This window comes from Vanessa tameamea, chromosome 2, assembly GCF_037043105.1.
Source record: "Vanessa tameamea isolate UH-Manoa-2023 chromosome 2, ilVanTame1 primary haplotype, whole genome shotgun sequence".
Lineage (NCBI taxonomy): Eukaryota > Metazoa > Arthropoda > Insecta > Lepidoptera > Nymphalidae > Vanessa > Vanessa tameamea.
The window spans coordinates 7431719-7575897 of record NC_087310.1 but is presented as its reverse complement, the minus strand read 5'-3'; the positions used below and the strand labels follow the sequence as shown (position 1 = coordinate 7575897).

The following is a 144179-nucleotide window of genomic DNA, read 5'->3' as shown; positions in this document are numbered from 1 at the left end:
ACCTTATTAGATAGGGATGTACCGAATCACAGAGAAAGACTGTACAGAGAAAGACTACATAATAACTTCTCTCGAAATTGGTCCTTACCACGCTATGTTAGTATGTTTTAACTTGCGTGTGGTCTTGATGTTAAATAAAACTATGTAGTAACATTTACATATGACGTGACTCCTTTAGTTGTATACACGTTTCTTTACATACTGAATAAAATAATACTGTCTTTAAAGTATTTCCTACATTTGAAATTGTAATTTACTTGTTGGTTTCTCTTATTTGGTGCCATTCCCATAGGAGGCGACAAAAAATATTTTGATATGTTAATTCAGATTTTTTAAGAGTTAATTCGAATTAAGTGTCGGCATTAAAACAGCATAGGAAACATAACACTTCGCTGTTTAAGATCTCTGTTTCAGTTAACTATGCGAAATTACGTAATATATGTAATTTCATTACAATTTTTGTTGTTTTAACTTTAAGTAGGGCTATGTGCTATACTTGGGGTTAGGAATACATACTCACTATACTGGTTATAGTATTTTCTGATCTGAAGACGGAGTATCGAGTGTAGTTTTACTGGCTCAAAGAACGGGTATTACCATGATTGGCGGCGCATTGATGCTGCAATTATATCTGTATGATAAGGATGCCATTGCCACCTATATAGGGACTTAGTATTTCGTAAATGGGAAACATAGTTGTATAAAAATAGGTATTTGACGGTAGACTGTAGGTAGTATTTATGAAAAAAGTATCGATTGACTCTTGAAAACAGAAAGATGGGTTAATTTATGGATTGTAAGGAATCTTTATAATTTCACTCAATAAGAGTGAAAGGAAATTATCGCACAGTCGCACACCTATCTCATGCCAGCAAAATAATTCACTACGTAATTAAGGGCTTTTCTAGCCGTGGCAAATACCAAACGAGAAAGCAGGATTCGTTAAAGGCCGGGGCACTAGAGACCACATTGTTAAAGCAAATAATTGAGAAAAGCCGAGACATTAATATACCGGTCTTCGTGTATTTAATTGACTACTCTAAGGCATTTAATTGTGTAAAATGGTATTGTCTATGGAACATTCAAAGAGATATGGCCGTACCTCAACATCTAGAAACGGTGTTGGCAAATTTATACCAACACGGCTATTCTATGAACGACACTATCTCAGGATCTTTCAAGCTAAGAAAAAGGGGTAAAACAAGGATGTATCTTCTCTCCTATTCTATTTAACATATATGGTGAATATATAATGAGGAGCCTTAGATAAATGGGAGGAAAGTGTCTCGGTCGGGGGACACTTTTTGCGTCATCATAGACCTAATTATCAGTGCTATTCTGACGAATAGGAAACGAAAAAAAAGTGTGCTAGTTGCTCTCAGAATAAAAATAAATCAGCTTGAAAAAGCTTAAAAGCTGCAGAAGTTAAGCTTGTTGATAGAATTGATCAAATCGAGTCGAGGGAGTGTAACCCCATCACGAAAGGTAAGGTGGTCTAAGATACCCCAGACCACCACCAATATCGGACGGCGCCAGGCCGAGGAGGAAACTACAAAGTGAACATGAGCGTTTACTTCAGCTTCCTTCAGACGAATCTCAACCATTGCGCTGGGGCTCAGTACCTACTGCTGCAGTCGAGTGGAAATGCGTAATGCGTTTTACCAGCGAGAAAAAAAAGGTGGTAACTAAGAAAGAAATCAACAAACCTGCTATGGGCAAATAAACAATAATTTGCCAAAATTGAAAGATTTCTAATCACAGTAAGAAAATAGTTGTCCAGACGTTGGGTTCTCCATATGACTTTATGGATCGGAGTCTTGGGCGGTTCGGGCAATAGAACATAAAAAGATATACGCTTTAGATATGTGATGTTGGACAATAATATTTCTCATAACATTGATGGCTAAAGGACACTATGGACTAGTAAAAAAAAATAGGCTCTCAACGATAAGCTACCGAAAAATTTTACAATATTTTGGACATTACAAAACATTGCTCGTCGTCAATCCAATAACCTGGAAAAGTACGTTGTGTTGAGTAAAGTGGAAGATAAAAGACCCCGCTGTTGAACACCTAACTGCTGATTTAACCAGGTCACGATTCTCAATGCCCTCGCAATAACAACTGCCATAAGGGAAACTGGAATCTGAACGAGATAGAAAAATATCACAACCAATGCAACGCAGGATTTTCAAAGACACGACCTTTAGTAATGAAGAGAACTACCATGAAAAAGGCTCTTGAAATTTGGAAAAACATCAAATAAATGAAAAGATCATGTGTAAATAATTAAAATTACAATCTATTTGCTATATTAATATTTCGAGATGTAACAAAACTCTTTGTTTGAGGTGCACAAAGTTACATATATATTTTTAGGATTCTGTTTACCGCAACTTCGAATTCCGAACTGACTTTTAATTGCATATCCATACGTATACAGGATATTTGTTTCTGAACTTGTTTCAGAGAGAAGTTTGGGCTTAATGGCTTGAGAATTTATTTAGGAAAATAGCGAATGAAGTCTATTTTGATTGACTTTTGATTAATAGTAATCTTTCTAAAATTTTTTTATTCGTTTAAACTTCAGTGAGTTAATAACTTTTTTAATAGGCTATTGAGTTCAATTATATATATTTTGTAGAATATAATAATGTTCTACAGAAACTGCCCGGTTTCAGTTAAGTAAAATGAAGCAACAGATTTTGAAAAAGCCCTCCATATATTATGATGTATTTATAATCAATACATATGCTATCTGCAAACATAATATAGTTGTGTCTAGTGCATAGAGCAACTCGGCTAGTGTACTCACTGCACAGGTGACAACGGTTCTCAATAATATACTCTAACGTCTATTTTTTATAAAAGGAAAAAAGAAAGTTCGGTTTCGTTCTAATTATTATAATTGTTCGCACGATCAGCTTAATAAAGAAGCTTAAGCTAAGCTTATAATACCGGGAAGAATTCATATTTAGACCACAATCTATTAAATTCACACTTGCACACCTGAACAACAACTAAACTCGCAAGTTTTAATTGAATCTAAGTTCCATTGAGCTCAACTTAAACTAAGCCTGGAACGTGTACAAGAAACTGAGGGAAGATGCTATGATTATATACTCGTATAAGTTATGAGTAAATTATTATTAATGAATCTATGTGATAAATGCAAAAGTAATCCTGTTTGTTTGTCTATCTGTTACTCTTATACTGCCAAACCACTGAACCGAATTTGATACAATTTTGTATGAAGCATACAAAAGCACTTGGACTCTAAGGATAGACGTGCCTAACACCTGACGACAAATCGCTTAACCAAAAACGACAACTAGTTGTGTATAAATCATAAAGTCTTCAACTTTTCTTATCTTGATATTGACTTGTTATTTCTATGTCTGGCCATTACGCTTTCCATCACCTTTTAAACAAGTAATTTGATTCTGATGAATATTGGTACGGAGACTTGGATTACTTGACCCTCTACGACGGTTACTTTTTTTTCATTTACACTTTAAGGAGGTAAAGTAATGATATACTTCAATTTTGAAGCTGATGTACACAAATAGGTATAAGGAATAAGGAAATAGGTATAAGGTTATAAGGAAAAATAGTTGCGTGTTCAGATTATACTATGTTTCAGGGTTTAAGTCAAAGGTTTACATAATTATTAGATCATGATACTACCAAAGCGTTTCATTGGTTAATTTAAACGGAAAGTATTTCATTCATTTAATTTGGGAATTATTTGAAATCCGGATTTGGATGTCCATTTCATTATTTACTTGTTACTTTTTGGCTTGTTGGCAGATACCGGTTCAAATTCTGAATTTGGCCAATAAAAATCATTGGGTTTTGGCTCAAGTAATTCTTAGGAACAGCGGTGCTATTGAATTATTTCGAGTTGACGTCGTTGTTCCTTTGCCTGATCTTCGGTCATGTCAAAATGGAACCTCATCAGAGTGCATAGATAGCGCTTCTTTGTTTGTGCAGTCACCTGTGCACATTTTATAACTAGGTTATTAAAACGGATCGTAATTTGTGCATTGGAATAAAACTATTTATACATAATAGGTATATCATTTTAAATCTAAGTAAATACGTTTTCAGCGCCTGTATTTTAATTACCAGGTCAGTTTTTGTTAAAGTTATTTATTTTAATAATAATTACAATTTATATGATAAGTAAAATGTTTGACTATCCATCTATCAAGAACAGATATAATACTAATATTTATAAAGGATTTATAGTACTTAGGAGTGCGAAACTTTGAGAGCAATAACAAAAGTTGTATGACGCTTTTATCAGCATTCAATTTTGTTTTTATTTTTTATTTTTTATTTATTTATTTTGGTTTATTTATTATTTAATTGGTTTTACACTAAACTGCTCTACTGCTCTAATACTTTTAATTAAATCACAGGATTATAAGTGTTTTATTACTTTTTTTATAATATAGAATTGTACATATGATATATTTTTTAATGTCATTAGAATATATATAGCTGCATAAGCTATCCATTGTGATCTACTTTTGTGGTAGACTTATTTGCTTATTCCATTATTACAAATACTCAAAACGTTATCATCCATTTATTTAATTCTTTCTTATATCTGTCATGTAACACCTGTGTGCTAAATGTTGAACCAGTTCTATGTCAAGGTGAATTGCAGCACTGCAAGTTATATGTAACATTTAAGCTTTATTTATGTAATATTCTACCTACCAATACCCGACGTGAAATAGTATAATAAATATTTATATCGATATATTTGTTAATTTATAAGGAAATATCGTACTTATATATGTTTGTATATTTTGAAGTTTTGAAAAGATAAGAGTATGCATTAAAATGCGTGAATTTGTTCAAATAACGTCATCTTATGGTAGCCAAAATAAAAGTGCTGCGTGTACTTTTTTGAAATAGTCATTTTTAATTAAAAACCATGGGTTTATAGTTTTCCAGGTTGGAAATAATTCCTTATTTTGGTAAAGTTGTTGAGTTATTGCGTTAGCAAGCTCCTATGATTGTAAGATTTAGACAGATTTTAGAGAGAAGGAGATTATGTGTAACAAGCGTGTTGTAAAATCAGTCAAGTTATGACATTAACTCTGCAAAACAAATGCTGGAATTTCGTCAGGGCCCCATTACTTTCAAGGTGCAAAGTATTTTAAGAACCTTTTTTCAAGTAAAACATACACCAGACAATGCTATTGCGCCGATGGGACAACTAGAGGCCAACTAGAGGCCAACTAGAGGCTTGAACCCACATAGATTTTTTTATTAGATTGTCTTTCCATTCGCCAATCGGCATAATGGAAGCCATCGTAGGATTTTCATATGGTGGCGAAGCAGCCGTTGTAGGTGCCTGGCCCTCTAGTAGGGTTTCCTTCAGTCTGTGGATCAGGTCAGTGGATCATCGTGCTTCAAATTTCGCAGATCTCCATATAAAGACTTGCCTGGTCCGGCAGTCAAATTCTATTTTTGGTATAATTTAGCACGGTAAAAAAAACCAACAAAATTTATTACTGTAACAATTTAGCATTGTAAAAAAGTAAAAAAAAAAAATAACTAAGCAATAAATTTTTATATTTTGTATTTAGATGTTACTTAAAACTTTAATTAATTCATAAATAAACAAAATATAAAAAAGTGTATCAGTTGTATCGCCTTTTTTTGGCTTACAGTCTAAAGTTTTGTTTTGTACTTATGTATCTAATATTGAAAATGATAATGAGCGTCATTTCGTTTTATAGAGGAGCCTAATTGGCTACTGCTGTAAATATTGATGACTTAAGAGCTCTCCATAATATAACATTTAAGTATCATAATGACAGTATAATAAATAACTACATTCATACATACATACTCGTAAGTTTTGCGTCTATTTTATTATCTTCCCACACCTCTCAGCGCAGTGTATTTTACAAGACGTTTATTTTAACTATACGTGTTTGTATTTTTTAATGATTTATCGATATTTATTAAATTTAGCTGTACCTATCGTAATCATTTTACTAACTTCCCATATCTAATATTATTGTCTAGCTGTGTGTGTATACTTTATTTACTGTATTCGTAATATATCAAACACAAGTTTTATGCATCACACTCGTATTTTCTGTAAATATGATCCAATTGACATTCGAGGTTTTATTACTAATTCGATAGACTATTTATTTATGTTTTTGTTATATTTATGTAGGTATAGTTTTTATGTTTTATTTTTTGTAAATTGTACTTGTGGAATTTTAGTATAAAATTGATAACCCTACATGGGAAGACTTGATGACTTAGCTAAAAGTTTATCTTTACTTATTGTGTTTATGAAACTTGTACGATTTGTCATCCTGTCTGTCAAAATAATTATAATCTGACTTTAAAACACCACTGATGTTCTAGGGTGACCAATGTCTAGCTTGTAATGTAGAAGCTTTTAATATAACCCAAACATCTTCTTTAGCAGAATTTAAAATATAAACTTTGAATAAATATGAGTAATAATTTTAATACATTATACAGTGGCTTAAGTTATTAAGTTTTTCGTGTATCCTATACATAAATACGTACGTACGTAAGGATTTCGCGTGATTGTACGATTGGTCTCGTTTTTGCCGAATTTTGTATATACTTGTTAAATATCTACACTATTAATTAAGGGAGACTAGCAAAGTAACTTAAAGTAACACAATATGTACAAATATAAGTACAAAAGGAAAACAACGGAAAGCCGGCGCAGGCGCAGGCGGGCGCCGATCGGAGATATTGAAATGAACAAGACATAGAAATGCTTAAAGGTCAGCGACGTCTCATGCCCAGATGCGAATAACATAAATCTTTTTGTGATTCTAGAGTTCAGGCTGCAGTGCCAGCATCCAATTCAAAACTATTTTCAATTGAAATCGTCTCCCTACATAAATGACATTATAGATGAAAAGCTTCACATTATAATAATGGACGATATTAGATGAAAAACTTGTGAGCAGAAAAATATCTAATGATATCTGAAAAGTGTTTATCTATTTTATGATTTGATTGCCACGTTGGTGCAGAAACCAAAGTTAAAGTTGAATAAAAACGTTGTTTGGGGTTTTCCAATGAGATTTTTTTAGTAGCAGCAAGAGATTTTGAAAATCACGCGAAGCTCCAAGTTGTTCCTCCGCCTGAACTCTTCCTGGTCGTATCAGATTTCCCCTCCCATAGTTTATGAGAAAAGGGGCAGATAGATAGCACTTATACTTGCTCACATACGAGTACACATTATATGTGCTGCACATATAAACTCTTCATAAAGAATAGCCGCCATTGCCGAAATTGGTCAAGAGGACATCATTATTATAGAACTTTTAAGATTGTAATTTAAAAAAAAAAAGTTTAAATATATGCGGAAAAGATACTGTGAATTGGAAGAAAAAAATTACGTGAAACGTATATTGTGAAAGAAATTGTTTATTTTCGTTAGACGGGTCGAAGTAATTCGGGAGCTTGAGATCTTAAAATATTTATTGACGCTTGGTAATATCGTTTATAATCGTCTGATGTAAGCATCTCAATTAACTGACATGACGTGACATATCTTTTAGTCTAAAAAAGCTTCATCCGTGACGTCCATTCTTTTATAAAGCAGAAAACTAGAAACATGTTTAATATCTATGATATTAAATAAAGTTTTATTTTATTACATGAAATTGGTATAATCACGTAAGCCGCAACTGGAGTAGCATTATGCAATAAGCTATAACCGGGAGATTAGGTTTTTGTTCGGCTCTGGGATATAGTCGGAAAGTTATATTTTTTTAATGATTTTGTTTCCTTACGTACAAAAGGTATATAGTATTCATTTCATTTTAATAAATGTGGTCTCATACTTATCAAAAAAAGTTATTTCTTATGTAGAATAAAATATAAATACACTTATTTTGAAATCAAAAGTATATTGCTTACTCCAATGTATCCGATGCTTATTGCAAAGCGATTCAGTTTTCTTTGTATTGATCTAGCGACTTTTTTTTTATAAAACTGATAAATAAATTGTATTGGAGATTAAACTAAAAATTTATTACCAAAATAATATACTTTCTTATGATCACGTCGTTGTTATAAAATTATATAAAATACATTACTTAATCCGTACCCTCCAATTCGATGGCACAGCGAACGATACACATAAGCATTTCTTAGTATCGGAGTATATAGTACAAATCACTAACTTATTCATCGTGAGATAAACATTTAATGAACTTGCTGTCCTTATATATAAATGCTACGAATTAGATAATGTCTAGAATTAAAGATTTATTATTATTTACGTGTTTTTGTTTTAATGGTTATTGCGCCCTATTAAATTTGTTTGCAAATAACAATCTAATAAGACTATCGTGAAAATTACGTGAAATCTCGTGTGGGTACTTCAAACTTTCTAGAGCAGATACGGCGGGCAGCCACCATATCAGCAAAGTTCTAAACCTGTTGTAGGCGTTTGTAAATTTTTTCTTTATATTTGACATTTACATTCCGTACTCCTGTTTTTTGTTAGTATTTAATTTAAAACTTATTTTTTGCATAATCTATATTCCATTTCATTTGCAGTTGTATGTACATCTTATAAACAAAATGATGTCGAAATAGCCTCATTTTTCAAAGTTCTAAACTCTATGCATATAATTTATTGTACAAATACTTATTTTAAACTAGGCATATAAAAAAAAATTAAATTAGATCAGATAGCCTAACTAAATAGGAACTTTATGGTAAGTGGTCACGTCGCCTTATAAACACTGACACTATATAAATATAAAACGTTACATTATATAATAAAATTTGACAAAACCATTTTAAATGTCAGAATGACTGATGAGTGTATGATGTACCTTGGTTTTTTCTTTTTACATGACTATTGTGATGAGGTATTGGTTCAAACAATAAGAATAGTACTTATGTACAAAAATTGTGTAAAGTTCAGTGGCATATTTGCGTTACATTTGGTTGATACAAAAATAATAACCAATCTATATATATTAATAGGCATAACAGGCTCTGTTTGTCTGGAAGCTATTGACGAGCTTTTGTGTTAACATTAAAAAAAAAGAAAATAAAAATTTAGTTTTTTTTCGAAATACAACTTATACATAACATAATACAAATTATTTTAGGTTTTCCTTAAATTTTTAATAATTATCACTCTGAATTGTTATTAAAATAGAACGAAAAAAATTTGGAGTTAAATAATAAATATATTTTTTGAAGGCAAAACAATTTTACTAAGTATTTTTTACTATAAAATTTAAATGTGGCCACACCTATTTCGAATAGAACTGTTATCATCTGAGTTATCTACGTATTTTTATTGTTTGGAAGTTATTACTATGAGATCTGTAATCATAGCGAGCAACGAAACTGGTTGACGCACAGATTAATGAGACAGGTGAGGTAGTTTCTGTTTAAAGAAAGAAATATGAAATACAACTTCAAAATGATGAATTAATTAAACTATTCTAACAAGCGATATCTAATATCATATATGTAGGATTTAAGAATGAATATTCGATAACGTAATTAAAATGTCAAAATTGAACTATTTATTTACTTAAATACATACCTTTTATTAAAAAAATAATATTTAATACAATTGTTACTTCACATGATTCCGTTATAGCCTTAATTGAAATAGAGAAAATAATTTTTAATAAATATTTAGCAGTTCATTACTCCTCTTTCTCTGACTAAGTTGCACGTCCATATTTAATAATTACTGAACTAAAAAACTCTATGTGAGCAAATATATTTTATTTATATTTATATTTATTTTATATTTCTGTAGTAACAGTCTCTGTGATTTATTAATCTGTACCTACTGTCTGGCTTGCACGTGTTTCTGAAGCGGTTCAAATTGTTAATGATAGCTTAGACAAAGTTGGTATCGGTAAAGCACAGGTCACGTGGTAATTTTTTTAAATAAGACCATTTTTCATTGCTTTCATTATAATTATTACTGACAAACTCACTTTGAAAATATATAACAAGGAACCAGTGTAAGTGGTAAGCTAGTATTTTGTATTCGTAGACCTAATTTCCAAGAACCTGATTTTCTCTAACTACTTTACTTCTTAAATAAAATAATTGTATAATGTTTATGTTAAAACAACAATACATTTTAATAAATTTATTTCCTGATTTATGAAATGCCTGGAAAGAGTTTGCGCGAAAAACCCAATAACTTAATACCGCCATGACCCTCGGTTGAACCAGGGAATTGTCGTAAATGTAAATGTGTGTTTAAGATAAACTATGAAGTTGCTAATGTGAGCAAGGAACCAATCCAAGCAATCAACTAACATAATATAGATCTATATAAGATTTTAACATAAATTTCTTGAAATTTCAAAAAAAATCAAAGAAATCGTACAAAAACTACATTTATTTCATTAACCATCAACAAAAAGGTATAACTTTTCTTTCTTAAATAATATAAAAAAAAATAAAAATAGTCGACGTATCTCTTGTGTACAAAGAAAATCATCGTGATTTAAATTTCAGTCCAATTCGAAATCCCATTAACGTATTACTGCAGGCTAGAGGATGTTTCTATCGGGAATAAAAATAAACCAGCTAGCTCGCTAGAGGCACTGTTCTTGTATCTTCGATACGTGTTGTTCGAAATAATTTACATACTCTACGCCGTTTTATTACCCAAATAATAACATAAATACGAATTTTATAGATTAGAACTTGAAACTATTTCTACGTCAAAGTTTTATATTACATTTATTTCTAGGCAAGCGATTTCCAGGAATTAATTTGGATCTGATCATTTGTTTATGTTCGTTAAGTTTTTATGGAAATAACTGCTTGATTTTTTTTTATTTAGGTATTAATCGGATTTTATATTTATATATTTTCGTACTTGTGTAGTAAAAGTTATTTAAAAATATAAATTGATATATAAAAGTGCTATGTGCATTCAATATTTTTATCGCATAGCATCGCGTACGAGCAAACCGTGAAATAATATAACAATTTTTCACTTAGTTTTTAGGAAGAACTAATAAATACTTGAAAAGAAAAGTAGAATAATTGAAATATAAAAATCTTTAATTATAATTCAATTAAAACACTCTTATTATACAATAATGTACAAGACTGCTCAATAATTATACAATAGTCATATTATACGCAGGGGATATAGTATTGCACAACAGACAGAATTCTGCATTTACAAGTGTGTAAGTGTAGAATTCTGCATTTACAAGTGTGTAAATGTAGAATTCTGTCTGTTGTTCCTTCACTTTCATGATTCGATGACACGGAAATCCAAGATGACCGGAGAGAGATCGTTTACTATCTAATCATGGACTAACAGCTGTACGTGTTTCCCGGGAACAGGAGTGTAAGATTATCAAATCCAGGCTAAAATTGAGAATTCATTAATTGCAACATTCTTTGACTTAATATCTCTAGCTAAGACTTAATAGCTTATTAATTTAATTCAATTGCAAAATATTTTATATGTTTTAAAATGCCTAAAATTTAGTTACTATTAAATTCAAATCGGACAGTTTTATTATCGTACCAAGTTATGATCTGTTCTTAAAAGTAAAAGTTTTCAAGTCAATGATAAAAAAGTTATTGTCTAAACAGAACAATGTTTCGCGATTTTTATCACAGATATTGTTTAGAATAGTTAAATATGGCGATTTAGAAACAGCGTCACGCTTAAATATTTTAACTCAGGCTTTTTAAAAATAAACTCTTTTACCATAGAAATACAGTGCATTATAACAGTAGATATTGCACCAACATGGCTTGGCACTTTATAATATCTAAAGTGAATCAAGATTAAATTTTTCTTCCTGTAATTCCAGTTAGATACCATTTTGTATTGTAGTTTCAATACAAACCAGGAACGGCTTTTGTGGCAAGATAAGCTCTTAACGGAGACTCGCTGTCCTGTAAAGCGATCGTGATAAAGGAGAGAGTATTTTGAAATCATTCGATATAACAATGTTTTTATTTTTTAAGTAACCTTTATATACCAAATATGGACTCGTACGTCGTACTGTGAACAGGTCGGAAGTCAGATTATAAAGGATTCAGGGAGGAATTCCTTTCTGGAAAGGAAGTAATTTAATTGAGTATGGATTAGACGTTCAAGCACTTTAGAGAGAAAGGGATGGAACGATAATAAGTAAAGAAGAAGGATTTCTTTTTGAAGTGGTATAAATTGAGCTTCCTCCCAGGAATCTTCACTAGTATTCATGGAAAATTATATATAAAATTATGTTGATATATTTAAAGAATTGCAGTAATCAGTGCTATCGAAAGTTCCAGAGAAAGAGATACGTTCATTGAGTTTATTAAAATTAAAATTGGAGGAATTGACACTTATGTACGTTACTTAACGTCTTTACATATATCGAAATTAGTTACATTAAATAAAACTTCAGGTCGCGACGGACCATTTAGCTGAAATCTTTCTTTGAATTACTTTATTTTGAAAACGAGACTATTTATTTATTTTATAAGAGTAGAATTTTGATGTAAATAAAATGTATTACATTTACTTTAAAATAAAGTGATCATGAGCTCAAATTTGTCATTAAGTGTATCCATTAGAATGTGCAATGCATCATATATTCCATTTCTTAATGGATACCTATTTAATTTATGGGCACTTGTACCATTTATATCTTTTGTTTGATTACCTTGTCTTGAGTTACCAGCATCGTATCGCTCTTTCGTGTGAACGGCGCGTCTTTCGGATGGTGATAGTGATAGTAGCCTACTATTTAAAATAAATAAAATTAAGGTTATTTGTAGTATGAGCCGAGATGGCCCAGTGGTTAGAACGCGTGCATCTTAACCGATGATTTCGGGTTCAAACCCAGGCAGGCACCACTGAATTTACATGTGCTTAATTTGTTTATAATTCATCTCGTGCTCGGCGGTGAAGGAAAACATCGTGAGGAAACCTGCATGTGTCTAATTTCAACGAAATTCTGCCACATGTGTATTCCACCAACCCGCATTGGAGCAGCGTGGTGGAATATGCTTCATACCTTCTCCTCAACGGGAGAGGAGGCCTTAGCCCAGCAGTGGGAAAATTTACAGGCTGATTATGTTTATGATTATGTAGTACAAAAAGTGAAAAAAACTTATTCCATATTTTATATTGATTATTAATAATTTGCTTAAAACTAATAAATGTTGCATTCGCTTTATACGATCGTAATATTTATGCAGATCTTAGAACGAGTATCTTGTGTGTGATTGCTCTTTATTGCTATCAATTTGTTTAAAAATATGAACTAAAAAAAGTGGTGAATACTCAAACAACATTGGAATTCATAATATCATTTTCATTTTGAGTAATAATAAATTAAATAATCGAAATTTTGTTAAAAACGTAGGGTGTTATTGTTAGTGATACGAGGCAACGCGCTCGCGGCGATCCACACGCTGCACGATATGATATACAACAATTCTGTTTTTATTTTAATTTGTTATATGATTAAAAAAACAAGAAAATATCATGATGTTGTTGCAGCAAAGAAGCATAGTTGAGTATAATACTTTAATATTTTCGATAAAAATTGTATTGTGATTTCACTTGAAGTGAACAAGATCCTTCGGTTAATTTCTACAACACGGGAAGATTGAACATCGACGCAAACCACAATCGATTGTATTTTTAATATACTGGCACTCTTAACCAAAAATATGTGTGCTCTACCCAAAAATCAACAGCCTACTAGAATATTTCTCCTGAATGTTTTTATAATTATATACTTCTTAAATACAGCAATGATCCAAATTACAAAGACCTATTTAAATATAACTCGACCTTTGAAACCTTTTAAAATATTTCATAATTAAAAAATAAGTATATTATGATAGCTAAATTCAAGCTCCTGGGAAGATTTGTAAAATACAATATTTAGCTTTATTAGTTAAATGATTATTGCCGAACTCTTACATTACTTATTCACAAAAGTTTTAGTTATTTAAGTTGTGTGACAATTGCCTTATGTCCTATGAGACTGGGTGTTCATTAGCGGTCACTCTAGTTAAGCGAGAATATCTAAAAATTAGGTAGTGATGTCCGTTTGACCAATATCAACCAGGGCGACCATTAACAACGGAGAGTAGCCATCTGCGAGGGAGATATTATAATGTATGAGGATGAGCTTAGCCCATGCATCATTTGATTCGAATCTGATGATTCGATTATATGGCAATTTGACATGATTTGACCAGACTGCTGGTAAGAATTTATTGACTGAGAAACTTTGAAAAAAATTGATCTTTAGCTGTAAAACCGACTAACTTTTATAAGTCAGAGCCATGATTTGAACCAAGGTTCTTATTTTCTACATACATACAAGTTAATCATTAGACCAACGACCACTAACATACCAAGCCTAGTGTTTAACTTAAACAGGATGTTACATTTAGAGCTTATAAAATAATAGTAAAACTGAATCAATGTGTTAAATGTATGACGATGTTCATAATAACCCCTTTCTATAGTAAGAGGACTATAGATTTTATTACGTTCGTAAGTCGAAGAACTTTAAGGATAGGCTCGTTTCTCGATACTGACAAAGAACTATAGTATAAGCTACAACTAGCACAGGATAGATAATAATCTTGACACGTATTGTCCGAGCCTGAATTACTACGCGTATTTCCTTAGAACAGGAAGTACGATAGAAACAGCTCATCAGTACTTTACGCGTCTTTTGAATACTCCTGTCGCTTTTATTAAACAAGATGGTTTGAATAGTATTTAACGGACACATACATTAATGATGACGAATGTCAAAACTTGGAAATATTGAAAAATATGATTTATATAAAATAAAATAATAATATGGTTATGCAAATACAAATAAAAAAAAGATAATTTAAAATGGACATCATTCATTTTTTTTTCTAAACTAATGAAACGTTCTCATAATAATTCGATAAATAACAATTTAATTATATTAATAAACAATATAATTAAAATATACTTAAAAAAGTAAAAGAAAAAAACTTCCATAAATTATTTTGTATGATACCATTTCCAGTTTACTCTTTGGCGTCCTAGACGTCATAAATTCATGCTTACAGCTCGTCTATGAATAATCTTTTATCGATTCCTCGATAATCAATAAGACTGTAATTTAATACGTATTAAGCGTAGTGGTACATATCTGATATTTTAGTTGATTAATAACTAATAATTATAATTGTAATCGCTAAAACGGAGTATCTTCGCAGTCATAACCATCACCCGTAGCTTGCCCAGGATTTTTGATGGTCATACGTCAACTTCATAAGAGATAAAAAAAACACGTCTCTCAAATTGCCTCATGAGTTTTCTGCACTAGACGTAGTCCCCTGGTATATATTTAATACCACAATACATTCTATCGCCAAGCAGCAATACTCAGTGTAGTGGGCCATTGGTAATGTAAGGAAGGGTGTGACCACTTACCATCAGGTGATTCACTTGCCCGACCGCCTATCTAAGTTATAATAAGAAAAAAGTTTCAAATCGTCTTATCTCAAGATCTATAAGTAGAGCTAGATGACTCGCCTTCCTAACTGAAAATCCTTAATCTGCCGGTTTTTCAACCTCGGCCGACTTTACTCTTAGCCGTCTTCTCTCACCCTTGCTAGATCGCATATCCACTCCTCAATCCTCTACTGCCTATAAATATTTATAAGTGTAATAAGTTAGAAAGTTTGAAAATCTTTATGTACATACATATTTAAGTTATTTTATTACATGTTGTGTTAATTGTTGCCCGTTTATTTATTTTGTATGCGACGTTTTTTAGTTGTAAAACTACGTATAAATTCTTTATTTATATCAAGGAAACGGAAATATAGAGAGAGAGGTAAAAATAACCATTGCAAATGACCTAAATTTATACTAGGTTTTTTGATTTTACAATTTAAAAAATACAGAAAAAGCTAAAGGAATACCATTTTTATGAATTCTAACTAAAGCCGGATGTATCTTTAACTTGTAATATAAGAGATCATTGAACTTGAAATCTTTTCATATGTCCGATTAAATTTTTGATATTTTTATACTATCATATAGTTTCGGATTATGTTATATATATTATTATTAAACAATGTTTATTGAATTTGGGATATAGACTAACTTGGTAAAATTCTAACTAGGCAATATTTTGAGAGATTTATTTTTCATATTGCATTAAAAAAATATATTTATGAGGATATATAAATATCCGGAAGCAACAAATCAAAGTCAAGTGTTCAAGCTTCTTATGACATGGTTAGAAAAAAAAAATCTAATTATTTTTACTACCTTTTTGTATGGCAATCAAATTATAGATTATGAACACGACAGTCCATAAACTCTCATGTTAAAATTAATAAACACCAAGTATACAAATTGTTTTTTCGTTTAATTTTTCAGTAGTTCTTTTACCATTAGATATATTTTTATATAAGTACTGATTTCAATGATTATTTAATTCGCACAATCTCTAATTTACTTAAAAGCGATTGTTATAAGCATTAGCGAGAGTTTAATATCTTTTATATAGCTAAGAAATCCATTACATTAAGAGATTTAACTCTGAATGTTATTTTAATTTCAAATTCAATATTCTTTAAGTGCCTATTATGTTTTTAATCACGCTATTATATTTATGTCAACAAGGTGTTACGGCTTAGGCAATTAAGTTGGCAGTATTGGCAGGAAGTTAGAGAAAAGTTTAACGAAACGCTGAGGTTTATTACAGGGTTATATTATAAGATCGAAGGTTTTGTAATTCAAAACCTAGTTTCATGTGAAAAGTCTATACATTAATTGTACGCTAATATCTGGTTACGCTAACGATTGTGTGAATTGAAAGCAGCCAAGGCAAAGACTGTCATATGTTTTTTTCTTATTTGATTGTGGACGAATAATTAAACATAAGTACATTATCCTAGTCACAGCAAACAGGTGTCAGTGCACATTCTGCTTAAAAGAATGTCATGAAACATTAAAAAGAGATGAATATAATCACTTTTTTTTATTTTGTGTTCTCAGAAATTAACTTTTAATATTAGTCAAAATTTTATTGAATATTCTGTTCAGAAAAGATTATCTTAGCTATGGCAAACAAATATATTTTGCGTAACGTCCAATTGTGTAGGTTAGGTTAACTACGTTATTAAGCAAGGAAAAGAAAAGAACTAAAGGTTTCATCGAACTTAAAACGCTAACTGCATAGTATACTGGTCTCTATGCTGGTTGCTACAAATTGACACTCACTTCAGATGTACTTCTCACAAGACGGCTATTCCAGCTGCAAGGCGAGGCAACAAATCTGAATACTCAAATAATATGATTCTCATGACCGGTTTCGGTAACGGCGTTTAACGATGGTAAGCGAAGATGATGTTGTACTCCAGTGCGCAAATACAAATGGATTTTCCAGGCTCTGACTCTTATAATCCGATCGGACGTTACCTAATTCAAAACGACTGGAGTTAAATTCATCGTCTTAACGTGTTTATCGAGGAAAAAATTATCAACACTGTCAAATTTCAAACTTTGGGCTTTACTTTTAAAATACACTTAGTATTTTAATAGCAAAACTCAATAACTCTACGTGGCTTCTGGGACTTAAACCCAGGAACACCAGCCTCTAAAACTAGCCACTAGACCAACGAGACATTCTCAAATAATATAGTACGATGTAAAACATCATCTTCTATGAGTGTATATTTTAAACTGAAATCTTATTATCTTAAACATGTTCCATTAAATTGAACATGACTGTTAAGCCATTAAATTGTAACTCATTATTATAATGAATGCCATACAGTATAATGATTTAATATGGATTTTTTGTTGGAAAAAATATAATTAAAATGTGATGTTTTATACGTTACGACATTTTTGATAATAAATTAAGAATGTATTTTTTGCTACGAAAACTAGTTTAAGTTTTTATATTTAAAAAGGTTAATCAAAGTTTAGAATTTTTGTATTTTGGTTTGGTTTTTTTAATTACATATTTTTATTGCTATAATTTCATTCGTAACTATACTCTTCAAAAAGAAATTTAATGTTAAACAAAATCTCGTTTGAATGTTAATTTTTTTTGTGTCTAGAGTCAAGGTTAGTACGTTATAATAGTTACCTTACATTACTTTTATAAACCTCCAAATGAATTGATAAAAATCACTAAGAACATTTGAGTCGCAAGCTACGTTGTTACTTATATGTAATCCAATTCAACGGGTCAATGACACCAACCTGTTTGGCATCTTACCAAATACCATCGTATGCTGATTGTATCTATTGAACGCTTCACCGACTATGATATTAAAGAGGGTGCGCTATTTGAGTTGTTATAAGTCATTACTTCAAAATGATCTTTGTTGTCAGTGCAAGATAAATATTTTTATTTAATGAGAATTTTGGTCTATATAATAAATATGCGTAGGTTTTTTACCATTACTTCTGCTTTTTACAATAGTACAACAAAGATCATGAGATAGAAAATATATTAAGATGTCTATTTTCCAATGATATCCTATAAAAGAAGACAATTTAAAAAAAAAAACTGAATGATTAAAATGACGTCCATAATTTATTGAGATTATATGTAATTTACAAATATTGTCTTATAATGATAAAGAATTGGTTGAAGAACTTGCAAAAACTATTTAAAGTTCAATCACGTTAAATTTACTTTCGATTCAAAATAAAATATTCTTACAATGTTAGGTTATGATTAAATCTGGTATAATTCTTGTTTTAAAATATACTATAATACTTGTCCAGATATGAAATCGTGTTTTTCCACCTACCTGGTATATTATGTAAAGTCTTCGAGACAAGACGCAAACTGAATGAGATAAAAAATAAATACAATATACGACATAACGAAATTTTGATACGTAAACGACAACTATAACTTTTAATAATTTATTTAATGTTGTTAATGTACAGTACATATATATACATAATTCACATTATGTATGTACTTACTTCAAACATCATTCTGTTATAGTATGTAGTTTTAAAATAAAACTGTTTTAATTTATTTTCTATTCGTAAGTTTTATTTTATCATAACATATTTTCTTGTAAGTGTACCTATGTGTCTTTATTCACCGGTCTCAGTACGCACGCCAACGCATCAAAATCCTATTAAAATCGTACAAACCTTAAACGACTCTACGACACATCATATAAGAATTATATTAGCTAGTATTAATTTAGGTATCAATAACCTTTTTGTCAATCAACCGGATCTCAAAAACTAGTCCGACACAGTTAAAAATGTTAACAAATATAGCGGTTAATATAATACAGAATGATATTATTGCTCATTTGATTTTATATGTTGGTTGAAAATTAAGGCTGTTTTTAAATTAGATTATATTAAAAGCGATTTTTATTATGATTAAGTTTTATTGAATACAAAGACAATTTATTTCTTTTTAATTTATATATATAGGTCCAGAAAAGTGTATCTTTACTTCCGTTATATGAGGTAACAAGTGTTTAGAATTGGCATTGAGCTATATGCATTATGCATATTACTCTGTGAAAAAAGAGATTTTGAATTGATGTTTTACGCGTAGTCGGGTGTAATTACATTGACTCACTCTGACTCACTCTACACCGACTCATTTTAAAGCAGAATGTAATAATAGAGAGTATTAGACAATACTATAGACGTATAATTGCGCATTTTGGAGATGATGAGGCATTTCTATTTGGAATTGGAATAAATAACACTCAAATAGATCGTAACCTATTACTGACATAAACCTAAGCTGAGTTTAATTGTATAAGATTAATGTATTATTCTCTATCAGTTTCCTAGTTCCATATGATAGAATCCAATTAATAAAGTCCTGTAAGAAAATTACTGTTTTGTGGTAGAATTAATCGGTGTAATCGTTATTCAACGCAAATAAACGAAAACACTGATAATTTAAAAATATTATATATATATATAATGTAAACTATGTAATGTAGTCGTGGCGGTATTATTTGTTAGTGCATTATTTAATTTGTGTTTACACACAGTGAGGTCGTTAATTGATGAATTTTGTATGTAATGAAATATTACAATTGACATAAACGTAGGATATTATTGTAGAATGTTTTAGTTATGAATGTAGTAATCAGAGATCGGTCGTTCACAGCGGGACGTCTTATTACAAAGTAAAATGGAATATGTAGAGACGTTATTGTAAAGGTTTTATTAATAATGCAAGTGCCTTTGAGTCTAATGAAGTGAGATCAAAGATTAAGATCAGTTGATATTTTCACATGAGTCTGGGAAGATGAGTTTTCACCGATAATTACGTTTTGCTATTATATTTTTAAATTAATTATGTACAATACGTTTTCTTTATAATTATATTGCTTACTCTTAAATTTTCTGAATTTCTTATGTTGTTTAGATAGAAAGAAGGTAAAACAATTTTGAACATCGAATAAGTATTCTAAACAGAATTCAACGCAAAAATATTTCTTCGATTGTTATTGGGCAAACAGCTACAGGTTGAGAATGGAGTGAGTCTTCCCTATCATGCTGTGAAGTAATTATAAGCGAAAAAGCGTGACGAAGATACCTCACGATAGAGTTTGTTCATGCCGAAAGTTTTACTTAAGAACATTACTATACTGTTTTGCTACATACGTAGAAAGTTCTAATAATAATTTAAGTAATATTAAGATGGCGACAGAAGACAGCAACTTTCAGCTATTAATTATCGCCCACACAGATCTAGTCCAGGCTAGGTTGCTGGTATGACTCATGTCCTACCCACGCACTAGGATGCCTCCGCCATTGTATGCAGACGCAATTGTAGTTTATTTTGAGAAAGTGCACGCCGCATGAATATAAATTCTTGTGGCAATTCAGTCTACGATTTATACTTTTTGTTATCCGCCGTTGGGTCCGAGGCATTATGAGGTAAAATAATGAGGCACAATGTACTCTGCGGCGAACTTTATAGGTAACTTGTTAATACAATTATAAAATGTTCTGCATCTTATACTGTATTGGTCGTTTCAATTTTATTGAAATCCTTCCTGTGTTATTCGGTTGATTGACAGTTTCAATAATAAATTGTCAATTAAATAACATAATTAATTAAATAAAACTCTTATAGCGGCATTCTTAACAATAATTAATTTAATGAAATAGAAATGGATTAGTTAATTGATTAATTGCTAAAAAGTTATAATAAAAACAATGATTTATCAGCTTGTCATAATTTGATTATACTTTACCATTTTCATTGATGATATATCTCTAGATTGTATAAAAATGAATGATACTGGAGGTAGATTTATATACATATATGTATTTTATTATTTCGATAGGCGGACAAGCAAATGAGTTACCTGATGGTAATTTGGCGCTATCGTATGTATTTGCTTCATTGCCCATACGTCACTAACCTCGGGAACTAAAGTGTTATGTCCCTTGTGTCTGTGTTATATTGGCTCACTCACCCTTTAAACCGGAATACAACAAAATGGAGTACTGCTGTTTGGCGTAAGACTAACTGATCAGTGGGTACCTACCCGGATGAGCTTGCACAAAGTGTAATATATGTAAATTATAGTAGCATAGCGAAAAGTCGAGTATTTCAACTTTTCTGGGCTGAAAAAAAACAAGAATTATTCTTTTATAGACGCTTAGTGTGCCCGTGTTAAGCCGGAATGGGTAGCTAGTTAAAAGATGAATATTGCATGTAATACAATACATTTATTTTACACAGCTTATTTTCTGCGGCTTTGTCTTTGTCATCGTACCATCGGGCATTACGCTGCGAAATCAACCGGATATTTTTACTTATGCTTATTATAAATTAAATTTGCAAGCACCCTAAACTGCCTCAAACTTAACGACAAACTTAAATTTGAGCCCTGTATAAATAAATATATACTATTTCCCACGAACTCGAAAAAGGCAAGTTATTATAGGCTTATATTTATGCAAATTAATACATTTTAAAGTAGGCAGAAAAAAAACTTGTATTTCTTTTTTAGCGTAAAGAGACGGGTTTTGTTTTTTATCACACTGACTTTACGGTAGTACTAATTTTAATACCAAAACGTGTCGGTTAAGATTTTACCACATCTGTATCCAACAGCTCGCACTATACCAGTGTGGTGAAACAAGCTCTAATTATTTTCCTACGAGAAGAAAAGACCGCTACTCAGTATACGACGTTTACCTTGACGTCATTTTAAGGATAATTTTTTTATGTTCTCTTATCTTTTTTTAATCTTGGTAAAATAAATGTCAGTATATTTAAACAGTTGTTATATTTTAAAATAGTTTTAAGATTTTGTAAATTCTACTCCGAAGCGTTGAAGCGGCTGGAGCACTAGAGGGTTCTAGCAATGCGGTGTAATCTATTCTGCGAGGAACGGTACGCGCTACACATCATCGGTATTATTCTGTTACCACTGTGTCAGAAGATGTCGTGTCGGCCTTTATAATGTCAAGAAGTCCGGGGCTTCAAAATATAGGGCGTAAAACCAGAAGTCAGATATTAGGGCATGGAGGCCTTGCGTACCCTGTTTTAGGCATCACCGAAGAAAGTTGCAGTTGTGCATTTACTACTAAGAAATGTAGGTGGTAAATTTACCTTTCACTTCCTGAGGAGAGTTTCATCGAGCCACGACTGTAGGAAGGCTTATGTAAAAACTATGCAGGTTCGCCAATACGTATCAAGGATGGCCATCGCAGGGTTTTAGCGGGTAAGAATCCCGCATTACTGGCTCTTCCCCCCAATAGAACAAATAAGTACATAATTATTTTGATAATGTAATAATATACGTTAATAGTTAACTTTTGACGTACCCGTACATATAAATATGTTATAAGTTGTTCAAACTCAAAATTTATAATACGTCCAATAACCACCATTGGACGTACATACTTGTAATTTAATGTATATGCATAGAACCTTTACATTATAATCACGTGTCGGTGGGAAGTGTTGCATGTCATATTACAAGATACGCACTTCGCGTGACGACTAGCTTTATGCTTTGGGAATGCACAGTACTATGTGTATGATAGATTGTAAATAGTATTTTTTTTTCCAAAGAATCGTAATTGAGAACCATTGGTGAACTATGCTAGAATTTTTTCTGTCATTACCTACATTGTGATGTTAAATTGTTTTATTAATGATAAGTAAAGTTCGATCCCGCGTTGTCTTCGATCCCTATCGAGTACAACGAGGGTTTTATTGGGTTTTATTAAACCTCATATAACCCAGGTCTTCGTCTTCGCTAATCTTCTAAATACAATGTACTGAGTCATAAAAAAAAAAAACTAGGTAACCTAAAGTTTAAGCGTTAGAGTTATGTTTCTTTGTTAATATATTCATTTTTGTTTTGTTTGTACGTATAATTTTTATAACGGATCGATTGTTTAGTTCCATAGTGTCTACCCCATTTATTTATTTATAGTTTGACTAGGAGGAAATGCATTTACGCATGTCGCCCGGTCGGGGGACCGGGACGGGTATGTGGGACTCAACCGGGACCACGAGGGTCCGTGCCAGGGCCAAATGCCCTGTCCTACTCACTAAAACCTACTCGAATTTCTACCATGCCGCCGAGTGGTGAAGCTACGGTAAGTGAGTATAATTAGGTATTTATGAAGCATCCAGCATTTACAAGTGTTTCTTCCCACTAATGCAATAGTAATGTAATATCACTTTGCACCATTTATACCAAATTTGTTTTTTTACTTAAATATTTTCAAAATTTTCTTTCCATTTAGTTGCGCTGTACCTGTATGTTTAAAATCGGACTTATAAGAAACGAGCTGTTACCCATCAACACTGCTGGGTATTAAATAAAAAAGGGGGAAGATCAACAGAACTCAAAAAAATCAATAGCCTATAACCATCTACAGACGATTCTGCGTCGATTGTAATACGGATACGTTTAGTAGTTTTCACGTGATTGATATATAAAGATCTTATGCAATGGAATATGACCACATATGATCAAATTATATATTTTATATATGATCGTGGGCCATTGTCTGTAGAACCTTATAAATATGTCCCAGGTAAGTGTAGCAAATGAATATTATAAATTAAATTGAAAATTTATAAAAGTAAAATAAATTAATAATATCTTCTCTGTAAAGATGAAAGGCAAACAGAAGTGGATGTGAAAGGCAAAATTGCTTTACCGCAGATAACAAAGTTGTAATTAAAATTATTTATTCAAAGACCTTTGTATTAAGAGACATATTGAACAAGAACCTGTATAATTTTTTTTCCTCAATTATGTTATAAGAATTGGGACAAAGACAAACGAAGCTTATTATGGCCCAATATAGTTACAATATATAAACATCACACCTGGCTTCGTTCGAAATAATTTTGGTGGCATTTGATTTTTATAATACGTCTAACGATGTATTGAGATTACCTTACTGTAGGTGTGTCCACGAGTTTAAATGTTAGTTATATCATGATGAAATGAAATGGTTTCATTTATATACGTAATTTATTTTGTTAAGTATACATGCTGCTATCTTCGAGCCTATTCATCGATATTAGTGTTATTTTTATAACAATATATTTCAAACTATTTTTACAGAAAATTTACATTTCAAATAGTATATTTTATTCGTGTAAGTGCATATTACTAATCTTTCATCGTAATTTAAAGTAGATTCACCGGAGAAAAACCGGCAAGAAAAAATCAGTATTTTTTTTTACCAAGTCAAATTAAATATGTATCAACGAAACTGCATATTCATTTATATTTTTTTACACGAAATCATCAAATATAATCGTCACGGTTTTTTATTAAACCTGTATATTAATTAATATATATAATATATTACACGTATAACTCTGTACATATAAATCTGTCTTTACTTTTGGTATTTATTTAACTATTGTCGCTATATATATAAAATAAGTTACTCTCACTCAAAAACTTCTTTATTAAATTTTGTTTACAATATTTAAGTAAACCTTAAAATTAAATATAAGATTCAGCAATTAAACTGTTTAGATCTAATATAAAATAGTTTTCTTTAAAATATGATTTTAAAATAAATGAAGGTCTTTAAGTCTAACAAGACAGCTATTTATCCGCGAGCGATTGTCCTAAGGTCTGTTTTTTATAGTTCATTTTTGGAACATCGGCGTCTTTGTGTAACGGCCGCCGTGGCCTTGTACGGCCGTCACCCGATATAGAATTTTACACGGATGACGTCGTCACGACCGCAGACGAAGAATAAAAAAAATGACAAGTTTTTTTATCTACAAGTTTGCTTAATAAATGAATTGTTAATAGAAACGCAGAGATAAAAGTTTTTTTTAATAATTTATTTAAATGAAATGGAAAAAAACTTACTAAGTAGATAACGTATTTTTTTAAAGTTTTGGTTACTTTTCAAAATATGCCACATTGAGTATGACCATACTTTGCATATAATTTGTATTGATTTTTAAGGAAATTCGGATTGGTAGTATTTCCTCAACGTATAGCGTACTCTTGTATCCTTATCCAAGGCCGCTCTGATATCTGGTGGGTGTCATTGAAGCTTGATTTCGGGATATTTATTTAAGAGAAATTTGTAAACATTTTAATACAATCACTCTATCGCCGTCACGATCTTGTTAACGCGTTCTAGAAAAGGTCACGCCTAAGCAATATCTTACGAACCCATTTTTTACATTCTTTGAAAGATCATTTCATATTTCCAAAGCTATTCAACCGGTCTAACTTACAATAGTTTAATTTCAATATTTCCTCTAATCAATGCTAGAGCTGTCTATATAATTTATTTTGGTAATGAGAAATACCGCTTAATAATATTCAACAAAGCTCTACAATTATATATACATAAACAGTTGACGAAAACGGTGATATGCTCGACTTTTTCTACGAAATAGAAGTGTTACACTTGCTTAACATTATGATATTAAAATATGGCATATCTGTATATTTAATTTGCTTTTGCTTTCCCTACGCAATAAAACACCCGAGTGAGAGTACTCAAGATTAAAATTTTCTATTATGAGTTATCTTATTTCTGAAAATTAAAAATGTAGTATGATATGTTACCATTGCTTGCTAGTGATTTTACGTAATTTCAAAGATTCACAAAACCTTCTTGTAACTGTTACAGTTTATATATATTTAAAAAAAATATAGAAGGAAATGTAATTATTATTAATTTCTTGTCTCAGAATTAAGTTTTTTCATAATTGGAGGATATTTTAGTGTCACCAAAATGTAAGTGTTATGCATTAATTTCAAATTAAGAAAAATAAGGATCCAGTGTTAAGAAAATAAATTTAATGGAATGATATAAATGGAAAGAAATCTTGATTCCAGTACATTTTTATGTAAATAAATATAAAAATTAATTATGTAAATTCGTATGATTTCATTACGTTTTATAAAATACCGCCTTTAAGGATTCGCCGCTCGAATTAAGGATATAAAAGGTAAGAACATAAGATAGTTTTCATGAACATATTGAAAATGGTACGGGCGATTTTGTCATTAGGATTCTGAATGTTTTTAATTCAGGCCGTACTCTAAAAATAGACGTTTTTAATTTTGAATCGAGGTAAAATCATTCACTAATAAAGATCGCAGACAATAAATCAACATATAAAAATAACAGATATAAATAATAACAACATTGAGGAAGTAAATTTAAAATAATGTAATGCTTAATTTGTCAACAGTTTCGTGTAAATCACGACGCCATCCGGCGAAGCTTTCATTTGATAAAAAATCTACTTATAAGCGTTGCATTTGCGAATATACTATCAATTCACATCGTACAATTTGCTCATAGCAGACATAAATTGCTCACGACGATTGCCCTGTGAACTTCACGTCTTGCGCAGTTACCGTTACCGACGACCTTACAGACACGAGTGAAATGTGAACGAATATGTTATAAGGTATACCGTACACTGAGAACGCTTTTCTTCCATGAACTATTATTTTATATACGTATATATTTATAAAGATAAAAATAAATCCGCTGTAGTTTTCGATTAAATTAAAAAGAATGCTAATTTTATCTTGATTATTATTCCTATCGATGCCCAAATCCATCGAAAATATAAGGAAATATACTTACATTTTATTTATTTTTTTATTTGTTGATAATTAACTTTATAACGTTTGAAAGTTTTATGATAACTTTTTGTTAATTCGACTTAATTTTACTGTAACTAAATCACTGCAGTTAAATTTGTCAATGTTATATTCGATTAAAATTCCTCATGTAATATTATTCTTTTTAAGTATTGAGCACAGACCATTTCTCCAAGTCACGTAGATTGAGAAGAGGGGAGGAGATTGATCAGCGATCGAGATTACGTCGGAAATTTATTATGCAGTTATTCGCGATCATCACGAGCGAGATAACACAATGATATGTATTGCTATCGAATTCAGTTATATCAGCTCTAAAATCCTCCTGTCTTTGTTTCCATACTATTCATTTACTAGTTACCTACTAGTGTTTGCCTAATCGCCTAATTGCTTTTCAAACATGTCATAATTATAGTTGAAAATTTAAGGACTACGTATATAATTTCTTATTGATAATACTAAGACACTAGATAGCACACAACTACTAAACAAAAAAACCAAGATAATGGGTGTTCGGTTGACAAACATGGGTAATAAAAGATAAACTTTAGAATTTTTCCTCTCTAATTCCGTGAGCAACACAAGGATGTCGACGTCCTCTCATACGATAGTCACAGAATCGCAGAAATGCAATCGCATTCGAATCACACAAGTGCAGTAAAGACGATGACTGTATCTGCATCTGATTGAGCTTGGTCAAATGCCCACCTCAGTCAGAGCAGTTTCAATAGATCTATAAAATTAGATTTGCTTTTTTCATTACTAAGAAATTTTTCTTGGGATATTGTTGGTACAGTGCTTTTGTCAAATTGAATTTCAGTAGATTGATGCTTCTTGGTGCGACGCAAGCGTTCCTACGTCTTTGTTCCTGCAATGTCAGTATTTTCGGAGTAGCCAACAAATATAATACTTGAAAATGTACACTCCTCTTAGAAATTATTGTGAGAAACAATATTTTTTTAAGTTCTGTAGTAAGGAAAAGGAGTCAGTAATAAATAACTGAAATTGTAGGGAATTTTTTTTTCGAAAAAAAGGGTTAACAGTAATAAATTAACATAAAAGTAAGGTAAACACGTTGTTCAACCTTGGAACGCAGTAACAGCGTAAATTAGTGAAATTTAAAAAAAAAGTAGAGGAAAATCTTCGTGAATAGATACTCTACAAAATTGTATTGACATAATAAATAAAATCAATGGTAAAAAAGTTATTACGCAAAAAGGTAATTTTTGATAATTTTTTTTCACTTTTTTGCTCATAACTTTTTAAATTTTGGATTTATGACAAGAAATTACATAAACATAATTGTAGGCAAAGCAGTCTGTTTTAAAATATTATTTTAAATTTTTTTTAAGACTGATAGTTTTCGAGATTTCGCTAAAAACGTGTTTTCACCCCCTTATCCAAGATGGCGGCCGGGTGACAAGGGCGGCAACCCCACAAACTCGGGGTTAACCTTGTATTGACTACATGTCCCATAAATAAAAATGCGTCCTCTAAAGAATGTTCAGCCCATGTTACATTTCAATGGACCATATGAAATGTATCGAATACGACATAATATATTGAAAATTCTATGTACGATGTCGTTTACATTTAAATCTCGATTTGATATAACTTTATGAATCATAAAAAGTTGTCACCGATTTTCCTACGTCAGCATATAACATGCAATATGTGCACTGACATTATCCAACTATTATGTGACTTTAGTTATCCTGATTCGTTTCGCACTCAATAGTAAATATCATTGCGTCAAATAATGTATCTAAATAATATATTAAAAGTGTATATATACATATATATTATTTTGTTTCACTTGATATAATTTATTTAATATTTGCAAAATGGATTCAGTTTAACAAGCTGATGGTAATATAGGGTTACATCAAAATAAACTAACAAATACGTAACGTAATATAACTGTACATTATCATATAATCTTAATAAACTTAATTTTGAGTTGATTCTATACCACTAATATACACAGAACTAATCATTTTCCAACATATATTAGCTTGCTTTTGTAGTTAACCCTAGTTTTAGGTTGTAGTTAAAGTAGCTATTACGACTTATTCTTTTTCCAACTTTTTTATTAAATACAGTCAAATCAATACCCATATTAATATACAATTTACCTTCCTTTTAATCTATGTGATTATACATAAATTAAAATTTGAAACGGTTCAGGTGTAGAACAGGTGGACTTTAATCCCACTATTATTTTAAAAGTTTGATTGTATACATACTTAAAAAAATAGCAAAAAAATATTATTATTATAAACATGTGCCATATTTTTTTATTCAAGTTCTTGTTAACTAGTTGTTCTTCTCAGGTCCGAGGTGCTAAATTCCGAACCGGTGGTAGATTTTTGACAATCAATAAGCAAGTGTAAACACTTCTATATTGAATAAAGATTTTTGATTTGATTTGATTTGATTTGATTCGTAATGTGTTATCCACATTCGTATATATAATAGTTAAATAACAGTACAAAAAATAAAATTAATTATAAAAAATATCAATAGACTAAAAACATAATAATAATAATAAGAAAAAAATAATAAGAATAATTAATTAAATATATTGAAATTGTACGAAGTATTGAATTTTTCGTCAATAGCGCAATGGGTTTACCGGTCGCCTAACGATGTGAAAAGTCGCAGGTTCGATACTGATTCCTTGGGCTATTGTGATCCCCACTCCCCTCCAATTAAGCTTAAAGCTTAATTGAAAGGGTATAAAGGAATATTGTAATTCCTCAAAATGTGTCATTGCTTCATTATTTAAAAATAATTAAAAACAATAAAAATACTGGAGACTGGAGTTATAGTATTAGGCTTAACTCATCTATCATAACTCATCATTTATTCTATTGCAAATTATTTCAGTCCGAAGAATAAATGACCAAGCGTAGTTTCAGACAAAAGTAACAGTATTTAGCGACGCATTGACGGTGCAAGCAATAGTTTATATTTCCTACTGTACCAAGTTTTTTGTTTGTGTGCAAAAGTGACAACTTACTGACTGACTGACTAACAAAGATTCATATTTTAAATTCAAATGTAACTATTATCCTAACGATAAGATTGGCAAAAATATCTTAAAATTTATTTGGTTTAATATTTTTAATTATTATATTTTACATAATCTATAAAAATAGAGCTACATCTACACAATATTACATGCATTCAGTTCACGTCGTCTGAGAACAAGAGCGTTGCACTTTTTATATAATGATTAATGTTCGTTAATGTGCCGTTAGCTTGTTCCGCGCATTCGTGAAAACTAATGGACGTTCAAACAAGACTGACCCTTTGTTCTTTTAATGTGAGTGCTAAAACATAATGATTTATTTTTAAAATGTTTTGATAGCCTCTCATTCTTCAGTTCTCAGTTTATTATTAATGTTACGATTAGTTTTTTTTCAAGCTTTAGCTTGCTTAGAATTGCAAAAAAATATATTAATTTAAATGTTTATATAAGATAATAAAACCTTAGTTGGAACCTATTTTATAAAATCTAAATTTGATTTCGAGGTCGAAGATTATGAACAGAGGTCACGGGTTAAATTAACCAGATTTCAGCACCACTCAGTTTTTCATGCATTAAATATTTGGTCATTATTCATCCAAAACTATCTTTATACATACCTATCCTTAACAAATAAAAAAAAGATATTACCTCTGTTAGTGAGCTACGAGCCGTTACTTAGAAAGTCTTAGTATTTAACCATAACGATCTGGTTTTATCTGCATTTTGGTTAAAACGATTCAGTCTCATTTATTTCCTAGAGATAATTGCCAAGAAAATGTAAACAAAGGTGGAGAAAAGATATGGCGCTTATAAAGAGGGACTATTAAAATATCAATATTTATGTTTTTGACCTTAAAGTATGGTGCTTGTAAAAATAAATTAGAAATATTTAGAGCTCCGTTACAGTTTTAATTTATTGTAAAAATAAAATAAATAACCGTATACTAAATTCGCGATGTTGGGATAGTTCGATAATATATATATATAGGTATATTCTTATATGGCTTTATGGCTATTCTTATATGGCTTATTTTTCTACAGTGCAAAGGACCCCAATGGGGCAAGAAGTTAGGGTCCTTTGAACTGTAGGAAAATGTAGGAAAAGTACTATAAGATAATACCAAGAATTTAAACTGTGTCTAACAGTGTTGTAAAAGCAATACTACTGATAATACCGATTTAGAGAGTTTTACTAGAGAAGAGTGCTAAAATTCGGTAGAGATTGTCCTACCCAGCGTCCTCTCTATTCTACTGGCTACTGGAGCCAGATTTGTTTTCAACAGACCTTAATAAAAGGAGTTTCTTAAGTTTTTTTGTTCCATTATTGTTTCGTTTGGTGAGTTTCGAAGGAATACACAACTCTTCATTAAATGCCACTAAAACAACCGCGACTGTTAGTAAATTATTGCTATATGGTATTGAAGTCGTTTTTTGTTTATTGAAAAACTTTTATTATAATTTTAAACAATCTTAGCTTTTTTAAAGTTATTTCAATATTACGAAATAGTAATTAGTTATCAGAAGTGCGTAGCCTTTTTAAGATTGCAATATTAGGTGCTGGTCTCATACAATTTGGTCATTGGAATTTCTGTATGGAAGTAAATATAGCCAATATTTTCTAAGGATACATTTTGAAATCTACTAACAAAATATTAATTTACGTATAAATATTTACTTTATCAAAAGTAGTAGAGTGCTGTGAACTAGTAGTACTACTAGAATAAGTAAGTTGACGTACTTGCTGTACCTACATAATCATACATTTATTGGTATACAATTGCGTTTATTTAAAATCTTAATAATACAATTTTTTATTATTATTTTGATTTAGGTTAAGTTTATATTTCTGTGTTAACATTTGTATAGTGACTGAGCCAGTATCGTTACAGACACAAGGGATGTACCAAATAGATACCAAATACGAAACCGCGGTGTGTGCACCGTGTTGTCTTATTGATACCGAAATTTGGGAAGGTCTGTTCATATCATACATACAATACAGAGCACTTTTTTATATGTCTATATATATATAGATTAATAACGTAAAAAAATATTATGGTTTAAAATTTTGCTTGTAAGTGTGCACACGTGCATAATGATATTTTTAAGTCAATTTTGATGTGTAATCAATATTATACATAGAACAACTATATAAAAATTTGTAACGGTAATGAAATAACTATCTTACTTTCTTATTTTATAATATACATTATCTTAGTCGCTAGTTGTTGTGACGTGAGCATGTTTGGGCTGGTTTGAATGCTTGACCAATGCAAATTGTTTTTCGTGTGAAATATTTTAACAAAGGCGATATTCTCGTGCCGGTATGGAACAAGCGAAACGGCTTTTTGTTTAAGGAATTCATCTTAGTTTTAAAGTTTCTAACGTTCCTTGTTTAGCGATGTCCGAGCATGCGTCTTTATTTATGACTTAACTGATTCTCATGAGTTTAAATATTGTATGTAAATGCCTAAGTATGTATTTCTATTTATTCAATATAATTTGGTTAAAGGTAACAAAAAAATATTTCTTATTTTGAAGTTTCATTAGATCCGATTTCTCGTTTTTTTTTCAATACATGCAATAATTTATTAGAGTTATTGTATGTAAATAAACTATGGAATTCAATAAAACAATTTAAAAATACTAGTATTTTCTGTTCCATATCCAACTTTTACATATATTTTCAATCAAGTTATGAGAACATACGAAGTTGGCAGAAAATTTAATAAAACTAATTTAATATATGTATAGAACAAAAGGTATTCCGAGCGCACGAGAAGTACTCTCAAACGAAACCAATCCTAGTTTAATATGATTTTCAGTCCTCGTCTGTTGCATTTGATATTGTATGAAAACATCATTTCTGTTCCATTGCAAGTCGAATTACTATTTAAGAAATATATTTATGTTTTCCATAACGCAATACACTGCTTTTATTGTATTGTTAGGAAACGAAGATAATTAACGATTTTTTTAAAGAAAGTTTGATTAATAGTTTAATGAATTAAATAAATATAAATACAGGATAATAATTCAAACGTATTCAATTATCTAGATTATTTATTTGTAGGAAATGAGAAATTGCTAAATTTCTATTCAGTTCTTCTCGGTAGAATCTACATTTTGAACCAGCGCTCTGGTAGCTTTAATTTAACCTTGTAAAATGACCATCCAAAATTGCTCGAAATATGTCTATTTATTTTTTTACATTACGATCTTAGTTGCTTGTCATATTTAAGTTTGCTATTATTTATTGTTTGTAATAAAAATATATAGGCATAACGCTTTACATAATAAATAATCTCTATACTCAGAGTCATTAGTCAATTTCATGTAATAACAATTGACATTTATCCAATATGTATTTAAAATAGTATCTTGCTAATTATGATTTGACTTCTTATGCTACTAATGTATCTATTTATAGAAATATATTGAAACTTATTTCATATAAAAAGTACTTTCACCGACTCAACGATTACATCGAATAGTTGTATTTCAAGTAGTTTCTCAGAAGGATTTAAGATAAAGCGATCGGAAACCGGGACCGTTCATGAAAGGTCAACAACTTGTTATGCCGTCTACGTCTGTCCCTTTAGTGTCGTAAAAAAAACTCGCCAGACAGTGGCTTAGCCAAAAGAGTTTGTCTAAATTGCAATATATCGCCTTATATTTATCAGTATTGCCTTTTAGCATTTTCGTACTTTTTTCGGGTAAAAGTGTTAGAATCGATAAATTAATTGGATTTTGAATAGGGTTAAGATGTTTTGTGATGTTTCTTAATTCGTGGCTTATTTGATTATTACTCAGACATATAGGTAGGTTAAATACATCGCATTTTTCTACTAGCTTGCTTATGAGGCTGAAGATTTCGAGAACCGTATTTCAAAACCTAGAAGTGTTGTGTACCATTACCAAATTAAAAAAAAAGGTACAGGAACGGTCATGTATTAAAAATGTTTGTTATACAATTGTTGGTTGATAGCACACCTAGGGAATTAAAAGAGATATATTTGTTAATTTATAGTTGTTAATTATTAATTGAGTTGAGAATGTTTTTTTTGGATTATTGAATATATGTAAACAATCGCAAACCTATAAAATTGGGTAATAAAAAACCAAAAATTATATTTTTCCGCTGAGTCTCTTTCGCCAGTTCTTCTCGGGTCGCGGTGATTCCTATTCCGAACCGGTGATAGTATTTAATTTGATAATAAATAAGTCAGTGTAATGCTGCTACATCAAAAAAAGACTGATTTGGTTTCATTTGTATACACTATAAAATCTTGTGCTCAGTTTTTTAGTCTCTGTTGATGATGGGTATCGTGGTCAAAATCGGTTAGTAGGACACCATTTGTATATTTACGTAAAAGTAAACGTAATAGAACTAACTGTAGGTTGAGTCACCAGTTAACTAGAACTAGAGTGTAATACAGATCGATTTTCCTCATGATACTTTCCTCGACCGTAGAGCACGAAAAGGATTAACAGGATAAGTTTTTATAAAACTCAGTGTTGCCTACTCGGATTTGAATCTATAAACTTCGGTCAAAATCCTCGTGTTCTATATATTTATTGGTGATTACATAAACTAGAAATACCTATCCATAAAAAAATAATATGAAGCTATCAAAATATTCTAAGCGCTAGAGAAAATTACAGTTAACATAAAAAATAAGATTTCAATTAACTTTCCTTCGTATTCCTCTCTTTCAAGTTTAAATAAGACATGCAATTTAATAGTAGCGGATACGGCTCTCGCTTTAATTGGAACACCTAACATCTGACCTCGTCTAGAATGGGAATAGTATTACCGTTATAACGATCACATTTCTATTAAACCGTATAATTTTATTATGTATATAGATTTCCTTTCAATGTTAAGAATAACTTGACCTTAACTAAATGTCATATAGTAATTCATATTTTATTCTTTCGTTAGTTAATTTACGGTAGATAGCTATTAATTATTTAATTCTAAGTTTCACCCGCACCACCTAGATGTCCAAAAATCCACAAGAGCGCGATTTTTAAGACATTTTCTGCTTCGCACAACCACTCTGTGGTACCAGCTTTCGCCGGCGGTTTTTCAGAACTGATACGACTTGGGAACCTTCAAGAAAAGAGCGTACTCCTTCTTTTAAGGGCCGGCAACGCACCTGCAAGCGCCCCTGTGTTGCAAATGTCCATGGGCGGTGGTAATCACTTTCCATCAGGTGAGCCTCCTGCCCGTTTACCACCTACATACATAAAAAATACTACTTTACATGCACTAGCAATAAGCAATGAATTGGATAGGGTCATATCCATACAGGGCCCAATTCATTGGTTAGTTGGAAGTACTATTGTAAGGAATGGTAAAAGGTTCTTCTACTTACGCTGTCTAATAGTTTGTTGATTCACTTTTTACATTTATTTTAAACTGAATTTTACTACAGAAGACTAGCTGGACATTAACTCTGAAAAAAATACAAATTGGGATATCTGTGTATAAATATTTTTTTTCAAATTTAATTCTTTGTATGTTTGTCTTGCTAGAGGTTAACACATGCATTTTCTATCTATCCGTGTATCACACGGAAAGCAAGGATGCATTTAGATAAAATTTGTCACGATGGTAGATTGTATAATGGGCAGCTTGTAGGGCAATCTCAGAAAATAAAAGGGCTATACGTACAGTTTAAATGAAGTTTCGCTTGTACGTAATATGTTTCTGTAAGTGGTAAGTCTTTCGAAATATTTTTTATAGCAATTAAAATTAAGCTGAATCTTTTGAAATATTAAACACCACACAACATAACGATGTCAAGGAGTGCCATTGAAATGTTATTGCAAAAAGACTTAACATTACATAAATCGTTTATCTCACACAATCAACTTTCGTAAATCGTAATAATAAATTTCCATGTGTCATACTTAAAATATAACTCGACATTAACGTCTGTAATGTAATGTATAAAAGTTTTTTAAGACTATTGTCCCATACCTTACCTTTTATGGTGGACCCTTCCAATCACGAGGTTGAATGTACACGCGCCTTAAGAAATGTCGAGTCTGTGCCTCCCGAGATAAGGCCTGCAATGTTGAATTTGCATGAAAGATACAGGTATAGAATAAACGGACTGGTTCGTTTTAATTCATACCTAATAAGAGTTGTCTCGAAAAGGTTAGTTCTTATATAATTATTAAATTAAAAGAGAGATTTGCGTCTGTGGTTATATGTTTCTATTAATTTTGTAGGAAGTAATAAACTGAAATAGATTTATATATTTTGTAAATATTTTTCATCATTGTTGTTTGGACACCGTGCAGTTAATCACAACAAAAATAAGGTTATTACAACATCTTCTTAATTAAGTAAAAGTTGTTATTCAATATGTGTTAGAAAAAGTCGCCACCTTAACTTTTAGTTTTATTTTTACTATATTGTAATATGCTGTCATATCATCATATGATTCCATCAAATAAGATTTTTTTTTAAATACTATCTGTAACCTCATAATTAAGTTAATTTTGTTAAAAAAATTTATGAAGAAATGCTTATTGGCATTTATATTTCAGTTATTCTTTGCTATCATGTCTAGTCCAGCATAATAAGTGTGCATCAACACCAAGCCGTCACGTGTGCTAGCTATTAAAGCAAGCATTACACTATTCAACTGTCTTGTTTTATTTTAAATTTAAAACTATAAATGGAAACCGCCTACCTCGAGTTTGAACGCATTATTTTTATTTTTTTTTCAACTAAGTTTGGATAAATTCTTCGCGTACTTTTCTATAATAATATAAAGAGTAGGAAGATTGATTTTCATATGAAGTAAATTTATTTTGAATATATCAAGAGTTTATATAATTGTAAAATACGTTTTTAAGAAAATATTTTTAATTCAATTTAAATATTCTATCGACTCATGTCTGCAAAAATTATATTTTGTATTATATTATATAGCTAAGCAGCCAAATATCCTTCGCATTTTCAATGCGCTTGGAATAATTAATTTCATGTCCCATTAACTAATTATATGGCTCTTAGTCTTTGATAAGAAATACATATTTAAATTTTATGAACGGTCAATAATGATTTGCAAAAATACAGATTCTCCGGTAAAAAAGTATTTACACTAAGTTATTTTTATTTCATTTTATAATTCTGTGTATTTAAGTTCCAATTTTAAAGTTCGTGTAAGCCACGCTTTAACGGCTTAAGCAACTTTCGTTTGTTAATTAAACACTAACTAACTATGTTCACGAACGTGTACGCACTAATCAAGATCTTGTAAATTACCTGGTTGGTCTCCGATTTGTTTCAGTATGAACTTCGCTAGAAGTTTGGTCGCAGATTTGTTGGAGGATACCTAATTTTCCTTTTTAATTACACGAATGTTATATCTTATCAATGCTTTTTATATACTATATTTGTCGACATTATTTATTATAAAATTTACTGCAGTTTTCGTTATAGTATTAAGGACATTTCGTATGGTATTATAAATTATATTCTTTATCGAAATCAACAGCTAGTAATAGACGCTTTACACAAATTAAAATTAACAATAACCTGGTCCATTTTTATGTTTAAATGAATAAAAAACTCATTAAATCTATGTAAATAGTCTGAACAGATCTATTTCCAGCACAAATCATTTTATTATAATTATAATTGGTATTTAGTAGTTCTATTTTATGTATAAAATAATTACTTTACGAATAGAGTGATCAAATTTATTTTGTCAATATTTTTTATTGAATACTATGCAGCTTGATTTTTCACTATTTTTCTCTTCATAATCTAGAAATCAAATTGCTAAAGGAATTGCGAGCCTTGGATGGAGTGATTGATTATTATTAATTGATAAATGTCGATACTCCCTCAAACAAAACACATATCATACTATTATTAATTGTTAATAATATAATTTAAGTTGGTTGTGATCAACTTCGCGATTGAGGTCTGCAATTAACGTTACTAAAATAATACGCTTTCACAAGCATTTTTAAATTTTTAATTATTAATACAATCTCTAAAGGCGTGAAGGGACAACCATATTTATCTATATTTATTAGGTACATATATGATGTTGAAATATTGAGTTATTTAAATTAGAAATATTGGAAATATATATGAAATATAAAAAACTTAATCAAAATTTACATTAAGGGATAAAATAAATGAAAGAAACGAAGAACATTCACTATTAGCGATTCTCGGCGGATTTCGTTCATATTAAAAATTCGTAAATTAACGCGGCATTTGAGTCGAAACATGAAGGTATTTTGGCTGCGAAACTTACGTCACGGACTTCTCACAGTTGTTATAATCCAGGGTTCAACGGCCTGATGCAGATGCGTTGGACGGTTCGTATGTAGCGTAACAACCTCCCACGTGGAGCGGTCCATGTTATAAGAGTAGCGGAAAATGAATCAACGTCAACTGTAAAATATACTTCCGTATGTAACCGTTTAAAAAATTGTAGTATAGGTGAAAAAATAGTACTTAGTATATAATTAATACGCTTTAAAATGTAAAAGTTTAAGCAGAATACTGCAGTGACGACTGAAAATTAAGTTACGAGTATAAAATCAGTACATAAAACTTGAAGAGGGTTATAATTCTATATGAATTCTGCACTGCAGCAGCGAAAAAATGCACACATCAGACATCATAGCAATAAAAGTTTTTTTTTTTATTTACATAATATTTACTTACATATGTATATAAATAGAGATCCAAAAATAGTTAAAATACTAGCGCACCTGTATTAATTTCCCCGTTCGATTAGTGGAAGGAACGCACGATTGTTTTTCGCTTTGAGAAATGGAACTACGATTTAATGAAAAAGAAGCTTTCATTTGGTATTTTACTATCATTCCAAATAATTACTTTATTTAATTAAAATATTACAACATAATAAGAAGTCAAAATAGCCCAATGGACGAAATAACTACATAATATCTTAACTAAAGATTGCTGATTTAAAATCCGTGTAAAGTGCGTCATTTATTATAATGCATCTCATGCTCAGTATTACGAGCTGCCATTTACTATATTTAATTCAATCTTACGTCATATGTAAATATATTGGCTCACATAAATACAGTACTTATTAATATGGATATAGCAATCAATGTTCGTTATAATGCGAACTGTCGATATAATTATCAACAAATTAGAAAATATTAATACATAGCTTATTTTTTAAATTAATTATAGTAATTGCAAAATAAACAGATTGAAATCCATCATATGTAAAAACTGTTTGACGAGTTTAGATTCCTGCTGGTCATATCAACATCTGACTGTACACTATACGGTCATTTCGCAGGCTACCGTAGCTTACGACATCATGTGTCAACGTTATATTTATACGTGATATTCACTAACAAGATGTACAAACACTCAATCCGAGAGGAAAATACGTGGCTGACGTATACGTGACAACACACTAATAGAATTTCTTTATACGTTTGTTTACCACGAATCATTGGAGATATGAGCAATTGCTTATATCGCTATGAAGAGTAAATTAAGTACGACTATTTAGCCTTGTCGCTATTATTAGCAATTATATGCGCCTTGATCTGTATTGTACATAATTCTTGTTTAATAGTTGAGTAATTTAACAGTTGTGCGAATTTATTAGGTTTCTGATCCGTAGATTGATTCTATATTGTCATTCTAATAGATTTTCTTGTAGACTTGTATGTCGTTACCCCAAATCTCATACCACCTCTCATGATTACACCTCCTCGAAATTAAAAGTATGAATTTAAATATAATAACTTTCAAATTTATAGTTTACTTTGAATTTTTCTCAAATATTTATTAAATAAGGTCACGTGTCGTACATGCATAATTTATGTTAAAGAGATTTTAATAAAGAAGTTAGAAGTCGAAACATAATCTATACATATATTATTATAAAACTGTGCTATTTTTTAAGTTCAGAGTCTATTTATTATTATGTAGGTACCCACAATGTCAAGCACGAAATCTAATAAAAATTGACAACTTTATTTGAAATTCTTCGAATTTATCCGTTCATGTACTTAGTATAAGAGCATTTCGTATCGTTTGCCAATACCAAAAGTAGACAAGCTCCTATTATTTGAGAAGAATTTGATTTACATATCTACATCAATTTATTCTCCGAAGTTGAATTTTCCTTGATTTTGTTCGTCAAAATAATCAACTCAGATAATATATTCAAAATATTAGTTTAACTATTTTCTTTATGCCTAAATAAATTCAATTATCGTTATATAAAATAATTATTTTAATCTTATGAACGGTAATCTTATACTGAATTTTCTGAGCTACTTTCAGGAATATCATTATGAGGTAGCCGCCACTATAGCTATAAATTTGCTAGTTCAGTGCGCTAAATTATTTTAAGCTAGGCCATAATTCTCCTTTACTGATTTTTTATTAATGCAATATATGAAACTGTGTGGTTAATGATTGTTATTACTAAAATAATAAAAAAAAATGATGTATAAAATTTGTAAACTTTCGCCGTGACCGTTGAATATAACCTACATATGTAATCTTACTTTCCCGCTATCCTTTTATCGCTAATACCAAACCGCAATAAACAGTCCACCTACACAATGAGCTCAACTAAGACCGCGGTGATTTGGAAACTTTTTGTGGGCATTCAAATTGGGTGCTCGTTACAAGGTTGCGAAGAATCAAATACTACAGCGTTTGTTTAAAATATTTCACGTTTAAAAAGGTATTGGCATTAATTATGTTTTAAAATGTGATATGGTTTAGTTTGAAACAACTCTTTTTTATTTGTTCTGATTAACACAAAGGCTGAAAGTAAAATGTATTAACACATTTAGCATCAATCAAAAGTTACAAACTGACATCCGAGTGAATCCTATTTTTTCAGGTTTAGTTTTTGTTTAATATCGCGTCCGTGGTACTTAAAAGTAACGAGAGGAAGCCTCCATATTAGATTAGGCATTCTGAGACCGTATTTATCAGTGTGAATGAAGCTTTTTTTGCTCAGCTGTAGGATACCTCGGTACCTTATATTATTTGATACAGGATGTAGTTAAAACTTATGATTTGAATTTGCATGTGTAGTTATCGTTTTAATGTCATGAAATATATCGAAAGATAAATGGCAAACAAACTTGTTCTTATTTTATTAAGATGAATTCATTGAGATCTGAATTGTCTCCTATAAAATTTGTAACAATATTTTAATTGTTATTATACATACAATTAAAGTTTTTATAGAATACAAAACCATCAATATTTTTACAGCATTAATCATCGGCTCCAGTATCTGAGTAATCCGGACCTAACAAAAATCAGACAACCTAAGCTTAGTCATAATTCATCATGACGTTAAGATAACAACTATTTGTTGAGAAATGCTTTGTAACCATATGGTCAAAAGTACCTCTAATATTGCATTTATTGCTTTATATTCATTAAAATATTCTATCAAGATTTTTGTTAAAACTGACTATTTTTATTTTAATAACCCATATTGTGATCGTATTTATTTGTCATGTGTTTCTTGGAACTTCATCGTCGGGACTGTTGGTTACGGAAAATAGTCGCTTGACTTGCTTGTGCTCTTCAGATACAATAAATATAAAAGCACGCTTGGTTTTCATATATTTTAGTGTACTAGCAATAGGTGCTTTATTATAAGCACGTGGTTTATCAGGCTTATCAGTTTCACTCTTTATTTTGGCGAGGAAATAAGAGCCTCTCATTATCACTCGATCTTTCTCTCTTGTTATCAGTCATTAAAATAATAAATTGTACTCTTTAGCTTTTTTCTTTATTTTATGTATCAAAATTGATACTATTCAAGTGCGCGGACATAATTAATGAAAGACAGGAAAAAGCACAAAGGTTTTCATATTAAAAGTCAATTTAATTGAAGAGACGGAACTGAAGTTGATGGGGCTTACGATGGATTACTTTTTAAAAGAAGTCTTCAATATTAGGATTATTTTTAAGAATAAAGAATGTTTCTATGAAGCATGAGTAAGCCTCTTATGTTTAAAAAAAGGGATTTCAACTCAGTTATTGTGGTATTATAATTGTCAAATCATTCATTAAAATTAATGAAAAAAATTGAAAATATTTAACCTCTTTTAAGGCATGGATCTAAAACTACTAATAATTTTATTAAATCTTTAATTATATTTAGTAGCCATCATGTCAGGAAGACATGAATATCTAATAAAAAATGTGTGTACGGTACAAGTGAAGGGAAACTTCCTACGTATTTTCTCTCTTACTCTCTACGTAATATATTAGTAGTTTCATGCAACGAAATGTCACTAAATGTGATGCGTCCTTAAAATTTTACTTTCAAATCTCGTCCACCTATTGATTATCGAGTATTCGTCTAAAAAGTTTCACCTTAAAACTTTAACAAAAATACCTTTTATGACATGTAATAAATTATTGAATTAGTTTTATCTAAGAATCTCTAAACAACATAATTATTCACATTTAATATAGTATATAGTACGAAATTACTCTACATAATATTAGTAATTTTACTCTACATATTATCAGCGTTCTTCTTATATACATTTAATGTTATATTTATTAGACCTGTGAAATATCGGCTAAAATCATTTAAGGATAGGTAAAATATCGGATAACGGCATTCGGATTAATTAAAATGTACCGTTGCAAAGTCTAGGATTAGTCATAAATATACCACATCCGTGGTGTAGTAGAAAGAGGAATGAGTCAGTCATGGGAGGGCGAGTCACGAGTCACGATCACTCCGCCCTCCATTGTGAACTAGAAAGTTTGATATCAAATATACGCTTGGTTGATATACAGCGTAGAAAAAGTTTTTTTTTTTCAATTATATATTAAATTTATGTATTTTCTTTATATTAATAAAACGAGACTTTCTTTTGATTTAAACGGTAAAATATAAATATATTTTAAAAAAAATTAAGAAAGTGAATGTTAGTTTGTACGTAATACAAGAGGTCCTTTAAATTATTAAAAATGTTAAAGTCTATTCGTATACTACACTGCTAACTAATTGATTAATTTTTCAAAGTAATTCGGACTAAATTGCAGAAAAATAGTACTATTTCTTAAATACCGATTCAGTTATAGGTACAGATACTTGTGAAATAGTACCGTTTAACTTACGTTTAAAGATAAGTGAATAATTGAGTAATGAATCATGACTTATTTGAGAAATAAGTATAAATTATAGATCACAAAATCTAATATACTTTTTGCTGAACAAACAAAAAGTAAATGTTTAAGTATTTTATGATTTATTTTAGGTGAACCTATTGAAATGTTATAATGTCAATCTTTGATGACTGTGTCCGTCTGTGAATATATTTTCAGCCTAAACAGAGTGGATACTATCTAAATTACTAATGTATGGATTGAGTTTTAGAAACATTTTTGTCAAGTGAATAATGTGGTCTATTACGTGAAAGTTAACTGGCTAATCTATAGTCATCGAAATCTAATAAACCTTATACCTTCGGAGGAATACCTAAGAGAAAATTATGCGTTCTTAAATGCGTTATTATATTATTAGAGAAGCGTTTCGTTTATATTTCAAATATGCAAATAAATTTTATTTACGTAAGAATGAATCTTTTTTCTTGAATGATTTTATGATATCAAGATCTCAAGAATCAAATTAAAATCAAATAGTTCAGATTGCGACAATTGGGTGACGCCGATTTAGGGATACCGAATGTCTATAGGCAGGTGAGATCACTTACAATAAGGAGAACCATTTATTCGACATGTTTAAAAATTGACATATTATTTTGTTCCGAAACGTTTCATTACGATATTTTACTATATTATTTTACCGTCGAGTTTAAGATGAAATGAAAATTCAAAACTTGCCCGGTTTTGAACGCGCAACCTTTTAGTAAAAGTTCACTTATCTAACCACTGAGCTATCTCGGTAAATTCTAAACTTAAGAAGAACTAGTTGATGATTAACCTGAACTCACAATAATGTGGGTTATTTTTTTTATGTATGTAGATAAACGGCTTATAGTTGTGACAAATCCGCATCCTTCTAGTTTGCGGTTAAAATTCTCGATAGACGTGACTATTTTGTTATAACTCAATAATAAATAGATTGCCGATTTTATTAAATGCATAATTTCAATAAGATTAATGATCAATAGTAGAGATAATATTATTTATTACGGTATCAATTTTGTTATTGTCCCGAAGAGACTGTAATTTTAACTTAAATTTATTTAAAATTTATGATCTAAAATTGTTGTAGAAGTTGTAAAATAACTATAAATTGATAGCAAAGGCTGTTCGTATTGCATTCGATTAATTTAACTGGAAATACCTATGTCTAGCAAAAAGTGCAAGGAAATTATTTTTATTCTATGACTTGTCTTGGTATTTCTGTTGACATATTCTGGAATTTACAAGATGATATTATTATCGCCGATTTGAAATTTTTAAGAAATTTAAATTAAAAATTTGTTATTTCATCAACTTAGTGCCCTTTTTTACTATATATAGAATAGATAGTTGGACGGAAATGAGCCACCTGATGGTGAGTTGTAACTGCTGCCCATTTACATGTACATTGTAAAAAATATTATACTTTGACCAACTTTGGGACAAAGATGTTATGTCCTTGTGCACTATTTCACACTGTGTTTAAAGGTTCACTCATCCTTCAAACCGGAACCCAACAATACTAAGTACTTTTGTTTTGCGACAGAATATTTGATGAGAGGGTGGTACTCACCCAGACGAGCTTGCACAAATACCTACTATCAAGTAACGTATTTAGGTTGGGACTCATGTTTACTATATACTTGGACCAAATGACCCTTCAATAGCTTATCCTACATTTAATGATGGTATGTCTAGAAAAAACACTATTACCAAAAAATCATAAATTAAAACCTCCGATTTCTCACGATTTGAAAACACGTTTGACGACCCAAAAGGGTCACGATATTTTTTGGAATAGTAGTCATGTGTAAATCAATCATCCGATATCTTTGTAACGTTTCTAGCTTGTCTCATCATTTAGAATGATGACCGCAAAAAAATCGTTGACCGCTTATTACTGATGTCGAGAATGCGATCTCTTGTACCGCACATGAAGAAAATACAGTTACATTCATCTTTTGATGGGTACATGCGAATCTAGTCCAAACCGTCTCAAGCATAAAGCCGATAATGTTGTGAATTGTAGAGATAATATCTACAAAATACGATATACCAAAAAGGCTATTGGCACTTTTGAAAGTTACGTCGAATCGGTTTTTGCGGCTGTGAGAATTTATTGTGATATTTAATTCCCTAAAATTAAGGTTTTTCTTTACTTTCAATTAATTTTTAAAATTGGGAAAGCTTAATGGCGGTGAAATACCTATTAATAATGTCATACTGTGATCGATTTAAAATAATTGTGTGGTTCGGTCGGTGCGTAATTCGTACAATTTCTTTCATTTGTTGGACACATAATGAGTCGCAGTGACTTGTACTATATTTATTTTGACACTGATTATGAAAACTGGTTTTATTTAAGCTTGAAAATATCTCTTTTTTGAGACTCAATGTAAGTTTAATGTTTCGTAACAGAAATGGGAATTTAATACCATAAGATTATTAAAATTTTATTTTTTAGAAAATGCCGAAATGTAAATATAAACAATAGAAATATTACTACCGTAATTGATTAAATTCTAATAACGCTTCTTTACCTGTGATGTTTTATTTTGACAATTATTCGTGTCAATTTTTACGATTAAACTACAAACTCTAAACCAATGATTTATATAATACTGTAGATATAAATAAAAATACCTTAGAAATATCCTACGATAAAAAAGTATTAATTTACAACGAACGGTACCTACTTATGCAATGCAGTTATACCCACATTGCAACCGCAAATACCTACCTACGAGTACATAATATATGTATATTTTCTGAGAGTTGATACACGACAATTATTTCTATACAAAGGACGTCATAATTTACTGATTGTCATTAGTTTGTAATTATTGAGTTAACGTAGATAACTATTATCTAGACAAATATTAATAATAATATAGATACATTAATATGTTACCAAAATAGGTATCCAACATTTAATATAATAAATATTTATTAAATAAGTAGTTTTTGTATTTACCCGGCAGTCAGAACATATTAAATAGAAGATTTACATGCGCTGTCTGCAGCATCTAATGTGCTTTTTTAATTACTATAAGTATTTGAAATATCTTGGTCACGTGATTCGTAGATAATGTCGAAATATCGAGCTCCACCAAATAAAAATAAAAAACATGGTAAATATCCCGTTTCAAATACTTAAAATAATAAAAATAACCATGTTAATTTAAAATGATTAGAATTGAGAAGTAGAAGAATATTTGGATTAATTTAATCTACTTGGTGTGGATTAATGCTTTATAATATTTAGGTATTCATTCAATAAAATAACCCAAGAAATATTCTCATGTTTACATAATTTTCAATGAGTTTAAATGAATGAATTGTTCGTGCTGAACAGAATACAATAAGGATTTTTTAAATAAATAAAAAATATGTATTACCCGTGAGGTCAGGGACCCTAAAAAAATATTTTTTTAATGGAATTCTTAAATGAAGTACTAAAATTATATATTTTTAAAGATAAAATTAATAATTCTATTTTGTAATTAAAATCAAATAAGTTTTGTATAATGTAATATAATTAGAGAACGATATGGCTAGAACGTAATATTTTCTTGAATAGTATTTAATGGATTATTTTAAAAATAATTGTTATTTTGTTTTTACGAATGGTTTTATTTAAGTTAACATAAACGAGTCTTTGTCTCTAAAGCATGCTATTCCGCTGCTAATCTGCATCTTTATTATTGAAATCGTGATAAAAGGCAAATACTAGAACTACGTAGTATAATTGTAGAATTGACTGCTACCGATACCGGCACCTTCGATCTATGATTTCTAGCTTGATCCATAATATATGTTTACTATTTAACATTTAACAAATCACTTGTGGTGTAGGTATATGTTGTGGTATGTTTTATTCATACCTTTAATGATCATTTGATAATTAGCAACTATTAAATAATCAAAAATTGTTTCATAGTCCCTTTACGCTTAATTTTTAACTAGATATCAACAAGAAGCTATTAATTTGATGATTTCCTTATATATTTTTTTTTTGGTGTAATATAATGTTTGAGTTGTTATATAATATATAATTAATACTAAAGTCATGTTTAAGCAATTATTGCGTTTATATAAATTAATTTAGTCCAAAAAATTAGCTTTATGATTTCTTCTTTAAAAATTTGCTAATACGATTAAATAAAAGTTACTGACTCTCAACCACCATTAAAAACCTCATAAAAAGAGATCATGATAAATATTTTATTGAACCTGCCGAGTTCATCCAAAACCAGTGGTGCCACTCTATATTCATGAGTAATTAAACCAAAACGAACAAACGCTTTCAACAGTCAAAAGGCTGCAGTGGATTCGAATCTTCATATTATTACTTATTAGTTGTTTGAGAACCGGTTATTTCAGTATTACGAGGCTGCCTGAACTGAGAGGACGTATAGAAATTTTATTAATATAATACCTAATGACCGTTTTCGGAACGTTCGCGAAATAAAGTCGATCCCTAAACCGGTCTGCGCGCCGTCGCCATTACGGATTTCGGCCATGTTTGTATCGCGAAAAGGCGGTAAAAGGAAAATTAACCTAGACCCAACCGTCACTCGCGATGTATCCAATTGAAATTCAAATATCGAATCGGTCTGCTTAGTTTGTCTGTGGTCATCGAGGATTTTAAGGTGGTCATCTAGTGATGTAGCGCGAGACATCGTGGGGGTGGGGGTAGGTGGAGGGGAGTGGCGGGGTACGGGGCGTGAGGCGGACAGTCGCCGGCCGCCGCCGCCCGCGCACTGCCGCGCTCGCTCTCCACGCACCGCACGGCTCTGACTCGCCGGCGCCTGCGCACCACTGCCGTAACCAAGCCGCTACATACAACCTCAATAATCCTGTGCATTTCTCGTTTAATTTTCGGCGAACTTGACGGGATTTTGGTTACGGCAGGAGGGGTCCATTTAACGACGTGCAGTTCGAGTGTCCGGTACTTCGCGAGGTACCCGCCATGTTAATAAAATCGTGCGGCATCTTAAGTTTGTACGAGATCAAATCGCCGGATGCGTCCATTTCTGCGCAGGTGAGTTTATGTTTTTACCTTAAACGCAATAGTTACTAATACGCCTCAGCGTTTGATTTGATTCATGTAAATTCGTACAAGTATTTTGAGAATTATATAAAAGTCAGTTGAGACATATTGAAGTCATGTGATTTTCCTATATTAAGCAAGTAGTTTTGATACTTTATATTCAGTACATCAGGTTTTAAACGCATCCGGGTCGTGTCTTGCCCACGCAGACCTTGACCGCCACGAACTCGTCTCACGATACGCCAAAATTTTATGACGCATGCTTGGAAAAATCTTTTGAATATGCCGTTTTGTTTCATAACAGCTCTTTGTTCTCAAATTCAACGCATTATAGAGACTCTTTAAGTTTTAGTTAGACTGAACAATTATAAGCGGTTAAAGTACCAATTACTTTAATTATATAATATACAAACATATAATCTTCAGATATATTAAGTAACAGTGTGTACAACAGAATAAAAGAGATCAAAATATTGAATAATAATAATTTTGGACATTAGACATACCATGCAAATTAACACGATCGCGCTGTCTTATTTTATATTGCGTATGTAGTAATGCATAATATATTGGACAAGCAATAGACTTGTGTAGGTAGTTTATTTAAGATATCAAATACCATCGCCCTTTTTTGTTTCTTAGTTATTTTTTTAACTCCATATTGATTTTATATTGTCAAGTTAATAACTTAAGATACTTTTTTTGATATGAGGGTAGTTCAAAATAATTTCTTTGAATTTATTTTATTTTGTACTATTTTTATATACACTTGTACATCGTGTTGAAAATTTGGATGGTTATATACTATGAATGATTTTTTAAAAGTATATACATCCAACGGATATATGTATGTCTATAACATGATATTTCAACTTGCAAGACATCGAGTAGCGTTAGATATTAGAAAGTTAGAAGTTGCCCGGACAGCTTAATGAATAAGTTGTGAAATTCCAGTCGTTAAGTGTCATTAGCCGATTTTCTTGACATTTTGTAATCTCGTATGAAATGAGAAAACTCTTATGATTAATGTGCTTTGTATTGTAAATTTGTGCATTGAGAGATTTGAAGTTTTCTATTTTATATTATTTTAAGTATAACAAAACTTTTTAAAAAGTTTCTGTAGTCGATTTTTTTTCCTAGAAAGTTTTATCACTCAATTATATGTTTCATTACAAATACTATTATAATGTGGCATTTGAGATGATTATCATAATTTATTTTATAATTCCGTTTAATTATGTGTCTAGTCGTGTAGATAAATTTGTATCCGCCTAATTATTCAGGAATTTAAGTGAGTGCGCGTTGATGTCTTTTATAAAGAGGGGGGTTGGACATAATTATTTGAATACTAGTTCCTTTCGTAAGTATGTATCTGATAATAATTATTCTTAATTTTTTATTATTATTTTTCATATTTGGATTGTTTAAATGGTTGTCTAAGCGTAGGTAAAGGTAAATGATAATATATAGCCATATTTTAATCGAAGATATAAATTAAAATATTTTGTAATACATTGTGCTCAGGAGTGGTTATTGTTGCCATAAAAATAAAGTATGCTATCTAAATAGAACATAATTTAACTATAACTTTTTTGATTATTATTATCAGCAGTGGCATTGACTACAAACAAGCACATAAAGTATGTTAACCTATCAATACAACTATAAATGTGAGTTGTTATTATAATAAACTTACATTGACATTATATAATATTATCATTAAATGAAAATATTGTTCGCGTGAAAAAGTTACTATTTGAGTCTTCTATTGTATTTTTATTTATAATGTAATCATTGAGATTATTGCATTAGAGCTGAAATAAGTGAGATAGTTACGTAAAGATAATGTACACAACCAAGTATCCACTTACTTTTGGAATTGGGGACACGGATTTGTATGTAGAAATTGTTAGGCTTATTTGTTACTTGATAAAAATATTTAAAGCGTTATATTTAAAAAAAATTGTATTCCATCGTGTTTTCTTTCTTAACATAAATATAGAAATGGAAAAGATGTGTTTATAAAATATGAAATATTTAAACAAATTGAGTAATTTTAATATTATTAACCAAGTATTTTCTTTTGTCGTAAATTAAGTCACCATGACACATAGTTCGTGTCAAAGATGTTCGCCAAGTTTTATAGGGAACTTGGCTAGGACCTTGCATTCCTTTCCCAGGACTAGTAGTACGAGTCTATCTAAAAATAACTATGCAAAAACCTACGGTATGCCTTTAAAAATAGAACAAATAATAATTTTGTTATTTTATTCTGTCTAACTATTATTGGAATTCTTATTTTTATCTTCTTACGTGGATTCTAAGCGTGGAATTTGGCGTTAATATATATTTACCTGACTTTTCAATAATTACTCCGAATATATATTGAATTAATTGAAATGGTGCCACTTTCATTTCCAATTAAAGCTTCAAATTAAACAGTTTTAGTGAGTGGTTTTAAAAACGTTTTTGAAATTTAAAACACTAACATATGGTATGCTGAAATATTATTTGGTTTATTTTTATAATTGGTATTATATAAGTTAAATTATTTACTATTTTGTTCAATAAAACAGTAATCATGTCTTGTGAGGATAAAATCTGACTATAAAGATTTTCAATTCTTTAAAATGAGTCCATCTTATAATTTTTTCAAAAGGTAGATAATCATTTCGTTAGGCGTCCCGTTACGCATTGTTCCTATAATTCCGAGTTCGAGTGTTAACATTCGTATATTTACATACTCACTGACCGTAAATGTGTGGGTGTTCGTGTGAATCCACAGCCCGAAGAATGTAGCTAGAAAAATCTAACGATTCATATGGTGGCTATGATTTTTAGAAGGACAGTTTTATCAGTAAACATGAATTTTATTTTAACTAAGGAAGTTTCTTGAAGAATGTTAAATTAGCGTAAGTAAGAACGTATAAGAAGTCATTTGAAAGTTTAGAGTAGATTTTTATCAATCTTATAAATATAGTTTATTGTATCTAATGATGTTTGATTATATTTTGGAATATGGAGACTAACATAAGGAGAAAAAACAAAATTAACTAAAGTGTAAAATTTGATTAAATATAAAATGATACTTTAGTATTTATATGTTCATGTTATTACAAAATTTTGTAATATTTTATGCTTGTATATTTTAAGTAAAATTTCATCGTTTGTATATAATACATTTTATCGATATTTTATAAAATGTTCCTTGTTAACATGAACGTTAAGTTTGCCTTCTTGTTGACTGCACCTTATTTATCGTCTTCGATGCTAAAGGCGTCTCAGTCTAAATTTCGAGGATTTATTAGCGCTATTTTTGTTTCTTTTCCAAGACTTGTTACCCCATTTACATAGCCAGTGACCGTGAATTTCTCGTGTGAAAGAGAACGGGCGGAACGAAGCGTTGCAATGTTTGGCTGTGTGTGTCAAAAATAAAAGAAATGCTTCGGTAATCGTGATATACGTTAGATAATTATTTTAATTTATGGCAATTAATTTTTGTTAGAGAAATATTATTTTTTAAGACTACATTTCTGTATGAATTGAAATATTCTAATTATATTGTATGCGATATAAAAATGATACAAATTATTAAAAAGATTTACTTGAGGGCTTTGTGCAAGTCTCACCTGGGTAGTTACACTCATCATATATTTTCTCCTATCATTACTTCCAAGATTGGTGGTGCATTGGCTATGTAATGGAATGGTCAAAATTAGTGACCATTGACTGATGTGACAAATTTTCCAGTCCGCCTACCTATGTTAAAAATAAATTTTATACTATTTTTATATGAGACTGGAATATTAATATTTCCAAATTAAAAAGCAATTTTATATGAACTGTTTCAAAATAGTCAATTGTATAATTGTACCTATGCTTAATATAATGCTTTTCGGGAACCTGGTACGATTACTAATAACGTTAAATGTAAGTGCATTAATATTACAAAGAATTATGGCCACCCTATCGCGAACTTCATAATGGAGTGCATTAGAAGTATCATCACGATCGCGGGACGACGCCCGTCTGAATACAGTCATATCTACGTCGGAATCAAGACTGGTTCGCACGGTCATTTTACCATTATAATAACTCTTATTATTATCAGTATAAGGTCTATTTGCAACTTAATTTGTGTTATAAATCTAAAAATGTGTTTCTTATTTTCATGTAAATAAGAACTAGAATAATTTAATTGAACGAGTTAATCGCTGGTAGTATTTTCTATTAAATTATTAAATTTCGACACTGATAAAGAGATTTTTTGAACGTTGTATTTCTTTGAAAGTTTTATAAATTAGAAAGAAATTAAAATACATAATTATGAGTTGTCTGTTTATATATGTATAGACATATGTCAAATTGAATATTGTAATATTTTTACGCATGAACCTGTAAAAAATATAATAATTGATTTAAAAAAATCGGCTTGGTTATATTTTACGGACTAGGTGAACACAGTAGAATAAGAATTTTAAGAAAATGTACCTTTAAGTGTCTATTGATATTATATGATTAAAATCTCAATCATCTTAATACAAATGTAGTATCTGACCTAAACTATCTCACTGCTGGATCAAAATCCATTTTGTTAAGCTTTTTTTACCACGTTTAAATGTTATGAAATCGTTGATATAATTGTCAAAGTATTTTTCCAACGCATGGAAATTTGCAATATTTTTATAAACTAGATCCGCTGAAGTAAAAATAATATGAATATTTTAACTAAAAGGTACTGACGAACCAACTTTGGTTCTGGGACAATGCATTGAATATTAAAATTACGAACATTTTTCAAAAGCTGGCACTAAGCTAATAAAAAATAAAGATGAATCCCCTCAAACTACCTGCACATAAAATTATATGATTCTTTGGTGTACCTTTATTTAAAAAAAATAAAGTTTGAAGTGAAATGACTTAGTGGTTTAATTGTCTGTCTAACAAAAGGGATATATAATGGTCAATGTATTTGAAGATTGACTGTAGCCATAAAAATCTTAAGCTAACAAAGCCAACAATGGCAGGTATGAAACTTGAAGTTGAATAATAATATTATGGCCTTTTTCAGGTTTATGTTAGTGCGAAATTGTTTAGTTGAAAACAAGTATATAATATTTCTAAAATAAAAATATTAAGAAAAGTTTTCATTCAAAATTATACCTTACTGCTATTAAAATGATCCGACCAACAAAATATTATATACCTATGATAAAATTTAATAATTATTTAAACAAACCATCCTATCTGGAGTAAGTGGTCATTTCTATAATAACATCTGTATATTCAAATAAAATTATTAGGCAAATAATTCTTAACTTAAAATTTTACTTAGTCTTTTGATACTCTTTCAAATTCAAGTTTCAGCACAATCGTATTCCATGGTGTCGATAGAAAAATTTAAAATAGAGTTTAAATGTGAATCATTTATTCGAATAAAGTATATTTTGATTTAGTTAACTTCATAGTAAGCTACTAGGTTGCTTTAACTTAGACAAGGGTGTATTCTATAATAGTATTATAGGATATACTTTGACAAATTGAATGAGTTAATCGAGATGTACGATAGCGTAATGTTTTTTTATGCATGTAGAAATAAAAGAATGTCTATATATCTAAAATCTCCAAAAATATTTCTTATAACATAACTTTTGTTTCTGCGCAACTTTGGTCTTGATGAGGCACGATGTGCTTAATGATTCGTGAAACTCCCAGTTAGGGGATTACATTATGTAGAAATGTACAAAATGGAAGAACCTGCTACATCAAACACGTTTAATGAATAATAATTTTTAAATACGTGCTCAAAGACATGGAATTTATTTTTATATTCTTCTATATTTTTTAATTTACTCAATTTGAAATTTATAAATAAAGATTTTAGAAAGGTATGATTTGTACTTTGGTACTAGTATTATATACTATATATATGTTAATAATATATATGTACACGATATTATTTATTCATTTCAACAAACCGTATTGTATTGTTTTGGTGACGTTAACTTAGCTATTATAATTAATTAGAAATATATTATTCCATAACGTCAAAGTCTTAATAAATAAGAAGTCAATCTGTAATTGAAATACTACACTAAAATTATTTGATTTGTATACTATATTGTAACAATGTACGCGAAATCGTAAAAAATAGGTATGCTATTTTGATCAAAACATTTCCTTTGAAAATATTACGCTTAAATCTTAAGCGGTCATCTTAAATTAGTTCTATAACTTTCATTTTAAAGTAACCGGACCGCAGGTAGCTTCTTTGGCCAGGTAAACACCTGTTAACCGCCTGTTCCAACGTAGGTGTCCAGTGTAAGCATCTTCATGACCCCTCACGGCACTCGTTTACATCGTCAGACGGTAATCCTGATACGGACAGGGTAGGCCTTATTATCTGGTATGTTTTGTCGTTTACCTGTCTTTTTTCTTTTTGTTTGCAATCGATAAAAGCGCTTTGTGCACATCTGTCGGACTGAAAGTAAACCTCTTTCATCTTTTATGTTATGGCAGATTTGTTTGCTAGTATGAATAGGAAGAATGTATTTTGTTATTAGTTTATTTTTGAATTTGGATATCTTGGAATGATAGACGCGGTTTGTTGAAGGCAAATAAGTGTTGCTTTAGTTTAAAACCCGCATTTTTATAAATATATACTGAAAGAAGGAAACCTATTACGATGTTATTTTTCATTAACATTATAGGTTATATCTTAGTAATCTAAATAATTTACACCTTAACATATTATATATATCATAATTTTTGACACAAAATTCTTTTGGAATAATTTATTTAAATTGATATGTTAAATTTAAAAGAATGATGTAATAATTATACTTCGATATTGAAAACAAAAAGTATATTATTAATACTTTTCAAGGCCATTCTACCATCAATAACTATAAATGAATATTGTGTAAAAAAATGGTAGTGTATCCATTTAAAAATAAGACAAAACATGAGTAGATTGATACTTGTCCCTATTCACCTGCCATTTCCGTTTAGACCGGGTACACCTTGGCTTATTTGAATCGCACATACATAAACAAGAGATTGAAATAATAAATTAATGTTTATTTATAGTCATCTGCTTAGACTTGTTGTTTCTCTACTTTGGAAAATGATTTAAATAATCTTATTGTTATATATGACTTAATTACTAGAAAGATACTGGCAAGTAGTATTAAGTGTAGAAAAATATAATAAAAAACAATTGAATAAGTATAGCAGATAATTATATGATAAAATTATTCGTGTAAACATCAGCACACTTACCAAATAGCTTAGATTTAATGCAATACTTATTATTTATTTTATAAAAACATATTATATAAAAAAGTAATAATAATGATATATAAAGAACATTATTTATGTGTTATGACATATACAATAATCGGTACCTGCTAAGGGCAATGGCGTCTGTCATTATAAACACTGCGCATATGAATGAGAAGACGAGTAATTACAATACTTGCAATGTAAGACTTGGTTGGCTTTGTCGGTGTTTATTTATAAATAGTTTATTTGTAAGAAATTTAATATTTCGTGAATTACAGATAAAAAAAAATAATTCAACGAAACCTGATATCTGGAAATCAAACGCGTTTACGAAATTTGAATAACTGACGTGACATGATTTTAAACCGTCGAATGCAAGTGCTATCTTTGTTTTTAGAATTTTAAGTAACGTTTTATTATTAATAACATTTACGATTTAATAATAATAAAAGTAAAGGAACAAAGAACTGATGAACTATATGTAATGCGATCGTATCCGTCGTCGAAAGTTTTAAAGATAAATCGGTTATTGTCGGGACGGCGACGAAGGGATTTTCTTTTGTGATAAAAGATAAAAGCAATACAAGTTTTATTCAGTTAAAGTTAGTTGTTTTATATCTTTTTCTTTTAGAAATGTCTATATGTGTATAAGTTATTAGTTAAAACAAAGAGAACATTTTAAGTAACTATAATTATTTCTTAAGATTTTAAATGATTGAAAAAGTTTAAAACTTTGGTATTGATAGGATTAAAATTGTTTTTTTTAAATTAACTGCTATCTCCAATCATAATCTGTATTTTTTTTTAAACTAAACTTTTTACATATAATTATTTGATTTTGATTTTTAACATGTAAAATATTTAATAATAATATTTTTAGTTAAAAAAGTATTAAAACTGTGAAATGATTATAAAAGTGTTAGTAGGTATAATGTTGTTAGTTTTGTACTAAAGTTAGATAGTTCACAAAAATATTATTCTAAACATGTGCTTTTATTTATTTTTATTATTTCTTAACATACATCAAACGGCAGAACCCTGATGATGCGGCGTCGCCCTGTGATCCTCAAAAGGCTACACCAGCAAACTGGTTCTGCAGATTGAATAAGCTATTACCGGAGTTTCTACATCAATTACATTGCCTATAAATGGTCATGTCTGCTTCCCTCGTATTAAGTTTATGTGACTAGAATTGGCCAATTATTGAAGCGAACACCATGGACGATAAAATTACTAGGTGTTTTAGCTATATTTCACTGAACCAGACATTCAAAACGTTCTATGAAACCGCTTTTAGGAAACATAGATCTCGTTTCATTCAGTTGCAATTTATAACAAGAGAAACCCTCAACAGCTTTTTGTAGAATAATTGACGAATCAAAATTGTATGAATAAGTTTTATTAAAAATTGAATGTTGTTTAAAAATTTAGTAATTCACTTAATTTATTTTAACTAATTATATTTAAATACATCTAGAATTTGATTCTAAAAACTGTAAGGATCGTATCCAATATGTGATGTCTAGCAAGACAATTAATCTCAACGATAGACATCTGAACATAATTATCCTTAAACAATATTCCTTATAATATAATATTAATTAAGATTTTTATTAATCCACAATAATATTTTTACTATATTTATTAGATATTTATATATTTATTTGTAGCATAAATTCAATCAATTTTAATATAAAAATTTAAATTTACTTTTAGCCCTTTTTCATATCGTATTTACAAATGACAAATTATTTATTTGTTCCAAAGACAAATAGAACATTTCAGCTTATGTGACATAAAAAGGTCTTCAAATTTAACTTAATAGCTCTATCCTTAGGGAGGTCCATATTTTAAAACTATTGAGTAAACAAAGATTTAATTAAAATACATATATCTAAAGTTGTTGAAATTATTTAAGTTTGACGGGTAGTTGTCGCTTAATGGGTTGCAGGTTTCACTCTTGACATGATATTATTTTCAGAAAAGTAATAAAACAATCTTTGTACTAACCCATCATTTATTCTACCGCTAAACGTCGATATATTTCTGTATTCCGGTTTGAAAGGTGAGTGAGCCCGAGTAGGCAGTGTAGAGCGGTACATTTCGTCACAAGTCCCATGATTTACGTTCTATAATAAGGTCCACCATCAGATAGCCCATTTGCTCGTCTAGTCAATATAGCACACCACGTGAAGGTGCAACAGACAAATGTTATCACCGACTCGCTTCCCGCAACCTCGCATGACTTATAATCTCAAGAAAATTTAGTATTAGTATGTAATCGTTCTGGATATTCGACGTTAACAGGATGTCACGAAGTCTGATTGGACTTAGTAACGCATGTCCTTCGATACGCGTCAAGTGAATGACGAGCGCAGACTTCAGACAAGAGTCTTATAATCATCCGTCATTTAAGTAGTTATTATACGTAAATGTCATTAGTAAATGTTGGTAATTTTTTAATGTTTATCGTATATTAATTTGAAAACAATGATCTGCTTATTACTATAAATCTAACATTAGATTCTTAGAAATAATATTCCTTTAAAAATCCCAAAGATTTTTAATTTAATAACACTTATAACATTATAATAATATAAACATAACATTCGGTACATACCTTGACAACGATTATTTAAACAAAATAAAACGACGAAAATACGTTAGAAAGGTCATACATTTTGTCTCAAGGCTATTTTAGCCATGCGCTTGACAAATACGATTTAAATTCGATTCTGGCCGCTTTGTCCATTGATATTCATAGGTGCGTACGGAGCTTGAATAAGGTGTTTTGTCGTTCCTCGTCGGAATTGCCTTGTGGGTACGTGACGTGAAGGTAGCGTGCTTAGACATCGATATTCGTACAAAGTTAGTCTTATTTTGTATTGCCTTGAATTCGACCAAGGACTATACGTTAAACAAATACAAGATGTTATCACTTTAAAGTATTGACGTATAATAAATCGAATTATGAAAATGGGTTAATGGATAAATTCAACTTTGTATATAACATAAACTTCTCACGCCACTTAATCTTAAATAAATGTCAACAGTAATACTTAACTTGGAAGACGAATTTCGTGACTTCGTTCCTTTTATGATGACCTGGTTTATTGTTTATTTACAGTTATTTATATATACGAAAATATTATTTAAAATAAATTCATGTGGATGAAACTTTTAATTAAATAGAGTTTAAATATTAACGCATAATACATTAGGCGGGAATATAGTTGCATAGTAACTATGTTCGGCAACTTAACTTTACCAGACTCTCGAAATCAGCATATAAATCCAGGTTGAATAAATAAATAAGGGATGTAGACTTATAATATTACACTTTAAAATTTCTTGTATGAAGCTTGGTAAACTATTTTTTTTATATTTAATTAATTTAAAAATGTTCGTTTTACATTTTCACTAAATTAAAACTATCATTTATATAAAGATGAAAAATTGCCCGTTTTATGCCCTACTTAGGTTTAATTGACAAGTCATGTTTGATTTCGAATTTTAGTTTAAACCTAATCTAGACGAGAGTCACGGCGTAATATCTGTGAGGTTATATCGTGAGGTGACTGTCTTAAAAGACATGAACTCGCTCGTAAGTAAATTTAAATTTAGGGCATTTGTTGACAAAGGCATGCATTTGATTTGTATGAAGGCATGCATGATTGGATTATATTTATTGTTCTTGTGCTAAAAATTGAAATTTTCTACTAACGAAACCGAATTGTGAAACATATCTGGTAAACAATGAAATAGGAAATACATTGAAAATTTACCTGTAGAAATAGAGTATATAAACCTATGTAGATTTTAAAGGTTTATTAAACTTGTTCATTTTTTAAACATTCATATTTATACAAAAAAAACCGATATTAAACTGCAGTACTATATAGTAATTACTAGGAAAACTAACTTGTAATAGCTTCGAATAGATAGTTTTATCGATGATATAATTAAACGTCTCCATTTTGTTATTTTAATTAACTTAAACATATTAATCTTCTTGAATTTTTAAATATATTATTGTTTATTTTTTTAGGTATTGTAAATAAACATTTCATTAATTCAATTGTTACTGAAATATTATTATTATTTTTTTAGATTTTTGTTTCAATAATTATGTACATCTCTATCTGTTTAATGCTAATGATTTGACATCGTTTGTTGTAGTGCAAATTATCTTTAATTCAAGGTTTTCCAACTAAGAGTGTTCAACTAAGATTTTATACCAAATAATTATTTCATTCTTTTCTTAGGATGAATTTGTAGCTTTCAACCCGATGTATTTAAGGTGTACGAATTTAAATATAAAGCTAAGCCTATAAAACGAAATAAAACTTACAATAAATAAATTTATCTATATACTATCATATACATAACTTAAATAAATACAAACTAAAATAAAAAAAAATACTGTTTTCATAAGTATAACAGTTAAATATAAAATTTAAGCGAAAACAACCCTATTCATTTTTTGATGTTATAGAAAAGCAGCTGCAAAATAAAAACATCCTTAAAATTAACATTTCGACTCGAATATTCATATAACACTTATATTTTTGTATCTGGGTTGCCACATTAATCTTGTAAATGACTAATAATATCTCCTTACAAGGCTGTCATGGTCACATTCACCTAGCCTTGTCTTTGAATAGCTTTTTTCCAAATTTTACATTTTCATTCCCAACACGGAGTTCTTATGGCACGTCTACATTTAACCTCGATTCTGGTAAACTAAAGTAAATGTAATTACAGTTATAATGGAACCGTTAGCAAGGAAAATTCACTGAGTGTACGTCATTTTCTTACGTCTGTCATGGTCATGCGAAAACCACTTTATCTTGAGCCGCTGTTACAAATATATTAGGACTAACACCCATAAAATTATAAATGTAATTGAATTGAAGTATTAAATTTCGTATAGATTTGTATGAGCTATTACAATGGCAGTTAATAATTATTATATGTATTATCATAGTATAATGGTGTTTATAAGAAGTTAATAAGCTTAAATTTAATACCGAGCTGACGTCAATTCTGACACGAGGTTATTATACAATTTGTTCTTAACAAAACTTAAATTTAATAGGTTAGTAAGCAGTCCCTTAAATATTTACGGTCTGAAACCAGTAGGTTAATATTAGAGACTCTATATTCCACACATAATGTATTAACTTAACAAAATGATTCTGCGAAACTCAATAGCGAGTCTTTACACAACACATTTACACTCTACTTTGGTGGGCTCAATGACTTGTTTGAAGAACATTTTTTATTTAAATATGACTTTTAGTTTTTTTTTGTTGGTTCCTTTATTAACAGAACAATTTTTTTGTTAATAATACTGTAATTGTAAACCACCGCATGTAAGCTATTAAAGTCATTGCCCATAATTGGAATGAGTTTATTATAAAAGTTACTTTTACCAATTGAAGTTAGTCGTTGTTTTAAAAGAACAAAATACAATTAATGAATAGTCGTTAATTTCCTTTCTTTAAATATCGATGTAAAAGTAGATTAAAATGCGTTAATTACTAGTCTCGACCGACGACGGTAATGCTGTCCATTACTGCCTGTTTTAATTTCCTGATTAAAATCCCTCAGGCTTAGATACTTTATTCTCTTTAAATCGATGTTATTATTTAAAATTTTAGCTTTTATCTTGACTTTTTACTTGACGTCTCTGTAAATAGTTTCTTTATTGACTGCTTTAATTAAATTAAAAACAAAACATAACAATTTTAAAGAGAGAACAAAACAATAGTTCTAAAAAATAATAACAATTTTTTTGTTTCAATTTCAGGCCGGCAGCAGGTGAAGGTTGAATTATGAAGATTGACTTTCATCAAGAGGAATTTCAGTTTATTATAAGTATCAATTTAATTTTACTATGCTCTTTATTATTTTAAGAAAAATTCGTACTTTTACAAAACATTGTTTTTTTTTTAGATAAGACTTATATCTTTATAATAAAAACTAGTGGTTATAATTGCAGATTAGTATTAATAGGTTTAGTTTTATACATCATCAGTAACCTCAAGAGATATACACAAACGATGAAAAACGTAATCGGGAGGACTATGTTCGAACGACGAAACCATTTGAAGAAAACAACTATGAAGATTCCAATAAATTTGAAGATTTTGAAGAGTCATGTTTTGAAGTTTGAAGAAAGATAGGTTAATTATCTTTGGTTTTCTAGCTGTATGAGTATTGAGACATCATAAAGCTAGGTTACCGGAGTTAACAACCGTCTATTTTCGACGATATACGTACCTGCCGGAATTCAAGATGCATTTAGAACAACATTTTCCTTTTGATTTGAATGATTGATTCGGTGTGATGAAAATGATTATAAATGTATATTTTAAAATATTGATGTAATGTTTTATCACACAGTTTTTTACCAATCTTATACCGTAGATTCAATCGATTAAGCAGATATATTGGTCCTGATGACTGTACAACAGATTACTTAATATTGTCATTTATAAAAACATGCCGCTAAATAAAAGATTAGTTTAAGAATGTTTTGTTAACTGAAATTATTAATAATTTTACATTTGTATTCCTATTTTGCAAGTAATATCGCTCGTGGCCGTGTTCGTGTAAAGATTTGTTTAGCTTCATCAATCATTTTCCAAATATTATGTCCGTATTGTTAGTTTGTTGAACTATTGCCATATTCTAACATTTACATTTAGTATTAGCGTAGCATTTCGACGAATTTATCAATTATATTTGTTTATTATGGTATTCTTGACCACGTTGGTTTCAACTTTTGTTACCAAACTTTTGTATATATATTTTTTGATTTATTCTGTATACATTAGTTTTTGTAAATTTTGTGTGATCATTTTAATATTTATTTTATTCTTAATTAAAAATGTTTTGTGATATATTGATTTTTTATTATAAAAAGACTCCATATAATACTGGGTATTTTATTAATATTAAATTACAGAGAATGACTGAATAATTTTTCGGTGCTTTTGATGTTAATGGTAATGTTTTTAAATGTTTCTTTGAAAGATTTAAGGTTCTCGCTAATTATATTGAAATTATCATCACATTTTTGGGCGTTCTTTCATAAACTACTAATATATACAAAATGCGTTATTTAGAATTAGAATTAATACAGTGCGCAAATTTATAGTTTACAGGTTTTGATTACCAAAACTTCCTGAACCTTAATTCTATCGTAATGTGAATGTTCTGTGGAGAAATAAATAAAACTAAGTATAATATTCATATCTTGTTCTTAGAGTATTGAAATTTATTTATTGTGTTCATTTCTGATTATAGAAAATATGTTGAAATACTTAAATGTGTGATAATATTAAAACATTATTTATATTTTTTGTAAAGAATTTGATTACCCAACACTGTTTAATAAAATATATTCGGTCGAATATGTTTTAAAGTAAGGTTCAATTACAAATGATGCCGTAAAATATTTCCATAGTTGTTTTTCACTTGAGATTCGACGATATCATTTACATTTAATTATCCATTTAAAATATCTTTTATAATAAACGTTAATATTGTTTATGTTAAAATATAATTGAAATACATACCGTCTCATCTCCGATTAAAAATTTTCGTATACCGTACAAAATATTCCATATTACATCTATTTATTTATTTAGGATAGCAAAACGTACATACATTAAATTTAAAATCAAAATAGAAGAGTTATTCGTTAAATGTTCTACTAATAACAGTGTTTATGCATCGTGCTTTATAAACATCAGAAGTGAGTGAGTGAGTTTAAAAAACATAAGGGTCAGTAACGTTATCATTAATAAAAAAAACAGCCTTTTGCCGTTCACTTCTAGATGAAAGTCCTATAGACACCATACCGGTCTTAGGCAGCCCGCATCCATTCTGTGCCTGTCATCTTTTTTAATATAATTATAATTTAAGAAATTAAAAAATGACAATATTTGTAAAGAGAATATAACGTAACGTACTTCAAAATATTTAAAACATTACAAGTCAGTGAGGTCACCAATAAATATGGAATTAAATGAAATAATGTACAAATTATGCAAAGACGTAGTAAAATAATCTAAAAGGCTATTTATTTCGAGGAAATCTAAGTTTATCACAGAAAACATTTCGCAAATAATACAATAAGAGAAAAAGAAATTTAATGAAAATAAACCACTGAGAAAATTCACGTAGTTACTATACATAAAGTTATATAATATGCCAAAAGTGTATCGACGTATTTGATATAACTGGATACATAACAAACTGAATGGACGCCACTCGTGTAGAAAACTAAAATACGAGAAGAAATAGTGTACATAAAGACGCTTAGGTAGTTTGTAGCGAGAGAAAGTCGTTTGAAAACTTGTATTTTAATTAGTTTTAGTGATAGCTTTTCTTGAGTCAATTAGGAGTAAATTTTATCCTAATAAGGACTTAGACTTTAAATAAGTTACACAGAGTAGAACACAAAGAAACAACCACACACAAAGCCGCAGCAGATTTAATTGGAAGTTACGAATGAGCTTGGAACATAAATTAGCATTTGAAGTATTCATACGATTTTGAAGCATATTATCATAAAATACGAATTAATAATAATACGAATATCGACATATTCCATACAACGATTTAATAGCGTAACAAGTGATAAGAAACGAGATTGAAAGAAAATATATTTACTCAAACATTTTGTTAGAGAAAGTAATATAAATAAACGGATAAATGTAATATGATTTATGATAGATGCTTAGAAGAAGTTTGTAGTAAAAGTATAGTTGTAATCTTAAGAGTATAGAAAATAACAGAGTCCCTCAGTCAATAAAAGTTATCAAGTATCATCTGTAGACTAGAAAACTATTCTATTATGGTTTTAACGATGTTATGCCGCTGTCATCATCTGATTACACGAATTTTAATAAGCAGCATATCCCATTGCAGATAAATTAAAGCATTGATTAAAACCGATTAAAATAATGGACATGTGTATGTATAACTGAATTATATAAGTTTAGACGTATGGAAAGCGTAACTACTGATTTTTATTTCTAGGGAAGTTGAGGTAAGCTTTAAATTTAATTTATCTTGCAAAATGAAGATTCAGAAATGATTCTAAGAGTCCGTTTTTAATACATTAAAGTTTTGTAATTATCGGAAGGGGCAATTTTTAACACTTCTGTTTTTCGTAAATATTAAAAATAATGGTGGTCATATAGGAAATAAATTGTTGTTATTTTAGTATTGGAATCAAATACAGATATAATTATATTATTGTAATTTTGGAGAGACTACTATTAATTCATGCTAAAAAAAGTACAAATGTGGTATACATTATAAGGTCGATTCCCGTCGTGTTGTGTAAAGACAAAATATATACAGTAATGATAATACATTTAGTATCGCGTCAAGCGATCTTTACCCCGACCCAGACAATGCTTCACCTTACCTCACGCACTTTGCTTTTACGTGCTCACGTTACTTATACCTCTCCAAATTACAAAATTTAAACAACAATTTTCGTCACCAGGAGTAATTTTATTGTATAAATAAATCATGCTAATGTTACTGTTTACATCCAAATTCCATGTACCTGCTATATTTACTCTGTTGAAGATATAGAGTATATAGTAAAAAAGTAACGATAGGGTTTCTTTGCGGTTTTTCTTAGTAAGAAACCAAGTTTTGTGTATTGGTCGGTTTAAACCCGTCGGGTAAAAAAAAAGGCAAAATCGCGATAAAAAAATCTAACTAACGATGGTTTTAATTTATGGGTTCGCAATATATTTATTTTTAATTAATTTCCTAAAATTAATCGGGTTTGTAAAAAAATATGGTCTCTTTCTATTTTAATGAAAACAGCTCGGTAAATTCCCAGTGGTGACTTAGGCCTTTAAGTTACGAAGTAAGAGATAAACTGCTTCTACTTTAAAATAGGTGTGAGAATATAAGTAAGTACATTTTTCAGAGCTACAAAGGTTTTTGATGTTTCCTTTTATCTCAGAAATTAGGATGAATTGTGATCATAAGTTTATTGTTCTTGTTTGTAATTCAATCCGCACAGTTTTGTTCAAGCGTTCTTGCTATTAATATTTACTATTCAGTTAATAAATTAAACTAATATAATTGCAAAGTAATTAATCGATTAAAAAAAACAACGAATATGAAAATAATTCAATGATCAGATGAGGTTGTAGTTACAAAAAAATAAATAAATGTTTAGAAAAGGAAAGGTTTCATTTTCTATTACTCGTTAAAAAAAATCTTAAATATTCCAAAACATACGTTTTATTACAGATACAACTTGTCATTCAACATAGCTTATTTTTCGTTTACAATTGTATACTACTAAAAATAAGTCAATAAAATTCCTTAATATCATAGCCATATTTCTTTATTATTCATTTTTATAACCATTGAACGTGACAAAGTAATTTGTTATTAATTCTGTGATGAAAATTCATGACGCTAATAGGTTATCGTATTCGCTACGTATTAAGCTGTTCACACGTCAGCGCTCCCGGTTTTATTTAATATACAAACAAAAATGTACTTTTTCTCTTATAATAATTAGGTTGGATTTTGATCGACACTATACTGTAATTTTTGAACTACTCGTAACGACTGGGCCGTGTACAAGTTTTTTAAGAATAAATTTGTGTTAGCTGTTCCTCCTAATAAGGATTTACAAGTAGACCAATTTCTATTTTTGATAATGTAACTATTTCAAGAGTAAATTACTACTAATTTCATTATCTTTTACCAACTGTATAAAATACTACGTGTTATATGTATAATAATACTACGCAGTTTATCTAGAAAATCGACCTGATTTATTACGAGATTTTACTAAGAAATCATATCGTCTTTGAGTCATGTAAAACACTAATAGAACAGTAAGTGTTACGTTGAATTATTTAGCACTTGTTTTTAGGCTACCAGTGACTATTCACTGACAGGCAGTAATAAGGTTAGGTAAGGGCTTTATAAAAGGGACTAGCTACAACACAATCATACGACTAAATATTTTTTATTGCTGTCTTCTTGTTTTTATATATTGAGAACACATTGATATACGAAATAATTTGTGATTAATATGTGAATGTGACAAGGTATCAAGTTTACAAGATGTTTTACGGTGAAAATATTTTATCTCAATAAGCAAGGTTTATTTTATTACTCTGATAAGTAAAATACTACATAATTAATAACAAATTGGTGTAGTTGAGAAACTATACGAGCAAACTTCCATTTCACGTTCCGACGGAGGATTAACAAATACATTACAATATCTGTATATTCTTATTAACTCGTTGAACTTAATTAGTTCTCAGCTAGTTTCTATTTTCACTTTCCACTTCATTTTATTCATAGTTTTATCTATAAATCTTCGAGTCAAAGCTATTCGTGTACAACAAAGAGATTGTTGATTTAATTAGTGCCTCTTTCATAGTTATTGACCATTCATATCCCATTAGCCGATAGGTCTAATTATATTAGTTTCCTTACTATTGATAGTTCATAATTATTTAATAATAGTTGATAGTTAATTAACTGACAGTAAAACTATGTCAGTTATGTAATTAATAGTTTTGTCAAATGAACCTTAGATTTGTATACAAGTGAAGTTAAAAGGTGAGGTAGAATTTACAAAGCATGATGAAAGTAATTTTTTGTAGAACTTTTTTAAAAAAAATTTGATCGCGCCTTATAAATTGTCATATCTAATGAGGTCAACTTGGATTAAAATGGCAGGATATCCACAAGGACAGGGTAGATGAGCAATTTAATTTAAAAAATTAACATTTTTGTACCAAAATTTCGATACCTCTGTTTCTTCGCTGTACATAGCCTCTTTTAAACATAGTATTTAATATTTAAAGGTATTACTTTATTTAAATGAGGCTGCTAGTATTCGGATTTCAAGAGCTTCTCCTGGGATATGCAGATTACGAACATACACCTCCGTCAATATAGTTCTACCCAGAATAACATCTCGTTGAAGTGAGGTTGATTAAAGATCAATATCAGCAAATCCCAATTTGTAAAGGACCAAAAAACAATGCTATTCTCTAGAGGAAGACGAGTAATTGAAAGGAACCGCACACCAATATCCCCTTGAGACACATATACGTATGTAATTGCTTCCTTTTCTCTGCGCTTGTGAGCCAACCTTTGATTGGATCGAGACATCAATGGAAACTGTCGGGACTCCACTGACTTGGAATAATGTGATCTTGTAGATCAAAGAAGTAAGACACCCTTTCGGTCAAGACACTTAATAAAAACTGATTGTAATATATTAATTCTATTGGAAAAGGATCGATGTCCAAGTTTGCTCTTTGACTTATAGCGAACTAGAACTCAACAGAGGTCACTAGATGGGAAGTCATTGCTTTATTATAAAAGTTTGTAGGTAGAAGTGAAAGTAAGTAAAAACCCGCACATGTCACTACTGAGCGAAGCCCGCCTCTACTCTCAAATAACTAGAAGGAGTTTGTTAGTAAGTTTGCATAATATATGTAAATTATTATATCCCTCGCATTATGTTATTAGACTTAGGTACTGAGGTACTTACTTATATTTGAAGCTGAAATATAACAATATTAAGTGTTGCAATTTCACGGTAAAATATTTACACTTAAAATACTATCTTCATTAGCTATTTGATTCATATGATGTGAAAAATCCCTCTTTATGCTCAGCGAGATGTTTTATAAGTTGATAACAAAAATACCGATTGAATTTCTTAATTGCTTTTAGTATCTGGAGATATTTTATATAGTAGTAATAGTTTTGTAATAGTGCAAGTAGTCACTTCACCTGGATAAAGATAAAATTTTAAATGTTTATTTTTTTTTCATAATAAATTCGAAATAAGTTTTGTGTACATTGGTGCCCTTATGAAATACAAACATAAAAATAATAATAAAAAGTCGAGAGGTTGTTGCTGAAGTGTTGTTTTGTTGGGTATTATTTTTCTTTATTATATTAAGTGAAAGAAAGCGAAAATAAAACGACTACAATGTCGACACACAACTAAAGTTTAGTAATATTAACGGCAAGAATGTTTCGACTTTTATAATTTATATTTCGTGATATAATTTATAAAGTGTAAATTCATGTATTTGAATCTGTACTTAGGTATTTAACTTAATTATTGCCGTTTATATTTTTTGTTAAAAATCGCCCGCCTGACATTTTTTGCGATGCAGCTGTTGTTTGGAATTTTAATAAAGTCAGCATGCGTCACCTTAACTTTTGTAAAAAGGCTCCAAGAGGATTAAAATCAAAATCAAAACTGCCTTGAAAACTGTTTTTTTTTGTATAATACATGCGATTAAAATCAATTGCTGCTAGTCGAAAGATTATTAAATATAACATATTACAACGTCATTAATAAGATACCGAATATACGTCAAACTTCACAAAGACTGATCTGGATATACTCATTAATATTAAGAGTTATGTTATTTATATAGATATACAGAAAGACGAAATAACGCTGTCGGCGTAATTGTCAGTAATTTTCTAAATTTAGGGGAACGAAGGCAAGATACGTTTGGAATAAATGACTTTCTTATTCAGGGGTATATAATGCTTATTTTAGATTTGTTTTGAATGAACGGTTTATTTTCGAAGATAATTTGCCAGAAGTTTTATAATTAAAATAATCGATGGGTTACGTTGAGTTAGAATCGTTAAAAATTAGCAGTAATAATATTTGGAATTTAATTAAACTATAATTATTATATATATTTTCTTCACTGGTATATTAACCTATTCTTACATATTATGCAACATGAAGTTGTTCTTTAATATAAAAATATTCTTATTGTGATATTATCCTCTGATTTCCTATCTAATCTGAAATCACTGTTGATGAACTGAGGTGACGTTGCAATAATATAATATACAAATATCATTTTTACCGTTAATAATAATGTAAACTTCAATTGTTAAACAAATAAATAATAAAAAAATTACATTCGACATTTTTTTATAATCCTGTAATTTTCATCATGATATAAAATTATTTTTTTATACACAAAGTGTATTTTAATGCTTTTTGAGTCCATCACTTACTATAGAGTTTCTTGCGTTCTTAAAAAAACTCACAGAAATATTTACAGTAATATAGTGTTCAATTAAATCTATCTTTTACACCGTCTATTCTATTTATTTATTCGAGCAATATATCCATTATTCTGTTAAATATTCTGATGCTAAATATTTACTTGAATGCTTTCTTTCTTTTCTTGTCTTGGCGACGCTTAATCTTTTTCCATTTTAACGTGTGTTGGCTCATCTTTTTACCTTAAAAAACGTTGCGAGTATTTATAGGATACTCGGAATCGTTCATTGTATTCGTAAAAAAATTCCACATTCTTTAACCAATTCCAAAATCTGACTGAAATTAACTGATTGCTTCTTGTTGCCAAATATTGTCAGGTAAAGATCGGATTTTCAACGAAAAGTGTTTTAGATCTTCTGTTGCTTATGCTAATTTAATTCGTACTGATATATTTTATAATAAAATATATCATTTCATCATCATCATCATTATTGTTACATTTGGAATTCTAGGCAACGTAAATATTAGTCTAAATTGAAAATGATAAAACGCCTGTCAAGATAACAGAGCAATATTATCTACTAAAACTTGCTATTTTTTTAGTTTTCTATATCTTATCAAAATTTCGTACTATTTGATTATCCTATTAGCTGACTGACTAAGTACCAATTTGGATAATAAACTTACACAATATACCATTATATATGAAATTTTAAATTTGATGGGTCATTTTATTTTTCAATTCAACTTTTCTAATCATTACATTAAATAGTATAAACAAAGTCGCTAACCGCTGTCTATACCGTATGTAGATCTTTAAAATTAGACAACGGATTTTGATGTATTTTTTTAATAGATAGGTTGATTTAAGAGGAAGGTTTATATGTGTAATACATGCACAATATAGTAGAGAAAATCTGATAATTTTAGAGGTTTCTGAAGTGATGTCGTAAATAAACACATTTTTTTCGCTTACATTGCAAACGTTGGCTGAAACCTACGAGATACATGCTATTTTAATTACATTTTAATTATATAAGGAATAAAAAAAAAAATTAATATATCAAGTTGTTCTTTACCTCAAATATAATTTTAAATGAGATATAGTAGTTTTAACTTGCTATATTATAACATATAGTACTTAACTTATGTATATAACTCTATATAATTATGGACATATTATTGTAATATTGTGTAACACTTTTCTATTTAGGCTATAAATTAATCAATTTAATCTATACGGATAAACATTAACGAGATAAAATAAAAAATAAATTTGAATACTTATATTTTTTGACTGCTAATTAACAAATAATAAATTAACAAATAGTGCTCCATCTCCATCAGTCTGTATTGTGATTAATCGTATATTCACATTTATATAATCGAATTTTATAAAATAATTCTATATATCAAAATTTAAAAAATAATATTGCAAATAAAGAAAATAGACGCGCGCTCCTACTTTAGAGGTATGTCAATAAGAACTTAATACTTAATTCGCTTTTATTTTTATTTGCGCTAAACTAATAAAAATAAACCAACCAATAGAGCTACGAATTTTTCGAATTTCCAGCGAAAAGGCTACCTTATTTCCCAAGGAGTGGTTGAGGAAATTGCATTACTCGTGTCGTTGTTTGCACATGTATGAGTCTGCTCGTTTCAATTTTGAGCTAAGATGGACTAAATCTTTGCACCTCAGTGCATACGAATTTCAACATATTTGTAGAATTTAGGACATACATAAATTACTTACATTCGGTACTTTCTTCTTAGGTATTTAAAGAACGTAATTTTCTGCATATGTGTTGTCATCTTGAGTTAATTTATCATTGAAATCCCTAGTAATATAAAAAACTTTGTAGAAGATTCTGAATTTCGTATACAAATTTCTAAATTTATATTTCTTAAAATGCCATTGTCTATTGGGGGAGGCGATTACTCACTTTCACTTAGCCAATTTCTATGCTGCCAAAAAAAGAGTATTTATTTTAATAGTATTCCATTTTGTTTTAATAAAATATTTAAAAAATAAATAATCGAATCTACTCAATACTATCGTATATAAAGTTCAATTTAAAAAAATATACAAATATTATTATTAGTTAATACCTGCCATGTGATGCGTTGGCTATTTAAATTTTATTGTAATTGTTTATATCCGATACGAGATTTTGTACGTTACCGGTTAAATCAGATACCAATTCTACAAAGCTATAACTCAAGTCGGATGAATGTTATGGAAATGCATACGAGACAAACAATAAAACCCTTATTTATCTATCCTTTGTACTCTTGCCTTTCATTTCATATTGCTTTGTTAGTCTAGTAGCTAGCTTTGCCAGGCTAAAGATCTTGGGATACTAGGTTCATATCCTGGGATTGAGTTAATGCATATATGTGTACACCTATATATACTAGACTTCCTTATAAGTGGTCGCTATAACCGAAACCCTTCAGACAACACCATCAATATGTACATATATTAGCATTACCCGTCGCCGTTCGCACGCAGATAAAAAAACTGTTTTAGTCTTATATATGTGCATCAACCCGTGCATTAATAATCATAATAGGAGTAGGAGTTATATATATTAAAATTTGCTAGCTTAACGATCAAAGCGATATAATCATTTTTTCCTTATTAGGTATATAGAACCATCAATTAAAAAAAATGTTGCATGATGTCAACGAGGTAATGTTGGTAATGGTAAACACTAATAGTTATGCATCAGTGTTAGCTTTCATATTTTAGGACATGTATTCATAAAATTGTATTTTCATCAACAGTAGTTGAAAATGAATTAAACAAACTAAGTTTATATATAAAGCATTTGCGTATTAAGTAAATGTTTTCAAAATTTGTTTAATTTATTAGTTTGTAACTATTATATGTGTGGAGGTCCTCTAAACTTTACCATATTATGTATGTATTTCAATTAGCGACGTTAATATCAAGTCTGTAGTGCTCTCTCGGGTTCTTGATTCTCTCTATAAGATAAGTACCTAATTTATTTTTATTAAATTCTGATTATGCGTCTATTATTATTAGAAATGTTATATTGAGAAATAAAATGACCCACCAAATTTCATGTATAAAGATAGTGTAAAAGTTTCTCATTCAAATAGTTACTTAGTCAATCAGTCAGAACGAAATTTTGAGTGATCCATTATTACAAAAAAAAATAGCAAGTTTTAGTAGATGATTATTGCTCTGGTATTTTAACAGGCGTTTTAATAGGCGTTTTAATGTATACATTACCACATGAATAATACGTCGATAAAATATAAAAAACATATAATAAACTGTCCAACAACCGTATCATGTTATTTAATTTTAACCTCAACGTGAAAGGTGATAAAACTTCTTCCATTTAGAATTTTAAGAGTACTCGTATTGCCATATAAAACGTTAATGCATCTTGTGCTTCTAAGGGGGTACTATTTTCAAGGTCATTAAAAACAGACTTCTGTGAAAACTTAAAACCAACGATCTCAAATATAAATTTTAAGCATTAGCTGTTCGCCGACGCAATTCCGTTTGTGATGGCATTTTAAGAAGTCATGCTAACATAATAGATTACTGATTTTTTCATTAGTTTACATTATTTGTACGTCTATTGTTGTATTGAATGAGAAATGAAAAATGAAATCGTAATTTTTATACCTACATAATTGTAGATATTTTTTTCATCACTATTCATTTTCAATTAAAAAATGTGTTTATTGGTACATTAACAATAAAAAAATAAAACTGTATTAGAGCTATGTATGAAATGGCTGTCTTTTAGTGACATATTCTCAATGTTTATATAATATAATACATTTTAGGGTTAAAAACGGGGTCTATATAGATTTGAAGATTGACTAGCTGTGTTTTGCGTTGCTCTCGTTTTGAATTCGAATTGTTCATACTTTGTGGCAGAGTAGCCTAGATCTACCCTATCAACTTGTAAATGTTGCTACAGTGTAAAGTTAATTATATATACCTTTATAAATATCACTTTATAAATATATAAATGATAACTTTATTTCAATTTATCTGCTTTAAAGACCATGTTATATTACAAGATCTTCCGGTTCACTTGAGATCACTTCGTACGCAATGGAATAACATAAATAAAAAAAACGAGGAAAAAATCCTTATTCTACCTTGTCGAGCGTAGTTCAATAATATAATACTCAGTTATTCAAGGAATTATTCAATGTTAAACATATATGATTTGCACACATATTGTGTACATATGTACGTAGGTACTTCCGCAATTTCAACTACGGGACCCTAACGCTTCACTTATCGTGTATAATACACACGTACGAATCTTTTGTGAGTTTCTCATGTAAGCCCATTATTGTGCTCCTCCACATCTATCCTATTTAGTTCTTGGTAATATATGTCTTATGGTTGTAACAAAAATGATTTACAATTATGTTTTTACTAGCTACCCGTCGGATAAAATTCATAAAATGGTAATGTGTTTAATTAAGAAATAGCAACATACATTGTAATCTATTTCGTAAATTATATTTAATTTTTAACCACCATTATATATTTATTATTTTACTTTAAGTTTCGGTACAGTTGCACCAGTCGTGCTCACGACTGACTACGACGTGAAAACTTTTCTTTATCGACGGTTATGAAGTGGATATGTGTCGTTGACCTTGCTGGATTGGGTATTACCGACAAATAATGCCAAGCGTAAACCTGAAACCTACCGTGTCCTGTAATTGCGGAGAAAATTATCACAGTTTTATTCAGCACGTCTCGTTCCGCATTGATTTTTGACGATAGAGGGATTGCATCGCAATACGCACGTATCGATTACATAAATAAATCGTTAAAACATTACAAATGATATTCTCCAAATATAAGCCAAAGGATCACTTAGTATTGTGTAACTGTAGATTCCAATGTAAATAAAAAAATATTGTCTGATAAGAAAATAATAAGAAAATCAGAGAGTAGTTTTCAAAAATTTTTTCGGAGTACAACTTGAAATTGTAACACATAGAAAAAGGACCTTAAAACCCGAAACGTTACGAAAGCTGAAAGTTTATTTATATTTTACTAATTACTATCAGTCTCGATCTAAACGATCCATCGCGTAAATCTATATATTATTTTGCTTTATAAAATTAGAATGTGAATTTAAGTTTGAGTTGAGTTTGATGAATGATTAGGCAATGAAATGGACATGTCTCGAGAAATGCTAAAATTACCTACTGATAACTTTAAACTATTTTTTTTTAAATTACATATAGTATACTTAAATAATTTCATTGTTATGTATATATATACAATCATTGTTGGTTATAAAGATAAGAAATATCATTGAAGCATCAATTTTAATATATAAATTTTAATATGGCTTTTTATGAGCAATGAAAATAAATGTCTCTCTTAATACCACATTGATTGAATAAGTGAAAATTTAATTATTCCAGAGTTTAATTAATTTTAATAAGCGTTTTTGATTAACATTATACCGAATCAATTATAGATATAGTATTTTGGTTTGATTCAAATTCTATGAAATTTTAATTCGAACGCGTTTTAAAAATTAAAATAATAATTTTATTTAATTTACTTTAATCAACCTTTTTGATTAACATTATGATTAAATCAATACATAATAATTGTAAGGGTGGTTTTTTCAAAAATGTATTATATATATATTTATACTTCTTTATCTACAATATGATAATGTTAGTAGGCTTGGTCATCTTTACACATTTATTATTATCATTGGTATTTTATTTTGGTATTACATTTTTTAAATGTTAGTAGTTCTTGGTCTTGTATAATCCGAGAGAAGACACTTTTATAATTAAAAAGAAATTATGGAGCGTTACCTTTGAAAGACTAATTTAACCTTTTTCTAACTCGGTAGCTTAAGTCTTCACATTCTTTTTATAGCGAAATCTTATTTTAAATTCTCGACCGACAAGAGCACTGACTTTAAACTTTTTTTTCTTAGCAGTTTTCTTCATTAAAAATTTATCATTTAAAATATAAACTTTAGAAAATCAAGCTGCAACATTGGATTTAAATATTTTCACGTGCGTTATCTTAATATAATATAGTCTATAACGCTATTTAAATTTACACGCAAAACTATTTAAAATAAAAAAGTGTTGCATATTTATTGTTACACTCAGTGTTGACTAGACAGACGAAAAAAATTGGTTTTTAAGTTCATAAAAGCGAGATAAATATATCAACAGTGCAATTGATAAAAACAAAACCATTTATTATCCATTGACCATTTAGTATAGTTACCGCCGGCGCTCGGGCAGCGGCAAAGTCAAAATATTTTTAGACATTTTTGCTATTATATTTTATGAGGCAACTAATATTGTATTTTTTATCATAATAAGTAGTATTGCATAGTATTATTGCATATAATATTTGAAATTTTGTACCTGATCGGTACCAGTATTGGTAATGACGACTAATCGCCGCCATTCTTTCTCTTGTTTCTTCACGATCATAATTTAATTTGTCCGATCAATTTGTATCAAAATAGCGCATGCGTAGATGTATCCCACATCAAAAGAAAAATCAATTTGAATTATTTACAGAATAATAAATATTTTGTTACATTTTCTCAATAGACAATGGTTCTAACAAAAGATAGCACAGTACTGTTAAAATCTACACTTAATGATTTTTCTGTATGGACTAGGCAAAGGCATAGCAAGCCCTTTTGGCTAGGTACCACACACTTGTACCTAACATAAATTTTGCGGCCTAACATGAATACTTAGTATTGTTTTGATACAGTTTGAAGGGTAAGTGAGCCAGCCAAACTACAGGCAAAAGGAACATAAAATCTTAGTCTACAAGGTTGATGGCGCATTGGCGGTATACGGAACAATTAATATTTCTTACAGTATACCAATAATTATGGCCGGTGGTGACTACACAATTAGCTGTAACGCCATTTAACAGTCTTCCCATCTATTCTATATAAAATATTTTTTATTTACAATAAAAAAATACTTTGACTTGACTTTGATTCATAAAAATCATACTGTACGAATAAAAAACGCAGCTTCACCGCGACAGCTATTCGCTGCCGTGACCAGGATTCGAACCTGGGTTACTACGGCCACAACGTAGGGTCCTAACCACTAGACGATCACGGCTATCGAAGCAAGTAAGAGGTAAGCTTAAATCATTTATAACATTCATCTCAAGCTAAAGTAATTTCACTTTTTACTTGCGGCAACGACGCGATGACAATAACGTTTCGTAAGATGCTCTACTTTCGGTACATTTTAGTTTATTTTTAAATTACCGTAATATGATACTACATAATTGAAATGAAATGTTCTTTCATTATAATTTTGTTATTGAAATACATTTTAAATTTGGTCGTATATTTTAAAATTTTAAAATGATCGCGTTTTTAAGAAATGAAAATATCAGCTCCGATGGCCGTGATCGTCTAGTGGTTAGGACCCTACGTTGTGGCCGTAGTAACCCAGGTTCGAATCCTGGTCACGGCAGCTTAAAGCTGTCATGGCGGAGTCTATTTTTTTAAGTAATCTAAGTTAAACTATATTTATGCTATAAATGCGAATGTAACTATGTCTGTTTTGTTATTGTATTTCTTCTTCTATCTCAAGACTAAGCCACTGACTATTTGAAACTGGATAAAAATATAATATATTGAATTAATAAATGAAAATATAAACATGTTATATTTTGTTATATGATAAAAAGTAACCCCTTAAGATAAGTCACAAGAAAACATTTAGTAAAGTAGTAAGTAAGAGGCATTCAAAGATTATTTGCCTTCATTATTATTGGATTAAGTTAAGTCAAAAATTTAATAAAGCCGGTATTGTCTCCCTTTTATCAAAACGAAATAACAAGTCTTAAGAGTTCCTTAAGACAACATTAAAAGCATTTGTAAAATATTACTTTTCGATTACTGTAGAAGTCTTTAAATCTGTCCAATGAGATAGCTCAGACACTCCGTAGTTAAATAGAGAATAGATTGGAGTAGATGTAATTAAATTTGCGAATAATTGCTTTTTTAAATGGTAATTTTAAGTCAAAGAGTTTTATGTATTTTCTTTATGGTATATATATAACAAGACTAAAAGTGTGAAGTAGCTATACTCTATTCCAACCAGAACAGGAAAAAAGGCAAATAAACAACATTTGACAGCAAATTGACACAATATCATCGGTCGAGAGCTTGATTAATCTATTATATTCACTATGGATTTTCGAAAAAATGGCGTTTTGAACTTCGACGAAACTATTATCGGAATTTTGGAAGTAAAATTAAAATGGAAATAAGTGGTTAAGTTCAATAGTGTTGTATTATAAATAAAGATATATTAAACATAAACTCTTCATAGTGCACAACATAGCATAGTTATTAGCAAATCGCATGAAATACGTAAATCTAGGGTTTGTTTATGTTTTTTCCTACTTCCCTTGGAATCAGCTATACTTATATCTATATTAATAAATTCGAAGGTCTACGATAGACCCGATCGAAACATATCCACAATTATAGATTATTAAAAAATAATGATTTTTTAGTCGATAAAACATATCCGCAAAATTCTTATAATCGAGATATTTCGATATTAAATCCATAAAATTAAATGACGTGACACTTCATCGGGCGGCCATGTTTGCCGTTTACGGGTGCGTTCAGAAAATGAGTTAAATAATAATTTCGTGAGGTAAGGTAGTTAGCATATTTATATTTTTATTTGTTTAATTTTATTTATTTTACCTGAGCAAAGCCGGGTTTTCATCCAGTAATGAATATACTAAAACATGCTGCATCTTCTGAAGTTTTCTGTCATTGGTTTAGTAGTTTTGTAGAAACGCTATCATAAAAAAATATCTCGTCATTAATTTTTATAGATTCTTCGATGAGCAAGAGTACTATTTTAATTTTTGCATTAGTATTACGTGACAATTCACCATAATATTATTTGATGTTAAGGATATCAGAAATTCCATACATTGCTATTGCATTACTCTCTGAAATAAACCAAAGATTTTAATGTTTTTAACCATACATTATAGCCATTCGTTTTAGTAATAAGAATTAAATATTAGTTGAAGCTTTTATTTTAACCAATATATTAAAAATAATTAAATATTAAATCGTAAAATCTTATATTCGAAATTTTGTACTACCGACTATGGATCAATACAGTGCAATTTTTAAAAACAATTTTAGTTACGTGAAAAAATTGTCGACCATTTTGAAATAAAAATAATACATTTAGTATCTAGATTGGCTTCTCTCCAGCACCGAAATTTCAGCTCAAACGTTTGGTCAAACTTTTTTTAGATACAGTTGCGATTTGTTTCAAACATACAAATAGTACTGAGCTTGTGAAGGTTTGTATGTTTTTATGAAACCAATAATATAATATCTGATGTCTAAATACACAGTATGAAACAGTTTTATATCTTGTCTTTATTTTTACAATAAATATCGTCTGTATATACTTTTTAAATGAAATACAATTATATAAACATTCGAATCATCCATATTGTATATTAACGTAATCATTTAAAATTGTACGCAGCGCAGGCATCTTCACCAACATGTTTTCAAAAATAATAATGTGATTTTACGTTCTCTATTAAGAAAATGTGTATGATTTTATCGGCGAATATAATAAAATTGAAATCTGCAAACTTAAAAAAATTATAATATTATCATTCTCCTATCCGAATAAGGGCTACGATGGTCAATCTTGAAGGCTATATGAGATTAGTGTGTAAGCAAAGATGCAAACTTTATGTTCTCATTTTGTCATTTTACGGACTAGGGAAAAATGACTAGCACCAACGGCTTATATGATTTCCCAGACATGAGAGTGAAAACACGTCAAACTTTTTAACTCCGGGCTGCTTTTGAGAATCCTTAACAGGATATATGTACAATATTATTCCGCCATAGATTTGAACTTAATGCCTTCTGATCTTTAGTCTAGGTAGTCAGCCGTATTACAAACTAAGCACTAATTGAAATATTTAGTTTTGTAAGAGTCTAACGGCCTAGCTTAAATTTGCATATCATGAAACTTCTGTAAACAGTTTCGTAATAATTCTTGAGTTGAGTTTTGTTAAATAGTTATTTATGCTCACAGCGGTTTCTTTACGCGTTCACTTCCATGGAAGGTGGCAATAAAAACAAATATATTTCCGAAGACAAAGTTGTTGTACGTAGATGCAATATTTACGCTCACTAAATCTGCTTCCTACAATTATAATTTGAAAAGCGTATCAAAAGTTGAGGCGCTGTAGGAAATTTACCTACAACAAGGTTTTCTATTAATTTGGGCATCAAACATTACGTGTATAAATTCAGTTAATTTTAAGAAATGTAAACAAGTAAGTCCCTTAATTCATGAATATTGCAGTATTAGGAATACTTGAAAAACATAAATAAAAAATGTCTTTAGCTACTATGGTTCTTAGGTTCATTAATGAAATTCTCGTATAAGAATTTAATATCTTCTCAATTTCAAAAGCCGCAATGAAGTGGCATTATTTAATAAAGATTAGTATTATATATTACAGTATCCTATTACTTTCACCAAGCAAAAAAATTAGTCTTTTTATTTATCTCGTCCTTAAAACTTATACGACTAAGTGTTAAGTATTCGTGTAGTGCTAAAACGAATAATACTTCGAAATGATCGATCAGAAGAAGCCTAAGATTAATGGGTTTTAGTAAACCACTTAAAATAAAAATGTCTTAAAATCTTTTCTGAGTGCTTCTTCACATTAAAATTCAAATACCTTCATTAAATATAAAGCCTCTACCTACTGAACACAAAAGGAACACAATAATCATTATAGTTTAGGCTTCGCATTGATAATAGTTAGTCAGTTATAACTATATTATATACTGCATATATATTTAATATTCAAATTAATTGCGAGAAGTTCCCTCCGGAGGATTTCAACGTCTTGTCTTTTCCTTCCTAATTCAACCCAATTCTGTCACAAGTGACGTGTGATGTAAAACCCGTGAGTAAGTATTAACTCATTTGTGAAATAAGTTTATTGGTGAGAAAATAACCTACGTATATATATAATGTAAGAATAATATTTTATATACAAAAGTAATAGCATCCCACTGTTGGGCAAAAACCATTATAAAAGAAATATTATAATAATTTTCTTCAGTTATATTTTATTAGATATAGCTTTGCCATACGTGCTATAAACTAAGCCTGGGTAGGCCACTTTACTGCCTGCTCGACCGCCAAATATCTAATACTTTCCATTGTTATATTTTTGTTTAAATAATGAACGAGTCATAAACATAACATCTTAGAATTTATGATTAGCGTACCGTGGCCAGTGCTAAGTTTAATCATACCCTTATGGTATATATCTACATACCTATCCTCCCTTTTTGTTCATATTTTTAATATGCCAAAAAATACCAACTTTAAAAAAGAAAAAAACCCTATCTTAGAAACGACTCGACGTGGTAAAAATGACTTGATTGAAATAAAAAAAAATAGTGTTTTTATACAATTCTGATTCTTCTTCTAGGGCCTGTAATTATTGGCAAAGTCTCTACTTACTGAGTAAAACCTCTTTGCTCAACCGCCTTCTTACTAACTATTAACAATTAATAAAAATAATCAATTTAATCTCATCACCATAAGAAACTTTAAATATAATTGTCACTTCAACTTCAACGCTATTCGTAATTCGAATTTTTACTCACGCGTTTTGAGTGGTTATTAAAATTCAAGATACATAAAAATGTTTGCGTTTTTAGAAGCGAAGCAAAATCCGATAAAAATCGGCATTGAAAATATTTATCTGCTATAAATCCTTTTCAATTCCACATTCGTCTATAAATTGCCACTAGACTAAGCTGCTGAGTTCTCCCCGAATAATCCTTAAACGTCCTATATTTTGTTTGCATAAATGTTACTTAACTTTTACATTCTTTTTTATTTAGACTGAACGATTTTTTTCGGTTCCTTTTAAACACAAAAAATGCCAATCAATCTGTCATTGGCTGCGAACTTGTATAAGATAAGCATTATCCATCAAGAATCCCATTTAATCGACCTTCTTCGTAGTGTTTTTCCACCACGAAATGCGAATAAATATATGTTTTCATTTATTAGAGAAAGTGATCAATTATTGTTTGTTTTCTGTGAAAAAATGTCTTAAAGCTGACGTATTTTAAAACATGATCCTGAATATAATTAGAAAACACAAAAATATTTCATTTTAATTAATACAACAAATATATAAGTCATCTATTATCATCCGCAACTTAGACGCAAGCTGAAATGTGCAAATAAAATTTTATTATTAAATAACTTATATTTAAATTCATCGAACACTTCGTAATAAAAATATTAAAACGTTTGTTAAGAATATTTATCAATATTCTTTAATAATTCAGATTATTCAAACAAAACCATCACAAATTTGTGTCTATACATATAATAAAAGGTAGATTCTTTCCGCATCATTACCCAGGCCTTGTAAGCTCGCCCACTCGTCTAACACGTCAAAATTGCATAATCATAATCTGTGTCGAATCAACTCATACGAGTAAACCTGTCATGCGTGACCGTTCCATGTAATACGGTCTTAATGGCAAAGAAAAATTAGGCGCCGCTCACTGAAAAAGTACGATAATCTTCATTTCAGAGGGTTTGTTTACAAAAGTCTGAAAGTATGAAAAAAGCCTTATCCTAGCTTTCCCGTTAGTGCAATCGCGACCGGCATCGAGAGAGGACGCGTATCCAGAATTTTCGTTGTTTACGTAAAATCGTATCAGACGCGCGAAAATAAATTATTTACAATTATATAAACAAATTCAGATCTCACTTACGGGCTGTTCAATTTCTGTCTACGTGTTGATGTGTTTTGATTTCTGAAATTTAAACTTTTGTGGCGTCGTTGAACTATTTGAAGATAAGCTATTCCTAATCCTTAGTGTAGCTGTTTCATGTTTCCACAGCAACTAATTGCGATGCAAGCGTGCTGGATCATCAGAAGTTTCTATCAAAAATCCGCTCGTGTTGCTTTTGTTGGTCGGTGAGTGTTTGTTTGTTTTATATGCAAATGAATACAATTGATTATTATGCAAATTGAACTTGGATACTTTGCATCATAAAAGGCTAATTATCGTACTACTAGTATTAAAAATAATTGAGAAATACAAAAGTATTCATTGAAAATATTTTTTAATAGTCATATGATTGTATGTTTTCATTCTAACATATTTAGATCGTTGGAAGATGAATTTATAATTTTCTCATCTATAACTGTAATAACACAAAAAATATTTAAACCAAGCACTGTGATAACCAACAATATAACACTCACGAATGTTTTATATTAAGCCCTTCAAACGTCAAAACGATACGGCGTAAAGTTTATATCTTCTGTATTATACTTTATACATTATATATCTATTAGTATACAAGAAATGTGATACTCAAAAAAGATAAAAATTCACGAGATTTTAAGCTAAGAGTTTACTTCCTTAATGGCATTATTATCTTATGATAGTAAAACCTATTCGTTGATTATTATCAGTCGGTTATTCTTTTATATACAAGTACATACATAGTAAACCCGCAGACTTGTAGTTCTATCGAAGATGTTGTTATGTATGTGACTATATAAATATAATATTAACACGCAGTAACTTATTTTTATTTAAGAAGTATGAAAAATGTCGCTAATGTATTCACTTGAAAGCATTTTTGGCTTGATTGAACATCTCCAATCGTAATCCACATAAAAATAAACTTAGAAAACAGAAGGCTGTGTCACAACTGTTTATATTTATTGGAATTTAAATACTTAGAAAATGAACAGATATACAGTGTCAGTACACTTTTATCACCAGCGTATAAGAAAACTTATCGTATTACCACAAAGTCCAACTGCGCACTTAAAGTGGTGGATATAAGCTTTTTTACTTATAATACCATAATCGCCCCTGGAGATTGTGTCCTTTCATTAATAGAGTAATTCTTTATCCCTAAAGAAAAATGTGCTGTCATATCCATCAGAGCCTTTCGTATGTAATATAAATAGTGGTTAAGTGGATATTACGAGGGTTGTTATTCTTATTCTTCTTACAGATAGTTATCTGTTGTATTCTTTAATACAGATTATAATTGTTTGACACTTCTTGATGACTTATAAACTTATGAATGAAAGGCTAGAAATTATCTTTAATGAATACTAGTTGGTCGCACGCGGAACTTCTCGTTCATTGAACATTTTTTTACAAATTTCGAAACCTATGACAGGTTCTTTTTTATTTAATTTCATTGTAAATTGACCACGTCTTTTCGCACAATTTACATTAAAATTAATTATTTGTTAAATCGTAACAATTTAACAAATTACAATCAAGGATCCTCTTTATTTTTCTGCACATCTACGACTGGAACTCTTCAAAATGAGACTATAACCGATTTATTATCTGCAGCTATCGTCCCATAATCACTGGGACAAAAATCGGCTTACTCTATGAATATATAAGATGTTGTTTAATTTTAGCAATGGAAGATTACTTGCAAAAATCCTATTACGAAAAAGCACGAAACGTATACATACATTATTTATTTATTTAAAGACTTTATTGACCACCACAAAGTAAATGGAATAAAAGGCGGACTTAATGCCTGAAGGCATTTTCTGCCAGTCAACTTTAGGTCAAACAGAAAACCATGAAAGCGGAAATTAATAATAATTAACAATAAACATAAACAAAACATTTAAAATTATTTACATTACATTAATTACAAGAAGGTAAAAATCCTTAGAATGTAGCTGACGATTGTGATTATCACGCATAAATTTGAATTTCCCTTTCAATTAATCAGGAGAGAGTGGATAAATTAATAAGAAGACCATTATTTGAAATAAAGCATACCGCATACGTATATGTAATTATTATTATTTGGCGTATAATACAAGTTACATTCGATGAAAAAAATATATACTAAGATCAATGAAAAAAGAAGAATGAAATAAAAGAAATAAGCATTTAAAATAAGTGTATTATCTATTTACTGTAACTGTGACTATGGTAAATTTTAATGTAAAACTAACTTTATTTAGGTTAGCGGTGTCGACGAGCTTTGTATAATTAATTAAGATTGAAATTCGTTTTAGGTTCGTTTAATATTCAATCGGAGTACTCAATTTGTTCTCGAGATTTAATGTATGACGCTTACGGATTAAATTATACAAAATATGGACGAACGAGTTATCTTTGCTTTTTCATTTGTTCCGACTTTCGATATGAAAATAACGTTTCTTGGCTATTTCTTAAGAAATTTATTATTCACCAGTATAAATTATGCAAACGTAATATATATGTTAGTTTATACGACTCTTTTATATGCTCATAAAGAATAGAAGTAATCGCCTGAGAGAAATACACATAGATGAAGTCAATATTTCAAACGGATATTCTTATTAATTTTAAATAAACCTTTTGCAAGAAGAATATTGATAAGTGCGGTCGATATTAAAATTTTATAAAGTAGAGAAATAGCCATATCAAAGTTTAATAAAATTAAAAGAAACGTAATTGATAATTAATAATCTATGTTATATTAATGTACGTCAATTAGAACATCAAAAGATACCGTCTTCCTCGCTGACCTCTATTTTAGTAACAACAGGATGCTACGAAGTTCTATATTATGCATTACGAGTACGAGTTACGAATACATTTCCGTAAACAAGTTGCTTAATCATTTATCCGCCTTAACTAGTTACGCGTCTGTAGTATATAGCCAGATTTATATGTAGTTTACATACAGCTTAACGTGTACGACTGAACATATTATCATCTATGGAAGAAGGTCTTATGTGCACTTGCAATCGAGTAACGTGCAAAATACAATACTTATACATTGTACATAGAACCTTGAAACATAGATGAACTGTAGCCAATTATTTATTTGTGTATAAATTAATTAACTAGTTTGTATTTGAATATGAATATTTAAATAAAACGATACATGATTAAGCACCTTGACATCACAATACACCGCAAAATCATTGCTAACTGATTGTGTCCTAGTTTTCATCGGGCTTTAGTACGCAATTCAGACCAAACGAACCGATATGAACAGTTCGTCTTTGAGGTTTTATCTTTAATGCTTGGTCTATACCCTTGACATTGATTGCAATTACGGTTCTACAAATTTAAGGCTAAATAATTCTTTATTAAAATATGCTCCTATTGAATGTGATGTAGGTTTAACATATTTAAAATTTATAATAATTGAAACCAATTAGTTAGGTAATCAATACACGTACTATTGATAGAAAACTAAATTGTATAGTTCAAATTTTACTTGCAAATCCAATAAATTGAGAATAAGGAAAAATTAATAATTCAAAACGTAATTTTATTTTATAATAATTTTAAGGTAAAAGAATTGAAACATTAAATAAACGTATGTGTTATACTATCAAATATATAAATGTGAAACCACCACAAACAATTTGTTTGTAGCAGAACAGCATTTGACCGAATAAATTGAATGAGTGAACAATAGCGCGAATGCTTCAGAACTATGAAGCGAGTATTGTTCCTAACTAACCAGTCCAGTTAGATCACTCCATAATAAATTTCAAATATGTTGATTAATTAAAATCTGAAATAAAATAAGTAAAGCTCTTATAAATACTTCAGAGAATACTTTTATTACGATAAAGCTTTCAAAGCTCCGCCATGCACGGTCACATTAGGTACGTGTTCTTGTATTAAAATAAATTACATTTTCATTTCATAATAAATGTATGTTAAAAATATAAAGTAAGTAAAAATTAGCTACTAAGTTATTTTCGTTTTTTTTTTTTTATTAGTAGATTCTAAATTTAATATCGGTAGTAATTTTAAATCAGTTAAGAAAGGTTTGTAAAATTTTTCAAATATATTATAAGAACTCAATTCAAAGCACGTTTTGATCCTTGGAAAAGCGATATGATATTTTAAAATCGAATTGAGTTCTAAGGTTAAATTATGAAAATAAAACTTTTGTGACTCCAAGAGGTCGGAGAAAAATAAATAACTAATTTTCATCACGTGTGTTCTATCTGCTAAGTCGCAGTTGCTCTTATTGAATCATTTAAATGTATAAATCATTACCTAATGCTACTCATTAAGTCCATGGCTTATGTTTACCAACTGACTTGTACATAATATCTACAGCGTGTGTTCCTATGAGTTGGCAATTTTATTAAACTGCATCCATTAATATATCGCGCTGAATAAACTTTATATTAATTAATTTGAGGTTCAGTATGTTTGCTTAAAAAAAGGAGGAGTAAAGTAAAAGGGAGGAGTAAATATAGTACCAAAGCTACGTGATAAATAATATTGCTCGCACGGAAGCTTCGTCGGTTTAGTTATTTCACGTTCGATCTAATATTTATTCGTGTTTTTCTAATTTTTAATCAATTGTTTCTCTGGTAACAGAGAAACATATAACGTTCATAAAACAATATTTACTAGAAATTAAATTTAGATATTTTTTTTGTTTGTAATGTGATTATATATTAGTATTTAGGCCTAGCTCATGTTTTGTTTAAATAATAATTGTTTTAATCGTACAAAAAATGCCATCGTGGAAGACGTACTTGTATTTATATATGTACGTACTTGTGTGTGCATTTTTATCCAAACAATAGCCTCAAAGCCATTAATAAATGAATCTACTTTATGGTTTTACCCTGTATTGCTGCATTCTCATCACACTATACGGCATCAGCAACGGGTGCTTTATTTCTTAAGCAATGTTGTTTAGATTTATTTTTGTGACTTTCCCTATTCTTTGTATTTTAAGTCTGTGACGTTAATGTGTTACTTACACCTGGTACTTCAGGTTCATTGCATAGCTAAAGTGGCTTTTGCATCTTTATTTTCTGAAAATTGAGCCACGCCGTCATGGCGCATGTTTACGTTGTTCGACGGATATGAAGTTATTGACGCAGCGTTTGTATGGCGTAGGGAAAATTTTTCGTAATTCGGTTTAATAATACGAAGACTTTAGATTTTTAATAATGACTGCAATATGGGTAATCACCGACGTAATATATTAAAGCAATTTAACCCGATTTGGCCTCAGAGCGTAGAATCTACATCCATTCCAATTAATAAACACGGCGACATGATTTCGTTATCATCTATTTATATTTGACAGGTTAATATTTAATTTTGCTTTCTAACAATAGCACAATGTATTAAAAACATGAAATCTTAACTTTCTTATTAAGGTTATGTTTCAGAAAACCGTTCACAGTTGCGTAGAAACTAGCGTTACGACGCGACGGCTAGCTACGGCTGTCGTAGCTACTCGTATTAAAAATCTACGTTACACCGAGACATATAGGTCATGTAGGATGGTTGCAATTTATTTACTTAAATTATTTGATTTCACTTGTTTTGTATGTATTCATTATTTTATATAAATAGATAGAATAAAAATAAAAATTAAAAATATACGTATTTTGTTTTTTTATTATTATTATTATTTATCATAAAGGATAAAGGCATAGTAAAATACACGTAAGAGCAAAATTTAAATGAATTCGTCCCTCTGTCATTAGTTTTTGATTTTTTAAAATAAATGTTAATAACTTAATAAATTATAATAATTAAATATTTTTCCAGTTTTCATTTTGACGTACTAAATTAACGATAAACTTGCGTCACGAAAAAATTGTCTGGAGATGAGAACGATATTATTATTTTTCTAATAGGGTTCATCTTCATTATTTAAAGGAGTGTACAGTCTTGCTTCTATCTTAAGCTTTTTGATTGTTTTTCTTTCAGAAGATTAAATAATTATCTTGATAATTCTACTAAATAACGTTACAAAATTCACCGTGTGGTGTTTAAGCGAAAAAAAATAATTATTTATTTCTTTTGTAATTACAAATATCTCAGCAGAGTTGTCCCAATGGTTAGAACAAGTAAATCTCAATTGTAGATTGCGAGTTCAATCCCAAGGACCTCTGATTTTGCATGTGCTTAATTTGTATTTATAATTTCATGTTTACAATAACATGATCTATCGTTGAAGGAGAACATTCTGAGGAAAATGGCAGGGGTCGTCCATCGTGAAAATCTGTCCCATGTGTAACTTTCAAACCTGTGAGAGATTGCAGTGGGATTTATATAGGCTAATTTTACTTTAAATTTTTTATAGTGTGCAAGTATTTATATATATGTTATATGTTTTCATTATTACAGTAGGTAGATCACAATACGAATAAACATCGTATTGTGAGCTTAATAGCAAATGTGTGTTGCTTCCCGGACATTAAAAAGAGATCTCTGCTATCCGAAAAATACATTAATGTTTCAGTAAATAAAGAATAAATTCTGTAATTTTGTAATGTTATTCATTTTATAAATATCTTGTAATTCCATTTACACGTGAACCAATTATCGCAGTCGTGATTGTTTTTTATTTCAACTTGTTTTATTAATTGTACATAACATTCGTATCGTGGGAAATTGATCATCAACTCTGCCGCGGTTGTTGGAAAATGAAAAATGGTTTCGTTAAATATAATTAAAATAAATGTAAACTGTCTTTGTTAATTATTATAGTTGTGTATCCGCACTGAGGCAATTATATTAATAGTGGCATTAGATCTTATCCTTGTCTTTAATAGGAAAGGAGGGCTTAGCTTAGCAGTAAAAGATATAGCTCTGCTACACCCATTCTTTTGGTATGGAGATGATTAGATACAGTATATTTAATTAAATTTTGTATAATTTTTTTATCTAATTATCAGTGAGTATTATCTTTCCTTTGGTGTGTAGGCGTCCTCTGAGTTAATAAATGACGCATCGGAGCGCGAAATTAGAGACTGTTTGTCTTTGTTTTGTAAATAAAATTATACGATTCAGAATGGGGGTCTTTCCGAAGAAAATGCAAACGTTTTGCGAGAATTTTGCTATACAGATAAATGACTTTTGATTACTATGTTTACACGATTAATGGTAATGATGATGATAAAAATGATGATATCTCGCTGATTAGTTTCCCTCACGGTAGCTATTTTTGACAAAATAGCTACACACTACAGATTTTTTTTTTATCTCCTATAAACTTTATAAGCATAGTTATTTGAATGAACCGATCAAATATCTCTGTCGTGGAGAACAGAAAGATATATGAATAATTGATTTATTTAAATGTTTTATCCGAGATGTTTGAAATATGGATGAGATTGAATGAATTTCGGTAACAAGCACATTTGCAACGTAAAAAGGATTAGGTTGTAGTCGTTTTACTCGACTCTATCTTATGACTCTCACCAGAGTTATATTATTTAGAAAGTATATTTTGTATATTGTATATACCTATTTTATATATACAATATACATTTTGTATATTGTATATATAAACTAGGATTTGAAAGTTTGTTTAGTTTTTTTACTCATGTAAGGTCTAAATTTTATTGAGATAAAATTTTTCAAATTACTAAGGTACCAGATGACCCAGGGTTCGAATGCATCTTAACTGATGATCGTGAGATCCAGACTAGGATCACTTAATTTTAATGTGCTTAATTTGGGTTTATAATTTATCTCGTACTCTGAAACTTCTTCTCAAAGGAAGAGGAACCCTTAGCCCAGCTATGGGACATTTACAGTTATTTTACTTTTGCTTAGAACATAGCTTTCAAAAGTGTAATTATATGTTTTGGTATATAAACCGCCTCACCGCCTTGCAATCTTCTTCACATCAATATGTTCTGATTTCATTTTTTTATATTTCTTCACGATTAAAGATCAAATTTAAAACGAAATCTATTTAAAACTCTACCCTTTTTCTAAGGAAAGCGTATCAAGTTGAAATTTATATCTGCGGTCCCTTGGAGCAGTGGAAAAAAAATAAAACTTCTAAGTCAACGCAATCAAAAGATACGGCCGTTTACGCCACATATTTTGACACTCGCAAGGGAATCAAAACGTAAAGGATACTTTTCGTTACACAGAATCATGAAATTTGACAAATTTGTTTAGTACGTGTAAAAGGAAAATACGAAAACCGTTTGTAGTTACGCTATAAAAAAGATATAATACGCGATTTCCGTGATGGACTAATGAGACCTGTATATTAAAGAATAACTTACATACCTACAAGTATGTAGGGATACCTTGGTGCACTCATTAGATCTGAACTGGCCCGGTTTTTTTTAAATACTATCATGGGCATTATTTTTATATCCAATGCGAAATGGAACTAGTACCTAAAATTACTTATAATTTATTTTATAGTAAGAGTGGGCTAGTAACCAACGAGATCAGAATTAAGTATACATATAACTCACATCCTTAGAAGCCAAATATTTGTAAAGACTACACAATTTAAATGCTTTAATGTATTCACATTGTTATAGAAGGTCACCATAAAGGTTTTGGGATACAACAGAGTACCGTATCAAAGTTATTTGCATATATTCTGGTAAACAAACAACCAAGGGATATCCATTTTTGCATATTAATAGTGAATATTGCTTCTGCTGATAGTCGTAGATTGAGTCTCATAAAACGAAAATGGACCAGAAAAAAATATTAATCATAATCCTTATTCAATATAGAAAGTATTACAGTAGAAAAATACGTTATTAAATCATGTATGTCAAGTCATGATATCCTTTAATAATAAATTATATAATGATCTTTGATAAAATATCATTATAGTGATTTGTAATAAAAAGTATATAATGATGGATTTTCAGACACAACATCCTTTAAAATCTAAAGGCTAGCTAGTGCTGGCTGTTCATTGTAGTACACTAGTGTGTGAAAACTCAAAAATGTTCTCCATTTCATTCCTCTCATATTCCAACAGAATAAAATTCTGACAGGATCAAACAACATTTTGGCATATATTTGAAGGCTGTACGTGCTGGTGTAGATGCTGAAATGTAACTAAATATGCCAACTCCCCAACTCCGGACAGATAGTAACGGCTTTCGTTGGCCCAATCTAGTATTTCAAATAGTGTTCTCTGGAACTGCAGCTATATCATCTAGCTACTAGTCCATAGAGATTTTAAAATATATATAAATAATAATTCCTCTTTCATCTTTACAGTTTCCAAGGAACATGAGATGTGGGTCAAGCTGTAAACTTTTACTGTTAAAAGCAATATGTTTTACTTTGTATGTTCTTGTTGGTTTAATTTTTTTTAAAGGACAAATACTTGTTTCAATAATGTATGAATGGATCTTAAGTATTCAAACGTACAGTAAATAGGGAATGATAATTTGTATGGAAATTTGTCATTTCTGATTTTAGAAATATGGAAATCGGTATTTTCGATTCTATTTATTACTACATATTCATCAACAATAGGGCATAATTGGGATGGCTGTTGTATGGAAGATCGTTATTTTGTTGAAGTTGGAAATCGGTTCTATTAATATGTGAATAAATAACGATACAATGTTTTCCAATGGGATATTCGCTCGAGTACACGGCTAGTTTCTATGTCAAAGTCATGGTGGCGGCGGTTCATTATATTATTCGTTATTATTGTTTTATAGATATTTTGTAAGGAGGACGTAAATATTTGTATATGGTCTCCTCTGCTCGTAAATGTCAGTATTCTTTGTATTCTTTTAAATGTAAACATTACCAAATTGATTCAATAATTTCGTTCAATTTGTTGATTGATATATTTATATTATGTACTTATTACTAGCAATGGGAAATGCACGGTGTGTGATGAGCCATCGGTAACGATTTTAAAATTAAAAAGTTTTAAAGTATCTACTACTTAGTAAATTACATTATATAACTAGAAATATATTTTATATGTTATAATTTTATGATATTTAAGTGCTTTTGAAATTTAGAATATGAGGAAATGAGATGTCAATATTGCACGGATATTGAATGCTTTGGATCCCAATATTAATTTTACGGAATAGATAAAATTATATAAATAATTTTTACGTCATAATAATATTATTTTATATGCGAGAAATACCAAATAGAATGTACTTTATACTTAAACTTAACAAAATTCCCAAAATTTTCAATTCAAAATTAAATAATTATATATAATTGTCAAAACGTCTTTGTTATATGTTATGTTATTATGTTATATTCAATATACTCTTATATAATAGATGGTACAATAATTTGGAACTCAAGCACTTGCCAAATAACCAAACAAGAAAGTTGAATGATCTTTAATTTCCTGTAGAAATATTACATAACTTGCTTTTGCGAATGGGGTCAAGAATTTCGGTATGCTTTGTAACTTACTTTCAGCTCGGTGTCGTTGCTTTTATCCTTATATATATAAAGGTTTAAACGATTTGCCTCTGGAACGGTTATTCTAGGTTCTTTAACGCACCGTTCAGAACCTTTTCTTAATAAATAAAAAATAATTAAGTATCTGAATAATTAAGGAACGAATATAATAGATTACTTTTGCTAAAATTTATAAAATAACAAACTCATCGTAATGTTTATAATAATTAAAAAGACACGACATCGATTTATTTACAGTGAAGATTGTTATCGATTCCGATATATAGTCAAAACTTCATTTGTCTGTTAATTTATAATTAAGTTGTTAATCTTACTGATTTACATTGCAGATATCACCGAGACAAATATATTTATAAGTTGATTTGAGATTTACAAACAAAACACACTTGCGAATTTATATGTCTCATCTACGTTAAATTTGATACTAAGGTTTCCCACAAATACTATAAAAAAGTTCCAATGTAGCTCTGATTCAATCGATTAATTAAAACAAATAAATATAATAAATAATATATATTTTTGTATATAAACAAAACGCATACGATTTTAAAAGTTATCATTACATTCTTTTACATTATATGAGCGACTCATTATTATTATTATTGCGTAGAAGTTTAGTTATTCCAGTTGTTTCAGTATGTTAAGCTAAGTGACTTAAACGAGATAAGAAACCCAAAACTCAACGCTGTTCTTTTAAATAAGAAGGATTTGTTAATGTAGTAACAAAATCAGATGTGCATAATTTTATGCATATGTGCATAGTATGTTGGGCCAAATTCTCGTATAATTTTTGAGTAGCGTCATTTTCTTGGGTTATTTAATTTTATTTTAATTCAATTGCTGACTTTTGAGCATCAGATACATTCGTTTTCGGCTCAGTTATGCGAAAAATGTTCATACTCATCACACACTACACATGTTAGTTAAACACTTAATTTATCACTTAAAAATATCCTGCTGACTATGTTTAAACGTGTCATTCAATGTAACGAACTATTTCTCTTTTATTGCATAACCAAGGAATTGAGAAACTACTCTTAAGAACTTACATTTTTCCTTCAGAGTATTAAAGGAGAAGATCAACTTCAGATGATTTTTAATCTCACTCTTCACTAAATAGAAAAGTTCATAATAAAACCCAGATATAGAAATGAAAATTGGTTATTCTGGAAATATTAGAAGATTCGCAAATGTCAAATAATATTAACCATTACATATAGCGTTTGATATTTTCAACCCTTATTTGAAAAGTGTGAAAAGGTTAACAAGCCGTGTAGCGTCTGAAAAGTCACCATTTACGACCGCGAACCCTCAATTATAGTGCTCTCCAGTTATTGTCGAGTGGAGAACTGGCAGTTGGAGCAAGTTCAATGTTTATTTGAAAGGGAAAATTATTGTTTCTTTTTCTCTGAGAGATCCAATTGTCACGTGTTTACTCAGTTTTGCTTCCTTAATAACTGACTGATTAATAAAAGTCAGTCACGTTTGGTCGGTAATTGTAATTTTTTTCTTCACGAACTCAGTCATAATTTGTGTATACTTATTCGTAACTGATTGTTGAACTTCTTTTGTATTTTGTATCTGCCGTATTTGGACTAACAGCAACAGCGTGTAGTATTCAGGTAGAATAGTATCAATAACTAATGTGAACTAGTTTCGGTCCACGGCTCCAACCTGTAGGGGAATGGAGTGGTCGGTGTTGGGTATACTAACGATGCCAAAGACAATCTAGGAAGAAGAAAAACGCTATCCAAGACAATTCAATTTAATAATGATTTGTGTAAACACCTTTTCAAATCATTTAATTTAAAATTTAGTGAATTAATATCCTCATTTTTCCAACGTGAAATGCAAAATATTATCCATCCTCTCAACAGAACCTTAGTATAGGAACAAGCTATTTCGGTCGATAAAAGCCTAATGTCTCCTATTAGTAAGACTTCACTCATATCTCATATCGAATTGGCCATAATGGCACCAAATTGGTTCATAAGTGCCTCTACAACGATTATTCTGATAGATTCACAGCTGGCAGTATGCGTAAATGGCTTATTTACCTTGCCACCAAACGACCACGATCATCTGACTATCGAATGGTACCTACCATGGGTTATTTGGTGGTTAATACAATCACGTAGACCATTTGCTCGTTAGCCGTTCAATAAAAGAACTGCATAACTGTATACATCCCGTAATAATAGATGTCAAAGCATAAACTAACGATATTGAATGTAATAAAGTCCACTCAGTCATTTCCGTGTTATGCGTGAAAATATTTATAAAAAGGCAGACCTATTTATTTATTCAATAAACTTCCGTATCGTAAATAAACGTTTTCTACAGTTGGTTGTTGGTAGTCAGTTGTGCTAAATTATATCGCCCCACGTGATAAATATTGTAAAAAAATCCTTCCTATTTTTGAGAAGTAGGGTTGAAGCTAATTGAACCACGCTGCTCCAATGCGGGTTGGTACATACTCGTACATGGCAGATTCTTATTCGCCATGTCCAGAATCCTCACGATGTTTTCCTTCACCGCTGAGCTTATTAATGTATGTTTTGACTTATGTTTTTTGGTGTATTGGTAGATTGCGAAAGATTTTAATAACAGATCATTTTTTATTTTTTTTTATTATTACTAGACTTGTCTTCTGAAATTAATACTAACAAAGTGTTTAAAAAATGAAATTTGTGATTGAAATTCTAGACAGATGCTTTTGATATTTAAAATAATAATTAAAAAACGTCAAAAGCGACGAGCACAAAAGGTGTATAAGCTGTCTTTGTGTGCTGCTGTTATCGTTGCTGTGTTATCGACATTTTAGTTAAAACAGTCCTATTGGAACGTGGAAAATGATATTTCATCTACCAGTTCTTGTAATTTCGTTTATGTTATTTAACTAGAAAAAGCTGATGCAGGCCCTTCAACTTCCTGCTATTTTAGAACTCAAAGCGCGCTAAAACATTTATCTCATTTTTTCATAGAAACTTCTGGAGCTATTTGAAATAAATATAATAATTTTTATTAAAACGTATTTTTTTATTTCAATGCAGTTTTTAAATTAAAAAAGTGATTAGTTAAAAGAAAGTAGATTCGTGAGTTATTGTAATAACAATAAAAAAAATCAAAACGAAAGCAATTTTTTTAATTTTTCGTGTATAGTGGAGTGATTAGAGCGTCAAAATCCAGAAAACGTCCGTTAAGTTCTTCTCTCTCTTCTTTCCGTTCACGTTCTACTAGCTGTCCTAGGTCTTTACGACCCTTTATAAGCACAGGTATCTCCAAAAGATGATTTTACATACCTATTCGAGTCAAATTCAACGTATACATAAAAAAAATGCTATTCGAAGTTAAATTATATGCTGGAATACTAATTTTTTATCTTTTTTCAAACAAATAATTAAAAAATTAAAAAGCTCAAAAAAATTTTGGTTAACTTTGCAAGCTAACTAAAAATGAAACCTCAACCAAAGAAATTCATTTACTGTAACCATTTTCTGAAGTCAAAACTTCTGGGCGCTCCACTAATATCTTCAGAAGAATTTGATAGAATTAATTCATAATCTAATCAGATCTTTCTGAACGCTACCGAATTTCTCGTCGTGGATCTCAATCAGTTGATTTGTTTTTGATATGTTTTGTAAATTGTTAGAATAATTTCGTACGATAAAAAATAAAAGAATAATTTTCTTATTTAAACAAAGCGGGAAGATAGATCTTTATCTCAATACGACCAACCAAATGTAAAAGTATAAAATAATAGATGTCTTACCAATAACAGAGACGTTGTCGGAACTTCTGCAAAATGAAAATGCAAAAAATAAATTTGTGTTACTGTTTGAAATCAAACTTTGAAATAATCAATATCGGTTTAACTATAGTTCTAGCCTTAATACGGCAACAACTTTTTAGTGGATAAGAGATTTGATTGGAGTAAAGATTAATATCAAAAGAACTAATAGGATTTTCTTTGAAAAGTTGACTTTCACGTTAGTCGTGTATGTCATTTTACATTAAAAATATTTCGTATGTATAATACTAAGTTTATAATTGAATTATATTTTACTGTCATAATATTCTCGAAAAATATTAAAAAATCGTACATTACGATAAACATACCACTCAGACAAATAAAAATACAAACTATATGAGCCAGTATAAAAATGACTTTTATTTGAAAAATAATTTACGTAAATATACATATTATAAAAAGTTAACAACGTATATTGTAATAGGTTGTAAAAAGTAAGAAGCCGTGAATGTCTCACTGATAGCAAAAACCCCGTTAAAGAGTAGGATTTACAGTTCATTTTATCACGCTACTCCATTTCGGGATAATATTTATTTTAATATGTATACTGTATTTTATTGATAATCCAAAAGTACACCAAGTTATTTTATATATGTTGCCATTATCGAAAGATACTTTTGTATTTTATTACACTGTTAAAACACAACCAACCGGTTTAAATTTTTCTGTAACTACCTATACTGGCATATTCGTATTGCAATACTAAAATTAACGTCCATTTACGTGTTTTGATATCTGAAAAGTTGGTATTTCATATAAACTCACCAAATTCTACTGCATACAGAAGTGAGATTTAAAACATATAAAGGAATGTTCCTTGTTCCCTACATCAATCGAAATTGTTACGTGACTTATAAATTGAGCACTTCAGCCTATACAAAAATGTTGTCCTTTCGTGAGTGGCACATTAGCATCCGAATACATTCGAACTGAACGAATCTCTTGCGATCTGATAAAGATTGCCCCTTTTATGTGAGTAATCAGTAGGAAAACGAGTAAAATGTGGTTTTTTTTAGCTTTAGTAGTCCAGTCGAATTCAGTGATATATACATATATATCCATTTCCTTATAGTTAGGCTGATATCACATAACTTTTGAATAATTGAAGTATATGTATATATAATCAATAATTATCAAAGTAAACTGCCGAGGACTTCTACAGCGAACAATTTTTAGAGGATTAAAAGTATTATTAACACTGGTCTGACATCGGACAATGACGGATGTCGTTGGAAATACTGTGAAAGGTACTTTCGAATGATGGATCCGAAAGAATGTAAGTGCTTGAACATGTTTAGTTGATTTATAATTTCCTATCTGTAATCGGATGCTAAACCTGAAAGGTGTTAACGTTCTACAGACTAATTACAATAAGTTCTACTTCAATAGATTGTACTATAGCCTGTTCCAATGGGAGTAGGAAAAAAGAAAAACAAATCTTAGATTTACAAATTTGATGCGATTTGCTTATAACTCAGCTATATTGTGCACTGCAGAGGGTTTATGATTAATATATTTTTACTCATAACCCGACACTATTTCACTTAACTACTTATATCCACTTTAATTTTACTTTCAAAATTTCGATAACAGTTTTGTCGACGTTCAAAACGCCATTTTGCGCAAATCCATAGTGAACATCATAGATTAATCAAGCTCTCGAACAATGATATCGCGTCAATTTGCTGTCAAATATTGTTCATTTGGCTTTTTTCCTCTTATGGTTGGAATAGAGTATAGATTGTTTAGGTCTTCAGAGGTCTTGTAGATCAACAATATACTTATATTTGGTAGGATTAGCAAAATATTGATATTGTATTGCCAGAAAATTGTAAATTTAAGACCTCTTTGTGTGTATTTCACCCTTTACGATAGAATATTTAGAAAAGCATAAATTCGTATCTACTATTTTTTATCAGTACCCCAAAAATAAAGTATCATGTGTCTAACTTAGAAAATGACCGACTTTCATGAAAATTTTCAATCCTTAGGAGTAGAATAATTTCCAAAATTCCTTCCTTAGTGAGTGTGTACTCAATAAAACGATCCTACTCACCAATATTCATGGCCCTAAATATAATAGTTTACGCTGATAGTACGACGATGATGCATAAGTCAGTCAGGACTATCAGGATCTTTTAAGTATAGATTAAGTAAGTAAGATTTTTAAATCAAACAAAAGCCGTTTGCTGAACACTACCGTACCGTAGGTCTTTGTTAAAAAATTGTTAATAATTTAAAGAGCGCAAAAACATAAAGAAATCAGTTCGGCGAACACAAACGTTCCGTAGGGAGCCAACCACGCGTCTTAGCCGCGCGGCATGCTACATGGAATTGATAGGACTGTTGATGAAATATAGATATATCGAAATTATTATTTCGAAATGTCGTTATTTATTACTAATATTTTTTTTACGATATCGATTGTTTGATGTTGAAATGGAGATATCGGTAGTCGATATATTTTTATAATTTATTTTTATTTTAATCTTTTTTTCTCGTTATTTATTTAATCTACAAAATCATCTATAAACTAAAGTAATCTACCTTTTTTTCACTATATTATGTTATTTTCTCTATTCCTAGTTTACAATCAATCTTTTAGTGCCTAATAATCTTAGACAAACAGCTGAACATATAAAACAAAGAGTGTCTATAAAAACTCTTTCTGAAAAATATTGGTATACATGACATATTGGTCTTATTTAAATGAGACCAATAGGTCATCATAAAAAAATAATTACCAAGAATTATAACCTAACAATTATATACATTTATAATTTAATTTGTTTAATAAATACACTGGATTATAAACAGTGTAATAATTTCTGAACTGATTTACGATTTTTATTTAAATAAAGCCGATATATTGAAATATCGATTTTTTTTCGATATATCGCACTCCGACATCATGATATATTTAATAAATATCGAATTATATAATATAAATAAATTCAATATTTTAAAATATATTAACAGTCCTAGTTAGTGACTTATTCGCCCTCCCTACCCCGCACACATGAAGGCCCGCCACGCACTTAATCAATATTTTGCTGCGGAATTATTTTAAAACTGTAATAACTCCGAAGATAGTCAATGAAATCTGATGATGTACGGGAAATTTATTTTTTAAATTAAATACTTTAATAAGAAGATGAATTACATATTTACATAATTACAAATTTATACCATATTTATGAATACAACTTCGCAAATAATACATTACTTTCGAATAAATTTAGAACATAAGAAAAATGCTACCGCGGACTATTTTTTAGAACTTTTTAAGAGGGAAAATTCTGTCATACATGGTTAATGCGTAACTTTAACCGTTTACGCGGCGTTCGCAACTAAAGCTCTCAAAAGGTATCAATTTTCCAGTCCATATTATATAGCCTGGGACCTTCCTCAATGAATGGTTTGAGCCTGTAGTTATTTTATAAGGCTAACCTAATTATTGCTAGCGAAGATTTTAAACAAACAAAATATTTATTAATTAAGTCTACTTATATATCCAAATAATCGACAGTAATACTTATATATACAATATATTTATATCACACAACATATATAAATAGAAATCTAAACTCCAATTTTCAAATTGACAAAAAATTACAAACTTTTCTGCTAAGTTTCACTCTTTTTTGACATTTATATTGTGCTTATTAATAAGTATGAACATATAAGCATCAAAAATGACGAACTTATATACAAACTTTCATCTCCCATTTAACTCCTCCAGAAAATGAATTTTGAGAAATTTATTTAATATTATTAATTTATGTAGCTCTGCAACTCATAACCTATGTTAGAATAGTTTAGTCATATATACACGATGTTACCGAAAGCTATATAACAACATCCTAAAATTGTGGGTTACGATTGTGAAATGTTTAGTTTAAATTTGCGTGGCGATGTAATTAGTTATCAGGTCTGTGAGTATAACGATTTGAATAATCTATATAACAATGAAAGCAAAATACTTACATTTTAATGTATTAAGTTCACAGAATTTTTATTCCTTAGATGCAGGCCACTTAGAAAAACAGATCTCGTTCTATTTTGTTTGTGTCTAAGCGTGAAAATAAACGAAATTATTCACTCTATACGAGGGTACTTTCTCGTTTCGACGCGTTGGATCGCTAAGCTGCTTAGTTGAAATAATAAATAATATAAAAGGTTCCAATTTTCTCACAAAAAATAAAATCAATTTAAAGCAGTCTTAAGCCATTAAATGTTATCAATTTATACATAAAAGTAAAGTGAAAGCGTTTTCTGTTTAAAAATACAGAAGATGAGACTTTTTTAAAAGGTCGATTCAACTAGCGAGATTGCTCACTAAAAAAATAAAATCTAAGCGAAGTTTAGCGGAGCATAGTACTTTGTATAATTATATTAATTATAAATATATATAATTGGGTGGATATCGATTTGGTAAATTCCTGCTATGGTTTTATAATTACTTATTTAGATTTTATTGTTATCAAATGCATATGTAGATTATTTTTTGTCATTTAAATTGAAATTGTTATACCAGTTTCAATCCTACTCCCATATAATATGAAATAATATTGCATATCATGTTTGTGAATAGTAATAACAGGAACATATTTGAATTTTGCACATTTGTTCGCGGAACCAAAACTCTAGTGCAATGAATTCTAGCGTTGAACTTAAAATGCAAACTTTTCTTCGTAATAAACAATTCTTTTTATGTTAAAGCAAAGTTCATAGATATAGCACAGAGAGAGTAACCAAATTTCGTCAGCTCTTTGTGTGAGTTTATGCTAAGTGTGATTTTTTTGCATGTTCTATGTGCAACTTTAATTATAAAATTCAGACAAAGCTATTTCTCACTTGTTCTATTTTTTGTTGAGTGAAAAATAATTATATACTTACGAATGCAGAAAATATGTTATTTACTTTAAAATATACCTGCAGTTCCATATTTGATTATTTTTTTTCATGAAATTTCAAAATGAAAATACAAGTATATAAACGTCTTTCAGTTTGACTAACATTTTTTTTTCATACAATTGCTAAAACATTCCAGCACAATTTTAATGGCGTTTACATTTTATTATTTTAAATAATATATTGTCAAATTCAAGTAATTTAAGCAAAAAAATTAATGACGAGCATCTCATTTGCTTCAGAAACTTAAATCTTACATTACGAGGCGTTACGACGTGTAACCTAGATCATTGCTCAGGCACGTGTAAAATTGAACTTGAAGCGTAAACATTGACTCAATTTATCTTTCTCGAAGAATTTTAGATCAAATACTTGCCTTAAGTTGCGTAGATAAAAGAGTTTATTCGATCATTCGTGCTATGGATAAGAAATTATACCTAAATTTATGTGTATCAAAAGTATAATACTGTAATACCGATTCTTAGAGATATTACTAACATTATGTAAATACGTAATTCTCTACCATTTCGTAAACACACATCTTTAAACAAACCCGATAACATTTGAAATTTCACAATTTCTAACGTCATTTTTCATTCATAAATCGCCCGCTCAGCACATGTAATCCCCACCGACGGTTTTACAACGAGGGTGCGTTATAAGCTTAAGTGATTGTTGTTTCATTTTTAATATATTATGGATTAGATGTGCGGAATTCTTCCAATATGGAGTAAATTAAAACTATCCAGTTTTTTAACCTTTTCAGAATTTCGTTCCTTTAAAAGAAAAAAGGAATTGTTATAAGATCATTTCGTTGTACGTCAGACTGTCTGTCCGAAAAACCTTTTTCTCATGAACGCGTAAAAGTATAATGATAGTATTATAACCAAATACTAAGGTTTCTGGTTCTTTGGAGCTATGAAAAAATCAAATATCCATGTCTACGCAATCAGAAGATATGGCCAATTTTGGCGCAAAGGGCCCCACCGACTACGTACTGAGCCGAGGTGCGATCTCATAGCAGACACCCTCAAGATGAACGTCACTCTCGAGCTCGAAATGGCTCAATTTTAAGGCTGAGTCTAGTACTCGCCCCAACGTCCGGTGAAGCTGTAAAGGCAAGTAGGGCCTACAGCACTACTACATACAAGACACAAAAAAGTTTCAAAGGGAATCAAAACCTACAAGTCCCGAATATATTGTGTACAAAATATAATCATGAAATTTGCAAGAAACAATACCAAGTATATGAAACATTCGAAAATCGTAAATTTATTGTGACATCAATGTCTGTTTGTCTATCTGTCTGGTGGTACGCAATTCATAGTCTGATTTACACTTGCTCGGTTTTTTTATGAGAGTCTGATGAGTCCGCTTATAGTTCAAACTATCCAATAACATTTTAATGTTCGGCGGCAATTGCTAATTGTGTTATATAATATTATATTTTTATATATATGTACATATATGAGATAAATCGATTTCGACACCGCTTGACGGATAACCATGAAAGTTAGCACATACTATCTACATACATTGTTTATAACTCGGTACTAGATATAGCACATCACAACTTCAATCGTTCAATTGATCTATATGATAATTGGCATACAAGGGTTATTTTTAGAAGCGAGGAACTTGAAATTGAAATAAAACACAGATAATATACATATCTTTAATCTCAATGAAATATACGCGTCAGTCCGTTCACCCCATGCCCGAAATAACATTCAAACATTTATGCCATAAATTAATCTGTCCAATTTCATGGAGATTAGAATATTTTTCTGTGTTTTATTTCAATATAAAGATCTCCCCCAGTAAAATACACGTTATATAAAAGGCAGGACAACGTCAGCCCGTTTTTCTATCCTAGTACTATTTGCAATAGTTAATGCATTTACAGGTCAACAAAAGTAAACACATAATTGGTAAATTATTAGTTCAAAATATAGATAACTAGTTAGACTTATTATTTGCTTTTGAAACAATATAATGTAGAATGACTAACTATGTCTAATTAGTACTGCGAATAGTGAAGTTGAAATCAAATACATACAATATTTACATTATCGTTATTATTATTATTAATCGAAGTAAAAAAAATTCAAACGTTGCGTCAAAAGAGGAGGTTGACGTTACGTTATAAGCGCCAAATCCTTTCGTGTAAATACTTGTAGAATTTATTAATATAAGATAAATTAACAGTAATTTAACTATTGAATATATAACGTTAATATTCTTAACGACCACCAAAAGAAAACGATCAGCGATCTCATAAGATACTTCTTCAACTCTCGGGCGATTCTGATTCCGAGACAACTTTATTTAAAGGGACAAATTCAATTACATAATTGTTTATAAAAAAAAAAGTTGAATCAAAAGAACAACGCAAAACATCTTTATAGGGTTTTTCTTTATTATAATGAAAATTAAAAAGCAAATAGAAATTTTGACAAACAATAAGCCCGACGTATTCTTTTTATCAGATATTTTCAGATGAGAATAATTTATTTTCGAGACTAGTTGTAGTTCATCTTGACTATAACAAATATTTCTTTATTTGATTAAATTTTACTACTTATACAATGTTAACGCTATTTGAACCCTATTTCAACAGAAAAGCAGAAAAAAGTGACCACTAAACTAACTTATCATTGAACATATACATAAAAATAGGAATAATGCTTTGAAGCATGCGAATGTCGACTAACTTACCCTACAAACTGTAGTCTCTATTTCTCTACTCTATATTCAGAGCACGTTGATTCTATTTGCCTACTAAGCTCTCGTTATTCCACAATTCGTTTCGGACACACGTATTTCAATCTACACACATTGCAGTTTTAATTATTTTGCACAACTGCATCTAAAATTGAATAGATAGTGTAATGTTAAAAATAACTTAAAAAACTTTTTTTTTACACGTTATTCGTTGATCACACAAAATAATTACATTAAAATGGAGGAAATGTTCTTTGTTTGCCAATTCAATATATATTGAATTAAAATTATAAAATTTATAATAACGAAATAACGAAATGAAAATAAAAAACGCTTTCGAGACGGAAAACTGGAAACTAAACGGGACTCTAACGTTCATTCAAAAGTAGAGCGATTAAGGTGCGAAAGCGGCGGTAATATTATTATTCAAACAAAAATATAACAATACATAGTTTCCGGTGCTTGGTTTTAACTTTAATAAAATTATTTAACTACTTTTAACCATTACTCTTTTGGTAAATTTTGCATGAATATTGCACTATATGCATACTTATTACTAATTTCATTGTTTGTAAATTTATTATCTATTATGACCACGAACGTTTGAAACTTGTTCAGTATTAGTTATACTAGAAGTAAAGCCAAGTCTCAGCTGATTCACTAATGCGCCTATCGACAAAATATCGTGTACAGATGAGGGTACTTAGGACCATGAGAAAATTTTCATTATGTATCAATGTAATCTTATATATTAACCTAAAAATTACTGGTTTATACCTGTGTTATTGAAAATTGATTGCATCACTACACTTCACATCATGGGTGTCATGCCAACGCATATTTAAGTACAGCTCTACCAGTTATAGTTATGATAAAATAATGTAAGATTTTTATTTTCTAAGCATTCATAACAATAATATTGCTTTTAATATTTATATCGTACTTTCTGAAGAGTCACCTAGTATTTAGATATTATACACTAATAGTTTCACATAAAGGATATTTCACATTAATGATCTTAAGTAAGTTGAGTAGTATTCGACTAAAAGTCCAGTGCCCGGTGATCGTGTTGGTAACCTCCTAAATTTATAACTTTTTATTTCCTTACGAGTGATTCGCATTAAAATCATTTCATACAAGTAAACTCAAATAGCTTATTAAGCAAACCTTCAGTAAGATTCAAAGTTACAGAAATTATTTTAAAACATCGCAAATCAAACGTTGATGAATATCTCTTCTACTTTGTAAGATATTCATTACAATAAATGTTTTAGAACCAAGATTAATTATCCACGCAGCTGCTTTGTAAGGCTTCTCTTGTATTGTAAACATTGCTATTTGGTGCGAAATATACATTCAGCTTCTAAAACGTAAAATAGATTAATCATGAAATAAAATAACCTACAATATAAGTTATTTATTGTGTTCGTTAGAAGTAATCCTTATAAACTAACAGTACACCTAATTGTATTAGCGCCAAAACATCAGCGCATAAACAATGACTATATAGCGTAGATCAGCGCTATAAATCCAATAGATGGCAAGTATTATTAAAATTAAAGAGAACGTTGGCTTACTCCGTATCGAGACTTCAAAGTTATTTCCCTTAATCTTCAAAGGAAAAGTTTGCAACTATGTGATATACTTCTTCCAATCATCCGTAACAAATTTGAACAAAAAATTCTTCGGATTCATGTATTGTTTATAATTCAATGGTAACTTTGATATACCAGGGGAGAAACGTCTATTACATTTATACAGTTTCTTAAAGATGGATTCCTGACATTTGTATCAAAATTGATTAAGATAATCATGTATACCTTATGTGGTAGGGCTTATCATATATTATACGACAAATCCGCAATACTTATTGTTGTGTTCCGGTTTAAAGTGTGAATGAGCCAGTGAACATAATATCTCAATTCAAAGTGTTTAAAATTTCTTACAGTGTCAATGTGATGTGGATGATGGTGACCACGCAACAATCCAGCTCAAATTTTTTTATAAAAAACTCCCCATTTATAGTGGAGCTTCGAATCGATTTGTAAATTTTTTTGATAAATTGGTAAGAGAAAAGTAATTATCGCTTTCAATACGTTCTCACTTGTTTCATTTCCTGACTAATTGTTGTTTCTTGTGAAGTTATTGTTGGCGTTCGATTGAAGGGATAGTCTGAGATAGTACTTACCGTTTAATTGTAACATACTATTGTCGTATTCGATAATTAATTGTTTGCAGTGAAAATGTACAGACATTGAAGCGCATCACACGATTATGCCTGAGATTGTATACATATATTTAAACTATATCTTTAAAAGTTTAAATTTAAATAAATTAAAAAAATGGGTTCCGCCATGACAGCTTTTATTTAGCTGCCGTGACCAGGATTCGAACCTGGGTTACTACGGCCACAACGTAGGGTCCTAACCACTAGACGATCACGGCTATCGGAACCGGTGAATGTAGTTACTAAAAGTGCCAACTCTTTCGGACCGTTTCATTTCAAGATTCGATGCGGTCACGTTGTCGACTGTAAAAAAATAATTGAAACATAAAGCGCTCAAATTTCATCTCAATTTCTCTTTTTTTAATCGCCAAAACATGTAACCCCGTCAAGGTTAAAAATCACTCGTGACTTTTTATTCCATCAAGTTTTGTCTTTTAAATTGTTTCGTTTATTAATTTAAAATGAATGCAATTGTGTTTTGAACATTTTTGTTACAAGCTAAGATAGCCGTGATCGTCTAGTGGTTAGGACCCTACGTTGTGGCTGTAGTAACACAGGTTCGACTCCTGGTCACGGCAGTGTGAAGCTGTCATGGCGGAGCTATATGATTTTATAGGATTTTGTTATATATTATGTAAGTTACCTCAATTGTTCTTATTCATAGTTACTTAAAACTAAAATAACGAGGCCATACAACAGAGAAAAAAGCTGCTAGCACAACAATATTTATATAAATGTATTTTAAAAAACTATAATAATATTTTTTTATAAATCTGTAGATGAGACTTTCTATCAAAAGTGCAAATCGACTGCAAATGTTGATAATGTGCAATCGATTACCATTGTTATTATATTATGGCAATAAAATCCAGATGTATTAAATTAATTTGAATGAATGTAGAGCTTATATATAAAAGCAAGTCCATTAGTAATATCACTAAAATGTAATTATATGTCTAACAATAAAAATTACCAGTAATGCAAGTCAACTATAATTGTCATATCCCCGTTAACACTTAAGGTTTTATATCGTATAAATACATTTATTTACTTTTTTATAATAAGTAACAAAAAAAAACTTAATACGTGATGCGATTAAAAGTCTGAACTCTTTTAAATAAAACCAGACTCCAAAAAATACTGTTAAATAGCCCAAGTAAGCCGTATTCACATCCGTTACCAATTTTATATTTTAACGTTTAAAAACGTATTCGTTTTTAAAATAATTCACGTTCGGAATAAGTTAATCAATGCATCATGTTTATTGTACTTTATCAGTAAGTCGTTAATACTGCCGACGTACTAATTTATTAACATTTCACTATGATATTGTTCACAATACCATCATAAATGACGTACATTGATTTTTAGAAATCTTGTTGTAATAACACTTTTGGTCGTTACATGTTAATTATCTATCAGAATAAGCATGTATTTAATATAAATGAGGAAGAGAAATGAAATAACACCTAGACTCTGTGGAACGCTTATATTCACAAATATGGAGCCATTTTATCCATTTACATCAAAGTATAAACATCGCTTTTAATCAGCGTTTCATGTTACGAGTGATCAAATAGCTTAAATATTTCTCTAAATGTCGAGCACCCTAAAGCATCTAACTCATTACTGTGATGGGTAAAACAAACAATAAATACTGAAATCAATCTGTATATCTTTTATTGGTTGCAAAAAAAATGTTTTTTTATTAATTACAAAGAAGTTTTGTAAATTTGTACACACAATTTATAAAATTATTAAAATATAAAAAGGCATGAAATGATTATTTTAAATTATCAATTATTTCTGAATCGACTTAAGATATTTTAAAGACTACTTTATTTAAATATAATTGATAAGTAACATATCTCTGATAAGATAAATAAATCAAACGCTGTCACTGCACCGTGCCAATTGTTATTAATACCATCTTTGTATTGGAGGAGAGGGCTGTCCCTGAAATCTATAGCCTGGCCCCAGGGCCTGTTGCAAGCTTGCTTGCTTGCTGGGCTCCAGGCTGTTTCAAGTTTTTTTACAATTACGATTTTATTTTAGATTTGGATGAAAATAAAAATTGTAAAATATGTCATTAACCAAAAAAGAAATTGCCGCTGGGTTTCTCTCTCCAGTTCGTTCCAGGTCCGAGGCGTTTATTTCCGAACCGGTGGTAGATTTTTGACTATCAATAAGTAAGTGTAACACTTCTATACTGAATAAAGATTTTTGACTTTGACTTTCAATAAAAATGTTGTTTTGGGATTGAATAGTTGTTTCTTTGCTGTGTCTTTTTTTGTGTTTAACTATACACCCGCTAATCAACTTGCTAGGGTGTCCATTCTAACGAAATTGTCAAACTACGTAATTGATCCGTTACACCAGACTATAGATCTTTCTAGATGTCCGAAAATCCACAACAGCGTGATTTTTAAGTCATTTTCTACCTCGCACAACCACTCTGTGGAACTAGCTTTCGCCGGCCGTTTTTCCGAACCGATACGACTTGGAAACCTTCAAGAAAAGAGCGTACTCCTTCCTTAAATGCCGGCAACGCACCTGCAAGCCCTCCGGTGTTGCCGATGTCCATGGGCGGTGGTAATCACTTTCCATCAAGTGAGCCTCCTGCTCGTTTGCCACTTATAACATAAAAAAAGATGGACATTATATCTTTAGACTTAAATACTGAGTAACCCCACGCTCAGCCACAGTAATAATGGTAATAATATGTTCGATATTATTATCATTATTACTGTGGCTATATACAACAACTTTCAGAATTTTCGAAACAAATTCCGAAGTAATACTTCACGAATAACCAAAACATACCGAGATAACAGAGATTCCGTAAGACCGGCGCTACGGAGTGTAGGAATTTTATTCATATTCGTTATATATATATGAGAAAGTGCCCGTTCTGGTTAGAACTGCACGAAATTCCTTTTTAAAGTAGAAAGTCTATACAAAACTATTTCATTCAGAAATTTTAGAAATATATAACAGTACAAGTTACATTCTACAATTGGATTACATAATAAAAAAGACTTCTATAATATATAATTACTAATCAAGTTAGAGATATTATTTATGGTATTTGTTATACTGTAAAGGCCATTAATTAAAAATTATAGTAACATCGCTACATTGTATGATGATGCATTTCGTATTTTAATAATCCTCATCCTCACCTCACAGTTGCCCGTGCCTTTTTTACATTCTACTTTTATACATTTTGGCGTTTTATATTTTATCTTATTACTGAACATCAGCAGATCTTCGCTGGACTTCGAGCTAGTCGTCTTCTTAAAAGACGTATTAAAATTATTAGCAATAGTTTAAATAAGGTTAAGGTAAAAAACACTGTCTATTAAACAACGTTTCACAAACATGATCGGAGGAAATTTTTGATAAATGGTGACAGTAGGTTGTTACAAATTAAGACAATTTCGAATCTTGTTACGTTAATGTCCATTTCAGGCAGTAAATCAGACATTATCTATGCAGGCGCCAGTAAGTCCGTGTGTCTTGGCTTTCAGCCAGCTTTCAATGATAACTACCTTCCTGGAGTACGAAAAACCAGAATACACCGCGGAGTCGAAGTAAAACGGTACGGTCTATCTAAAGTATATTAATATATATTTAAAATGCCCAATAAACCACATACATTTAAAAAGTTCACGAAAAGTCCAGGTCCAGTGACACGTGCTTAACCGAAGATTGTAGGATTATGTCCAGGTAATATAACGCTGAATCTTATCTTATGCTCTATTCGGATATATATTTTACTTATGTATTTATCGACTGATCAAAATTTTTTATGGAATAGTTAGTCGGACTGGTAAACAGGCCATCTGATGTAAGTAATCACCACTGCCCATAGACATTGGGGTCGTATCACCACTGCCATTGTCATCTGAAGATAGACATTTGTGACGTAATAAAATAATCATTTCTTACATCGCCAATGCCTCATCAACCTTGGAAACTGAGATGTTATGTCTCTTGTGGCTGTAGTTACACTGGCTCATTCACCCTTCAATCCGGAACACAACTATAATCAGTATTACTGTTTGTCGATATAATGTATCACGAGTGGGTGCTTCAGAGTTGTTTTCCGTTGTTGGAAGTTACACTCACATAGGCTTGCACAATAACCTACCACCAAGAAAAAATAAATATTCAGAGAAGAACTTTCTCCAGCTGATACAAAAACTGAAGTGGTAGTGAAGGAAGAAAAAATCAGAGAGCACATATTATATATAGTAAAAACCTTCTTCTAATTCGGATTAACACAACTTCATTATATTATGTTTTTTTAATTTTTATATGAAGTAATCTCGGGGTAAGCCCAGATGGAATTCAACGATGTGTATTCTTCAAACGCAACAGGAAACATTTCGTGGGATTCAAGTAGAGATAAAGCAATGTGTCCTTATGCTCCGAGTCCTTGTGCCTCTGATTCATTAATATACCACTTTTTATTATTATTGCGCAACGGCCGTATGACAGTTGTTCATAACTGTAACTAAATTAAGTAATACTAAAAAAAGGAATGTATCGACTGACTTATGATGCCATTATTATTCTCAATGTGCTTGTTCTCATTTGTTCAAAAAATGTGCAAAATAAAATATACCTGTCGTTTACATCGTCACGTACAAGATGAACACTCAAGTTGAGTGAGACCGTTGTTTGATAAGAATTCTTTAAAACTGTTACAACAATGGTCGCGTGCTAACAATAGAAATGTTCACCATAATTTGGGTAGCTTTGTGTAATACTTTAGACTTTATTTTAGAAGCCGTAAGACCGGAACATTTTTAAAGGAAATATTCCTTATAATTATAAACATATATTATCTTTAGAGAAAATAATTTAAATGCGGGGTGGCTATTCTGTAAAAAGAGATTCGAAATAGACGAAATATTATGCTATGCGGCATTAAAAAAAAACACCGTAAAGAATGCAAGCTTCGAGATAATTGATTTGCATAATCGACTTATATAAATAATTTCTATTCTATTTTTAAGTTTTCGAAGTTTAGTATTTTACATATAAATAGAGATACATAAATATTGCTTAAGTACGTTTTTCCTTTTTAATACGGCCCATCGAGTATGTAAAATCGTAAAAATAATTTTATATCGGAAATTCATTTTCTGATATTCGAAGAGATGCGATACGAATGGTGTATTAGCCTGAATATAAATTTTCATATTTTTGATAAAATAGCGCTATTTATAAATGTATGCTAGATAGAGGAATAAAGTGTTAGATTGTAAGTTATTTTATGTCGATTAGGTAGTAACTTACGTTAGGTCTAGAGAGAGTGACGTAACGTTCACCTCTGGCGTTATCGGTAGCGATGTCAGTGGAGCGGTGCTTTTGCGCTTTGTTGAGTGCACTCGACTGTGTCAAGTTCACACGTGCTGTCTGACAATATCGGATAATCAAGCCGACCGAACCGGATCATTTTTATCAAAAGATTTTAGTATGATCTCAAAACGTAAATTAATGTACTAACCCTGCGGTAACTCAGCCCGCTTAGCTAGAAAAAATGAAAAATGATTTAAAAGTCTATCTAACAATCAAATATATCAAAGAAATCAAATGAACTCAACGTCGTTGAATAACTCATCTTTCACACCGGAAAACATTTTTTTTTTAATATCTTTATATACTAGTAAATTCCGACCAAGTTGAATCGAGCTAGCCCATCGTAAGTCGCCATGGGTCACAAGTAGTGAGAACTGATTAAAGATTTTATTTCTTAAGCCCATCCATCCAGTAAACATTTTAACCATCCGCATTGTTGTGTGGAATAAACCAAGCAAAAGAATTCCCTAATATTTATTTATTTTACACGCAGTTAACATATTGTGCCGAACCCAAATAGAAGGGATAAGGATCACCGAATTATGTATAGTGGTCAAAATATTAATAAGGTTATTAATTTTAATTTATATCTACAAATAATTAAACTACTGAATCAACAAAAGGTTTCAAATCGTTATGGACGAAAAAAAACCCGCTGAGTTTCTTTCGCCAGCTCTTCTAAGATAAGGGTATTTTTCTTTCCGAACAGGTGATAGTGTTTAATTTGAGAATCAATAAGTATAATGCTACTATTGAAGATTTTATACACTATTTAGATGTAATTTTCGACTCGATATCGCTGCAGTACATAGGCTACTATATCGTTTGATGCTTGATATTGTTTTCATTATAGAAAGCCGAAAGAGCGCTTCAGTGATATATAACTAGTACTATATACATTATGATCACATCCTCAGAGTTTCGTGATAGTTTCTCGTACATTACTCAGACCTTGTCACTGATCAATCTTAATTCTTAGAGCTCTTAGATTTTTTGACAACAATGATATTAAGTAGCTCTAACATGAACCGGTTTTTCATCCTCTAGGAGTAAAATAATTTGTCTTGCTACAGCATTTCGGAGCACAGTTACGATAGGTGATCATTTATCTTTATATTTTTCCGTCTCCAAGCTTCAGTCTGTGTCATGGTTCACTGTAATTGTTACTTGTCTTTCACGCGATTAAAATTCTAACTTTATCTAAATAATCCGGCTTACGTGATCGACTTACGCAAAATATATATACGTGATTTCTACGTTAAACAAGACTATGCATAGATAGACATAGGCTTCGTCGAACAGCTCGTTTCACACAAAATACTGAGAAGTCGTTAGATGAATTTGAAAATATATCATTGATAAAAAAATTAACTACTAATTTAACAGACAAGTAAAAAAATACTTATATCGATTTTAAATGCAAGAGGATTTAGCTCAATTAAGTTTTTTTAAGGGTCGCACGGGCAGACTACTAGTAAAAAAGGAATTGAGAAAATTGTGTAATTCTTCCTTAAAGCCATGAAGAGATTGTCATTAGACCTATATGCCGATTTTGGAAAAAACGGTATATTATGTCTTAAAAAACAAATATATATTTTTAGTTTATCATTCTTTAAAATCTTTAGGAACAAAACTTCCTTTTCTTGGTTAAAGTTTTAATTCCCACAATACGAAACCATGGATTAATATTCTTAGTTATTATGAATATATATAAAAAAAATGACAATATCGTACTTTAAAACGAATAAATATTGTTGCCTTTAAACCAAGTCAAATTACGAAAATATTGACACGTCACATAACTCGATGATATGTTACGATAAATTGAACAGTTAATTCAGTCAAATGAAGCAAATATTATTATACTAATCGCAGGAACAGTGCTATTTTATAAGAACTTGCTTAGTATCACACTCGCAAAATCTTTGAAATTGAAATACGGTTGCAAGCTCTTAATGCGTTTATCATTTTAATGTTATAGTTCTGTTGTACTGAAAGTACGTAATGAGTAAAACTATTTAATTTAATAATTTATATTCTGTTGTAAATCAATATCTGCCCGGATTGCATAAATAAACGATGCAAACTGGAAAATGCATGATGTCATTACCATCCTGAACGACGCATCAGATGACCTTTCGACTGTTTTATTGTTTTATTCCCCCTGTAACATATATACTGATAATTTATATTCTGAGTATGTTTTTAATATCTTCCTTATTAGTGATAGACCTAAGTAAGGAAATGAAGGCCAGAACCGGGGTTTGAGTTCGTCAGCATATAGCCTGAAGCCATAAAAGATAACAATGATTAGTTGGATTGATAAAATCACAAGCCAATTAAAACAAAATTAGTATGCTAAATCTACAAAGTTATACGTAGGTGGGGTTTTTTAACTAAAATCGAAACAAAAATAGGAATGTTTAAACGAACAAAATATTCTCTAAATATAATCTATAATTAAAATGAAACATTTTATGCAATGAAAATATGAATGTCACTGAAAGTTCACGATAGAACTGAAGTGTTTCGGAAATAGTCAATCTTTCAGTGTCACTGGAAATTAACCCTCCAACTTTCCCTGAACTTGAATTACACTGAATTACCGATTTACACTGAATTTACCGTCAACTCCAAATCTGTAACTATGCCATTACATTAAACCACATTGATAATCACATTCAAATATTAAAATGAACACAGTTAAAGTACGTGTTTAGCAATTAAGCAATTACCATATAATATTATTTATTCAGATTATAACTGCAACAATTTTATTTATTTGACTTTTAAACAAAATTTCATCTGCTTTAGTGATGTCTGATCAGGAACTTCGAGCACCCTCCGACATCGACTGCAGTATATTTTCGTCCACATCCATTACACTTTTATTGTTTTTACTTCTACTTTTGGTGCGAATAAACTACGCATACACAAACGGATCCAATGAATATTGATCGAAGCACTTTCATTTTATAAAATTTGTTTCGGAATTTTCTGGTTCTACGTTGGTTAAAAAGGAAATCCATCGTCAGGATTGAAATTTATGTACTTCTTAGTATTAAAAGGTGTGATTTATTTAAATTATTTATTATATGGTATATGATCGTTTTTTGTATAAAATATTTAGGCAGACGGCCCAATGGGTGGCCCATGATGGTATTGATGGTAAGTGGTCACCACTGTCCATAGACATTGACGCTGTAAGAAATATTACCCTTTTCTTACATCGCCAATGTACCAACCTTGGGAACTAAGAACTTGGGACTGTTATGTCCCAAGGGCCTGTAGTGTTATTGGCTCACTCACCCTTCTAACTGTAACGCAATAATATTAAGTATTGCGGAGTGATAGAATATGTTATGAGTGGGTGGTATCTCTCTACACTTACTAAACCATATGAACCTCTACATACGATTTCCATTATTAACATTTACTAACCATTGATAATTCTAAATCGTTACAAGTTAATATTATTAATCTATTGAACGTGAGTGAGCATTAGACAGACGTATAACAGAAGTATTTATGATATCATTCCGTAATACATTTATAACATGTAAATTGAAAAGTACGCTTCAGTACGCTTACCTCTTTAAAAAGTCGATTGACTACAGCAATGTCATGTCTTTTTTTATGTTACACCTGCTATAACGAAGCACAAGGCGAAGGTGCTGCACATCCGAAGGCCACTTAGTTTCGAATTTATTGTTGTTACAATAATTATCTTCCCCCAATATCTAAGAAACGGAGCATTTTAGGTTATATTATTATAGCAATAGTAAATAAATATTATTTTAAATGGCGAATTCGTAGATTTTTTGCTTAGGTGGAGTTAATACGTAAGTTCCAAATTTGCAGTCGTAGAACAATATTTGATATATTGTATTTATCTCGTTTAAAATTTATTTTTCCATAGTCTATTTCTTCCCTTTTTTCGCAGTCATGAGTAATTTCAGTGCAAAAAACATCAGGGCTTTGTCTGGCTTTTAAGACGAAGGTCCTCAATATCCTGCCGAATTAATAAGAGTTTCATTTGTATAATTCTTAGGGCCTATACTTTGTGTCAGCTATTCAGTTTTTTTAAGTATTACAGAGTCTTAATCATTAATCAAATAACACGAGTTCTAGAAATACACGTGGTATTTCTAGAGCAATTTATATGATTGTTGTTTATACAATTTATTATACTTGTTTATGAGCTTTGATTCTTGTTATTGAGGCTTTTTTTATCCTTTTACCAAAATTGTGGCAATATTTATAAAATGCGTGTTAACTTGGGTATGAAATCGAGAATAATGTTAAACTTGTAAGAAAATAATAAAAACCATTATTGGTACATTATAATTGAAATAATATTAATAATAATTGTTTTGGATTGTTAAGATTACTACTAACGTGTATTGTAAAAAAAAATTGTATAATCTATATAACTCTAAAACTATTCATTTTATTATCTTTAACAATGGCGTAACGTCTCAAATGAAGCCTTAATAGACGCGAACGAATTTATTAATATTGAGACTTACTAAAATAATTTATGTGGGTTTGTTTTCTTCATGTTTCCTTATCCTTCAACTAATTTATTTTATGCTATTACTCTGAGTCGCAGTCACTACCGCTTTCTTGGTCGCGCAGTCCCGTACCGCTGGATGACATAGAGTGATATTCGCCTGTCAACTTGTCGCACAATATGTTCACAAAATTTATTATTCTTGAAAATATAATATGCATAGGCTATAAAAACGAATATTTTTTCCATTTACTTTGAAAGAGAAAACTTTTTGTTACCGATCGATCCTTGTCAGTGAAATATTGAAATGCTTCGAGTATGTTCGAACTTTAGTGATATTTGTGGCTTTTATACAAGTTCGAATATATATGGTTTATTGTTACTTTCATATTATGTTCTTAACTTTTTTAATAAATATTAGCGATCTAATACAGCGGTATTGCAAAGGTAGCACTGATAAACGGATAGATAGCCCGCGGCACAAAAATAATAAAACGTAATTTGGAAATCTGGTTTGCAAATGCTGTCATTTTCTGTGTTGCATATGGACCAAACGTACACTGCGTGGGCCAGACGTTTGCGTATGCTGCAGATACATACATCAATACGAATTTGGAATTGACAACAATTTTAGTGGAAACGCACCAACACCCACAGCTCAAAAGTCTGACCTGATCATCAAAACCATATGGATGCCTATTTCTAATCTAAAAGTCACTATGTCCATTTTAATCGATAGTTTATATACCGTTGATTAATTAAGGCTATAATCGTTAATTTTATACATTTTAACACGATTCCCGTATATATACATTTTATCTTTAATTGTCAATAGCAATAGCCAATTTCGTCGAAAGCAATCAATGTCCTCTACTTTTTACTCACGACAAGTTAATGAACAATTCAAATGAAACGAGTCGTACAGTACGCGCTGTAGAGTTGTACTGGATACGTCGATATCGATAATTGAAATAAATAAATAAATATATGTATCACTTTTCAAATGTAACAATTTGTCGTCAAAAATATAACTGATAATTGTATATTGTTGCATGTTAAATATCCGTAAACGATTGATTGTGATGCAAAAGCTTGTCAATGAAATAAAACCAATTAATTGAATGGCTGTGACGCAAACGATGTATGAATTTTAATGGAAATTGTATTCAAAACTTTTTAATTTATTTACGTGAATTCTAAATGAAATACGATATTAATGAAATACTTTTTCGCAGCACAATTTGATTAAAAATATTTTCATAATATATTTAAATTTTAAAGTTATGGAATGTTTATTATTATAATTAGAAGAGAGACCTTCTATTAACAGTACATTATAGAACACTGGTTATAATTATTATATAAGAATCGGAAACCAACCTTTTGAGTTTTTATTTTGAAGTGCCGATGAAATAATTTCTAATTAACTAGTCTAAACTCTTTAATGATTATTTAAAAGGACGGTTATGGGTTTCTGAAATATATTAAAAAATATCTTCAATAAATAATAACTAGTATCTGTCGGCTTACGTATATATTACTTCTATAATATATTTTTAGCTAGTGCTAAATAGTATTACTACCATTTATATAATGTTCTGTGTTAAAAAAAATATTGCCCATTCATTCGTCCCTCAATTAGTATAGAAATACCGTTACGTATTCAATTACAATTGGTCCACGATTTTTGTAATTACATTCACCAGCTCCGATAGCCGTGATCGTCTAGTGGTTAGGACCCTACGTTGTGGCCGTAGTAACCCAGGTTCGAATCCTGGTCACGGCAGCGAATAGCTGTTACGGCGGTGCTTTATATTTTTTAACCTCCTTTTTTTATTCCTTATACATATATAAATTAAATAGTGAAAAAGTTTGGATTTAGTTTTAAATCAGTATGCATTATATTTTATTTTATTTTTAGTGTTATATCGTGAACTATTCGTAAATGTTGTTTGTAATAGTTTGATAACAAATTGTAAAAATGTGAAAAAAGAATAATGTTAAAATCAGTGTATGTTGCCAATATTGACCATTTTTATTAATTATCATAATTATAAATATGAAAATGAAGAGTTCATCATTCACTTTTGAAAAATTATCATTTGCAAAATCAATGGAATCATTATAACGTAATTAACCTAAAACTCTATTTTTACGATAAAAATTCAAAAGAATATATTTATCAGCTTCATTCTCATTTTACGCAATCATAATAGCATTTAGTCGTTAGCTATTATTATCTAATGCTGCTTTTTCTTTAATTTTGCAAATAGCCCATCAAATAATCCAATTTTGACGAGGAAATTATCTAAATTCCATATTTAAAATATATTTTTTTATATCTATATTCAAATTCATCGTCACATAGATATAGAACGATGTTTAATCTTGTTTTGTATCAATAACAGTCAGCTCGACTTAATTAGTGGCTTACGGCGATAATCTCTCGTCTTGATTGACTCACGAATTGGATTCTAATTAAATAAACCATCCTACATGCTCTCGCAAGGAGTACACGACTAAATAATTCTAAAGATACGGATTTTAATTGCATACAAAAAACGAAATTTTCAAAGGGACATGGTACAATTTTTAATGGTTAACTCTTTCCGGGGGTAATTGAAACAAAACGAAAGCCTCCTGAATATTAATCGGCGTAGAATTTTCTTTTTAATTAACAGCGTACATAAATTCGTAGGTTTTTTTTACAAATTCGATGTTAAATGTTTTGTACCATTAAGTCACGCAAAAATGTAGAAGTTTTTTGAGCCTCACTCGTATGACAGTAGAACATATTAAAAAAAAAATGCAACAACATTTTTAAAAGACATAACAGCCCTCGTTGCTTCACCGGTGACAGGGCTGGTTCATTTTTCGCCGAGAGAATCGGAATTGCAATTCAACGAGGAAATGCTGGTAGTATTCTGTGCATTCATGATTTGTACAATAGCTATTTTTAATAATAATATTTTAAAATTTATCTTTTATCAAAAAATTAAAAAAAAAATAACTGTACGGACTGTTTACAATTTCAAACCCTGACACTTCATTCGGGATATTTTTAACAAAGTTTAAATGCTTATGACACGATCATAATATATTTGTAATAAACTAGCTGAACCCGCGCTTTAACCCCGCGAAATGTATATAACATAAAAGCGTCCAAACTTTCAGGCCCCCGCGGGGTGAAACAAAAAGAGGAAAGTTAATACTTCCCCGAAACTCAAACAATCAACATACAAAACTTCATCTAAATCGCTTCAGCAGTTTAAGCGTGAAGAGATAACAGCAGAGTTACTTTCACGTTTATAACGTCAGTTATGTGTATCCACAAAATATTGTCAATTTTGATATAAACAGTGACAAACAGAAATAATTTATGTTTCATATCAAAATAACATTAATACCTAAACGAAGCGTGAAAATCATCAAGCCTGATGTAGCCATACATATTTTTAAGTCTTTTACATAATTATTAACTATCAATATAACTATTTTATATTACATTATGTCTATGTCTATGTATTTAAATTTATGATTTTTTTAATTATTATGAATTAGTTTTTAATTTCTAATACTTGTTGACTTACAGGCAGGATATATTACATACATATATCATTGTATTTAACTAACATGACTGTATTTTTAAATGTTGAAAAAGAGTAACTATTGAGTTTCTTGCCGGTTCTTCATGGTAGAATCTACATTCCGAACCGGTGGTAGCTTCACTTAATATAGTTCGTTAAATGACGATTCGAAAGTGCTTGTAAAAGCCTACTTGATTAAAGTATATTTTGATTTTGATTTTTGATTTTAAGTTGGATGTCCTTGGTATGTTATTTGTTTTCTTTTTATTATTTTTAATTTTTTCAATTCAAGACCTAAATTTATATAATATTTATATACATAAATGTTTTTATTGGTTTTAAAAACGCAACTCTTGTAGGATCACTCTCTCGTATCTTCTTCGAATCGATTAAACAAAAAATACTTTGATGAATTGTATTAAGTTCGGTGACCCAATCACGAACGTAAACTAGAAGTCTGATATTTAAAGGAAAACAAGAACTCTACGAGGTTTATCAAATAAAACGGTTCGTTATGAAAAATACACCCATATATTTTATTCATATAATATAAAGTAACGGACCGACGCCGGTGTGGCTGCGGCGATGCACACGAAGCCTTAATTACTGTTGTTATTAGATTCCTAGAAGTTCCCTGTAGGTAGACTTGTGCGATTTAAGTCCGTCTTTCAGACGCTTTATCATGGAAGCCATTTTATAAAATAAACTGTCTTTTCAATTTGTAAATGCACCACAAGTATGAGGATCAAAATGTTGGAATAAATTCTTAGCTTTATCCTGAAAATTATGACATTAGTTGTTAGCCTAGCTATAGGACAGTTACTGGTTTATAATTGTTTTATAATTTTGGCTGATTTAATAAAAAATCAAACACCCGTGTGTTATTTTCATTCACATTGATTGAACGCAAGTATTGAAACTTTCGAACTTCGTAGCGGATGCTTGCCGCAATCAGTTAGCAACAAGTCCTACTCAAAGCAAACTAGCTAAATTTACTTACGTAAATGCAAGGCCCATACTCATACCATCCACTGAGCCTTCTCAGTCGAAGCTTTACTAGATTTAGACGATTTTATGTGCGGTGTGAAAAAGTTATGAGTTAGACGTATTGGTAAGTTCAATTGATAGACCTAATGGGTCTGCTTATCTGGTTTGCTTATCTTAAAATACTTCAGCCGGTTTTATTACCTAATGATGCCATCATACGTCACCTTCTTGGGCTCCATCGCATAGCATTAAGCAGATAATTTACGTTTAAATCACGATGGACTGTATTCCCCTGTGTCCAAGCAAAGCGAATGCGATTTGTATTGACGAACGATTGTCATAATAACGATACAAAAAAAAATTACATCATTTATTTATAACCAAATGGTGTACGATAGTTTCAAATTAAAAAAAAAATGAAAACAAAAATTAATTTCTATATTTTTTAAACAAAAGTAATAAAAAATCACCAGTGTTGTTTAAATGAAATGCATAAAAATATACACTTCAAAATACACGTGCGAACGTAATTTCAAAACTTTATATCTTTTTGCAAACATTCGCTTATTTATTTCGATTTCACGTTTATAAAATTTTTCATACTTTTGAAATTCACATCAGAACCAGAAAACCCATCTTTCATTAAAAATCTGACTAGCTCTCAAAAGTATATTTTTATATATTTCAAACATCAGTCTGCTTCACTTTAGTTCCTAGATTATAATGCTACAGATCCCAGATTTTCGGTTCTAATTTCGACTTGAGTGTATAATTAATAAGAGGATTTTACTTACTTAAATTGTAATTATTAAAATAATTAGTAGTATAATTAATAGTTAATAGTAAATTAATTCGTTGGTTTTTCGCTTGATATATTTTCAGCAATACCTTCTCTTTACACTATGATAATAAGGGAAATAAATATAATAAAATTAAGATCGAATCGTACCGTGGTCACATATGATGACATTAACATTAACACTAACATCTAACATCTCTCCTTGGTAATAAGCAATATTACCATTATAATCTATCAGAAAATGGGATAGTACCATCTGATAGCCAACTCTAGCACAGCGTGCGCCCATTGGTCAAATCAAACATTTCGCTTTCCCTACTGACTGTTACAAAAGGGGACCCTTATCTTGAAATTACTCAGATTACAGGAAAGCGATACGAAAGATATTACACAAAGCTATTATTTAAATCTTGTTAAATGTAGAAAATAAGATTTGGAATTAAAGAAAACCCATTATTTTGTTACATTATACAATTTATAAGATATAAATCTTTTCGCGATAATAGATTATGAGAGCGACATCTTCCCCTCGATTTTTTTTTATATAAATAGTTGGGAAGTACTAGCTAACTACAAATACTAAAAATAAATATTTTTTTAGTTATATCTTGTGTTGAGACATAGTTAACGTACTCAATATTGGCTTCCGCCAACGAAACTGGGAACTGTTCAACGATCATTAGCACAAATTCCAATTTTTGTAAACGCAACCAATATTGATAGCCCTAAACTATTTTAAAATAGATAGCTAAAACAGGCTGTCATTATAAAATATGAATACAAACTTGATTAATACTCTTAAACTCTGTTGAAGAGTTCCTTTGACTGCAGCCAAACTTGGGTTTAGTATCAGGTCCTCGGAACTGAACCAACATACAAAATTGCAGATCCGTAGGATAAGGGGAAGTGGGCCAAATTTAACTTGGAGATTCGATTAACCACACCTGGCCAAGCAAAACTTAATAAAAGCTTGTATAAATGAGTTCGCTGTTTTTAATTAGTACACGTGCTTTCTGTAATATATCCTTTTTTGCTAACTCGTCCTTTGCAAATATTCATCGTGGCCGTAGCATTAAAAAATAATAAAAAATATTAATTTTTATCGCCTAAATCTTAATTATAAGGATAATATTTATAAAAAAAAATGCTGCCAATTTTCTTCTCTGGAGCTTGTACTATATGTAACAATTTAATTAATTGAGCAATAGGCCCACGTTTTGTGTGATAAATTATTTATATTAAGAAAGGTGACTTAATAAAAAACGTATTTGCTAACATTTTTTATATAATTTTAAATGCAATAGATAATAAATTTAAAGTTTATACGTAATAGATAATGCTAATCGCATTTTTGTTATATAATATTTTCTATATGTCAAAAGTTATTTAAAAACACTAAAGTTTCGTATTTTTAATGGTTCAATTGACGTTACACAAAAGCACAGTAGTTGGAGCCTGAAGGGATTTTCGATTCCCAATTTTCTCGTCAGGTCGCGTTATAATAGAATGAGGGCGGAATAATGTCACGACTGAGAATCGGTGTGGTACAATGGTGAGTAGAACAGTATGGTAGTGCACTTTATATCAAACGACATTTTAACTATTTTAATTTTTAGTACAATCGCCAATAATATAGACTTCTGCTCTTATATTTCAATCTTCATTCTCGTTTGTTTAGGCTATATTATTTTTTTGCTGGTCCTGGGTATCTGTATTTTGTTATGTGTTTTCTTGCTCATTTACTCATATCTGAAATTGAATACGCAGGGCAGATCAGACATTCACATACAGTCAGGATTTTTTTTTTAACTAGAATCATATCTTTTCTCTAGCCAATGTACAAAAATCATACCCAAGTTATTATTAAAATATGCTATTTTATTTTGTGTTAGCATATTTCAAGAATTTCAGCAAAATTACAAAGCTAAGTTTTTATTACAGAATTGAATTCAAATATTAACAAAAGAAAAACATTGCAAATTTAAATAAAATTAATGTCACCTCTGAGTTAATGAAAGTAGTATATGGATACTATGTATTCAAATGTAAGTTCAGCCTCTTCTTTCCTATCTGAACACGAGAAAACAATAAATATGATAGAAAAAAAAAAATCTTTACACATATCAATTAATATAAAAACGAACAATCGAATCTAAATACAGACTACGACATAAAACCAATCAGTATTAGAAACCGGAAAGAAGTGCTCCAGCTTGAGTTCTTATAGACTTAGTTTTAAGTCAAACCAGCTACCATAAGGTACCAGTACACTTTTACAAAGGCAATTAAATAAATAAATCAGCAATCATTTAAATTAAAAAAATATATTTTACGAGATTCAGCGTTTATTTACAACATTCCTAAATTAAATGAATTACTAACATATTATTATGAATAAGAATGCTGTGAAATGCTTGAGTATATGTAAATATGTTCCTACATGTTTTGTGCTCATTGCAATACTATTAGAAAGAACATATTTATTAAAAAATAATTTTGAAATTACTTTTTGTCAGTACAACTAGGCTAAAGTAAATGTTATAAGTATATTGTTATTTAATATTAAACTTTAATATTAATTGTTAATCATTAACAAATAAATAAATAAACAATAATATGGATTCTTACGTAAAAGTCGTACGAACCATTGCTTAGTTTTAATATTAGACCGTCTCTTATATTATTAGACATCAAATAATTATAAATCGTCTATGTAATAATTTTTTTCGTCTTATTATTTTTACGTTTTTAATATTACATTCCACTATTAATCGTCACGACGTATCGTAGTCGTAAAGTGAAAAAATATTATTCAGTCAACATTGTTAGACCGTGTGAAGTTATTGATTCTATCGAAACGATAACAATGTGGCAGTGCATGCCAGTACGTTACGGTAATTGATGGCTTGAAACTAAATTGTATTACGGCTTTCATTTGTTTTCATTGGATTATAGACTTATTTATTGTATCGACACACACAATACAAGTATATTCGTATTAGTCGCTTAAATGCGCTTGACTTCGCTGGGATTATGGATACAGTTAAGAATTTTTTTTTTGGTTTGGATTATTAAAAAATATACCACACAATATGAAAGAGAACCTTGTCGTAATACATTTTAAGAACATTTCACACATGTAGACTACCTGCTGCACTTGCACCTTAAACTCTCTCTCATAATCCGATGGTACAAGTACCACACATAGATACTACAAGTACCAACTACCAAATTCCTAACTACGGAATGTTATGAATTGTTTATAAATATCCGGATCTTCAGCCTTACAAACTAAACTAATCACTAAATCGTCGAGGCAAAATATAGTGACTTAAATAGAATTTCGTAAAACGTTTTTATGTCAGCATACAAGCGAGCAAGCGGCGTTGAATTTTGCACTAATTTGTGTTTATATATTTATTTGTGCTTCATCATATCATCATCATCACTATCGGACTAAAATCAGCCACACTTGTGACACAGCCGTTAACTCGAATTGAGGCAAAGTGGCAAGCTTTAAACCTCTTTAAATTGAAAGAAGGCATAGCAGTGAGACATTTACTGACTGTTTACTTTTATCTGCATTTTTTTTAATATATTTAAAAAAAAATAATCAGTTTTGGTTAAAAAAACAACTCTTGTTTTCGGGATAACTTTGATCTAGTAAATACGCTGAGTAACTATATATAACTAGACTCCTATATATAGTTTTAATTTTTTATTCAAATAACCATATTATTTCTCGACGCATCTCCAAATGCCTTCAGTGCCCATACTTTGTGTTTGTGATAAAAACCAATAATTCAGATGCTCTGCAGTATTATTTCGATCAATAATAAAATAATTATCGTTCGTTGTTCGTTCGTTGTCATAAAACGTTGTTATAAAGACATCATTCTTCTAAGGTATTATTTGTGTTGATAAAATATTTGACATATAGAACGCGAAAATATAGACCTTCTTATAAGTATTACGGAAGGTCACAAAACTCGTACGTGTCTGAAAAAATCTGAGCAAAGTATCTAAGCACTAAATCCACTGTATAGCAACGTGATGAACTAAGCTCCTTATCGCGAGGCAATTTATTTTTGCCTTAGTCGAGTGAAAGTGAAGTTCTAAAGAAATAAGGAAATATATTTTATATAATATTATTTATGACAATACAAATTTTAAAATGCTACGTTATACTTTTCGCTTAAGGTAACGGGCTCAGGCTGACTTCGTGTCTAGTAATCTACATTTAATCTATAGTTTGAGAGTACATTTTATAATAAAACCTATTTGTTTTACAAAAAAATTTAATCTGACTCAGATTTTTTCGATTCTTATAATCACTACGAGTTACATTACAGAGGTTGACACGAGTTTTAGTAATAGCATTAAAAAGTAACATTACTATTTTTTTCAGGTGCTTGAAATATTTAAATATATATCGTATTATATTTAAGTATATAAAACATTACATATAGATTTTATGATAGATCAGAGAAAACAGTAAAAAAAATTAACAAGATTAATTAGATTTTAGTTCTCTTCATAAATAATATGGATCAATGATTTTATATTAATCTTTTGCGTTATTCTCCACTTCAAATTTTCACGATGAATTTTAACTATTATAATCTATATATGTAATTGTGAGGTTTTAGACACGATCTTCACTTATTTATTTTGTTGGACGTTTCGAGACCTGTCGTGGACACGAACTGACTGGATTACGGATGGTTATGACAATTATTTCTAGTGAGGGTGGTGCGTCAGTTGATTTAATAGTTTCTTTTTTTTTTGTTATTTCATGAAATAGATATATATTAGAATAACATTAGAAATGATATATTTTTATCTTAAACTTAAAATAAAGTATAATTTTGTATAAATATAAAATTGACTTAAGTACAATATTTTTTGTTAGGTATAATTATGTTATACATTGGCAAACAATTATAGTCTATTAATCGGTAAAATTATCTCGTTTATATTATTATAATCCTATGTATTAATCGGGTCACTGACTCTCTCTCTATCTCACTGTCAACCAACATTATTTAAAATTATTCAAATTATAGTTAATTGAATGTTCTGTAAATATGTTATGTCTTTGATCTGAAATTAATTTTCTGTATAAGTATATATATTAAAAAATAAATAAATTGATATAATAATCTTCGTTTTAATAAAATTTTAATGTTCCGACGAGTTTCCTGCGCTTCTCTAATTAAAAATGGCGGTTGCTGATGTTGGTATTTTATCAACCTTTGATCGCAATATTCAATCGTTGGCGACGACTAAAATTAATCATCTATTTATAGATGATTTATTTTAGATAAAGATTTAGAAGACATCGGGAGAATTATATAATAAATTTAATTAAATGGACGGGTACGAGTTTAATTACTTATTGTGTATTTATTAACTTTGTGAAGAAGAATTTAAAGATAGATTCGTATTGGGTATGTTATCAGGACCAGAACGAGTAAAATATTTGCTCAAGACTTTTAAGAGTTACGCTAACAAAATCTTGAAGATGTTTATTCGACGACTCATAGCTTTTTACTACGAGTATATCAGAACAAATGTTCTGATAGTTAACTGCCGGAGAATTCGAGTAACGGTTTAACGGGAGAGAACGGTACAGCACTGACAGTGGCGTTTGATTCGTATAAAATTTGTGATGACAAGGAAAAACAGCTACAAAACTCTTTGCGTAAGCAATAATATCATGTGATTAAATATAAAAATATAAATACTAAACTTTATTAAATTACAGTATTATATTAATTAATTAACAGTATTAACAGTAACCTTCATATCTTTGCCACTGAAAATGGCGATGCTTCATAAGGTATATATGTATAATCATCATAATTCTATCAAGCATTCTATATCGCTAGCAAACTATTTTTTGTCCACGTAAACTTTGACTTTGTCTTTGAAGTTTGAACTATCATGATAAAATAAATAAAACTTGTGAATATGACCTGAACCGGTCATTCAGAAGTTACAGAAGTAACATATTAGAGTTAAACGAACATGAAAAATGAATTTTATTACTAAAAATTGTTAACTTTTAGTTAAATTATATAGCCAGTACAGAAATAATCACGTAACAAAAGCACTGTCTCCACGAGGGCGACCGCGCGGAAATGCTCGGAAGTTGAAATTAAACTTCAAAAACGTACTAAATTTGAAAAGTCAGCGGTGCGTGGTCAGAATATTAGCCTTGGACAATATTGCCGTTAAATTACATTTTAATTTAAACTTAATGTTTTTTGTACATACGTGTTTATTTCAATTATTTACAGCTGCAATTTGAGAGAAGATCAAAAATACAACTTTTTACATTGAGGTAGTGGGATAACATTTAACTTTTATTATAACATTTCCATAAGATCGTGAGCGTATATGAAATATTATTGTCATAGTAATCTTGACAGGTATTAGGCCGTACGTCAAAGACAAAGAAACTAATGTACCAGCTAATGGTAAGTGGTCCTTCGCCCATAGACTCTGACACTGAATTTAGTCTAATCCACTTTCAACATCGTCAATATACCACCAAACACGGAATCTATAAATACGTGTCCCTTGGATGTGTTGTTATAGTCAGTATATGTGTAAGCAACCATACAAAATAAAATTCACTTTTTATAATGATGATGTTAAAATCATTTAACATTTTAGACGTGTAACACCGCAAATAATGGCGAAGATATTACTAGATTGTAATGTAGTTATTGCCGAGAAATTCAGCAGTAACTTTCCTCAGTTTGAAATCTAGACACGACAACACAAACGCTTTGTAATTGTAACGCGGTATGTTGGCGTATTTCTGTGCGGTGGTAATTGAGCCAGCGTAATTATCGGTATAATGTTTGAATAGTAACTAATGGCCTAAATCTCTCCTAACTAACTTATGCGTTATTGATTTGAGCCCAGTTTCTGGGTTCTAATCTCGTATAGGTTATCACCTATTTCTCTTTATAAATTATTAGTAGTAACCAGAACTTAGCAAGCAAATTAGCAATGTAAACAAATATAATCGTTGTTTAGCGCTTGATCTCCCACCGTTCGTGTCGGATTGCCATTCCATCGGATTATGAGATTGCAGGGTTAAAGAGAGTGCATTTGTGGTTGCTTGTGAACTGTAATATAATAAATTCATTCGTTCATTATGTTCTGCGCAGTTGACTGGTCTTTGAGATTAAAGCAGCAGCTTGCCTGAAATCCAGCCAGAGAGAATTATTAATATACATCTTAGTGTATACGTACATTGTCTAGGGGTAAAATCGATAACGATAATCAAGTTTCGCAATATACCCATATTGTAGAATTTGATTATCAATATCGATTGTCATCTAGTTGTCTAATAGAATAAAAACATTAATATATTATTTTAAAAATAATATCAGAAATTTCTCACATTTCATAAATCCAATTACAATGACTGAAATGCCATTCGGATACTTTTCAAAAATTTTAAGACGTATGTTATTTACAACCATAATCGATGATTTTTACAAAACTTTTACGACAGCCTTCATATCCATATCAAACGTACTGCCATACAAGCGACTTCACTTTTTAAAAATAAACCTGTAATTTTCTCTATAATTTCTATAATTTTAACTATAAACAAAGATACATATGTACATATTACGAGTAAATATGGAATGTTCTTAGTCGTTATGAAAATAACAAGCAACATTTGTTTCAATTACGGGTATTTCATTAGCGAATATTCTGTTTCGTATACGTTAGCATTGTTTCACTGACTCATGCAAACAATCCGATAATAAGGAGAATTTTGGAAGTGCCGACATAGCTATAACGCTATTATGAAAAGACAGACGCAATCACGTTCTTTATGTACATGTAACATTAGTAAATAAATTCGTTTATTAGTAATTGAAGGATGAGTACAAATACAAAAAAAACGTACTTTCTTCCACGTAAACGTACGTTTAGCCAATCGACCTGTTCGATGTTATATTTTTTTTGTAAACACACCACGACAAAATTATATATTCATTGATACTTGTTTGGGTTTCTTATACGATTAGGTATATTTACTAAGAAAAATGCAAAGCAGGAAACCGCAATAAAACTTTAGCAGCGTCTGTTGACCGAGCCCTTTGTGACCCTTTTCTAGAAATTTCAAATTCGGCACGCTTATAATTTTGTACTGTTGTTGGCTGAAATATTGCCAATAAAACATTATTCTTTCATGTATTTTTATGCCTCCTCGATTGGTTGTTTCATCTTTTCCAGAATGATAATCCAAATTAAAAATATTTCTATTGTTTGATAACACACTATACTATAGAACACTATATTGGTATATAGTGTTATTTTTTGATAAGCTTAAGTTATTGAAGTTAACGTGAAGTCACTAATAATATATTGGATATTTTATCTGTAATAAAAGCTGATATTATTTTCATTTAAATATACTCCTTATACCAACTGATTTCATTACAATAGCTTCGATTCTCCATTCAATTTTTTTCTCATTCTTAATAAGACTAGGATATTTTTTTAAATAGCATAGATGAATATACCCAAAATTGTTTTTTGAAAGGACCTAGAGGAGAGATTGATTTGATATTACATCTAATCGTATTGGCTCCATTGATATAATTGGAAGACTTATTATTTTTTTAGGCCATATAATCAAAAGCCAAGATTCAAATCAAAAGTGGTTGGAAAGTGTGTATCTTAACTGATGATTGCGTTTCCAAGACTAGCCTAGACAAAGCACTACTGAATTTCGATGTGCTTAATTTATGCTTATACTTTATCTCGTGCTCGGAGGTGAAGGAAAACATCATGAGAAAGGGAAGGATGGGTATCACCGGAACCGACTGCGCCGGAATGCCCACTAAAGAACCAGCGGTAGTCACTCTGTCTTTTCGGGATCCTCACGGGATCTTTTGCGCATAGTAACACGCCGCCCTGACAGTTGGCCTGCCTATGCAGTCCTCCACTCCTTAAGTTTCCGAGATACAGAGAAACCCCTCCTCCCAGCAATGCTTACGAAGAGTGGAGAAGGTGCGCATAGCGCCGACGATTCCTCCCCAGTATTTTCAAAGGAACGTGTGTGCACTCTCCTAACTCGTTCCACGCCACTCTCGTAGAAGGAGACCATTGCCATACTTAAAAAGAAGCTCGCAGAAGTCAGTCTTAGCTGACGTCCTATATTATATGGCGAGAACCTACCCCTGTGAAACCCAGCATGCTGATGCTGGACAATATGCCAATTGCCCTCGCCCAGAGAACCACCCGGTCCTAGAGGTATTCCTCCATTAACCTCCTGACATAGAAAGGTAACCCGTGGTATCGGAGTGCCTCCCTTATGTTCACTATTATATTTTGCTGTAAGGTTATACTTCTCACTAGTGTGCTTGCTCTTGTATGCCTGCCTTATACGCAACTATTTACAACGTGAAGATAATACTATAATAAAAGAATTTGAACTTCGACACTATTAACCACGGCAAATAAAGTTATAGTAATATATATTTAAAATACCTCAGATAACTCAGATTTATTATTGCAAATACGAGTAAGTAGATTGTATTTTTAAGACGAAGATTTTTTTAAGACAGGCAATCCTTAATCTAATTGATAATTCCAAAGGCGCTTTTCCCCGGGTAAAATTTTGTTCATTGACCTTGTATTCCGCTTATCCAGGTTACGTTACGAGGGTTCGGTGCGGGATAGGGTCGCAGGGAACTACAACGAAGGCCGCACTGTTACCCGAATTGTTAATGAATCTTTATTCACAATTATAAAGACTGTATTTAAGACGGAATTACAAGTTTATTTATCCATTAATTTATTCTAATTTAATGATCACTAGTATAAGTTTGTAGTATAATAATCAAGTATGATCTTAAGTTAGTATTATTTTATATACTTATATTTTTGGCGGTTTTTTTGAGTTTCATATTTTTAACATTTACATTAAATTCTCATCACTTTTTAAGCCCAAAAATATTATCTTCACTTTTCGTGTCTCATTTGTCTTATCAATTCAATTCATTTCATATGATCTCGCTTTTTCTCGTTCGTTTTGTTATAATTCATTTAATAAATTATATTAATAATTTTATAAACACTTTTATGATACTAATGCTGTTTTGAGGAATGTTTTTTTTTAATGTGACAGTTTAACTTAACACCTTTTTAACTTACTTAGTTTATTGGATATTTTTTAACATTTCGTCATTTTACAATTAAAATTATTGATACAATTTTTTAATATTGTAATTCCAAAGAAAAAAAGTTTATTTCCACAATAAAATCATTCTCTAAAATTTATAACACTACGTTGGCTAGAAGGAAATAGTTCTACAATCATAGTCGAGCATGGATGAATTCATACAATACAAACTATCATATGGACTAAAATAAAACAATACATATGTGAGTTTTGAAAAAAAATGCATTGATACAATTAAATGCAAATAAAATTGAGGGAAGTTTTATTTTTAAAAAACTGAACGCACATCAAATTCCAATGTTAAATGTACCACGTTACATTTAACATTGGAATTTGATGGAAAAAATCTTCGATATTTGTAACTATTTAAACGTATTTAAATTAAAAACACTCAGATGTTAATTAATTTTACTAAAAATAGTTTCTCTTTAATATTAACCAATTGTGAAACACAACAGTAAGTATAAAGTTTGTTTATTGTACATTTTTACTAATTCAACCTCCTACTAATAATATAAAATTTTAACTTTCAATTTTTTCTTTAAATTTACATGGGACCAATTACCGAGGGTAAAGGTTTTCCAAGGGTAAAGTATACCCTCCGAAAAAAAAATCATAAAGAAACAATAAAGGTAGAAATCATAAAAAAATACAACCGAATTCATATTTTTTTTGGATCGATTAAAAACGAACCTAGCATAGTCTTTGCAGATTTTACAAAGCTACGATTTTTTTACAAGCTTGTTTTTTCATTATTAACAAAATATACTCTGATCAACATATAGAAAGCCTTTTATTTAATTCCAAGAGGATAATTTAGCACTCGTACTACTACACAAATAAATAAAGAATTATATTATTTTAATACATTAAATAAAGTAACTTGTCAATCATGATCACAAGATCGATAAGTGATTGATTGTAATTGTCTGTTTTTCTGTTATTATACAATTATGTCGTCCTGGCCAATTTCGGCCACGGCGGCGAATCTCCTAGAGGTTAGCGAGAGAGGGAGACCAGCAAACTTCGCAGGGCATATTATTGTACATAAATACGTGCACAAACACAGGTGCACTCTCTATTTCATCACTGTCATAATCCGATGAGATGGCTAATCTGACACGCCTGGAAAGAGTCCAACGGCATTGTATACTTTCTGAGGCACGGGAGGGACCTTCAAGACTCCGGGCTGCTAATAAAATACTGTACATAAGGAAGCTAACGCTTCAATCTCATTTAAATGTTTATTGTAAAAAATACTGGATTTATGTTCACAAATGTTTCACAAGCCCGCAGAAACATTGTTAAAGTTTCCCCAAAAGTGTTACCATTTGTAAGAAGTGGTATTCCATTATACAAATTGTTTTGTATAATGGGATTGTTAGAAAAATAATATAATTTTCGATGAAAAATTATATTTTTTATATCGTTCGAAATTTTCTGCTGGATCGTCTTAAATTTATATACAGTATTCCGTTACATAAACTTTTATGAATATTTAAATTTGTAACGATTCATTGAAGGATTTTTATTAATAATAACAGAATGTTAGCATTTATATATTATATTGCTCTGGCGAGGAACTAATTATGCAAAAAAACGTTTTATAAAAATTATAATACTATTAAGTACTTGTCTTGGGATTTATTGCAATTCTGAAAAATTTATCAACGTATCCTTCAACTAATTTACAGTGGTGGAATGTACAGTAAGTTTAAATCAGTATAGATTTAAAGCTTACTTTACATAAGAAGAGAAAAATCATGTTCCCAGCCGTGGGCTTTACGAGCTGCTACTAAATTGTCTGGTACTGTTTACGAAAAATAAATTTACAAAAAGGTAATAGCATTTCCGTAAATATTTTACTCTCAATTTATGTAAATGAAATTAAAAAAAATATGTTAATAAGAAACGTTAAATATAACTTCGTAGCTCCTTAATTAGTTTATCGCTTTTAAATTTGATAATGACTTAAAAGGTTTAAAAGTGTACCATAATATATTTTTAACAATACTGTCAAAAGATTAAATGTCTCGTAAATTTAAAAGTTTGTGTAGGTTTTTTAAGTCAATGTTATTTTTTGTCGTTATATGTCGTCTTCCTATATATAGTGTTTGAATTTAATGTGTAATTAATAAAATAAAAAGTATACACATTTAAAATTCAATTTGAAAATATAAATTACAATTGGTAACAAACAATAATTTGTGTATTTTCAACCACTCACTCATGAGATATTCCACTGACAAACAGCAATACTTAGTATTGTTGTGTTCCGGTTTGAAGGGTGAGTGAGCCAGTAATAGAACTATAGGCACAAGGAACATAACATCTTAGCTCCCAAGGTTGGTGGCGCATTGGTGTAATGTAGGGAATGGTTATTACTTCTTACAGCGTCAATGTCTATGGGCGAAGGTGACCACTTACCATCAGGTGGCCCATTGGCACGTTCGCCTACCTATTACATAAAAAAAATTGGTATGAAAAGAAATATTAATTTAAATTTATTAAAAACCTTCATATATTACAACTATATTTTTTTATGAAATATGTTGATATCCTTTTTTATTCAAAGTTACGTGGCTTAGTTGTACCGTAAACTGTATACCTACAAATGATAGTGCTTTGTACAAGCCCGCCTGGATAACAAAGTATTGTTTCAGTTTGAAGGGTAAATTTTGTTCGATACCTCAAAGGCTGACAAAATATTGGCAGTTTGGGTTTGCAAATGCCCATGGGCGCTGGTAATCACTTGACCCACACACGAGTGGTCGTTTCACTCCGCTCATAAAACAAATATAAACATATATGTATTAGTTTATATTAGAGGTAGTCAAGGTAAATACCTTGTGATTGCAAGGAACACAATAACTTAATTTCTATTATTGATAGCGCAATATCGATGTAATGTATATAGGATTATATACCTATGTTAAAATCAGAGAACTAGCTAAACCTGCGGCTATACCCGCGCGAAATTTATAACACACAAACTTCCAACCACCGTTTTAGTCCTTTAGGGGTGGAGTTTCGTAAAATCTATTCTTAGCGGATATCTTTACCCTATAAAGCTACCCGCCAAATTTCAAGTTAGTAGGTGTTATAGTTTCTGAGATTTCGTGATTAATCATTGAGTGGTATTTCGCTTTTATATATATAGGATGACTGTGTCACTCGTAGAAATCACAAAGACATTACTACCACAATACCATTTTTTTCGGTTAAATCCAGAATAACTGTCATTCTTATAAATTTTAGCCACTGTGATGGCCATTCTCGATAAGTATTGCAAAGGTTGTGGGATCGTTTTCATATACGCATCCACTCCGCAATCTCTCCGCTTCCTTAAGATATACATGAGTATCAGCTCGGAGTTACGAAGGTGGCTGAGTTATATTTACATGCACCGGAATGTACGACGATCCATTACCGTTCTACGCATTACGCATTCTAGCGTGTTTGATTTAACTATGATGAGTGTAAAGGAAGGTAGCTAATATTTCTTTAAATTCTGTCAGGACAACTTTATTATTATTAGACCTGAAATAATAATCGTGCATAACAGTTTCGACTACTGCTGCTGTGGATTGCTCCATTATCTATATCTAAGTTTGACACGAATAAATTAATTATGTCCCATTTGCATTTAAGCTGTACTCAAAATTTTACTATTATTTCAAATTTAACAAATTTCAATCTTATAACTAAAGTAATAAATCTAATATAATTACTGGATACCCGATATCAAAATTCACGACCAACTTAGTAGCACTTTCGACATTGTTAAGATTGGCCATTACTGTAATCCGCTGTGGCGAGGAGAAAGTGCTCCAATTAAAACTCGACTGAATCAAAAAGCCTTTTTATAAAACCGCTTTGTATAACTAAACTAACACTTCATTTTATCACGATTATACGCAATGTTACCCGGTCGATTTAAAGCAGCGTCTATGTGAGTATACTTTCATATGAAATTAATGCCATTTAATTTATTACGTTTATATTGTTACATTTATATCACTTGGTAAATTTTAACACTTAAAGTATCCGCTCCGATAGCCGTGATCGTCTAGTGGTTAGGACCCTACGTTGTGGCCGTAGTAACCCAGGTTCGAATCCTGGTCACGGCAGCGAATAGCTGTTACGGTGGAGCTCATATTTTTTTTACAATTTAAATTTTTTCAAATTTCAATGCTGTAAGTGTTATTTAAAATTTTCGAACATTTTTTCTTCTACTCTTATCATCAAAATATATTCGGTGATAAATATATTTATATATTTGAAGGTAAGGAAAAAATAATAGACAAACAGCGGTTGGTACACTGAGAAGAAAGAGTTACTGAACTGCTCTGTCTTTTATTTATATGTGTTGATATCTAGATTCACTTTTTTATATAAATTTGTGCGATGACTCAACATAAAAAGATAATCATTTCTAAATTGAAGCAGCGCCATCCTCTTAGCATCGGAAGTCTTAAGCTTAGATTCGATGGGCCACTTATCTTCACTTCGCCGAGATACAATTAACTGCTAATCCCTGTCCCAAAACCCACCGGTTGTTACCCCTATTAATTATTTCAAAAGAGGTTTATAAGCTGTTTGCTATTAATTGCATTTTAAATATTAATATATCTATATAAGATTTTTAAATTAACATGGTTATTTTTATTACTAACAGTATCTAAAACGGGATATTGATCTCGTGAACAAGACATTCGTAGATAATGTCGAAATATCGAGCTCCACCAAATAAAAATAAAAAACATGGTAAATATCCCGTTTTAGATACTGTTATTAATATATCTAGTATAAATTTTCAAATGTTAAAGGTAAAAGGTAAATAATACGACATTCTTAAAAGCCTTTGAAAGACTTGGATGGTTCAAAAAGTAAATAGTCCGTACAAAGTTACGCTTTTTCATTAACATATATCTATCATTTCCTTTTACACTTGGACCTTGGACTGGTATTGAAAAAACTTTTCTATATAAACAGATCTCTTATTGCGTCCACTGGAACAGGAAGGCTGGTTCATTTTTCGCTCAGAGAATCGCAATAGCGATTAAACGAGGAAGCGTTCTTGTCATCATATTATTGAAGGAGTGCTAGCGTTCTTGTCATCGTCCTACGCGGTCATGATTTGCATCGAAGCTATTTTTAATTTGAATTTGTATACATATACATACAAGTGAATAATATAAATTATTCTTATAAATACAGAAGTTAGAAATCATTTTTTTATAAGATATATAATAAGCAAGAATATAAGGTTCGTTAAAGCTATTTTATACGATTGTAAACATTAAGTTCATATTTGACATAGGTACATAGAAATATTATCGTTGTTGGACTGTATACAATACAATACTGTCAAAATATTCGTATGTGTGAAATTTCAAAAGCAAGTATTCCAGTAATTCTTGCTGTTTCATCATCATTAGCCCGTATTCGTCGACTGCTGGACATGGCGTCTTTTAATGGAAGTCCGATCCTTAACATTAATGCTTCAACCAAAAATTCCAGCTTTTAATTTTATTTTTTTAAATATTTTTTGGGTATGCCTATCGTATAAGGTATTGTAATTCTACTATTTTCTCTCTAAATAAGCTTGTAGTAAGAGTGAATCAAAATTTGAACTTATATATATTATATATAATGATACTGAGGCGTTGAGACATAATATTTAAGCCGTTGCGCTGATTAAGCTTCATCATTTGTTCAACTTTACTTGGATTTCCAGTGAAAATACAATTGAAAAGAAAATGAACTGAACACTATGTTATTTATAAAGTTGAGGTGATTTACAAAATTCGAAGAAATAATAATGTAACGAGTAAAATTATTTTATTTCAGTCGTAATAATATACCTAACATTGTCACGAATTTGACAATAACCTTGCGATATATATAAGCAGTAATCGGTTTTATATCTTACCTTACAGGTGGTCTGCTTGACAACATTTTGAAATCAATAAAACTAAAATCAAAAGTCTGTTACTTGAAAATTAGAAGGAAATAAAGGGACAAAGTGCTTGCAAGTTGTGGAACTTAATAACAGCGTCTAGACTCGTCGACTATCGTCGTAATGGGTTGTAGAGCTTTTTATTTTTTATTCGGACGTTGTGGCCAGATTACATTTAAGGACCTTATTTCATTGTAATAAAGGTCAAAATACAATGTTCAGGATGCTTCATTTTGCACTAGAGTTTCGTCCTAATTGTATTTGTAAAGTTAGAGTTAAAATTACTTGAACGGAGACTTAAAAATATATCAATTACTTTTGAGTTGTATATTGAAAAATCTAGTACATTATATTTTTGATTTTCTTTTTGTTTAAAATTTTAGATTCTCAATTCGATCTACTTCTTCGTTTTATTATTATGAATCATTCATCAGTTGTATAAATTTATAAGTCTTCAAATAAATTTAATCCCACACGAACAGGCTGGTGCTCCAAACGTTAGACACTTCTCTGTAATAAATTCTGTTAACCAGAATTTATTTTAAGAACACGTAATTTATAAGTTGTCCAATTTAATAAGAATAAGCGCTATTAAATGTGCGCTTGATACTGTAAAATTACCCAGACTCTTTAACATAATTAAAGCACCGGTTTTTGGACAGAATTTTACAAAGATTATATACTCGAGGCAATTTATATTAATATTGTTTTTTTTTCATATTTATACATATAACCACCATGAATACTTCTGGGCCTCTGTTAACGGGATTAATTATGTGGGATTCTTAGACAATACATCAGGATAGGACACAGGATTACGTACCTCGCTCTGTTTCTGACTGGGAAGAGCACGTGATAAGTGAGTCAGAGAGTCATCTCCCCTCTCCTCGTTAGTGCATACGGTAAAGCAAGCTCATTCCGACTATCATTCTCCTCAAGAGATGTCTGAAATAAGACAGATAAGACACGCGATGCCTCCAAGCGCATGTACAATTAAGGTTTTGGTCACTGACACACAACACACGTCAGAATTGTAGTAAACACTCTGCCAAACGAAAATCATACTTATTATAAAATCCCGATCTGTATAAACTTCGAATCGAAAAACACTCGATTGGAGTTGTTTGTTGTTCTATAGATATGTCCGTTTGTTATATGAGATGGAAAAATAAACAAATTACATTTGACGTACCTACAATACATATTTTAATTTCTTTCAGTAGTCAGTGATGCAGCGGGATGTACGGTAACGTCACAGAGGAGGGCGTTGGAGCGTCGCGTGCGCAGGCGCATATAGCAGTACTCCTTACACTCTACGTCCTTGTCTCTATCATTGGTATTATTGGTATGAAAATTATATATAATTAGAATAAAACTTAAAATTATTTAGCTTTGTTCATTTATCGTTTTATTAATAATCTAGTTCATTCATACATTATTTTATCATGATAGTAGTAGCAATTATGATGATAAAATAATGTATCCATATATAAATACATACGAGCAGATCATCACATCATCATGAATTAATATGAAGTACGAAAATAAATAAGCAAAAAATATACTTTATAATACTAACAAACAAAAAATTTGGATAAATAATTTCAACAAATTCTGAATTTTAAAGTATCTTTACGATAATTTTCAGAATATTACGAAAAAATACATTAAAAAAATAGCTTACATTTAGTAAAATAAAATTTCGTGTACATAATATGAACATATTAACCAAGTTCATAAAACGATTCAACAGACTCCTTTCGGTAATTTCATGGCGCCACAAATGGCAGCAACAACAGCTAACCGACGCGAAACTGCCATAAAAATAATATTACACAGAATACGTCGAGTTTATTAGTTGATATTTTAGATAATGTGCTATTTTCTTCATTTTTTTCGTCAATTGGCTATATTGTGCCACTCCAAACATGCTACATGGTCTAGTAGCTTACTAATGTGGATACCCTGATCATGAGGGCTTGGTTTCGAATCCCGGGTTGGGTTAATAGTAAAAGGTCTTTCAGTAGAGAAAAGGCCAGAAGTAGTCCGGAGTTAACGGGTTTACACTTAATTTCCGTTGAAAATGTTTTATAAAACTGCAGATGCTGAGTCTAATTTCTTGTTATGCCGGCTCGGAATTCTAAGTCTTTTACTAATTTAGTTAAACTTTTTACTATGTTAGTTAATATTTATGATCAGTCGAAATTTACTCAAAGGACCATTTATTTTAAAAATCATTTATCGTTTAGTTTATTGTTTCATTTAAAAATTATATATTTTTTATTATCTAATGAAAATATGACAATAAGTTTTGGCCTCTCAAATAATTAGTGGAAAGTAGATATGCCTCAAGTATCTATATACTATATAATCAACCTCTCATAAAAAATAGCGTTAGATAATTATTACTGTACAAGTTTTGACAACGTTCACCAAAAACAACAGTTGTTGTGTCAGCAGAAGGAGAAAATTGCAAGCACATAACAGACAAACGCTACCAAAACTACACTAGACTACCGAAAACTTAGTAAATAGGATTTGTAGAACTCCAAATATCTACAGAAAACATATGTCCCATTCATATGTTTCGATTACATTATCCAAAACATATGAGGTAATAAATCTCTTAATATCAAACTTCACAAATATTGAAAAAACTCAGTTTTGTTTTTTATGTGTACGGTTAATCAGTTAGTACTTTATGAAAGTTCTTAGTTAATCCAATTCATGGCTCTTGCATTAATGCACAAAAAAAAAACAAATAAAACTTTTCTCTTATTATATTTGCCTGATTTAAAAAGGATTTTTTCAAATTGTAAATACATGAGTAGTTTATTATTAAATAATATTTCAGGTAATGTTAGTCTTATGGCCGCCCTTGCATCCAACGGTGCTTCCCGGCTGCGAACACCTCAGCTCCTCAGCGCGTGTGCTGCTGATCTTCTTGTGTGCGCTGCCAGTGCGCCACTTGCTGCCACCAGAGCAGCGAGAATACACCATTTACCTTGCCATGTCACACATTACATTGAGGTAGATCTATTATATTGCGTGTAACATTATTTAATTGAGAATCTTCAATACCTAAAGCCTTTCTTCTATTAGTAAAATAATATATAGTATTATAAAAAGGTATTTATTTTCAAACACGAATATATTTTTTATATTAAAATATTTTGTTTATTTCTACAATTATCTTTGCAGTCATTACCAGTAGCCGCAAGTACACTGTCGCTAGTAGCAATAGCAGCAGACCGATGCAGTGCGGTGCGGCGCAGACGCGGCTCTCTGTGTGCGAAACCGTTCTTAGCTGTTGGAGTTGTATGGACCACGGCTCTATTGCTTGGTATGAAAATTGCAAAGTTTCTTTTTTAAATTAATATAGAATTGATAATAAAGTGGTTGCTGTATGTAATGTATTGTTAATTGGATAAAATAAGTTACAGATAAACATCCCTAGCATAGCAAAGCCTTAAAACCTTATGTCAAGCCGGAATACAGCAATACTAAATATTGCTGTTTGACGGTAGACTATCTTTAAAATCCTACTAAAAATTTTTACTGCCTACCCATAAATACGAGTATATATGTAAGAAGAACAATATTGTTTTGCCAAATTATAAAAACTATGTCCTTAATTAACGTCCTTTTACAGGAGCTGTCACAGTGATAGCCACATGCTTATCATGTCCGCCACTGGCCGCTGCACACGCTATAGTCACCTACTGCATGCCAGTCGCTGCTGTCACTCGATGCCACTGGAGTGTTCGAGTCAAACTCACAGCTCTATCTCTGACGGCAAGAGCTGCTCACGGTGAACTGCCACTACCAGTTCCACTAATACGACGACCAACTCACGTGATCATTGTTGCCGGTGTCGGGGCTAGAGAACGCCGTGACGCAGTTGATGTTGGTGATGTCAGAGCCAAGAAACTTCAGCCGAGCCTCCTTGGCCCACAGCCAGCAACGTCAACACTAAGATCAAGGAGACGTCTTGGCAACGTTTTGATTGGCATCGCCGCAATATTCGCCGCTTGTTGGTGTCCACATGCGGCTATTATCATATGCAGCGCATTTGGGTTAAACGTTCCAATAATATTGACACAGTACGCGCTGCTGCTTGGTCATGCGCACTCAGCTCTGAATGCAGCAGCGTACTGGTTGTTGAACAGACATGCGCTGACAGCCGCTTGTGCTGCATGGCGTATTCCTCAGTTGAGGGTTCGTGAGGAGAGACCTTCATCGACGAACGAGGCCGCGCTGGGCGCGTTTCATCCTCGTCTCGCTCGCCCGGCTCCGTCGCCACGTCCTCCTCCCTCTAGCTTCTTATATTGATGTCCATCTATCTTCTAAGCTGTCTCGATCTGTGATTCCTGTCTCTCAGTGCCTCGTATAGTCTACGCAAGTGCGTCTCGTTTTCGTCGTTACAAACGTTGTTTGAGATTTTATTGTGAATAATATCCGTCAAGCAATAAAGTGTGTGAAACAGTTATATTTGTTTTATTGTCCTACTGAATAAAGGTATAAAAGGTTAATGGCTTGTAATTATCCTACAAAATTGTTTAAACTCACATATCTGAGTCTCATTTATGCGTAAATATTTCTTTTCATTGCAAGATACAATATGATTTATACGATTTTTGTTCTGCAGAGGAGGGCCATTCGTGCAATTTATATTCCGGGCTCAAAAAAATCGTTATGATATAAATGAAAAATAATAATAATAATTACTGAACCTTCGCAATATATATTTAATAATGTTATGTACATATAGACAGCGTTATATACATATAAAGGAACAATTATGTTTACCTAAAAGATAGAGAAATTTATAGTGAGTATATCGGAGCATGAACGTCATCAAATATGTGACTTCTTTCTAATCGTCATTAAAATGGTAATAAATAAAGCACCCGTGTTTTATAAGCTACTTTGGTTGCTTATAAAATCAAAAATATTTAACACGCTATGAAAACAAACCTTATCACAATAAATGTAAAGTACATTTCACATATATATGTATTTATGACCTCTTAATATTTTCGATACGAAAAATACCCGTGAATTTAAAAATAAATACAATTAATTTTTCAGGTGTACTAAAGAGGGTAGGGTATGTCGTACTCTTCATATATGTGAAAACTTACATATATATTTACGGATACAAAAATTACACACTCCAAAAATATCATAACTTTTAGATAAAGGGGTGTACCTACTTTACGTTCCGTTTAGCCTATACCTCGGATTGATCAGAATTTTGGTATATAAATTTATTTTTACGTCATGGTAACGAACATGATAGTCTCCAACTCTACCGAGATCAATTACCGAAGGAAAGTTCGTAATACGAGATTTAGGTTCGAGGGTCCCTTTTCTCCACTTAAAACTGCGAACAGTTTGTAATACAGGAAGATGTACTTGTAAAGTTACTTTTACAGTTTTGTAATCTAAGAAAATCATTTTATTCCTTCTCAAGATATTTAAACAATGCCCATACAATTTACTTTACTTAATAAAATTGGTTGACAATAGAGCGACTGGAATGAATGGAAGTTTACTTCCTAGTATAAATTATGTTTCTACTACCAATAAAAAATGTTAATGGCATCATGGTCTAGAAAATAAAATGCTGCATTGAAAATCTAATATCATACAAATCTAGATTAAATTCAAAATATCCTATTCACAAACATTGTATCTTTAAAAGTTACCTTTAAAAAAATCAAATCATTCAAAACATACAAACGGAAAAAAGAAGTTACCATTTTAGAGTTTATATTGAAAAAATCCTTTTAAAATACAATTTTGCGGAATATTTATATCAGAGAGAACACCTCTGAAGCTTTTTAACTTTGACTTCAACTGTCGCAAGTTATACCTCCTTGAAATATTTAGTGTTTTTAACTGGGACAGTAGGGAAAATCTTAAGCTTAAGGTAAA

At 30.2% G+C, this 144179-nt stretch overlaps 1 protein-coding gene and 5 non-coding genes across 9 annotated transcripts; 4 read left to right on the top strand and 2 right to left on the bottom strand.

The window, feature by feature from the left end:
- Positions 1-76873: 76873 nt before the first annotated feature.
- Positions 76874-76945, bottom strand: Trnah-gug (transfer RNA histidin (anticodon GUG)). Its single transcript has one exon. It is a non-coding gene; the product is annotated as a tRNA-His (tRNA).
- A 291-nt stretch (positions 76946-77236) lies between these two features.
- Positions 77237-77308, top strand: Trnah-gug (transfer RNA histidin (anticodon GUG)). Its single transcript has one exon. It is a non-coding gene; the product is annotated as a tRNA-His (tRNA).
- A 5077-nt stretch (positions 77309-82385) lies between these two features.
- Positions 82386-142726, top strand: LOC113401417 (galanin receptor type 3). 4 transcript variants are annotated; one of them, XM_064220973.1, is made up of 6 exons: positions 82386-82460; positions 82795-82871; positions 139460-139584; positions 141094-141269; positions 141441-141582; positions 141892-142726. In XM_064220973.1, exons 3-6 carry the CDS (start codon positions 139479-139481, stop codon positions 142569-142571), a joined length of 1104 nt encoding a protein of 367 aa, XP_064077043.1. In that variant the 5' UTR covers positions 82386-82460; positions 82795-82871; positions 139460-139478; the 3' UTR covers positions 142572-142726. The 4 variants fall into 4 exon arrangements, with proteins under 4 accessions (XP_064077043.1, XP_064077041.1, XP_064077040.1 ...); XM_064220971.1 differs by having other exon boundaries at positions 82390-82460; positions 139463-139584; XM_064220970.1 differs by lacking the exon at positions 82386-82460 and having other exon boundaries at positions 82470-82871; positions 139463-139584.
- Trnah-gug (transfer RNA histidin (anticodon GUG)) lies at positions 106946-107017 on the bottom strand. The gene has a single exon. It is a non-coding gene; the product is annotated as a tRNA-His (tRNA).
- On the top strand, positions 118397-118468 carry Trnah-gug (transfer RNA histidin (anticodon GUG)). Its single transcript has one exon. It is a non-coding gene; the product is annotated as a tRNA-His (tRNA).
- On the top strand, positions 136336-136407 carry Trnah-gug (transfer RNA histidin (anticodon GUG)). Its single transcript has one exon. It is a non-coding gene; the product is annotated as a tRNA-His (tRNA).
- Positions 142727-144179: the final 1453 nt, after the last annotated feature.

Coding starts and splice junctions, on each gene's coding strand:
- LOC113401417 (XM_064220973.1), top strand. CDS start 139,479: ATGTACGGTAACGTCACAGAGGAGGGCGTTGGAGCGTCGCGTGCGCAG. Junction 139,585..141,093: donor CTCTATCATTGGTATTATTG/GTATGAAAATTA, acceptor ATAATATTTCAG/GTAATGTTAGTCTTATGGCC. Junction 141,270..141,440: donor ATGTCACACATTACATTGAG/GTAGATCTATTA, acceptor TTATCTTTGCAG/TCATTACCAGTAGCCGCAAG.